The sequence below is a fragment of the Trachypithecus francoisi genome, unplaced genomic scaffold (assembly GCF_009764315.1).
Source record: "Trachypithecus francoisi isolate TF-2019V2 unplaced genomic scaffold, Tfra_2.0 Lachesis_group14, whole genome shotgun sequence".
Taxonomy (NCBI): domain Eukaryota; kingdom Metazoa; phylum Chordata; class Mammalia; order Primates; family Cercopithecidae; genus Trachypithecus; species Trachypithecus francoisi.
The window spans coordinates 15,917,976-16,035,968 of record NW_022681459.1 but is presented as its reverse complement, the minus strand read 5'-3'; the positions used below and the strand labels follow the sequence as shown (position 1 = coordinate 16,035,968).

Here is a 117,993-nt window from a genome sequence, read left to right as displayed (position 1 = left end):
ACACATTACATTTGGAGGCTAAGAGGGGGAGCGCTTAAATTTATGTCTCCGTGATTCTGTCCTCTCGACTTATAAAACTGAGTACCTAAGTTGTCTTGAATTTACCTTTCTGTGCCATGTCAGAATAAAAAACGCAGCGAGTTGTTTTTTTTGTTTTTTGTTTTTTGTTTTGAGACAGAATATCCCTCTGTCGCCCAGGTTGGAGTGCATTCTTCTGCCTCAGCCTTCCGAGTAGCTGGGACTACAGGCGCACGCCACACACCCGGCTAACTTTGGTTTTTTTTTTTTTTTTTTTTTTTTGAGAGGCAGTCTCGCTCAGTCGCCCAGACTGGAGTGCAGTGGCGCGATCTCACCTCACTGCAAGCTCCGCCTCCCGGGTTCACGCCATTCTCCTGCCTCAGCCTCCGGAGCGGCTGGGACCACAGGTGCCCGCCGCCATGCCCGGCTAATTTTTTGCATTTTTAGTAGAGACAGGGTTTCACCGTGTTAGCCACGATGGTCTCGATCTCCTAACCTTGTGATCCGCCTGCCTCGGCTTCCCAAAGTGCTGGGATTACAGACGTGAGCCACCGTGCCCAGCTAACTTTTGTATTTTGGGTGGAGACAGGGTTTCACCATATTGGCCAGGCTGGTCTCGAACTCCTGACCTTGTGATCCGCCCTTCTCGGCCTCCCAAAGTGCTGGGATTACAGGCGTGAGCCACCGCGCCCGGCCACGAGTGTGAATTTTTAAAGCAGAACTGAAAGACAGTGTCAAACATAAATTGCGGGAGAGGAGGGAATTTTCAAATATTTACTGTTCATTCTTTGAAAATTTGTAAGTGCAAGGCCGGGCGCGGTGGCTCATGCCTGTAATCCCAACACTGGGAGGCTGAGGTGGATGGATGACCTGAGGTCAGGAGTTCGAGACCAGCCTCGCCAACATGGTGAAATTCCGTCTTTACTAAAAATACAAAAAATTAGTCGGGCATGGTGGCGACCGCCTGTAATCCCAGCTACTCGGGAGGCTAAGGGAGGAGAATCGCTTGAACTCTGGAGGCAGAGGTTGCAGTGAGCCGAGATCACTCCATTGCACTCCAGCCTGGGCAACAAGAGTGAAACTCTGTCTCAAAAAAAGAAAATATGTAAGGGCACACTTTGTGCCAAGCCTTCCCTCAAATGAATTAAACATAGTCCTCTCTGCCCTGCAGTCTTAGTTCAGTAGAGAAAGTAGTAATCGCTACCAAGGGTGCAAGGGTGGGGGGGTTGCAGATATCTATAGAAAAATAGTCAAAGAATGTAAACAGATAGTTCACCATAAAAAAACAATTAATCATAAAATAAATGTCTATTGTTACTAATGAGATAAAAGGAGTTTAAGATGGTGGCATACTAACCACCAGAGTAACATTTGGTTAAATTTGGGGGAAAACTAGCTCTCTTGCTTTTTACTGCTGAGATAAATTTTTTTGTTTGTTTGTTTTATTTTGTTTTGAGACTGGCTTGCACTCTGCTGCCCAGGCTGGAGTACAGTGGCACGATCTCAGCTCACTGCAACCTCCACCTTCAGGGTTGAAACGATTCTCCTGCCTCTGCCTCCTGAGTGGCTGGGATTACAGGCACATACCACCCCACCACATCCAACTAATGTTTGTAGTTTTTGGTAGAGGTGGGGTTTCAGCATGTTGGCCAGGCTGGTCTTGAACTCCTGGCCTTAAGTGATCCACCTGCCTCAGCCTCCCAAAGTGCTGAATTACAGGTGTAAGCCACCACGCCCAGCTTAGTTTCATCTTTCACTTTATTCTGACAACATTATGACATTAAAGTCCAAGAGATATTGGGCTCGTCCTTGTTTGGTCTCTGGTGATCTAGATGAGGCAGGACTGAGCCCCTCGAATGTATTATCTCAAAAAGTTAGTAGCAGCTACTATGCAAAGTTCCAAGGCTCAAGTCAAATCCTGGGCACATCCACGGATGTGTGGTAGGGCATAGACTCCAGCTCTCATGCAAGAAAGAACAGGAGTGGGATGAGATAATTTTTTTTTTTTTTTTTTGAGATGGAGTCTCGCTCTGTCGCCCAGGCTGGAGTGCAGTGGCGCTATCTCGGCTCACTGCAAGCTCTGCCTCCCGGGTTTATGCCATTCTCCTGCCTCAGCCTCCCGAGTAGCTGGGACTACAGACGCCCGCCACCTCGCCCGGCTAGTTTTTTTTTTGTATTTTTTAGTAGAGACGGGGTTTCACCATGTTAGCCAGGATGGTCTCGATCTCCTGACCTCAAGCGATACTCCAGCCTCAGTCTCCCAAAGCACTAGGATTCTAGGTGTGAGTCACCGCATCCAGCCTCTATACATGCTTTAAAAGTTACTTCCTTCCAGTTACAGGGCAATCTAGGTAACACAGTCATCTGATCACTCACATCACCTTACTTTACTTCTCCGTCCAGCAATTATCCACTATCTGGTAATTTTCTTTCTTTTTTTTTTTTTTGAAACAGAGTCTCACTCTGTTGCCCAGGCTGGAGTGCAGTGGTGCGGTTACAGCTCACTGCAGCCTCAGTCTCCCAGGCTCAAGCAATTCTCCTACCTCAGCCTCCTGAGTAGCTGGGACTACAGGCCTACAGGCACAGGACCCCACATCTGGCTAATTTTTGTATTTTTTGTAGAGACAGGGGTCTCTCTCTGTTGCCCAAACTGGTCTCAAACCCTGGGCTCAAGTGATCCTCCTTGGTCTCCCAAAGTGCTGGGATTATAGGCATGAGGTATTATGCCTGGCCGTAATTTTCTTTTCTTTCTTTTTTTTTTGAGGCTGAGTTTTGCTCTTTTTGCCCAGGCTGGAGTGCAATGGTGTGATCTCGGCTCACAGCAACCTCTGCGTCCCGGGTTCAAGTGATTCTCCTGCCTCAGCCTCCCCAGTAGTTGGGATTACAGGCATGTGCCACCGTGTCCAGCTAAGTTTTGTATTTTTAGTAGAGACAGGGTTTCTCCATGTTGGTCAGGCTGGTCTCGAACTCCCAACCTCAAGTGATCTGCCCGCCTCGGCCTCCCAAAGTGCTGGGATTACAGGTGTGAGCCACCGTGCCCAGCCCATAATTTTCTTTTATTTTTACCTTTATGTTTAGCCCTCTTCATCCATACACAGAAATGTGCAAATATAAGGTCTTTGAGAGATGCAACATCTTTGTGTTGTTCATGGCTATAATTAGTACCTGGAAGTGCCTGGAATATAGTAAGTGCTCGATAAATATTTATTGAAAAGAAATAGTCATGAGAAATAAAGTGCTGTACAAGAATGTTCGCTGCTGCTTTATTTATAATAGCCAAAAAACTGAAGATAGCCCAGGTTTCTATCAAAAGAAGAATGGAACTGGTATATTCATATGATGGAATACTACTGAGCAATCAAAAGAAACTGATACACACTATAACAGATGAAAATATTTCCCTGAGTGAAAGAACCCTTACACAAAAATATCTATTGCATGACTCCAACCATATGAAGTTCTAGAACAAGAAAAATAAGTATGGTGGGGAAAAAAAATTAGAACAGTGGTTACCTTTGGGGAGAACTGGGTGGGGTCTAAGAAAGGGCATGAAAGAACTTTATGGGGTGATGGTAATGTTCTATACGTTAATATGGCTTGAGTTCCATAGGTGTATGCATTTAAAAACTCACGTGTATTTAAGGTATACATTTCATTTTTACCTTTAAAATCCTTAATTTGGGCCGGGCGCGGTGGCTCATGCCTGTAATCGCAGCACTTTGGGAGGCCGAGGTGGGTGGATCATGAGGTCAGGAGATCGAGACCATCTTGGCTAACACGGTGAAACCCTGTCTCTACTAAAAATACAAAAAATTCGCTGGGCGTGGTGGCAGGCGCCTGTGGTCTCAGCTACTTGGGAGGCTGAGGCAGGAGAATGGCGTGAACCCAGGAGGCAGCGGTTGCAGTGAGCCGGGATGGCGCCACTGCGCTCCAGCCTGAGCGACAGAGCAAGACTCTGTCTCAAAAACAAAACAAAACAAAACTAATTTGAATGATGTACATTAGAGATACTTAGAAGCTACTATCTGCAGTTTACTTTGAAATGTATGAAAACAGATGGATTGATGAGATATGTGACAAAGCTGGTAGAGTAAAATTCTATACTCTCCAGGTCAGTGTTTTTCAACCTCAACACTATCAGCATTTTGAACCAGCAAATTTGTTATTGTCAGGGGATGTCCTGTTCATTGTAGGAAGTTGAGGAGCATCCCTGGGCTCTACCTACTCCATGCCAATAGCACCCTTCCAGTTGTGACAACCCAAAATGTCTTCAGACACTGCTAAATAGAGGGGAAATCCGTCCTTCCCCCTTCTCTTGAGATGTGCTCCACTGTAAAATTCTCTCGACTTTGCTTTACACTTGAATTTTTTCATAATAAATGTTGGAGGAAAAAATAAATTATGACATTGAAAAATGCTCATGAAACACCATGCAGAAGATGTAGTTTATGAACACCTACAATACATACTGTCTTTTTGTTTAAAAACAAAAAAGCGGCGGGGTTGGGGGGGAGAGCTAGCAGTGATATTTAGTATTGCTAAATGTCAGTGTTTACAAATCGTATCTATGACACTTCTAAAATGAATATTATAAAGTGTATTCCATATAGTTGGATTGGGAAGAAAAACATTTCCAATTACCCTCCTGTCAGCATCTCCTTCAAACTACCCTTTTATTAAGAGGGATAAATATGCATTCACACGGTTCCTCCCAGGTTGATTAATGGGCAAGAACACCTAAGATAGCCAAGGCCACCATGCATCCAGGCTCAGATCTCCCTAATTGCCTTCCTCCTCCATGATTCAGGGACAAGGAGGATCACCGCTGTGTAGGAAGATACTAGAAATGCAAAATTTGGAACCCCGCCCCTACCTACCGAATCTTGATCTGCATTTCAACAGGATCCCCGAACTATTCCTAGGCACGTCCGAGTTTGAGGAGCATTAACGGACCAATTCTTTGTCCCTGAAAAGTGCCCACTATACTGACAGTGGCGGCCGCTGGGAAATGACAACGGGGTTGGCATGGAGAGTTATTAAGAAGAAAAACTCCAGCTGGGCGCGGTGGCTCAGGCCTGTAATCCCAGCACTTTGGGAGGCCAGGGGTGGCGGATCGCCTGAGGTCAGGAGTTCGAGACCAGCCTGGCCAACATGGTGAAACCCCCGTCTCTACTAAAAAATACAAAAATTATCTGGGCATGGTGGTGGGCGCCTGTAATCCTTGCTACTCGGGAGGCCGAGGCAGGAGAATCGCTGGAACCCGGGAGGTGGAGGCTGCTGTGAGCCGAGATCGCGACACTGCACTCCAGCTTGGGGGACAGAGCGAGACTCCGTCTCAAAAAAAAAAAAAAGAAGAAAACTCTGCGACTGAGAAGTACCTAGCAGGGACAAAGCATTCCCTATGTCGTTCCAGGTGCGTACACAAACACTGGCGGACCCGGCGCCGGACAGGCCAGCTCTAGCTTCCGGCCGCCGCCCTGCGCGCGCATGCGCCGCGCGCAGTGTTTTTTCTGGTAGGTCGCTAGCTGAGGCGGTTTGTAAGTTTTGGGTCGCAGTATACTAGAATTTTGAGGCTCCCTTCCGATGCAAACTGAGCTGTCCGTGCAGCCATGGAACCCGGGTTACAGCAGTGAGGGGGCCGCGACTCAAGGTGAGTCTCGCCTCAGCGCCAGTGGCGAGCGCCACGGGGGTTTCCCACGCTGCCCCGCCGGGCGCAACTCTTTGGGAACGTTCCCGGCATGGCTGCCCGCCGCCTCCCCTCACTGCAGGCGCCCATCGGTCGGTTTGGACCTCGGCGTTGCTTCCCGGCTTCAGCAGCCCCGCTCCAGCCGGGGACCTCTCCCAGAGGGCAATCAGGGTTCAAGGGCGGCTGCGTGCTGGGCATTCTTCCTGAGAGCTTCGTGGCTTGGGTCGCGGGGTGCCGTGCTCTGTTTTTAAAAAAAAAAAATCTGCAAGGAAAAGTATTATTCCACTCAGAAATATCAAGTTTCAGTCTACATTCTCTTAAATATATATATATTTTAAGTAATAGTAAAGGCGAGGTCTCCCTGTGTTAGCCAGCTGGTCTTGAACAATTGGGCTTAAGCACTCCCCCTTTCTCTGCCTCCCAAAGTGCTGGGATTACAGGCCTGAGCCACCGCGCCCGGCTACAGTCTATTTCCTTACAGCATTCGCTGAAATCTTGAGTCATAAAATTATCTTGAGGGTTTTTTGGAAGGACTGAAATCTCTTAAGCGAAAATAATTTGGCAGATGAATGACCGGTGACATCACTCCCGTAGTTATCCATTCAAGAGTCCTCCGTCCCGTGCTCGTTTGCTATTCCATTTTATCTTCGCTACCTCCAATTCCATAGGACCCTCTCCCGACTTTGCTCACTCCCTGGGAGCCTTTAAACAAATACATAGCTCCAAATAAGTGTGGACTCCCAAAATTATATCTGTAGCTCAGTCTCTTGTAGACTCCAATTTAACAGGTGCTAGACATCTCTGTTTCACAGGTGTCTTAGTAGGCACTTCATTACTTCAGCTCTCCATGAAGCTCTCATGAAGCTCTCATAGAGCCTCAGCTCTCCATGACCACACCGTCCAAATAAATGGCACATCCATACTTTCAGTAGCTTAAAGCCTTAGAGTCATTCTTCCGTGTCTCATGTAATTCATCTGTAAATCCTGTTGCCTCTGTTCTCTCCACGTATCCAGAACCTGAAGTTTACCAACTTGACCACTATAATCCTATCCAAGCCACCATTCTCTCTCCCTAGTTATTGCGGTGTCTATCTGGTTACCCCACGTTTCCTTTCACTTTTCTCCATAGCAGCAAGTGTGGGGATCTTCGTAAGTCAAACCTCTCTTGTAGCTCTTACGTATCAGTCGGGATAAAATTCGAAATTCTGGCCATGCTTAACTAGTCCCAACGTAAACTGCCCCACATTTCTTTACTAAACTCTTTCATTCCCCCTGTCCCCAGCTCACTGTGCGCTGGCCAGCTGCTCTAGCACCCTCCTACCTCAAGGCATTTGAACATGCTGTTCACTTTCCCTCGAACACTCTTGGCCAAGAAAAACACATGGCGTCCTTTTTCAGTTCCTTAAAGTCTCTTTCCTACAGTCACCTTAGGAGAAAGGCCTTTCCTGACAACAACTTGTGCAGTCTCACCCCCTGCTGCTTATTGTTTCCCTTGTCCTTGTTTTCTTCAGGTTTCTTCATAGCAGTTATTTACTGGATATAAAAATTCTTTTTTGTTTTTTTTGAAACAGTCTCACGTGTTGCCCAGGCTGGAGCGCAGTAGTATGATCTTAGCTCACTGCAACCTCCGCCTCCCCAGTTCAAGTGATTCTCCTGCCTCAGCCTCCCTAGTAGCTGGGACTACAGGCGTGTGCGACCACACCTGGCTAATTTTTGTATTTTTAGTAGAGATGGGGTTTCATGATGTTGGCCAGGCTGGTCTCAAACTCCTGACCTCAGGTAATCTGCCCATCTCATCCTCCCGAAGTGCTGTGATTACAGGCGTGAGCCACTGCACCTGGGCTGAGCATATAAATTTGTTTTTGATATCATGGTATCCTCCCACTAGTAGAGTTGTTTTATTACTTTCATTCATTGTTATCTTAGTGCCAATGCTTGAACATAAGTGCTTTAGAAACATTTGTTGAAATGATGACCAGGCCGGGCTTGGTGGCTCACGCATGTAATCCCAGCACTTTGGGAGGCCAAGACGGGTGGATCACAAGGTCAGGAGATCGAGACCATCCTGGCTAACACAGTGGAACCCCGTCTCTACCAAAACTACAAAAAATTAGCTGGGCGTGGTAGCGGGCACCTGTAGTCCCAGCTACTTGGGATGGGAGGCTGAGGCAGGAGAATGGCGTAAACCTGGGAGACGGAGCTTGCAGTGAGCTGAGATCCGGCCACTGCACTCCAGCCCGGGCGACAGAGCGAGACTCCGTCTCAAAAAAAAAAAAAAAAAAAGAGACTACGTCTCAAAAAAAAAATAGTAATAAGCGGCCCGACACCGTGGCTCATGCCTGTAATCCCAGCACTTTGGGAGGCCGAGGCGGATGGATCACAAGGGCAGGAGTTCGAGACCAGCCTGGCCAATGTGGTAAAACCCCATCTCTACTAAAAAACCCAGAAAGCAGAGGTTGTAGTGAACCAACTCTGCACTCTGGCCTGGGTGACAGAGCTAGACCTTGTCTCAAATTTAAAAAAAGGTTTTTAAGTTAATAGTAGCAAGTGCCGGGCGCGGTGGCTCAAGCCTGTAATCCCAGCACTTTGGGAGGCCGAGACGGGCGGATCACGAGGTCAGGAGATCGAGACCATCCTGGCTAATACGGTGAAACCCCGTCTCTACTAAAAAATACAAAACGTAGCCGGGCGAGGTGGCGGCGCCTGTAGTCCCAGCTACTCGGGAGGCTGAGGCAGGAGAATGGCGTAAACCCGGGGGGCGGAGTTTGCAGTGAGCTGAGATCCGGCCACTGCACTCCAGCCTGGGCGACAGAGCGAGACTCCGTCTCAAAAAAAAAAAAAAAAATAATAATAGTAGCAAGCACACATAAAATTTACTCTGTTGCCAGGCACTTTCCGCAAATTCTCATCTAATCATCACAGCAACTCTCTCATCCCAGTTACGGAGTTGGGGAGACTAAAGCACAGATAAATTAAGCCACTTGCCTAAGGTCGTGCAGTTGGTAAGTGGCAGAGCCTGGAGTTGCACCTTGGCAATCTGGTAATAGAATCCAAACACTGGTGACAGAGCCACTCCAACAAAAAACAAAGTAAATGCACTTCCTCTAATAACCAGCCAAGAAGTTGTTTTCTGTGTTTCTCAACTCCAAAACAGACTAGCAAATACGTCTATGGAATTCCAATAAGTCCAGGGATTTTAAGTATGTATGAGGATTTTGTTAAAAAAAAAAGAAAAAGGGCTGGGTGTGGTGGCTCACGCCTGTAATTCCAGCACTTTGGGAGGCCGAGGCGAGTGGATCACGAGGTCAGGAGATCGCAGCTATCCTGGCTAACATGGTGAAACCCCGTCTCTACAAAAAATACAAAAAAAAAAAAAAAAAATTGCTGGGCGTGGTGGCGGGCACCTGTAGTCCCAGCTACTCGGGAGGCTGAGGCAGGAGAATGGCGTGCACCTGGGACGCAGAGCTTGCAGTGAGCAGAGATGGTGCCACTGTACTCCAGCTTAGGCGACAGAGCAAGACTCTGTCTCAAAAAAAAAAAAACAAAACACCACCACCAAATGTTTGTACGATATCAAGTTACAAAAGTGGGATATAACATTGTACGAAGTCAGTGGTTAGCAAAGAAAACATTGTCATGAGGCCAGGTAAGGTGGCTCACACCTATAAGCCCAGCACTTTCGGAGGCCGAGGGGGCAGGTGAATCACCTGAGGTCGGGTGTTTGAGACCAGCCCGACCACCATGGTGAAATTCCATCTCTATTAAATACAAAAAATTAGCTGGATGTGGTGGCGCATGCCTGTAATCCTACCTACTTGCGAGGCTGAGGCAGGAGAATCACTTGAACCTGGGAGGTGGAGGTTGCAGTGAGCCAAGATCGCACCATTTCATTTCAGCCTGGGCAACAACAGCGAAACTCCGTCTCAAAAAAAAAAAAAAAAATCTGAAAAAAGAAAACATTGCAATAAAAGGAGGGAGGAATATTTGCAGTTCCAACAGTTATTAGAAAAGGAAAACTTCAAATTAAACATTAATAGATGTATTAATAAATATATGTTAATATATGTATAAATATTATCATGGCTACCCACCATCTTCTATGATGCTTTAAATGCTTATATTTAAACTACTTAAATTTGGGTGATTACATGGCAAAGCAAGGAATCCTGCTCTGTTCTGTGGAGAGGAGGGCTAATGTCATTTGGCCTGGAAAAACCTGTTCTGGAGACAGACAGAATACTGAACACCCCTCTTGGAAATTCACAGTGCTCCATATTGGGATTTAACAAGACTCTGAAAAGTCACAAATAAGAATTGTGCCCATATAATCTATCGCCTAATTAGGATTGCTTTTGCCTAGGATAAATACCTAAACCATTTGGGGCTGGGCATGGTGGCTCACGCCTGTAATCCTTGCACTTTGGGAGGCCAAGGTAGGTAGATCACCTGAGGTCAGGAATTTGAGACCAGTCTGACCAACATGATGAAACCCTTTCTCTACTAAAAATACAAAAAGTTAGCTGGGCGTGGTGGCGAACGCTTGTAATCCCAGCTATTCAGGAGGCTGAGGCAGGAGAATCACTTGAACCCTGGAGGCGGAGGTTTCAGTGAGCCAAGATTGTGCCATTGCACTCCAGCCTGGGCAACAGGAGCAAAACTCCATCTCAAAAAAAAAAAAAAGGTTGGGTGTGGCAACTCACACCTGTAATCCTAGCACTTTGGGAGGGCAGCACAGGTGGATCACGAGGTCAGGAGTTTTAACATGGTGAAACCTCATCTCGACTAAAAATACAAAACTTAGCTGGGCGTAGTGGCCTGCGCCTGTACTCCCAGCTACTCAGGAGGCTGAGGCAGGAGAATTACTTGAACCCGGGAGGTGGAGGTTGCAGTAAGCCAAGATTGTGCCATTGCACTGCAGATCCGGCCACTGCACTCCAGCCTGGGCGACAGAGCGAGACTCCGTCTCAAAAATAAAATAACATAAAATAAAATTAGGGACAAAAATGAACCTTATCTATAAAGGAAAACAATTCAAATGAGAGTGATTTCTCATCAGTAACCAGAGAGGCTAGATGAAGAGGCACAGCATTTTTCAAGTGTTGAAAGTAAAAAACTGTTAGGCCAGAATGCTGTGTCCAGTGAAAGTATTCTGCAGAAATGAAGGGGAAATCAAGACATTCTAAGATGAAGGAAATCTAGGAGATTTGTCACCAGCAGACCTATCCTAAAAGAATGGTTAAAATAGATTCTCTAAACAGAAAAGAAATAATAATAGAGTTATTATTAAATATATATAATTTAGACCTATTTTATTTTAGTTTATTTTACTTTTATTTATTTTTTTGAGACGGAGTCTTGCTCTGTTGCCCAGGCTGGAGTGCAGGGGCACCATCTCAGCTCACTGCAATCTCCACCTCCCGGGTTCACGCCATTCTCCTGACTCAGCCTCCCAAGTAGCTGGGACTACAGGTGCCTGCCATCATGCCCGGCTAATTTTTTGTATTTTTAGTAGAGACGGGGTTTCACCTTGTTAGCCAGGATGGTCTCAATCTCCTGACCTTGTGATCCACCTGCCTTGGCCTCCCAAAGTGCTGGGATTATAGGCGTGAGCCACTGCACCCGGCCATTTAGACCTATTTTAGAACTGTTGAGACCGAGATGCTCTCTGCTGTGTGGTTTAATGTGTGCCCCAAAGTTCATGTGTTAGAAACTTTCTCCCAATACAATATAGTGTTGAGAGGTGGGAACTTTCAGAGGTGATGAAGGGATGTGCAGGGATATAACAAACAATGTAACCTTCCTGTCATCAGCGTTCCAGAAGGAGAAGAGAAACAAGGCAGGGTTGAAAAAGTTCTCAAAGAACAGAGCCCTCACGAATGGATTAATGGTGTTACTGCAGGAGTGGGTTAGTTATTGTGGGAGTGGGTTCCTGATAAAAGCATGTGTTTGGCCCCTTCATCTCTCTTGCTCTTGCTCTCATTCTCTCTTGCCCTCTGCCTTCCGCCATGGGATGACTCAGCAAGAATGCCCTTGCCAAACACAGGCACCATGCTCTTGGATTTCCCAGCTTCCAGAACAAGAAGCCAAATAAATTTCTCTTCATTGTAAACTACCCAGTCTCAGGTATTCTGTTATAGTAACAGAAAATGGAATAATATACCATCCAATAGAAATATATAGATATAGTTAAATTTACAAATATTGGGGCTCAAGAATTTGGAACACCATAAGAATTTGAGAATTGTGGACATTTAATATTCAATAATACTTGGTACTATGAGACAGTAGAGAAGACAGAGGTCCCCAACCAAACCTTAAGGGATGCTAACATTTTAAAGATCTTGCTTGGCAATAGTATAGTATGGTATATAAATTATACCTCATTAGAGCTGTTAAAAAAATGTTATAAACATATCGTCTTTTTGTGCATTAATCTTTAATTGCAATGCAATTACCATTTTTTCTTGTTTTCAAAGCTTAACAAAATTATTCTAATGTTTATATGTGAGAAGAGCCAGGAAATACCAAAAAAGAATTCTAGAAAAGAAGAGTGATGGCTATGAAGAGACAGAGTAGGAGCAATTTACTAACCCATCATAGTGATTTGAAGAGTTGAGTATTAGCTGGGTATGGTGGTAGCATGACTGTAGTCCCAGATACTTGGGAGGCTGAGGCAGGAGGATTGCTTGAGCCTAGGAGTTCAAGGCTGCAACAAGCTGTAATCGCACCACTGCACTCCAGCCTGGGTGACACAGTGAGACTCTGTCTCAAAAACAAAAAAGAGGATTAGGATATGATGTTATAGACAGATCAATATAACAAAATGGAGAATCCAGAAAAAGACTCAAATACATGTAGGCACTTAACATATGTTGAAAGAAGCATTTCAAATGTATTATAAGATGTACTGGTACAAATGGCTAGCTAACTGGAAAAACAAAAATAAGCTGGAAACTTCTGTTACCTTTTAAACTGAAGTATATTGCAGATGGATCAAATATTTAAATGCAGAAATTGAAAATGTATTTCAAATTGAAAATAGAAGTTTTTTTTTTTTTTTGAGACGGAGTGTCACTCTTTTTGCCCAGGCTGGAGTGCAATGGTGCGATCTCAACTCACTGCAACCTCTGACTCCCAGGTTCCAGCGATTCTCCTGTCTCAGCCTCCCAAGTAGCTGGGATTACCAGTGCCTACCACCTCATCCAGCTAATTTTTTTAAAAAATAGAAGAATTTTAAAATAATATTGCAGTAGAGAAATCCTTTCTAATCAAGATATATTAGGCCGGGCACAGTGGCTCATGCCTGTAATCCTAGCACTTTGGGAGACTGAGGCAGGCAGATCACCTGAGGTCAGGAGTTCGAGACCAGCCTGGCTAACATGGTGAAACCCTGTCTCTACTAAAAATACAAAAAAAATTGGCCAGGCATGCTGGCATGTGCCTGAAATCTCACCCCTTGGGAGGCTGAGATAGGAGAATTGCTTGGACGCTGGAGGCAGAGATTGCAGTGAGCCGAGATCGCGACACTACACTCCAGCCTAGGCAACAAGAGTGAAAACTACATCTCAAAATAAATAAATAAACAAATAATAAAAAAAATACAAAAATTAGCTGGGGATAGTGCCGGGTGCCTGTAATCTCAGCTACTTGGGAGGCTGAGGCAGGAGAATTGTTTGAGTCAGGGAGGTAGAGGTTGCAGTGAGCTGAGATCATGCCAGTGCACTCCATCCTGGGCACAAAGTAGGACTCCATCTCAAAAAAGAAAAACAAACAAAAACATAAAGCTTGAAACTTGTAAAAGAAGAGATTGATAAAAGGAACTATGGTTTAGGTTGTTTGTTTGTTTGAGACAGAGTCTTGCTCTGTCACCCAGGCTGGAGTGCAGTAGCATGATCTTGGCTCACTACAACCTCCACCTCCTGGGCTCAAGCCATCGTCCCACCTGAACCTCTCAAGTAGCTGAGACTTCAGGCACACACCAACACACCTGGGTAATTTTGTTGTATTTTTAGTAGAGACAGGGTTTCATTATGTTGCCCAGGCTGGTCTCAAACTCCTGGACTCAAGCTATCCACCCTCTTCGGCCTCCCAAAGTGCTGGGATTACAGGTGTGAGCCACCGTGCTAGGCCAAAAGGAACTATGTATTAAGAATTTTCCTTTAAAGAAAAGAAGCAGGAGACTGAGTACAATTGTAAACTTCTGTTCTGCATGGCAACTTTGTGGAAAGCAACTTGGCAGTATCTGTCAAAACTAAAAATGTACCTGTTGATCCAACAATCCACCTCTATGAGTTTATTCTTGAATACACGGTATTCAGTTTACCATACTATATATATAAAAAGAACTTGCATTATAGGATTGTTCATATTAGTAAAAATGTGGAAACAACCCAAGTGTCCATCAATAGGTAAAGAATTAAATAAGTTATGGCATATCTACATGATTCAGTATAACAGCCAACATTTACAAAGAATGAGGTAGACCACTATGTGTTGACAGTGAATGGATCTACAAAATATATTTGGTGGGGAGGGAGATAGGAAGTAGGAGGAAAAAGTATATATTACCCCCCTTGGGTACTTTTAAAATATATATACTGTATATATCTCAACATTGTACATATTTTTACATTATACCAGCATTTTTCACATGTATATGTATATATATGTATAATGCTTAAAATGTTTTAATGTTAACAGGGGTTACTTAAGCAACAGGACAATTAGCATTTATTTTCTCTTTATGTTCCTTTGCTTCTTAAAAACTAATAAATGGGCCGGGTGCAGTGGCTCACGCCTGTAATCCCAGCACTTTGGGAGGCCAAGGCTGGTGGATCACGAGGTCAGGAGATCAAGACCATCCTGGCTAACATGATGAAACCCCATCTCTAGTAAAAATACAAAAAATTAGCCGGGCGTGGTGGCGAGTGCCTGTAGTCCCAGCTACTTGGGAGGCTGAGACAGGAGAATGGCATGAACCGGTGAGGTGGAGCTTGCAGTGAGCCGAGATCGTGCCACTAAACTCCAGCCTGGGTGACAGAGCGAGACTCTGTCTCAAATAAAAAAAAGAAAAAAAAAGAAAAACTAATAAATGCCATGCACAGTGGCTCATACCTATAATGCTAGCACTTGGGGAGGCCAAGACAGGAGGATTGCTTGAGCCCAGGAGGTTGAGACCAGGCTGAGCAACATAGCAAGACCTTGTTTCTACAAATAAAAAATGAAGTCAGGCGTGGCAGTGCATACCTGTGGTCCTAGCTACTCAGAAGTCTGAGGTGGGAGGATTGCTTGGGCCTGGGAGGTTGAAGTTGCAGTGAGCTGGGATCATGCCACTGCACTCCAGCTGGGGTGACAGAGCTAGACCCTGTCTCAAAAAAAACTAATAAACAATATTTACTTAAAAAGAAGAAACTGACCATTCACATAATCAAACTCTCTGACTTATTCTGTTCATTCTAGATTTCAACCAGTCATATCCTCTCTTCTGGCTACATTATTGATACAGCTTTTTGACTACATAATTGGTTTACTTTGATGAAATTGCCCATTTATGGTAGCTCAAAATGTCCGCTTAACTATCTAGACACAGAAGAATGTGGTGTCTACTTACTATTAAAAGTTTTTTGTGTTTGTTTTTTTATAGATGGTCTCAGTATGTTGCCCAGGCTGGTCTTAGCATAGGACTTAGCATATTATATCTGAAAGTAGAGTAATGGGGAAGAGACTAATTAAATTGTACAATTTATGAAGAAATCAAATACAATTTTAGTAAGTGCCCTTGTTGATGTATTCATTTCTTCTAAGATTGCATATGTAAATTGTCTCTCTTGTCTTTACCTCCTTAGAAACTTACACATGTCCAAAAATGATTGAGATAGAGCAGGCGGAGGCCCAGCTTGCTGAGTTAGACCTGCTGGCCAGTATGTTCCCTGGTGAGAATGAGCTCATGGTGAATGACCAACTGGCTGTAGCAGAGCTGAAAGATTGTATTGAAAAGAAGACAATGGAGGGGCGATCTTCGAAAGTGTACTTTACTATCAATATGAACCTGGATGTATCTGAGGAAGCAATGGTAATTCAGTTTTGCTTTTGGAAGGATTGAAACATGTTGAGACTTAAAACATTGGTTAGTGCACTTTTTCTTCTTCTCTTTAATCAGGCGATGTTTTCTCTGGCCTGTATTCTTCCCTTTAAATACCCGGCAGTTCTGCCTGAAATTACTGTCAGGTACGTTACAGAAGTTCTGGCCAACTTTAGAGGTCAAATTAATCTGAGAATAAAAGCAACTCTCGAATTTGTTTTCTGTTCCAAGACAATTATTTTCTTATATCTTTTCTGTTAGATCAGTAATATTGAGTAGATCCCAGCAGACTCAGCTGAACACAGATCTGACTGCATTCCTGCAAAAACATTGTCATGGAGATGTTTGTATACTGAATGCCACGGAGTGGGTTAGAGAACACGCGTCTAGCTATGTCAGCAGAGATACTTCATCTTCACCCCCCACAGGAAGCACAGTCCAGTCAGTTGACCTCATCTTCACGAGACTCTGGATCTACAGCCATCATATCTACAACAAATGCAAAAGAAAGACTATTCTAGAGTGGGCAAAGGAGCTTTCCCTGTCTGGGTTTAGCATGCCTGGAAAACCTGGTGTTGTTTGTGTGGAAGGCCCACAAAGTGCCTGTGAAGAATTCTGGTCAAGGTTTGCTTTCACATATGTATGTGAAGTCATGTCTAAAATTTTAATACTAAACAAGATACAGGCATGTGCTGCCTAGTGATGTTTTGCTTAATAATGGACCACACATAAAACAGTGGTGCCATAAGATTATAATGGAGCACATGTAGAAACCTGATACATGGCACTTGATCTTCCCACTATTGAATATCAGAGTGATATTCAGTAATCGTGCTGGGACATTTGCTTTTCTATATTAAAAAATATAAATACAAAAAAAGTGCCATCTAGGTTTGTGTAAGTACACTCTATCGTGGTGGTACAATGACAAAATAGCCTGAAGATACATTTCTCAGAATGTATCCCCATTGTTAAGCAACACATGACTGTTACAGATGTGGAGATAAGTATGTCCCAGGGGTTGTATCTTTATGGGGATTCAATGTCAAGTTGATGGATATGGCAGAAATCGCATGTAGTCAGCATTTTCCCCCTCACCTGACAAGCGCATATAGGAGACATTCTGTAAATATACGCTGAATGAATTGAGCTCCTGCCCAAGACACTATGACCCTATCCACTTTCATGGATCTGATCCTTCCCTTATCTTAGTGATGCTGCAAACTGTATGCCCTATGAAGTAAGGGGCTTTCTAGAAGCACTAGAATTGCCACTAGTCTTCTCATTTCTCTACTGATATCCTAAATGAATTTCTGAGAAGATCCATTAATAGTTTGGGATTCAGTAATTCCTATATTTCTAAACTACTGATACAAGGCCGTAGTAAGGGCAACAAATGAGTTTGGGGATGGGATTATGACCAGAATCATATTTGATTAAAATAAATCCCTCTGAGATAAAAGTAGATTTCTTGGGTGGGGTGTGATGACTCACACCTGTAATCCCAGCACTGCGGGTGGCTGAGGCAGCATATCAATTGCAGCCAGGAGTTTGAAACCAACATGAGCAACATAGCAAGACCTGTCTCTACTAAATAAACAAAAGTTATAAAAATTTTAAAAAGTAGACTACTTATAGGAAAAGTCTGTTTTATAACTTCTGTTTTATGTGCTGTATACATTTTGAAAATGTTTACTTTGGAAATTTCTTTACAGACTCAGAAAATTAAACTGGAAGAGAATTTTAATCCGCCATCGAGAAGACATTCCTTTTGATGGTACAAATGATGAAAGACAAAGGAAATTTTCCATTTTTGAAGAAAAAGTGTTCAGTGTTAATGGAGCCAGGGGAAACCACATGGACTTTGGTCAGCTCTATCAGTTCTTAAATGCCAAAGGATGTGGGGATGTTTTCCAGATGTTTTTTGGTGTAGAAGGACAATGACAGTAAGTGTAGTTGAAAGTATCTTGTCACTGTTGGCCTTCTGATTTTTTTTTCCCACTTTTTCTTGAAAGATTAAGTAATTTTATTTTAGTTCCATTCTAGAATGTTGGGGAGTGGGGGACAAGAAAAAATAATATAGCTGAAATGCATCTGTTAAAAATGTCATGATTGAAAGCAGAACTGAGTTTCAAATTATAACCTTAAAATTGTTGTTAAATACTTCTTCACATATCAGTTGCCCATTTTGAAAAAGAAATTATCCACAAGGGTAATGTTGGTGCTCCAATTTGCCAGCCATTCCCAACCCCCTTCTCCCTTACCTGCCTTCACTAAAGAACCCAGAAAAGCTAATTGCTCCCCTTTCAGCCTCTGTTGCAACTAACAACTCTCAGTGGCCTCAGGACACAGCTTTGGCCTTGGGAATTCTGGGAAAACTTTGCTTCCTGATTAAAGAAACATATGCAGCTAGGCCACTTCCTCCCCCTCTTTGCCATAAACGCCAAAGTGATGGCTGGAGCTGGAGGAGTTATTTGAACTACGACAGAAGGAAGGACCAAGAGAAACACGAAGATGCCAGTTGCCACATTGTTGAGCTGCTGACCCAACACCAGCCGCTGCCTATCTCTAGACGTCTTATGAAATAAAACCAGTTTTGTTTAATTTCTAGGCTTTTTTTTTTTTTTTTAATAGACACAGTCTTGCTCTGTCGCCCAGGCTGGAGTACAATGGTGCGATCTCGGCTTACTGCAACCTCCGCCTCCCAAGTTCAAGCGATTCTCCTGCCTCAGCCTCCCAAGTAGCTGAGATTACAGGGGCCTGCCACCATGCCTGGCTAATTTTTGTGTTTTTAGTAGAGACGGGGTTTCACCATGTTGGCCAGGCTGGTCTCGAACTCCTGACCTCAGGTGATCGCCTGCCTCGGCCTCCCAATGTGCTGGGATTACCGGCATAAGCCACCACGCCCAGCCAACTTCTAGGCTTTTTACTGGCAGTTGAAAGCTAGTTTGTCAAATAGAGTTTTTCAGAGCTTTAGTTTTGCATTTACTCCAGCCTTTTGATACATAAATAGGTGAAGTTTTTCTGAAGTGGAGTTTGCAGTTCGTCTTGTTTTGTATACTCATGCTCTGCCCCTGCTCCTGGGCTTGCCTCAGACAAGGCTGAGGCACGAGTAGGGCTTAAAATTTTTTAACAAGCATCAACAATTCATCAGATTAGTAATTTAGAAGATTTGTTTGACATATTGTATTCTGACATTTTTTGTTCTGGAAATGGCTTTCTGTACATTTATTTTTGCCAAATTTTGACCTACCATTAAACACACCACCCAGTTTTTGAGGACCTCCATAAATTGGTTCCAAAAGCATTTATTATTTATTAATTTGCTAGCACACAGGTTGATACCAGGTGTTGGATATTTCTTGACCAGTCTGACTTAGTTGAGGAATGGAGCTGGGGTGAGAGACAATGCATTAAGTTAGTAAAAAGTTGGAGGCAAACTATGCTTATCACAAAATGAATCAGTAAGTGAAAGATAGCATATATTATGTAATACAATGTAGAAATCTGAAGAAATAAAAGGGAAGAAGGCAATGTGGATAGATCTTAAATATAAAGGTTATTAAACATAAATGAGGGTCAGAATGGTATTTAAAGCACAGTGCTTCTACTGGACCTAAATCTTATGTACCTCCCCAGATTTCCTCCCTGCTGCCCATTCTATTGCCCTGTCAGTTGCCCTGGAAATCCCAGGTCCTCTGCTGCCACCACAGCCAGATGGACCAGTTGTGTGTCTAGTTTCTGATTCCTCCAGTGACTAACAGATTTGTACGAAATACCCTACAGAGAATGGAATCTGACATTCTTACCACCAAAGGGGGCAGATGATGCATATATTACTTTAAGCAGCTAAAGTGGCAGCTAAACCGCTAAAACTTGTTCCTTCTCTGTACATTATATTAAAAACCAGATTGTTATGCATAATATGCAGATCTCAAATGTCACAAACACAGATTGCAACAGAGTAGTTTTACAAGTTTTCTTTCCTGGGACATCAGTCAAATTTAGACGTTTATGATTAAGTCATACTAAGCCAGGGAAGTACAGATTTTCCAATCTTGTGATGAGAAAGTTCTTTTGAGAATGGATAAATGTAGTGAAATGTTAGAAATGTTAAGAGTATAAGCAATATAGCTTTCTTAGCTTGCTTCCTTCCTTCCTTCCTTCCTTCCTTCCTTCCTTCCTTCCTTCCTTCCTTTCTTTCTTTCTTTCTTTTTTTCTGGAGACAGACTCTGTCTGGATCTGTCACCTGGGCTGGAGTGCAGTAGCACAATCCTGGCTTACAGCAACCTCTGCCGCCTGGGGTTCAAGTGATTCTCCCACCTCATTCTCCCGAGTAGCCGAGATTACAGGTGCGTGCTACCACGCTCGCTATTTTTTGAATTTTTAGTGGAGACGAGGATTGACTATGTAGGCCATGCTGGTCTTGAACTCTTGACCTCAGATGATCCACCTGCCTCAGCCTCTCAAAGTGCTGGAATTACAGGCGTGAGCCACCGCGCCCTGCCCAGTTTCTATCAATGATTATATACTTGATCTATAAACATCCTTAAATGTAAAATGTTCCATATGATTGCACATAAAAAAATTTGTTCAGCAATGACGATTTGTCAACATATTAATGTAATAAATATTTTGAACTGGAATCACCTATAAAAAATGATAAATCCTGAAAAGAAACCGTTTCAAGTCAAATTATGTTTAAAAGTTACATTTTCTAAAGAAAACAAGTACTGGCAGGGAATATTGGCCACATGCCTTGTTTTATTTTGTTTTTGTTGTTTGTTTGTTTGAAGACGAAGTCTTGCTCTGTAGCCCAGGCTGGAGTGAGTGAGGTGGCGTGATCTCGGCTCACCGCAACCTCTGCCTCCCAGGTTCAAGCAATTCTGCCTCAGCCTCCCGAGTAGCTGGGATTACAGGCGCAAGTCACGGGACCCGACTAATTTTTTGTATTTTTAGTAGAGCTGGGGGTTTCACCATGTTAGCCAGGCCGGTCTTGAACTCTGGACCTCAGGTAATCCACCCGCCTTGGCCTCCCAAAGTGCTATTTATTTTGTTATTAAGAAAGATGTGTATCAGGGAAACTCAAAAATAACAGACCATTGGTGAAATTCCATAAAAGCTGCAATGCAGCCAAGGTTTAAAGGTATTTAAGGGCAGATGCAGAAATTACGTTCCCGCCCCCTCTCTCCCCGCGATTATTAGAACTACTTGAGAAAACTGAGTCCATAAAATTTCAGCAAAGGGGCACCACGAGCATTCCACTTAAACACAATCTGCCAATCTGAAGCCAGCAGATCGGGGAAGGGATGTAGGTTGTAATGTCCTTTGCCATCCCTGTGAGGGGCAGGGCCGGGCGAGGGAAGATTCCAGATCAGCGTGGAAGTGTCTGCTGGCTGCCTACAGACACCTGGGTATCGCAAGGCTCCCAGGCGCTCTGGGGCTGTCATTGACAGCTAGGCTTTCTCTTGTGACCCCGACAGCTCCCGAGCACTCGCAGGCCCCACCGGCAGCCTAAGAGCGCGGAGTGAAGCTCGCCATACTTCGCGCGTGCGCCTTCCTGGGCCGACGTGGCCCGGAAGCACTAGCCCGTGGGTTTCCGGGATGCTGTGAGCGCAAGGACTTATGGGCAGGTGGCGTCACTGCAGCTGCAAGCGTTGCCTTTCGGATCTCCGCGATAGCTTCCGAACCCGGGCTTGAGTCCTAAGCTGTGGACTCGCCTCGTGAGTGGGTATCTCGCAGGCCAGCCGATGCTGCTTTGGGGCCGAGATGGACTTTTTGTTTATTTTTTATTGTTGACGCTTAATTATCTTTCGGAAAAAGAGGCATCGATTCCCATTCTCGGGACTTCCCAGATGTTGCTGCAAATGGGGGATTAGAGGAATGGTGCACCCTGGGACCCAGGTAGTGCCTTCGAAGTCCAAGGTGTTCCTCGATTTTAACCAGGGAATTACGGAAATCGAGGCTTTTTTCCCACTGGGGCATTTGGCTTTTCGGATTTTGTAAACCTGCTCTCCCTTGTTCCTCCCGCCAACAAATTATATATATTTATATATTATATATAACGTATTATACATATGTATTACATATATGATTACACATAATATATATCATTATAAGAAGAGTAGAAGTAGCTGGATTTTAAAGTCACCCACAATCCCATGTCCAAAAAGACAATATTAAATTTTGGTTTTACATTTTATTTTCTAGTATCCTGTTTTTGCATGAGTGTATATGTGGGGTTTTCTTTAAAAAAAAAAAAAAAATTACGGCCCGGTGTGGTGGCTCACGCCTGTAATCCCAGCTACTCGGGAGGTTGAGGCAGGAGAATGGCGTGAATCCGGGAGGCGGAGCCGTGAGCCGAGATCGCGCCACTGCAGTCCAGCCTGGGTGACAGAGCTAGACTCCGTCTCTAATAATAATAATAATAATAATTAATTAATTAAAATTTGCAAAATAAAAAAATTAGGCCGGGTGCGGTGGCTCACGCCTGTAATCGCACCACTTTGGGAGGCCAAGGTGGGTGGATCACCTGAGGTCAGGAGTTCCAGACCAGCCTGGCCGACATGGTGAAACCTTGCCTCTACTAAAAATACAAAAAATTAGCCAGGCGTGGTGGCAGGCGCCTGTAATCCCAGCTACTCAGGAGGCTGAGGCAGGAGAATCACTTGAACCCGAAAGGCGGAGGTTGCAGTGAGCTGAAATCAGGCCACTGAACTGAAGCTTGGGTAACAGAGCGAGAATCCTTGTCAAAAAAAAAAAGAAAGAAAGAAAAAGAAAGAAAAGAAACGGTGCAGCAATGACTAGCCTTGTGCATTCATTCCCCCCCCCCCCGCCCCGTCTTTTAACACTTCTTTTTTTAGCAGAATTATGGAGCAACTATAGTTGAAGATGCAAGGAAGGTTCATGGGAAGGGATGATATTCAACACAGTTAACAACCAACATGACCTGATCACCATCCATTGGACTAGCCACATGTCTAGGGCTGGAATGGGGTTTTGGAAGACTGATAAATCAACAATTAACACTTTAGCTGGGAATCAGGGGAAGGTCAGAGAAGTCCTAGGGAAATGGCAAGGGCAATGAAAGAATATATCAGAGGGTATCAGATAATTTTACTATTTTAACAACCATTTTAGTTAAACGGTGTATAATAATCATCGGTCCAATTTATGTGTTTGCTGTTGGAAAGATAAGGATTATAATCTGATTAGCTTGTCCTGTGAAATTGGAGGAAAACTCGTCTGTTGAAGTCAAGGAGGAAGGTAGAATGGTCAGAGTTTTGAAGACGTGTTCAGATAATTACTGAGGGTCCTAGAAAATTACAGAAGTATGGTACATTTGTTGGGCTGTAATGAAGACACAACTAAGGCACGGGATCATTAATTCTTAGTAGTCTAAAGCTTCTGTTGACTGCATTGTTTTTTTTTGTTTTTTTTTGTTTTTGAGACGGAGTCTCGCTCTGTCGCCCGGGCTGGAGTGCGGTGGCCGGATCTCAGCTCACTGCAAGCTCCGCCTCCTGGGTTTACGCCATTCTCCTGCCTCAGCCTCCCGAGTAGCTGGGACTACAGGCGCCCGCCACCTCGCCCGGCTAGTTTTTTGTTTTGTTTTGTTTTGTTTTGTTTTTTTTTTTGAGACAGAGTCTTGCTCTGTCGCCCAGGCTGGAGTGCTGTGGCCAGATCTCAGCTCACTGCAAGCTCCTCCTCTCGGGTTCACGCCATTCTCCTGCCTCAGCCTCCCGAGTAGCTGGGACTACAGGCGCCCGCCACCTCACCCAGCTAATTTTTTCTATTTTTTAGTAGAGACGGGGTTTCACCGTGTTAGCCAGGATGGTCTCGATCTCCTGACCTCGTGATCCGCCCGTCTCGGCCTCCCAAAGTGCTGGGATTACAGGCTTGAGCCACCGCGCCCGGCCTAACTGCATTGTTTGTTTTCCAGGCAGTGTTCAACTTTTCTCTGGAAAAAAAAAAAGCTGAAAACAAATAATTGGGTTTGTGTAGTGTTTGGTTTCTCCAGATGAATAGGCTGAAGGAGCAGATGTACAAGAGACTTTGTGGTATTGGCAAGAGAGTGACTGACACAAAAGATCATGAAATCTAAAGTGAACAATGAAGGGAGTAAAAAGAAAAGAGTCCTTAGTGTTAGGGAGAAAATATAAGGGCCAATGCAAGGTCAAGATTTCCTTGAAGAATGTCTAGGTGGAAACAGTTAAATGAGGAATCTGGCAAGGGGATCGTGACCCAAGAGTGGGGTGAAATTGGGAAAATGTAAGTAGTAATATCAGGATGTGACTGTGGTGTGGCAGATGAAGTGGAATAGAGGAAAAGGATATGGGAGATGAAGATTTTTATAACTGAGAGGCCAAGCAGTGGACAGATATGCCACATGAACCTAATCAGGACTTTAAAAAGACCGTCCAGGATGATGTTTGGAATGAGGGTGGAGAGCCAAGTGTTAAGTGTTTAGAGACTAAAAGGGTATGACCAGGAGGCTGGTAAGAGGACAGATGTCAGAAGGTGTATTTTGTTGACAGCAGCCTGAAAAGAATGATTTATTGTTTTAAGGAAAGTAGAAGCAAAGAGGATCCTATTCTTATCTGCAGACCCCTGAGGTAGGTGGGATTTTAAATGATAAACAGCATTCATGAGATGCTGCTGTGGAAGCACTGTTGTTAGCCAACCTGTGAACAAGTGTTGAGGGTGAATACTGGCTAATCACGGAGCTACAATTCCAAATAATATGTGGGAAGGAAGGGCTTTATAGGGCAGATGGGAGTAGGGGTTAGACCAGCAAGAAAGGACACAGTTTTATGTAGTAGGGAAATATATATACATGTACCTGTATCTCCTTCCTGCCTTCTTGACTTCCTGAGTCCAGACTCAGTATTACGGTTTCCTTCTGGATTCTGAAAATCTGTTTTTCATCAGTTTTAGTTTTAGTCATGCTGTTTCTGTCTTCTTCAATGTTTTCATCAATGTGTGTGTGTGTGTGTGTGTGTGTGTGTGTGAATTTGGGAGAGGCTGCTAGCGGATGCTATTTTTTTTGTTTTTTTTTTGAGAAGGAGTCTCGCTCTGTCGCCCAGGCTGGAGCGCAGTGGCGCTATCTCGGCTCACTGTAAGCTCCGCCTCCCAGGTTTACGCCATTCTCCTGCCTCAGCCTCCCGAGTAGCTGGGACTACAGGCGCCCGCCACCTCGCCAGGCTAGTTTTTTGTATTTTTTAGTAGAGACGGGGTTTCACCGTGTTAGCCAGGATGGTCTTGATCTCCTGACCTCGTGATCCGCCTGTCTCGGCCTCCCAAAGTGCTGGGATTACAGGCTTGAGCCACCGCGCCCGGTGGAAATCCACCTATATATTCCTCTAGTACTATTATGGTTATTTTCTTTTCTTTTAAATCCCTCTGATATAGTTTGGATATTTGTCCCCACCCAAATCTCGTATTGAATTGTGGTGAGTTATAGCCGATATATACGGAAATTATTCTTATTGTACATTTGTTTTGTAATGTTAGCAAACTATTATATCTTATTTTCTCAATTGACTGTATAGGGATCCCAGTTGACAAATGCTTTCCTGGCATATACTACCTATGTAGTGTTGCTGCTATTTAAATACGAAGTTCGCTTTAAAAAATTTGAAAATACTTTTTTCCTTCTTTCCCGTGTTCAAGATGTCAAAGCGAGGATGTGGTAGGTCCTCTGGTGTGAAATTCCAGATTTCCTTGGGTCTTCCAGTAGGAGCTGTGATCAACTGTGCTGATAACACAGGAGCCAAAAACCTGTATATCATCTTCGTGAAGGGGATCAAGGGATGGCTGAACAGACTTTCCGCTGCTGGTGTCGGTGACATGGTGATGGCCACAGTCAAGAAAGGCAAACCAGAGCTCAGAAAAATGGTACATCCAGCAGCGGTCATTCGACAATGAAAGTCATACCGGAGAAAAGATGGTGTGTTTATTTCAGAGATAATGCAGGGATCATAGTGAGTAATAAAGGCGAAATGAAAGGTTCTGCCATTACAGGACCAGTAGCAAAGGAGAGTGCAGACTTGTGGCCCTTGATTGTGCATTGCGTGATTCTCCAGTATATTAAAAAAAAAAGAAAAAAGAAAAACTTTAAAGCCATTAAAAAAAGCCATTAAAAAGTATTTGTCCACCCCCAAGAAAATACATCTTAGTAACAGTTGAAGGTAAAGTACCACCAAGTTTAATAAAGACTAATTAATGCTGAGTTTTATCAGCATTTTTTATGACTGTCACTGGATTTCACTATATTTCTTATCTTGGTAAAGTATATCTGAAAGTAGAATAAAGGGGAAATCCTGTCTGTGATTAATTTTGGTAATCAGATACATTTTCTCTAGTAGCCACATTTCTTTATTTTTTTTTTTCTGATACAGGGTCTCACTCTGTTGCCCAAGTGGGAGTGCAGTGGTATGATCACGGTTCACTGCAGCCATGACCTCCCGGGCTCAAATGATCCTCCTGCCTCAGCCTCCCTGAGTAGCTGGGACCACAGGCATGTGCCACCACGCCTGCTACCATGCTGTGTTTCCCAGGCTGGAAGTAGCCATATGGCTGGAAGTAGCTGTATTTCTATCCCATTGGGTTCTCCCAAGTTTGTGGGTATAAATTCTCTTGCCCTTGCCTCTCTAGAAACTTGTGAATTATAGCTGGGCATAGTGGCTCACACCTGTAATCGTAGCACTTTGGGAGGCTGAGGCAAGTGGATCACCTGAGACCAGGAGTTCGAGACCAGCCTGGCCAACATGGCGAAACCCTGTCTCTACTAAAAATACAAAAATTAGCCGGGCGTGGTGGCTTGCTCCTGTAATCCCAGCTACACAGGAGTCTGAGGCAGAAGAATCGCTTCAACCTGTGCTGGGGGTGGGGGTTGGAGTGAGCTGAGATCACCCCACTTCACTCCAGCCTGGGCAAAAGAATGAAATTGTCTAAAAAAAAAAGAGAGAGAGAGAAAGGAAGGAAGGAGGGAGGGAGGGAGGGAGGGAAGGAAGGAAGGAAGGAAGGAAGGAGGAGGGAGGGAGGGAAGGAAGGAAGGAAGGAAGGAAGGAAGGAAGGAAGGAAGGAAGGAAGGAAAGGAAGGAAGGAGGGAAGGAAGGAAGGACTTGTGAATTATCACAGAATGACTGAGATTGTCTGAGTTACAACTGCTGGGTAGTATGTTCTCCAGTTAGAAAAAGTTCACTGTGAATGACAAGGTGGCTACAGAAGAATTGAAAGATTGTATTGAAAAGGGGACCATGGAGCTGAGATCTTCAAAAGTTTCCTGTGACTATAAACCAGGAGATGTCACATATAGCTATGGTACTTTCTTTTGCAGTTTTTAGAAAAAGCAAGTCTATTATGTGTAGAGGGAAAATTATTGAGTACTCTGCTATATTTTCAGGTAACACTTTCTCTGACTTCTGCATTCCCTTTTAAATATCATGAAGCTCTACCTGAAATTACTGTCAAGTGTGTTACAGAAATTCTCTGCCCAGTCCTACCTATATTTTTGGGTATATAAAAATGACTTGTGTGTGTTTTTTGAAGGACCTAAGAAAGCAATATGTTCTTATCAGGTCAGAGTCCTTAAAACAATCCCAGCAGACCCTACTGAACACAGATTTGAGTGTGCACTTGCAGAGGGATTGTCGTGGTGAGTCTGTACACTGAATGCTAGAGGATGGGTTACAGAACATGCCGCTGAATATATCAGCAGGGATCCCACAACTTCCGTCTCCAAAGAAAGTACAGCACAACACACAGATCCCATTCTCACCAGGCTGTGGAGCTCTAGCCGACAAAAAAGAAAGAATATTGTGGAACTAGCAAAGGAGCTTTTCCTATCTGGGTGTAGCATGGTGGGAAACCTGGTGTCATTTGCGTGGAAGGCTTACAGAGCACATGTGAACAATTCTGTGGATTAGGTTTGCTTTTTAATTTTCTTTCCTTTTTCTGTACTATGCAGCCTGTTTAGTACAAACTGAGGTTGTAATAGATGGGAAGGCGAGTGATTATACATTCAGGCCATGGAGCCAAAAGTGATTTTTCCATTGTAATGGCAACAATGGACTGAGAGTGCCTTTTGGTTCTAGGACTGTTATTGTGGAGCTTATGCCAGTTGCTTAGCTGTTTCTAGACATAGGCTCTTAATAGGTCAAGAGCTTGGAAAGTGTTTGATAAATGTTACATTGATTTCTAAAGCTACTAGATGGTTTCTGAGATATAGTTTGATTCCAAAATATGACTCATCATCTTAGCTTATGTTTTGAATCCCATAAAAAGGGACTTTCTCAGAAGTTTTGTGGTTAAAATCCCATTGAGAGTGACAACCCAACCATCACAAATCTGGGGGACTCCTTTCCTGAAACTGATAGATTAAGAAGTTCAGCCATTTCCACTCTTCCAAACTTATGAGGTAAATGAGGACAAAACAGATGAGTCTGGAATGAGATATGAACTGGATAATATTGGGCAATAAATGTATTTGTATGAAATAAAAATAGATTTCTATTTTATTAGCATTGGTGGGTTAAAAATCAAACTACTTTTAATATTTCTGAACACATCTTACTTTTAAAATGTCTACTCTGAAAATTTATTTTCCTCTGGGTGCGGTGGCTCACACCTGTAATTCCCAGCACTTTGGGAGGCCGAGGTGGGCAGATCATGAGGTCAGGAGATCTAGACCATCCTGGCTAACACGGTGAAACCCCGTCTCTACTAAAAATACAAAAAATCAGCCAGGCGTAGTGGCAGGCGCCTGTAGTCCCAGCTACTCGGGAGGCTGAGGCAGGAGAATGGCGTGAACCCAGGAGGTGGAGCTTGCAGTGAGCCGAGAACGTGCCACTGCAGTCCAGCCTGGGTCACAGAGCAAGACTCCATCTCAAAAAATTAAAAAAAATTATTTTCCAACTCGGACGAATAACCTGGAAGAAAATTTTAATTCACCATCAAGAAGACATTCTTTTTGGTGGCACTCTTGATAAAATAGAAGAGCAAAAAAAAATTTTCAATTTTGAGAAAAAAACATTTGATGAGATTGAACTCAGGAGGTCATGTGAATTTCAGCCAACTGTGCCATTTTTTAAAGCCACAGGGTATGGTGATGTTTTTCAAATGTACTTGGGTATGGAGGGTCAATAAATAAATAAAATAGAATGTGGAAATATATTTTTAAGTGCTTGATGTCTGATTTTCCTCCTCAGAAACTTGTCTGGATGGATAAGATTATTCTAACATCAGGCATCTGTAAGTCATGCCCAATATTTACTTAGGGAAAAAAGGCTATAATTCTGTTATATAATTCTTAATCTGTGAAAACAATAATTTATAATATTAATAATCATGAATGAAGAAGGAAGAGTTTCAAATTTTTTTTTTTTTAACTCCCAACCTGATTTCTGAAGAGTTTCTAATCTTGGCCTTAAAAGTATTGACATTTCTTTTTTCTTTTTTTCTTTTGAGACAGTGTCTTGCTCTGTTACTCAGGCTGAAGTGCAGTGGTGTGACCTCAGCTCAGTACAACTTCTGCCTCTTGGGTTCAAGTGATTCTCCTGCCTCAGCCTCCTGAGTAGCTGGGATTACAGGTGCACACCACCGTGCCTAGCTAGTTTTTGTATTTTTGGTAGAGATGGGGTTTCACCATATTGGCCAGGCTGGTCTTGAACTCCAGACCTCAGGTGATCCACCCACCTTGGCCTCCCAAAGTGCTGGGATTATAGGCATCAGTCATCTTGCCCAACCTGAGTTGATTTTTAATTACATAATTAATACAGGAATATGTTGTCCTTGTATAAAATAAAATCTTACAGATAAAGTTTAATTTCTTTTGACTGTAACTCATAACCCTGATCTCTTTTCTTGCCACTTTTTCCCACAAAAATTAACTACAATGATCAGACTGGTATGTTTTCTTGCAGATCTGTATTCTCTGTATTCTTCTTCTTCTTCTTATTTTTTGAGATGGAGTCTCACTTTGTTGCCCAGGCTGAAGTGCAGAGGCGCGATCTTGGCTCACTGTAACCTCCATCTCCTGGGTTCAAGCAATTCTCCTGCCTCAGCCTCCCTAGTAGCTGGGATTAGAGACGCCTGCCACTATGCCCAGCTAATTTTTGTATTTTAGTAGTGACAGGGTTTCACCATGTTGGCCAGGCTGGTCTTGAACTCCTGATGTAATCCACCCACTTCAGCCTCCCCAAGTGCTGGGATTACAGGTATGAGCCACCACACCCGGCCTATTCTCTGTATTTATATTATATATATGCATAAATATATATATATTATTGTGGGTTTTAAAAACACAAATGCTATCATACTGTATATATTACTTGGTATTTGCTTTTTACTTAAGAATGTGTCTTATAATTCTTCCTATATATGTACAGATAAACCTTATTCTTCTTAAATGCTGCCTAATAGCCTATTGAATACATATAATTTATTTAGTCATTCTCCAATATATAAGCATAGGTTGCTTACAATTATCTTCCTATTATAAAGTTTTTGTGAACATCCGTCTCTTTGTGTGACTTTTTTTTTTTTTTTTTTGAGGCAGAGTCTGCTCTGTTACCCAGGCTGGAGTGCAGTGGCACGATCTCAGCTCACTGCAGCATTTGCCTCCCGGATTCCAGAGATTCTTGTGCCTCAGCCTCCCAAGTAGCTGGGATTACAGGCGCCTGCCATCAGGCCCAGCTAATTTTTGTATTTTTAGTAGAGACGGGGTTTTGCCATGTTGGCCAGTCTGGTCTCGAACACCTGACATCAGGTGATCCACCTGCCTCGGCCTCCCAAAGTGCTGGGATTACAGACGTGAGCCTCTACACCCGGCTTTTGTGTGCATTTTAAACTTAGGGTCAAGTCGGGAAAACAGAAATCACATTAGTTATTGAGAAATATTTTAATATGGGAAATTGGTCAAAAGGAATTATAAAAGGTAACAGGTAATCACTGGAGGTAGCAGCTACCATTCTTAGAGCTAGGAAAGGATGGAACAAAAGAAGTGGTTGCAGTCATCAGAACCTAAAAGCTTGGAGGAGGGCCCTGAACACCTTAGTTCAGGTCTATGAAGAATGTAGAGAGGGTGATGGCTGGCTGTTGCTGGATCTCTGGAGCTCAAAGAAGGGATCCCACGGTGTTGGGGCTCAAACTCCTGAGGAGATGGCTCAAACATTGGCTATCTCAGGAGCTCAAGGGAGGGGCTCCATGAAAGTAGAATTCAGATCTCCCAGGAGAGCACTGACTGCTGCTGTGATCGGTAAGGGGTGCAATAAAGCTGATTTGTGATTGTTGGAAAAAGGATGGAGATTAAAACCACCTGCTGGCTAAAGCAATTGCTCCTGGCACGGTAAAAGGCAGCTGCTGCTGGCATGATGCTCACAGAATGGAGCAAGTCCCTTCTTCCTCTTGCCTTTGTTTCCCTCTAGTTCACCCTGTCGGTGAAGTCTAGCAGAAGCGCCCCAGTAACATGGAGTATAAAAGGGTGACTGCGTGGACAATAAACAATAACCAGCACACATTTATTTGTTTCTCTAGTGCGATTCTGAGTCGCACAATCACTAAGTTACAGGATTCGTACATTTCAAATTTTAATAGAGACCCCCACATTATACTCTTTTAAACTGCACGTAACAGTTTCAATATGAATAAAAGGGGACGGGGGGTAGATTTACAGAGAATATTGCCTAGAGCAGTAATCACATTTTAACAAGACTTGGGAATACCGTCAAAATTCAGGATCTGATTCAGGAGTTCCGAGGGGCCCGAGTTAGCCTTTTCTAACAAACGCACAGGTGATACTGATGATTGCATCATGTTGGAAGTCTAACACATTCCCATCTTCCCACAGCCTCTACCACAACATTCTATTGCTACCCTTATGTGAACTGCCTCTCTGGTGTTTCATGCCAGTTTCCTAGCCGGTAAGCAAGGAACAAACCTAGCTTCTGAAAGCGGGGAAGACAGGATTTGGCGCCATGGGTCCAATGCTTGGCTTCCTATTGGCCAGAAATGACATCACTCAGACAGGAGTGGCTTTAACTGTAACGTCTCCGGCGGCGGATGGTCAGGGACACAGCGGGAGGCGGGAGCGGAAGTGGGGCAGCAAATGGACAAGGTGAGTGGCGGAAAAAGGGCCCGGGGGAAGTTATTACAGGGAGTCCTCTTCCGGCGCCAGAGGCCGGAAGTTGTGTTCCAGACAAGTCCACCGGGGTCTGAGTGCTCAGAATACACCTGCAACCGCGACCATGGGCGGGAAGAACAAGCAGCGAACTAAAGGAAACCTGAGGGTGAGTTGGGGGGTGGTTCGGTCGACCTGGGACCCTCGCTTCGAGGCGGCTGGCACCGCCCAGCGCGTTGCTGGAGGGTGTGTGGAGCGCGGCTGTGGGGAGGCGTGCTTTTGCGTGTCGTGTGTGACCTCTCTGTTGTGTGTGCGTCCCTGAGGGTGGTTTGGGTTATCTCTGAGCAGATTGGGGAATTGTGAGAGAAAAGGTGTACCATGCCAGAGCTGTCCCCATCCGAGCACACACCCACAATATTCATGAAGAAATGATAATGTATCAGGTTCACTGGAAGGTGATCTGGCCGAGGTAGAGGGTTGGTTGGGGGAGGGCAGCGCTAGGAAGAAGGAGAGTTGGGAGGATGTTAAAGTGAACCCACTGTGGAGGTTACAGCTGATTGTGCCTCTCCTTTGGGCTTCTTCTAAGCTAAAGCTTTTAGGATGGTATATTTGGTTTCTGGACTGCCTGTTACCCCTTTCTATCTGCAGTCCCATCTTCAACTCCCTCCTCTTGGTTTACTTCATCCAGCCACACTGATCTCTTCACTGTGCCTTGACCTTACCTGGCCGGCTCCCAACGCTCTTCAGTTAGGAGGCTCCAAACTTTGCTCTCCACACCTCAGTGAGGTTTTCCATGATCACCCTCTTGCAGCCCTTCCGCACTCCCTGTTCTTCCTACTTTGTTTTAAACTCCATTGTATTTATGACATTTATTGTCTTAGTTCACTAGGATGTAAGTATTTTGAAAGCAAATGTTTTTATCCTCGGAGCCTAGAACAGAGCCTGGCACCTAATAGACGCTCACTAAGTACTTGTTTAAAGACGACCTTAAAGTGGATTCGTGTAAAACTACACGATGAGGGGTTTGTAATGGTATTTTTTTTTTTTTTTTTTTTTGAGACGGAGTCTCGCTCTGTCGCCCGGGCTGGAGTGCAGTGGCCGGATCTCAGCTCACTGCAAGCTCCGCCTCCCGGGTTTATGCCATTCTCCTGCCTCAGCCTCCCGAGTAGCTGGGACTACAGGCGCCTGCCGCCTCGCCCGGCTAGATTTTTGTATTTTTTAGTAGAGACGGGGTTTCACCGTGTTAGCCAGGATGGTCTCGATCTCCTGACCTCGTGATCCGCCCGTCTCGGCCTCCCAAAGTGCTGGGATTACAGGCTTGAGCCACCGCGCCCGGCCAACTTTTTTTTTTTTTGAGACAGAGTCTGGATCACTGCAACCTCCACTTCCCAGGTTCAAGCAATTTTCTTGCCTCAGCCTCTCAAGTAGCTGGGATTACAGGAGTGTAACATCTCACCCGGCTAATTTTTTGTATTTTTAGTAGAGACAGGGTTTTGCCATGTTGGCCAGGCTGGTATCGAACTCCTGGCCTGAAGTGATCTGCCCAATTGTCCGCTTCGCCTCCCAAAGTGCTGGGATTACAGGTGTGAGCCACCATGCCCTGCCTCAGAGAACTTCGAATTTGATTTGGTACTAGGGCATGAATGATGACAGCATAATTTGGAGAAGACAGAAGGAAGTGGGGCAAAGGAAGGAAAGAGCGGTAGGAGATAAGACTGGGAAAAGTTGAGGTTAGACAGTGAAAGATCTTGTGAGTCTTCCTTGGTTTGGTCTTTAAACTGTAGACTCAGGATTGCCACCACAAATACCTCTAGAAGGTAGGCATGAAAGAATGTAGACAAAAGTAGGCATAGTCCAAAAAAAAAAAAAAGTGCCATAAATAGAATTGTTTCTTAATTTTTATTGAACTATGGGTATAGCTCTTAACATACAAAGATCATAAGAGTAACTATATTTTAAATTTAAAGTAGACATTTTAAAAAGTGCATTTAAAAGTAACAAGTTACTTAAATTGGAGACTGGACATTTGATACCTTCTCTTTTGCCCCTAGTTATCACTTTTAATTCTGTTATTTCAGCCTCAACTCCTTTAGATTTTAGCAATAATTACTTTTTTATTGTGTTTCATAATAAAACTGTTTACACATGAGACTGTAGAAAATTCTGATATCCTAGAGTCATCATATTTAGTTTTTAGAATTATAATTCACTAACTACTTCCTTTGTGGCTCTTTATTCATGTACCAATATTAAAAAAGGTGAATTGAATAAGTAATTCATTTTAATAAACTTAAAAAATAGAGAACAGCTGCTTTGCCTATGGAGTAGCCATTCTTTTATTCTTTTCTTTTCTTTTTTTTTAGAAATGGAGTTTCATTCTTTTTGCTGAGGCTGGAATGCAATGGTGCGATCTCAACTCACTGCAACATCTGCCTTCTGGGTTCAACCAGTTCTCCTGCCTCAGCCTCCCAAGTAGCTGGGATTCAAGGCATGTACCGCTACGCCTGGCTAATTTTGTATTTTTAGTAGACACGGGGTTTCACCATGTTGGCCAGGCTGGTCTTGAACTCCTGACCTCAGGTGATCTACCCTCTGCCTCCCAAAGTGCTGGGATTACAGTCATGAACCACCATGCCTGCCCTATTTTCTTAGTAAACTTACTTTCACTTAAAAAAAAAAAAATAGGCCGGGCGTGGTGGCTCAAGCCTGTAATCCCAGCACTTTGGGAGGCTGAGACGGGCGGATCACGAGGTCAAGAGATCGAGACCATCCTGGCTAACACTGTGAAACCCCGTCTCTACTAAAAAATACAAAAAAAAAACTAGCCGGGCGAGGTGGCGGGCGCCTGTAGTCCCAGCTACTCGGGAGGCTGAGGCAGGAGAATAGCGTAAACCCGGGAGGCGGAGCTTGCAGTGAGCTGAGATCCGGCCACTGCACTCCAGCCCAGCCCGGGTGACAGAGCGAGACTCCGTATCAAAAAAAAAAAAAAACAAACAAAAAAAACACCTTTTTTTGGAATTAGTCTTAAATGCTACAGATTGAAAAAAAAACGTAATGCAGGCCATCATTTTCTTTCTTGTTCACTCAATTCAGTTTAGGAAGTAGGCCAGATTGTTCCTTGTCAGGTGAGTTTTCCAAACACACTTTTGCTAGGTATTAGCAATTTTTTTTTTTTTTTTTTTTTTGAGACAGAGTCTTGCTCTGTTGCCCTGGGTGGAGTGCAGTGGCACGATCTTGGCTCACTGCAACCTCAGTCTCCAGGTTCAAGCCATTCTCATGACTCAGCCTCCTGAGTGCTGGGATTACAGGCACACGCCACCACGCCTGGCTAATTTTTGTGTTTTTAGTAGAGACAGGGTTTTGCCATGTTGCCCAGGCTGGTTTTGAACTCCAGGGCTCAAGTGATCCACCTGCCTTGGCCTTCCAAAGTGTCGGGATTACAGGCATGAGCCACCTTGCCTGGCCGGTATGAGCAGTTTGAATCACACATTTGGATAACCGTTGGCAAACATCCTTATAGAGAAATAAGAAATAGATGAGTTTAGATGGGTTGTGATGTCAGCTTGGTGGTCAAACTGAAGCATTTTCTGTTTAGCTGACAGTAAGTTAATTTCTTTCAGCAGTTCAAATATTTTCTTTCTCTGTATCAACTAACTTCCTTTTAGTAGAAGACTACTATATTGTGTATCAGTCAAACAAAGCACTGACTGTGATTGAAAACAAAGGAGTCTGTATTATAGATTGACCGTTGTATTGATTTTTATGGTTATAATAATGTAATTTTAGCCCAAAGAGGTTAGGCTAGGCATTGGAGTATATGGAAATAAGTGTGTCCACCCTCAAGGAACTCCCAGTCTAGAGGCAGCTATCATTAGACCTGGGCCATTGTGATTGCTTAATAAATATTTGTTCAATTAATGGGTGAATGAAAGGATGGGTTCTATTTATGAGTTAATTTTACATCTTTACATAGTACACATATGTGTATACATACTATTTATATGAAAGTTGGAAATAAAAAAATTCATAAAACAGCATTTATGAAAATTTTACCACATGTGATACATTCTGATTTTAAAAGCTTTAGTCAATTACTTTAAAATTCTATCATGGTCCATTATATTGATATCATGAACCACTAATGGATTGTATCCACGGTTTACAAAACATTCTAATGTTTAGGAAACGGAATAATTTCTAGGATCAGTATTGATGGATTCTTGGGAACAAAACCATTAATCTTTGGGGAACTTTGCAATAGATGAAATTTTAGGCTAGGAAAAAATAAAATAAAAGCTCATTCTGACCATGGGAATAGCCAAGGAATTATAAAGCTAAGTTTTGAACCCTTCCTGGACTCTGACTTTTTTTCTCCGTAATTTTCTTATCAGCCGTCAAACAGTGGCCGAGCTGCAGAACTCCTTGCCAAAGAACAGGGAACAGTGCCTGGATTTATTGGTTTTGGAACATCTCAGAGTGACCTAGGCTATGTTCCTGCTATTCAAGGAGCTGAAGAAATTGACAGTCTTGTAGATTCTGATTTCCGAATGGTGCTGCGGAAGCTTTCAAAGAAAGATGTCACCACAAAATTAAAAGCAAGTTTTCTTGTTTTCATAAAAATTATCAAGAAAATCCCTTTGTTAAAACAAAATGTCATTAGCATGTTTTATGTAAAGAAAAATGAACAATTGCTAAGTTCTTTTGTAATTGTACTTTTTTCTGACACACAGTCTTAAACTTAGTTGATATTTATTTTCTAGGTTGTAAATTCAGTTTGTTATATTGAACTTTTTAAAACTGCTTTAGAATTTTGGCTGTATAGTTTTTCCCATTAGGAAATGTAACTTTGACCTTGTAACTTTAAATGAGGTTTTTTCTGTTTGTAGATGTTTTATTTTTTAAAAAACAACTGAAGAGTTTCTACCATAGTAGTCTGTGAAGGAGCTCTTCAAACTATTCTCATATGGCATAAACAGAAATAGTGTATTCTCCTATTACATGAAATAGACCAAGCTTCCAGAACAGAATAATTAATAGCCAGTATTATGGTTGTTAATCCTAATGATGTTAATAATGACTTACTTTTAGGCTATGCAGGAATTTGGAACCATGTGTACAGAGAGAGACACAGAAACTGTGAAAGGAGTTCTTCCATATTGGCCAAGAATTTTTTGCAAAATTTCACTTGTAAGTATTAAAACTTTGCTAGTTTATTTCTGTTGTATATTTTTTGGTTGGAGTCATGGAGACTCCCAAATTTATAATGTTGATTTTTTGGTGAGGGTTATTAAATGTTATGTCAGCATTGTTATGCAGATTGAATTGTTAACACTTCAGAAGAGCATGGATATAAAAAAAGAGGTTGGGGCCTGGTATGGTGGCTCATGTGTGTAATCCCAGCACTTTGGGAGGCTGAGATGGGCAGATCACTTGAGGTCAGGAGTTCGAGACCAGCCTGGCCAACATGGTGAAACTAAAATGAGGCCAACATATCTCTACTAAAAATACAAAAATTAGCCGAGTGTGGTAGTGGATGCCTGTAATCCCAGTTACTTCGGAGGCTGAGGCAGAAGAATCGCTTGAACCCAGGGGCGGAGGTTGCAGTGAGCCAAGATTGAACCACTGCACTCCAGCCTGGACAACAGAGCAATACAACATCTTTAAAAAAAAAAAAAAAAAAAAGATTGGATTGTGTCGGGTTATGAAGAACATTTAGGAAGTCTGTTTTCAGAAATTAGATTGTTACTAGAGAATTACTCTGGTGCTTTCCAGTTTTAATAAATTTTGATGATGATTTTATTCCTTGTATATTTGCTGCAGAAGAATGAGAGTGAGTTGCTTAATTATTCAAGACCCAACTTTTTTTTTTTTTTTTAAACTGAGATGGAGTCTCATTCTGTCACTCAGGCTGGAGTGTAGTGGCGCGATCTCTGTTCACTGCAACCTTGTCTCCTGGGTTCAAGTGATTCTCCTGCCTCAGGCTCCTGACTAGCTGGAATTACAGGTGTGCGCCACCATGCCCCGCTAATTTTTTGTGTTTTTAGTAGAGACAGGGTTTCACCATGTTGGCCAGGCTGGTCTTGAACTCCTGACTGCAAATAATCCACCTGCCTCAGCCACCGAAAGTACTGGGATTATAGGCGTGAACCACCAGGCTCAGCCTCAAGGCCCAACTTTGAATCTGTCTTGAATACAATCCAATCTCATTGGGAGAAGGGGAGAAAGAAAAATTAATAAATTATTTTATATAGTTTCTGATTTAAAAACCTCGAAGTTATTGATTTAAAAAAATGATTTCAGTTTAGCTTAATACATAGGTGAATTCTTGGTAATGGGTTATTATAGCATATCCAGAAGTGTCTGTGATTGTTTTTATAGGCTAGAGCTATTTTAAATCACATTTATATTTTTAATAGGATCATGACCGTCGGGTCCGAGAAGCCACACAACAAGCTTTTGAAAAACTTATCCTTAAAGTAAAGAAACAGTTGGCTCCCTACTTAAAAAGTTTAATGGGATATTGGTTAATGGCTCAATGTGATACTTATACACCGGCTGCGTTTGCAGCAAAAGATGCATTTGAAGCGGCTTTTCCTCCAAGCAAGCAACCTGAAGCCATAGCATTTTGTAAGGATGAAATTACAAGTGTAAGTTCTGGAATTATTCTGAATCTTTTTTTTTATTTTAAGTATTTAATGGTTATAAGCATATAACCGTTTAGTAAAATGACAGCTTTTTTACTTAGGATTGTAGGGGAATGAGTAAGTAGAATATTTCCAACTGAAGGCCGAGCGCGGTGGCTCATGCTTGTAATCTCAGCACTTTGGGAGGCTGAGGCGAGAGGATCACGAGGTCAGGAGATCGAGACCATCCTGGTTAACATGGTAAAACCCCGTCTTTACTAAAAATACAAAAAATTAGCCAGGTGTGGTGGTGGGTGCCTCTAGTCCCAGCTACTCGGGAGGCTGAGGCAGGAGAATGGTGTGAACCCAGGAGGCGGAGCTTGTAGTGAGCCGAGATCGTGCCACTGCACTCCATCCAGCCTGGGCGACAGGGCGAGACTCCATCTCAAAAAAAAAAATAATAAAAATAAAATAAAATAAATATTTCCAACTGAAGATTGACGTTTTAAAATTCTGTTTAGTAAAATTGACCATTTTGGATCTTTAACAAAATTAACATTTTGGATTGGATCTTTCTACAGTATTTAAATTTTCCATTTTAATTTTGAAGTCTTAGTTATATTTTTAAAAAGTAGACATGTTTTATGTAATCTAAATAAATAATATATCTAAAAATAAATCTAAAATTAATTTCTCTCGTGTTTCCATTATCAATCTATATATACAGATCTACCTTAGTGTCTTTTTCTTTTAATTGGGTCTCTGGTATTACTATACATGGATGTACTATAGTTTATTTAACTCTTTTTATATTAAAGTACATTTGGATTTTTTTTCCAATTTTTATCATAACAAATGCTACTTCAGTAAACATTTTTAAGTAGATCTCTTCATACCTTTGTGGGAGTAATACTTACTAGAACTTCTAGTAAGCATATGTTGGGCCAAAGGATAAGAACATTAAAAATTTTTATAGATAATGATAAATGGCCCTTCAAGGCCAAGTAAATTTATACTCCCATTATCAGATGAAGTTTCTCCACACTGGGCCAATGCTTTTGCCATAAGTTTCTCATAAAAAGTTATCAGCCATACATGTTTGTGGCTTTCAGTGTGTCTGTTTCTAGTAGTGTCTCATTTCTTCCCCCTTCATTTGCTATTCCCAGTATATGCACTAGAAAAACCAGACAACAAAGTTGTTAGAATTATATTGAGAAATAAAAGTAGATGAAGTAGGAGTGAGGAGGGAATTGATAATTTTTAAATCTTTGCTTGTATTTATTCCCTTATTTAGTACTCCTATGTTTCCACAACACCCTGTGTATAACCCTACTTAAACATGTCCATCTGACCCTCTCTCCCCGCTTTCCTTTTTCCTTTCAATTAGCCATCCTTCCTGTGGCTCTCCATCACAATTTAAGTTCAGATTTCTTGTCTTGATATACAAGGCTCTGCATGGTCAGGTCCCTGCTTACCGATCTAATCTCTTCACCTAACATCCCCCAACACGTTACGTTTTTTTTTTTTTTTTTTTGAGATGGAGTCTCTCTGCTGCCCAGGTTGGAGTGCAATGGTGCAATCTCGGCTCACTGCAACCTCTACCTCCTGGATTCAAGTGATTCTCCTGCCCTACCTTAGCCTCCCGAGTAGCTGGGATTACAGGTGCCCACCACCATGCCCGACTCATTTTTGTATTTTTAGTAGAGACGGGGTTTCACTGCATTGGCCAGGCTGATCTCGAACTCCTGACCTCGTGATCCACCCGCCTCGGCCTCCCAAAGTGCTGGGATTACAGGCGTGAACCACCACGTCCAGCCTTCTGACACATTACTTGATTCTAGTACCCCATTTAAGTTCTTCCATTCTTCATTTCTCAGGTGTACGAAGTGTATTTTTCTAGGGAGAGGGTTTGTAGCTTTAATCATATGCTCAAATGGAGTTCTCTAATCCATCTGTAACTTAAGAATCATTGGTTGATTTAAAATGCCAAGTCATAAATGTTACAAGAGTGAAGTGTCATGAGTTTGGACACTAAGAGCTTTAGGAAATGGATTTTGAGACAACTAATTTGGCTCTTCATGGGCTTTAAAAAATAAATTTGTTCTTGGCTTTGTCATGGATGGATAACTGATTGTTGAACATATGGGTTATTTCTTCTATTTTAGTTTCCCTTTAGTTGGCTATGTCACAATTCGTTACAGCTATTGGCATTGAACTGTCTCAAGTTCCAAACCCACGTATTAGAGAGGAGTTAGGCAAATGACAATAAAAATGTCAGTGTTATAGATAGTATATCATACTGTCTATAAGACATGGGCTCTGGGTCACACCGTTAGTTCTAATCCCACTCTGCCATCACCTAGCAACTAGGTGTGTGACCTTGGGCAAGTTTCTGTGCCTTCGTTTCGTAATCTATAAAGCGGGAATTAACTTGTACTTCATGGAGTTAAGAGGATTAATTTAGTTAATGCCTAAAATGTGCTCAAAGCAATACCTGGCACATGCAAAAGCTCAATAAGTGTTAGTTATTGTTATTGCTGATAAAGCAGTTGCTGGAACAGTGGACTCCCTTGCATTACACCCCAGGAGGAAACAGACTTCTCCACATTTGAAAACCTCATACCGTCCTCTGTGATGGAGCAGAGCACAATGTATGGCATTCTTTGTGGGCAAGCAGGCTTACAGAAAGAGGGGAGAGGAAAGCAGAGCCTAATTTCTCTCCCAGATTCACATTCACTTCATTGCTGTGTGCAAGATAAATGGAGGAACCAAGTGGTCAGGAGTATTTATAGTTGTGTGGGGAAGAAGTATCTATCCTTCTTATTCCAACAGCAGCTAACCTTGGGAATTGATAGGGAAAGAAAAATTGGTAAAATTCATACGTTTCAGTTTTGCTATTTGATTCTTCTCTTAGGTAAGATGAGATTTATGGGGATTTTTAAAATGGATTTTATTTAACTAGGCTCTGTCTGTTCACCATTGACAGTTCAATAAAACCAAAGGCTTTGGTATTTTACCCCCTTTGTAGGTGCTGCAGGATCATCTTATAAAAGAAACACCTGATACACTCAGTGACCCGCAGTAAGTTGTATTATTTCATTGTAACTCATGTTAAGGATTTGTTTCACTCATAAGTATTCAGATGATTTCAATGTGACTTTTTTTTCTGAGACAGAGTCTCACCCTGTCACCCAGGCTGCATTGCAGTGATTCAATCTCAGCTCACTGCAACCTCCACCTTCTGGGTTCAAGTGATTCTCATGCCTCAGTCTCCCGAGTAGCTGGGATTACAGGCATGCACCACTGCACCTGGCTAATTTTTTTGTATTTTCATAGAGTCGGGGTTTTACCATGTTGGTCAGGCTAGTCTTGTACTTGTGACCTCAAGTGATCCACCCGCCTCGGCCTCCCAAAATGTTGAGATTATAAGCATGAGCCACTGGACCTGGCCCAATGTGACATTTTTAAAAAGAAGGAATAATATATGTAGAGATGAAAATAATATAATGCTATATGTGAGATGCTGTATTAAGTGCTTTTACTTGCAAGCTGTCCTGATATTTAACTTGAATTATCTGGGAGTTACACATTTGGTTGTATTAGAAAGAGATATTTGTATATGTTTCCTGCATTTACTTTTTGACAGTTATCAGAGGAAGTAGTTTAAGGTCTGGTTGAACATAGTTGAAGAATATAAATAGTTCTGTTGAAAGAGTAGTAAAGTATTTTGTTTACTTTTATATTCTAATTAAAGTTTTAAGAGTCCTTGAGGGAAAATAGTCTTAGATGGCTTGATATCCATTTCCTGGGATCACCCTTGTACATGCTACTGAGAACAGTATACTTTCTCACTTATTGCAAGCCTTGGCTTTTCATCTACTTTCACTTTGTATTAGTAGTAAAGTATGTGATTACATTTCTTTGTATGTTTACATTTTGAGGGGCATTGGCACAGAGGAAATAGAAGATAGAAATAAAGCAACTTTGGTACATACTTAATGATAAAATGTTTTAAAATGGAACTACCAGATATATAGTTTGGCTTATTCTGAATTTTTTAATATATTTATTTTGTTTTATATCAAGAACTGTTCCAGAGGAAGAAAGAGAAGCTAAATTCTACCGGGTTGTAACTTGTTCCTTGTTGGCATTAAAGAAATTGCTTTGCCTTTTACCTGATAATGAACTCGATTCTCTGGAGGAGAAATTTAAGTCTCTTTTATCACAGAATAAATTTTGGAAGTATGGAAAACACAGTGTACCTCAGGTATATTAATTTTTTTTATCTTAAGGCATTGCTCTGATTCCTTAGCCCCATCTTCTTAGTTTATGTTTTATGTTTATTGTTTATATTTAGAACTCTGCAAGCACATCTCTGTGGTAGGCCATTCATTTACTGAATTACTTCTCTTACTAGAATGTTACTCTGTTTTTACTTTTTTATTTAGTTTGGGCCTCAGATTCAGAATTATCAGTATGAATTACCATACTCCTTTGTTCATAGCACCTTAAAATTGGTGTGTGCAAGTCTCTTCTCATTTAATGTATTTATTTTTTCCCTTTTGTCCATCTCTCCATTCTCTACTTTCACTGGCTGACTGCTCTACTATGTGTAATATATGTGCTTTTGTTTGTGCAGTTGATTCTCATCATTCGTAGTAGTTACGTTCTATAAACTCATCATGAATACTGACTTAGTGAATACTGAGGCATTGCCCTTACGGGAAATACAGGGTTAGGTTCTTGTGAGCCTCTATTCACAGCATTTTTGTCAGTTGATAACTGATACAACCGGTACATAACCTTGTTTTATGTGTGTTTCTGTTTGAAGACACCTTTTTTCATAGCTATTGTTGAGTCATTATCATTGAACTCACGGCCAAGAGCATTAAAACTCATGCCTGGCTAAAGCATATCTAACACATATTTTCTTTGTAAGGCACATCAGAGCATTCTTGTGCTTAGATACAATAGACAGCACTTCAGTGCTGCTGCTTGGAGGCCATTTAAAACATGAAATCACCAATCGAAAGCACAAAAATTTGAGAAAATACTGTGAAAAGGACACTTGTTTACAGTATGAGAACTGAAATAAGGGAATGTTGCCTTGTTCAACCTCAGCTGGGAATGTGCACGTGGGTGACTCAGATTTTTTTGCCATTCTATGCATGTCCACAAATGACTGCAAGACAAGACACTGCAAGTTTTTTTTTTTGTTGTTGTTGTTTTTGTTTTTCCAGACAGAGTTTCGCTCTTGTCACCCGGGCTGGAGTACAGTGGCGCAATCTAGGCTCACTGCAACCTCTGCCTCCTGGGTTCAAGTGATTCTCCTGCCTCAGCCTCCCAAGTAGCTGGGATTACAGGTGCCCGCCACCATGCCTGGCAAAATTTTTTATATTTTTAGTAGAGGCGGAGTTTCACCTTGTTGGCCAGGCTGGTCTCAAACTCCTGACCTCAGATGATCCACCCACCTTGGCCCCTCAAAGTGCTGAGATTACAGGCGTGAGCCACCACACCTGGCCTAAGACACTGCAAGTTTTGATTTTGGGGTTACAAATACATTTTAGCAAGCAGGTGAATTGGCAAATATGGGATTTGTGAGGATTGACTGTATTTTTGAAAAATGTGCTTTTGTGTGTGCTTGAGTTTTTAATTCACATAAATGGTACTGTGTTACATTTTATTCCATTTATTTTCATTTATTGCTTTAAAAAAATGATCCCTCATGTTCCTATATATACAACTGATCCATGACTTCTACCTGCCTTGTAGTATTCAGAAGTTTGCATGTACCTATGTATTTAGCCTGCCCATTCCTCCAGTGATTGATCCTGATTGCCTCCAACTCCTTGCCTTCACAAGTAGTGCAGCAGTGAACATCTTCATTCATGTGTCCTTGGATCTTAAGAAACTATCGGAATTGCTGAGTCAGTAAAGTGTGTGCATACCTAATTTCCTAAAATAGTGCCAGATTGCTCTCCTGAATGGCTGCGTTACTGTAGACTCAACCATCAATACATGATGACCCCTTTACTGCATAATCTTATCTTCTAGCCTTTACTAGGCAGCATTCAGCTGCTTAATTTTTCAGTAGCCTAATAGGAATTCAGGTGATATCTCTCTTTAATTGGAATTACTTTCCTTATTGGTGATTTTGCATCTCTTCAAGAATTTTTAGCATGTTTTTGTTTTTGTGTTTCTTGTTCATTTTTCCTTTTTGGAGTTCGCTTTCTTTTTATGCAGGAGTTCCTTTTATAATCTAAATATTAGTCTTTTTGTCTTTTTTAAAAATTCCAATCTCATGACAGATTATCTTTTGTCATTTTTAGGCAATGCAAAAAAGCTCCCATTCTGTCACCTCTCCCATGTGTCTTATGTCAGAAAGAAATCTTAATTTTGATGTGATCAAAGTCACTGATTTTTGCCTTATGAAGGCTATTCCCACCTTTAAGTCATAAAGATTTTCTTATATTTTTAATTTTTTTAGCTTTATAGTTGTAGGCTTTATACTGCAGTTTTACCTTTCTTATAAAATCTTTACTTCATCAGTAATCTACCTTTTCTTTTTTTTTTTTTTTTTTGAGACAGAGTCTCGCTCTGTCACCCAGGCTGGAGTGCAGTGGCCAGATCTCAGCTCACTGCAAGCTCCGCCTCCCGGGCTCACGCCATTCTCCTGCCTGAGCCTCCCGAGTAGCTGGGACTACAGGCGCCACCACCTCGCCTGGCTAGTTTTTTGTATTTTTAGTAGAGACGGGGTTTCACCATGTTAGCCAGGGTGGTCTCGATCTCCTGACCTCGTGATCCTCCCGTCTCGGCCTCCCAAAGTGCTGGGATTACAGGCTTGAGCCACCGCGCCTGGCCGAGTAATCTACCTTTTCATTTCGTGTTAAGTATGGATCTAGTTACATTTTTCTTCATATATGGTGAGTCAGTTTTCCTAACATTACCTAGTAAACTGTTTATTCCCTGTTCATCTGTGGTCATGTCATTACAAGACATTAAGTTCTTAGATATTGCCGGCCACAGTAGCTTATGCCAGTAATCCCAGAACTTTGGGAGGCCAAGGCAGGTGGATCACTTGAGCCCAGGAGTTCCAAACCAGCCTGGACAACATGACAAGATCCTGTCTCTACAAAAAAATAATTAAAAAGTTAGCCGGGTGTGGCGACATACTCCTATTGTCCCAGCTACTCAGAGACTGAGGCAGGAGGATCATTTGATTCCAGGAAGTCAAGGCTGCAGCGAGCCTTGATTGTGCACTCCAGCCTGGGGGAAGAACGAGAACCTATTAAAAAAAAAAATCATACATTCAGAAATTTGCCTCTAAACTGTGTTCTTATGCATTGATCTCTGTTTCTGCTTATACTGGTGCCACTGTCAGTATGACATTATGATATGTCTTTTTTTTTGAGACAGAGTCTTACTCTGTCACCCAGGCTGGAGTGCAGTGGCATGATCTCAGCTCACTGCAACCTCTGCCTCCCAGGTTCAAGCCATTCTCCTGCCTCAGCCTCCCAAGTAGCTGGGATTATAGGTGCCTGCCACCTCGCCTGACTAATTTTTGTATTTTTAGTAGAGATGGGTTTTGGCCTGTTGGCCAGGCTGTTTTCTTGAGATGGAGTTTCACTTGGTTAGTCAGGCTGGAGTATAGTGGCAAAATCTTGACTCACTGGAACCTCCTCCTCTTAGGTTCAAGTCGTTCTCCTGCCTTAGCCTCCCAAGTAGCTGGGATTAGAGGCACCTGCCACCATGCCTAGATAATTTTTGTAGTTTTACTAGAAATGGAGTTTCACCATGTTGGTCAGGTTGGTCTCGAACTCCTGACCTCAGGTGATCTGCCCACCTCAGCCTCCCAAATGGGATTACAGGCGTGAGCCACTGCGCCTGGCCTTGTGATATGTCCTAATACCTGCCCAAGTTAGTCACATTTTTGGGGTTGTGTTCTTTTTTTTTGAGATGGAGTCTCACTTTGTTGCCCAGGCTGGAATGCAGTGGCACGATCTCAGCTCACTGCAACCTCCGCCTCCTGGGTTCAAGTGATTCTCCTGCCTCAGCCTCTCGAGTAGCTGGGATTACAGGCACCTGCCACCACGCCCAGCTAATTTTTGTATTTTTAGTAAAGACAGGGTTTTGCCATGTTGGCCAGGCTGGTCGCAAACTCCTGACCTCAGGTGATCCACCTGCCTCGACCTCCCAAAGTGCTGGAATTACATGTATGAGCCACTGTGCCCAGCCAGAACTTTATTCTTTCATAAAATTTTCAGTAAATTTGGGCTGGATGTGGTGGCTCATGCCTGTAATTCCAGACCTTTGGGAGGCCAAGGCGGGAGGATGACTTGAGGCCAGGAGTTTGAGACCAACCTGCACAACATAGACCCCATCTAAAAAATGTAAAAAAATTAGCTGGGTACAGTGGGGAGTGCTAGTAGTCCTAAGTACTTGAGAAGTTGTGGTGGGAGGATCACTTGGGCCTGGGAGATTGAGGCTGCAGTGAGCTTTGATTGCACTGCCACTGCACTCCAGCCTAGGCAATAGAGTGAGATCCTGTCTTAACAAAACAAATTCCAGTACATGTATTGAATTTCTTAAAACAGTCTAACTAGATTTTTAATTGGAGTTGTGCTCAATTTATAGACCAATATGGAGAGACTTGCTTTCTTTATGTTACTGAGTCTTCCTATCCATGAACTTCTCATCTCTTTCAATTTTTTTTTTTTTTTTTGAGACAGTCTCACTCTGTTGCCTATGCTGGAGTGCCGTGATGTGATCTTGGCTCACTGCAACCTCTGCCTCCTGGGTTCAAGTGATTCTCCTGCCTCAGCCTCTCAAGTAGCTGGAATTACAAGCACGTGCCACCATGCCCAGCTAATTTTTGAACTTTTAGTAGAGACAGGGTCTCACTGTCTTGACCAAACTGATCTTGAACTCCTGACCTCAAATGATCCACCAGCCTTGGCCTCCCAAAGTGCTGGGAATACAGGTGTGAGCCACCATGCCCAGCCTCTCAATTTATTTGGGTACTTAAAAATATCCTACAATAGGCCGGGCGCGGTGGCTCAAGCCTGTAATCCCAGCACTTTGGGAGGCCGAGACGGGCGGATCACGAGGTCAGGAGATCGAGACCATCCTGGCTAACACGGTGAAACCCCATCTCTACTAAAAATACAAAAAACTAGCCGGGCAAGGTGGCGGACGCCTGTAGTCCCAGCTACTCGGGAGGCTGAGGCAGGAGAATGGTGTAAACCCGGGAGGCAGAGCTTGCAGTGAGCTGAGATCCGGCCACTGCACTCCAGCCTGGGCGACAGAGCCAGACTCCGTCTCAAAAAAAAAAAAATCCTACAATAATTCTAAAAAAATCAACTTTATTGAAGTATAATTTGCACACAATCCTGTAAAATGCAGCCGTTTTTACAGTTAAGTTTTGACCGATGTATACACCCATCTACATGTATATATACCCATATAACCACTACAATAAAGAAATAGAACTTTTTTTTTTTACCCAAAATGCATTCCTTTTGTCCATCCAAGTCATCCTCTGCCTTTATCCCAGGCAGTCATTGATTTGCCTTCCATCACTACAGATTAGATTTGTCTTTTCTATGCTTTCATATAAATGGAGCTAGACATTACTGTCTATATAGCTTCTTTTGCTTAGTGTAATGTTTTAAGATTAATTCATGTTGTTGCATATATCAGTCCATTTTATTATTTAGTTTCATATAGTTTTCATGTGAACATATGTTTTTATCTTTCTTGAGTAAGGAGGGGAATTGATATGTCATATGGTAAGTATATCTTTATAGGAAGCTACCAAGATGTTTTCTAAAGTTGTAGTACTCTTACCAGCAGTGTGTGAGATTTTTAGTTGCTCCATATCCTCATGTTTCATATTGTCAGCCGTTTTAGTTTAGGTCATTCTCCTGGGTATGAGATCAGGGATTGCAGTAGCTCGTCTGTCAAATCTGGCATATCTGTTTTTGTTTTTTTCATCCCTATCCCCATGGACACGAGGGAAACATCTATTTTTGTAAATAGTTTTATGTATTATCTATGGCTCGTTTACTTCTACAAAGCAGAGGTAAGTAGTTGCAACAGTGACGACATGGCCTGCAAACCCTAATATATTTCTGTCTCTTTATAGAAGATGTTTACTGACCTCTGGAATAGAGGTTTCTCATTGTGGTTTTACTTCGCATTTCCCCGATGACTAATGATGTTGAACATCTTTTAATGTGTTTATCGGCCAATTGTATATCTTCTTTTTGGAGGTGTCTGTTGTAATCTTTTGCTTATTTTTTATTTCATATATTTTTTATTCCTAGAACTTCTACTTGGTTTTTTATATTTTCTGTTTCTTAGATGAAATTGTCTATGTTTTCCCCATTGATCCTCATCGTATTTTCCTTTACTTTATTGAGTATAGTTTTAATAGCTTTTTAAAATCCATGTCTGATAACATCTGGGTCATCTTGGGGTTGACATCAGTTAACTGTCTTATTCCTTGTGATGAGACCACATTTTTCTGGCTCTTGGTATGTTGAGTAATTTAAGATTGTATACTGGACATTGTGAATGTTATGTTTTGGAGACTGGATTATTTTATACTTATCCAAAGGGTATTGTTTTTGTTAGCAGGCAGTTAACTTGATTAGACCCATTCCAAACCATTATGCCTGTGGTGGGAAATGGCTTACCTCTCAGTTCACTTCTTGTTTTAGCTTTAAGCTGCTTCTAGTTTACTTGAGGCCAGGAGTTCAAGACCAGCCTGTGCAACATAGTTAGACTCATATCTCTAAACAAAAATTTAAAAATTAGCTGGGCATGGTGGAGTGCATATGCATAGTTCAGAGATAAACTGTAGATTTAGGCTGTTAAAATACAGAATATAGAGGTTCCCTTCTGTGGTCCTCTCCTTTGTAGAGTCCCCCATCATTTTCCTGCATCGTCCCATGTTATCCTGGCCTTCTTTCCTGGTTCTTCTAGTTCCTCTGGCCAGAAAGATGTCAGTCTTTCAACTGAAGTTGTAGCTGGTCCTGTGCCTTTGTGATGGTGACCACAGCCACGTGTGGGCAAGGCTGCCAAAATTGGGATCTCAATCTACATGGATCACTTACTCCCAGTTTGATTCTCTTCTAAAATGCATCTGTATTTCAGTCTCCAGAGCCCTCAGGTAGTTGTTTTTTTGGTGTGTTTTATCCACAGAGCCTCCTTTTAGGAGGATTGATATATTGGGCTCTTACTCATTCATATTTTTTGGTCCATTTTAAAATTGCAGTTTGGTTGTTTTTGAGTTGCAAGTGTGCTGTATTTATCTTGAGTAGAAGTATTTGTCAGATAAAAGTAGGATGAATGGTTTCTTCCAGTATGTGCCTTGCCTTTTAATTTCATTCATGTTTTTGAAGAGTAGATGTTTTGATTTTGATGAAGTTTAATTGATCATTTTTATTTTTATGGTTGTGCTTTCGATGTCTTATTTTTTATTTTTATTATTTGAATGGCCAGTTACTAGATTGATGTCTTATCTAAGAAATCTTTGCCTAAGTTTGCAAATATTTTCTATGTTTTATTTTAGAAGTGTTATAGGTTAGCTCCGTGTAGTGGATTTAGGGTTACTTTTTACATATAAACTGAAGGTGAGAGTCAAAATTAAGTTTTTGGTTATGTAGTAGTCAGTTGGTGAAAGACTATCCCATCCTTACTCTGACACCTTTGTCAGAATTCACTTGACCGTATATGTACAACTTTAATTTTAGACTCTGTTCTGCTCCATTGATCTGTATGTCTATCCTTACACCCAGTACCATGCACTCGATTATTAATGGTTTATACTGTGTTAAAAACTTCCAACTTTGTTCTTTTTCAAAATTCTTTTGGTTATCTTAGGTCTTTTGCATTCTAGAATAATGTTTTACAGTCTGCTCAGTCCTTATGGTTTTTGTTTCTTTCATGAATGAGTGCTTGATTTCAAAGCAAAGCAACATTTTCTTGATTTTTCTGATGTTTTATGATCAAAGTTTTTCAGCATACCTAGAAGTTTGCTGCCTTTTTAAATGTCATATCTTTGAAAATACTTTGCTAACTTTGATTTGGTAATATTTTATATAAAACATACATAAAATATTTTGTGGTATTAAATATGTGTGTATTTTTAAATCTCACAAAATATTATACTCTCAATCTTTGTTTAGATTTGCTTATATATTTGTTGCTTTGTGTCAGAAGGTGTTTTTATTTCGCCCTCATTCTTTTTTTTTTTTTTTTGAGACGGAGTCTCGCTTTGTCACCCAGGCTGGAGTGCAGTGGTACAATCTCGGCTCATTGCAACCTCCGCCTTCCAGATTAAAGTAATTTTTGTGCCTCAGCCTCCCAAATCCTGGGATTACAAGCATGTGCCACTATGCCTGGCTAATTTTTGTATTTTTAGTAGAGATGGGGTTTTGCTATGTTGGCCAGCCCGGTCTTGAACTCCTGGCCTCAAGTGATCTGCCCACCTCAGCCTCCCAAAGTTCTGGGATTACAGACATGAGCCACCATGCCCGGCCTTCACCCTCATTCTTGAAAGACGTATTTGCTGAGTACAGGATTGTATATTGGTAGTTATTTTTGTGTTGAAGATACCATTCCATGTCTTCTGATTAAATTATTGCTGTCAAAATTAACTATCAGTCTTATTGTCCTTCTTTTGAAGGTAGTTTATCTTTCCTCTTGGGCTACTTTTAAGTTTTTCTCCTTGTGTTTTTCCATTTGCACCATAATGTGTCTTTGTGTGGATTTCCTTTATGTATCCTGCTTGGGATTTGTTGGGCTTTTTGAATCTTTGACTTGGTATATTTCATTGGCTCTGTAAAATTCTCAGCTATCATTTCTAGGTATTTCCTTTGCCTCCTTCTTCTCTTGTTTTGGGATGCTGATTAAATAGATATTAAACCTCACTGTATCCTCTATGTCTGTTATGTTTTCTTTGTTGTTTTTCGTTTTTTTGTCTCTCCATGCTGCTTTGTGGATAATTTCTTTTGCTCAGTCTTCTAGTTCACTTATTCTCTCTTATTTGTATCTAACCTCCAGCTGCCTTAGTCCATTCAGGCTACTTTAACAAAATACAGTCAGTCTTCCATATCTGCAGGTTCTGCATATGTGGATTCAATCAACTGTAGATGAGGAACCCGTGGATACGGAAGGCTGACTGTATTACACCATTTGATGTCAGGGACATTTTATATAATTCCTGGGAATTTGGCATATGTGTGGGGGTGGGAGGGTGGGATGTCCTTGAACCAATCCCCTGCAGGTACCAAGGGATGAACTGTACCTTAGACTGAGTAATTTGTAAATAATAAAAATTTATTTCTCACGGTTCTATAGGCTGGACATTTCAAGATCAAGGTGCCAGCAGATTCAGTGTCTGGTGAGGGTTGCTTTCTCTGTTTCAAAGATGGCTGCTTTTTGCTGTGTCCTCACATGGCAGAAGGAGTAAACATGGTCTCTCATACCCTTTTATAAGGGCACTCTGATCCTATTCATGAGGGTAGTGCTCTCAAGACCTAATCATCTCCTAAAGTCCTTGCTTCTTAATACTATCACACTGGTGATTAAGTTTCAACATATTAATTTTGGAGGGAGACATTCAGACCATTGCACTGTTCTTAAACTATGAGTTGAGCTTTAAATTTTAATTATTTTTAGTTTAGTAATTGTGCTTGATCTTTTTCAGATCTGCTCTGTTTTTTCCAGGATCCTTTTTCCTACAAGTTTTAAAAAACTTTTGTTCCTTTAAATGTAATAAGCATCGTATTATAAAATTTCTGACTGATCATTCTAAGATTTAAAGTCTCAGATCTTTTATTTCTCCTGATTGTGGCTCATGGTGTCTTATTTTCTGTTTGTTTGGCTATAATGGAGGCCCCAAATGAAGGCTTCTGCTACTAAAGAGGATTTGTGTTTGCTTCAGTCAAAGAAAGAGAAAGTTAAATTAATTCTTTCAGCCTTCACTTTTGCCTTGGTAATTCCTTATGCCTTTTCAGCCATTTCATACGCTAAGATTTTAAAAAGTATTTTTTCTAGCCATTTTAGTTTTCTTAATGGGAGGGTTAGTGTGAATAATCTATTACTATAAATTAAAAATCTTATCAAGTTTTACTAGGTTTTAATTTAATTCAGCTTTGCTTTCTTTTAGATTCGCTCAGCTTATTTTGAGTTAGTTTCTGCATTGTGCCAGCGCATTCCACAGCTGATGAAAGAGGAAGCATCCAAAGTGAGCCCATCGGTTCTACTTAGCATTGATGACAGTGACCCAATTGTCTGCCCAGCTCTCTGGGAAGCTGTGCTCTATACACTTACAACTATTCAGGTATGTAAGAGAGGCACATTTAGTACACTGAGGAATACTTACTTGTCTTTTAGTTGCATTTTAGAACCCTTGGGTATCATATGACCGAGAACCTATGAGATAAGAATATGTAAAACTTATTGGAAAATGCTTTCTTGGAAATAAAATAATCTAAACTTGGCATAAATCTTTTTTTTTTTTTTTTTTTTTTTTTTTTTTTTTTTTTTTTTTTTTGAGACGGAGTCTCGCTCTGTCGCCCAGGCTGGAGTGCAGTGGCCGGATCTCAGCTCACTGCAAGCTCCGCCTCCCGGGTTTACGCCATTCTCTCGCCTCAGCCTCCCGAGTAGCTGGGACTACAGGCGCCCGCCATCTCGCCCGGCTAATTTTTTTGTATTTTTTTAGTAGAGACGGGGTTTCACCGTGTTAGCCAGGATGGTCTCGATCTCCTGACCTCGTGATCCGCCCGTCTCGGCCTCCCAAAGTGCTGGGATTACAGGCTTGAGCCACCGCGCCCGGCCTAACATAAATCTTAAAGTGACTAAAAATGGCATAGAGTTTTTATTTTATTTTGTTTAGCCAGTATTATTTCTTTAAACCTTATGTGGCCGAGTGCAGTCACCATATCTGAATTTTATATTTAGAATGAAATATAATTAAGATTGAAATATAATTGTCCCTTTTAGAAAGCAGCTTATATAGAAATAGAAGTTAAATAATTATTTCTAATCAATACTGCCTTGTATGCTTGTCAAATATATGATCATTATATGTAATACATTTATAATTTCAGTTTTAGTTTTTAATGGTGGTGAGAGATTTTAGCTTTTTTTAGGTAAAATACTGGGTTTTTCTTTTTGAGAGCCTATATGTTTTCTCTTTTAATTGAGAAAGGTATGTTTATAATGTCTAATTACTACTATAATCTTTTCTTTGGTTAGGACTGTTGGCTTCATGTAAATGCAAAAAAGAGTGTGTTTCCCAAGCTATCAACTGTGATTCGTGAAGGTGGTCGGGGTCTAGCTACTGTCATATATCCTTACCTTCTGCCATTCATCAGCAAGCTCCCTCAGTCCATCACAAATCCACAGTTGGATTTTTTCAAAAATTTCCTCACGTCTCTAGTTGCTGGGTAAGAAATTTAAATTTTTGATTTTTAAAACAGATTTTCCTGGTTTTGTATTCATTATTTTCTTTCTTAAATTTCTCCAAGTTGTTTTACTATTCATTAAATACTTTTAAAGTTTTCAGAGAATTACAGTTGGTATTTTTTCTTGAGTATGTTCAAGACTTCAGTAGTAGCACACAGCAGAAAGTTATATGGTAAAGCTCCTAGTTAGAAATAGGTCAACTAGGCTATTTTTCAAATTAGCCATTTTTTTCTTTTTTTTTTTTTTTTGAGACGGAGTCTCGCTGTGTCACCTGGGCTGGAGTGCAGTGGCCGGATCTCAGCTCACTGCAAGCTCCGCTGCCTCCCGGGTTCACGCCATTCTCTTGCCTCAGCCTCCCAAGTAGCTGGGACTACAGGCACTCGCCACCTTGCCCGGCTAGTTTTTTGTATTTTTTAGTAGAGACAGAGTTTCACCATGTTAGCCAGGATGGTCTCGATCTCCTGACCTTGTGATCCGCCCGTCTCGGCCTCCCAAAGTGCTGGGATTACAGGCTTGAGCCACCGCGCCCGGCCCAAATTAGCCATTTTTTTAACAGCAGAATGTGCTAACCAACTGCACCACGGAGACATGTAGCCATTTTTTATTTTTTATATTGATAAATACAAATGCCTAAATGCAGAAAATTAGCCAGTGAAATTTTTAAAACTTCCACAAATTTAACTACTATAGATGTTTAAATTCACACTTAAAAAAACCATTTCAGTACATTTGTTGAACTTAGAAGATACATGATTTTATTAATGATTACAAATTTTTTTTACTGCACTATTATCTTTATTTGGTTAATAAGTTATCTCGAATTTGCAGGTGGATTGGTTCCTTGAATAGAAAATTAATATCTCGGCTGGGCGTGGTGCTAGCACAAGCCGAAGTGGATTGCTTGAGGCCAGGAATTCACGACCAGTCTGGTCAAGATAGTAAGACCCTATTTCTAAAAAAAAAAAAAAAAAAAGAAGAAGAAAAAGGAAATATTCTCTTATTTTTTACTGATAATTTTTTGCAAAACTTTTTCAAAGTTTTTTAAGTTCATATTCTCATTGGGCTATATGTATTTTCATTGGTATTTAATTTGTAGTTTAAGAAACTGCTTTAAAAATGTTTCTTCTGTCATGATGCCTTTTTGAGGTCTTTATTTTGATAATTCTGAGTTCTTATTTCTTCTTCACAAAAGAGTAATCCAGTTATTAATTATTTCTTAGGCTGTCAACAGAGAGAACTAAAACCAGCTCTTCAGAGTCCTTGGCAGTAATATCTGCTTTTTTTGAATGCTTACGTTTTATAATGCAGCAAAACTTAGGTGAGGAAGAAATTGAACAGATGCTCATCAATGATCAGGTATCTAGTAAAAGTCGTCAGTGTCTTTGCATACTGATTATATAGGATCAACCTCATTGTGTCTTGTTGCCATTTTCAGTAATAAGCCTTCCTTGTAAAAATTTTATTTTTATAATTTACCAATTGAGTAATGTGTATTTCTGACCAGAGAAGTTAAAATTCCATACTCTCAGTTGCTAGCATAGTATAATACCTAAGAAACGAATCAGTGTCTGGATGCAGAAACTCTGTGGTTTTTTTTTTTTTTGAGATGGAGTTTCGCTCTTTGTTGCCCAGGCTGGAGTACAGTGGCATGATCCCAGCTCACTGCAACCTCTGCCTCCTGGGTTCAAGCGATTCTCCTGCTCCAGCCTCCCAAGTAGCTGGGATTACAGGTACCCGCCACCACACCCAGCTAATTTTTGTATTTTCAGTAGAGACGGTGTTTCACTATGTTGGTCAGACTGGTCGAGAACTACTGACCTCAGGTGATCCACCCGCCTCGGCCTCACAAAGTGCTGGAATTACAGGTGTGAGCCACTGCGCCCAGCCTGTAAAAATCCTGTTTTAGAAAGATGTAATGCAGGCTGGGCGTCGTGGCTCACACCTGTAATCCCAGCACTTCGGGAGGCCGAGGTGGGTGGATCACCTGAGGTTGGGGCTTCAAGACCAGCCTGACCAACATGGAGAAACCCCATCTCTACTAAAAATACAAAATTAGCCAGGTGTGGTGGTGCATGCCTGTAATCCCAGCTACTCAGGAGGCTGGATAATTGCTTGAACCTGGAGGTGGAGGTTGCAGTGAGCCAAAATTGTGCCATTGTACTCTAGTCTGGGCAACAATCGAAACTCCATCTCAAAAAAAAAAAAAAAAAGATGTAATGCAAAGCAGAATTTTGAAGATACTATTTATGATCTTTTGTAGTAAGTTTAAATAAATCATGAAGCAATCATCTTGTTAATTCTAAAATACTCAAATTATGCTTTGTGAAAGTTTGGCTTGGCTTTTAGAACCAGAGATGAGAGAAAGTTATGGAATATGGTTCTTTACAGTAGGAGATTAATGAGATTATAGAAGCCCAGATCCTAGGATTTCTCTAACTACCCTTATTTTTGTAATTTAGGAAATAGGATACCACACTCTGTGGGTTCTAGGTATCTTTCATATTGGCTTATAGTCTCACATCTTAGATTTGCCTGTAGTTAAGGCAGAAAAGCAAAACACTTAAGTCCAGAAGATGCAAAGAAAACTAGATTGTTAATGACCAAGAATCCCAGTCAGTTTTATCACGAAAAAGGAATAATTGAGGTGAAATCATTCAGCTCTTTTATGATATGAAAGACATCTTCAGGTTAACTTTTTCAGAGTTCTAGGGGAAAATTTATGTTTTTCAGTTATTACATATGAAATTTTTATAGTGTTTTACAAATACTTTGTTTAAATTTTATTTCTCTTGAAAATTGAACTTCTCTATTTTTTACCTTCTGTGAGTGGAAAAAACAGTTTTTCCTCTACTCTCACACCATAGTAATCAACACAGAAGACTTCTGTGACCAAATATGTGGGGATTTCTCCCCACCCAGCAAGCAGTCAGTTCTGCAGCAGACACCAGCTGTGTGTCCTTCAATTCAATTCTGACTGTCTACCTGGAGATAGTGTCAGATCTCACTGGCTTAGGACTCAGTCCCACAAGACCGCTCCCCACTTCTGATGCCAATCGCAAGCCCCAGGCTGTTTTACGTGAGCTTCTGACCAACCAGCTATACATCTTAATTGGGGATCCCATGACCCCCTCCTGGGGTTTGCTTAATTTGCTAGACTGGCTCACAGAACTCAGAGAAACAATTTACCAGTTTATTATAAATGATATTACAAAGGATACGGATGAAGAAATGCACAGGGTGAGATACGGGAAGGGGCGAAGAACTTCCACACCCTCCCTGGGTGCGCTACCCTTCAGGAACCTCTACAAGTTCAGCTATCTGGAAGCTCCCTGAATGCTGTCTTTCTTGCATTTTTATGGAGGCTTCATTACTAGACATGAATGATTAAGTAATTGCCACTGGTAATCAGCTTAACCTTTAGCTGCCCTTGTATCCCTGGAGGTTGGGGAGGTATTGAAAGTTCTAGTCCTTTAATCCTGCCTTGGTCTTTCTGGTGATCAACCCCCATCCTGCTATATAGGTGCTGCCAGCCATCAGTCAACCCATTAGCTTACAAAATGATATCACTTTGGAGATTCCAAGGATTTTAGAGTTGTGTGTCAGGAGATGGGGTTGAAGACCAAATATATATTTTATGATATTATACCTTTTCTTTCAGTTGATCCCTTTTATTGATGCAGTTATCAAAGACCCAGGGTTGCAACATGGGCAGCTATTTAACCATTTAGCAGAAACTCTAAGTTCCTGGGAAACCAAAGCAGACACGGAAAAAGATGAAAAAACAGCTCACAACTTGGAGAACGTACTGATACATTTCTGGGAAAGACTGTCAGAGATTTGTGTCACGAAAATCAATGAGCCAGAAGCTGATGTTGAGTCCGTTTTGGGTGTATCTAACCTATTACAGGTGCTTCAGAAGCCGAATAGCTCATTGAAGTCAAATAAAAAAAAAAATGGTAAGGTTAGATTTGCTGATGAGATACCTGAAAGCAATAAGGAGAATGAAAAATGTGTATCTTCAGAAGGAGAGAACATTGAAGGCTGGGAATTAACAACTGAACCTTCTCTCACTCATAATTCTTCAGGCTTTTTGTCTCTGCTAAGGAAAAAACCTTTGGAAGACTTAGTCTGTAAACTCGCAGATATAAGTATTAATTATGTCAATGAACAAAAGTCAGAGCAACATCTAAGGTTTCTTTCTACTCTGCTTGACTCCTTTTCTTCAAGCCGAGTATTTAAAATGCTACTTGGTGATGAAAACCAGAGTATTGTCCAAGCCAAACCTCTTGAAATAGCCAAGCTTGCACAAAAAAATCCTGCGGTGCAGTTTTTATATCAGAAACTGATAGGCTGGCTAAATGAAGATCAAAGGAAGGATTTTGGTTTCCTGGTGGACATTTTGTACAGTGCTCTCCGGTGCTGTGACAATGATATGGAAAGAAAAAAAGTCTTGGATGATCTAACCAAGGTATTCCTGTTGTATATCTTTTCAAACTATTTTAATAATAGATGAGTAGAATGAGCCTGCATATTGTTTTCTGGTTGTTTCTTCACCGTGAGTGTCAATTTTAGGACAAGCAGTAGATTCTTGATCATGATTTGGGAAATATCTAAGGCTGCTGGGTAGATGTTCAGCAGTATCAGGATGACAAATACTTGTAATTAAAAGGTGAATTCTTTTAATCTATACATTTAAAAGGGTGGATAAGAACATTTTAGTTTTGTATTGGTTTCATGGGTACTTCATTTACTTTTTAAAAGTTTTAGCTGGGCATGTTGGTGCATGCCTGTAGTCCCAGCTACTCAGGAGGTTGAGGTGAGACAATTGGCTTGAGCCCAGGAGTTCTAGACTAGCCTGGGCAACATAGCAAAACCCCATCTCAAACAAAAAGTTGTTCTAGCAGATTGTTTCTAACTCTTTTTCTTTTTTCAGGTGGACCTGAAATGGAATTCTCTTCTTAAGATTATTGAAAAGGTATCTTAGGGATTTTTTTTTTTTTTTGGTACTTACGGGAATAGAAATATTATAACTATAGTCCTATTCACACAATAAATATGGTCAGATAGTCAGGTTCTGTGTTAGAGAACTTCCTCATTATTGTAACTTTCTTCCTATAATGTGGGAAGATATGTGTTCTTTTCCTTTCCTGTAGTAGTATTTTTCTGGTTAGTAATACTAGGGAAAAATGAACAGGCTCTGGAAAATCCAGTGTTTCTTTCCTAGAAGGTAACAAAGGCAGATTTAAACATTTTATTATCTTTTAATTAAGGCTACAACTTTCTGCTCTTATCCTAGTTACTTTTTCTACTGTAGAAATGGATTGGTGGTTCTAGCTTTGGCTAGAACACATGAGAAAATTAAGTTTTCTCTACTCTGGAACACTATGTAGGTAAATAAAAATCTTCCAGTCTTTGTATGATTGCCACTAAGAAAATTAGTGGTAAGAATAATGAAAAGAAATGAAGGAAGACAAACCATTTACAAGTTTTCAAAATGGCTTAAGTATTCTTTCCTAATGAGGATGTAAATGTTATAACTAATACTTTTCTAACTGTAGAGATGTTATGACTAGCTACCTAAAATTCGTACTCCTTTTTAAAGCATTTTCAAATTATTTTTCTGTTTTCATAGCTAACTCCAATTTGCAAGTTTTTTTCTATTTTTTAAATTGTAGTAAAAAAACACATAGCATGAAATTTACCATGTTAACCATTTCTAAATGTACAGTTCAGTAGCATCACGTATATTTATGTTGTTGTGCAGTTTCCATAACTTAATTCGTCTTGTAAAACTGAAACCCTGTATCCATTAAACAGTAACTCCCCATTTTCCCCATGGTTTTATTTTTACAAAATAAATACAGAATATTTATTATTTTTCAATGAGGAATATGACTTATCAGGCACACTATTTGCCTTAGTTTATCTAGTGCCTTCTTTCCCTGTAGCCAAGTTATATGAAGAGCTAAATTATCAGAAAGCTCCTTGATAAGCCTTGAATCAGAGTAGGGGGTGTAAATAATTTGATAAGAGTAGACTAATGTATCCATTTCCAACTTAGGAATGTACCTGCCATGAAGTGCAAATACTCACATCTGTGTGGAAGAATATCCTCTTCCTGAGCAGTGATTGGAAGTTCCTAGCCAGTGTTTGCTGCCTGCGCTTCCATGACTCACTAGCCTCCTCATCTTCTTACAGCTAGGCAGCTTTCATTAGATATGTTCATACTGGCATATCTCAGAGACATCGTAAGTTCAGTTCCAGACCACAGCAATAAAGCAATTTACACAAATATTTTGGATTGCCAGTGCATATAAAAGTTATGTGTACACGATAGTCTATTAGGTGTGCAATAACATTATATCTGAAAACCAATGTACATATCTTAATTTAAAATTACTTTATTGCTAAACAGTGCTAATGATCATCTAAGCCTTCAGCGAGTTGTAATCATTTTGCTGATGGAGAGTCTTGCCTCGATGTTCATGGCTGCTGACTGACCAGGGTGGTGGTATCTGAAGGCTGGAGTGGCTGTGGCAGTTTCTTAAAATAAGGACAACAGTGTAGTTTACTGCATTGATTGACTCTTCCTTTCATGAAAGATTTCTCTGAAGCATATGATGCTGTTTGATAGCATTTTACCCAAAGAAGAACTTCTTTCAGAATTGGAGTCAATCCTTTCAAACCCTGCCACTGCTGTATTATCTAAGTTTATGTAATATTCTAAGTCCTTTGTGGTCATGTCAATGATGTTCATGCCTTTTCACCAGGAGTAGATTCCATGTCAAGAAACCACTTTCTTATCTGTAAGAAGGAACTCCTCATCCATCCACATTTTATTATGAGATTACAGCATTTCAGTCACACCTTCAGGCTTCATGTCTCATTCTAGTTCTTTGCCTCTTTCCTCCACATCTGCAGTTACTTCCTAAAGTCTTGAACCTCCCATAGTCATCCATGAGGGTTGGAATCAACTTCTCAACTCCTATTAATGTTGCTCTTTTAGCCTTTCCCATGGTTCATGAATGTTTTAATGACATCTAAAATGGTGAGTTTTTTCCAGAAGGTTTTCAGTGGACTTTGCCCAGATCCATCAGAGGAATCACTGTCTATGGCTGCTATAGCTTAATGAAATGTATTTCTTATTAATAAGACTTGAAAGTTAAAATTACTCTTTGATGCATGGGTTGCAGAATGGATGTTGTGTTAGCAGGCGTGAAAACAACATTAATTTCCTTGTACATCTCCATCAGAGGTCTTGGGTTAACCAGGTGCATTGTCAATGAGCAGTAATACTTTGAAAGGATTTTTTTTTTCTTTTTTTCCTTCATTTTTCCCACAGTGGGCTTAAGATATTCAATCAACCACACTATAAACATGTGCTGTAATTTAGTCCTTGTTATTCCACTTATAGAGCACAGGCAAAGTAGATTTAGCATAAGCTTAAGAGCCCTAGGATTTTTAAAATGAGAGGTGAGCATTGGCTTCAACTTAAAGTTACCAGCTGTGTTAGCCCCTAACAAGAGTCAGCCTGTTCTTTGAAACTTGGAAGCCAGGCATTGACTTTTTGCTAGCTATGAGAGTCCTAGATGGCATGTTCTTCTAATATGTGACTATTTTACCTCCACTGAAAATCTCTTTAGTGTAGCCACCTTCATTATTGATCTTGGCTAGATCTTCTGTATAACATGCTGCAGCTTCTACATCAGCACTTGCTGCTTCACCTTGTACTTTTGTATTGTGGAGATGGTTTCTTCCTTTAAACCTCATGAACCACCCTTTGCTAGCATCAGACTTTTCTTTTGCAGCTTCCTCACCTCTCAGCCTTCACAGAATTAAAGAGAATTAGGGCCTTGCTCTGGATTAGGTTTTGGCTTAAGAGAATGTTGTGGCTTGTTTGATCTTCTGTCTGGACCACTAAAACTTTGTCCATATCAGCAGTAAGTCTGTGTGACTTTCTGTTACTCTTGGGCTCACAGGAGTGGCACTTTTAATTTCCTTCAATAACTTTTCCTTTGCATTCACAACTTGGCTGTTTGGCACAAGAGGCCAGCTTTCCACCTCTCTTGGCTTGCAACGTGCCGTCCTTGCTAATCTTCATCATTTCCAGCTTTTGATTTAAAGTGAGAGATGTGTGACTCTTCTTTCCACTTGAACATTTAGAGGCCATTGTAGTGTTACTAATTGGCCCAATTTCAGCATTGTCTTGTCTAAGGGAATAGGGAGGCCCAAGGACAGAGAAGAGAGATTAGGGAATGGTCAGTCAGCGGGGCAGTCAGAACACACACACAATATTTGTTAATTAAGTTTGCCCTCTTACATGGCAGTGGTTTGTGGCACCCCTAAACATAATCGTAACATCAAAAGTCACTGATTGCAGATCACTGTAACAGATATAATAATGAAAAGTTTGAAATATTGTGCGAATTACCAAAATATGACACAGAGACACAAAATGAGCATATATTGTTGTTAAACGGTGCTAATAAACTTGCTCAATGCAGGGTTGCCACAAATCTTCAAGTTTTAAAATTGCGGCATTTACAAAGCACAATAAATATAAGCCCAATAAAACGAGGTATGCCTGTACATTGTGTTGAACTTTTTATCTTGCTAACTCAAGAGGCATTTTATTCAGAAGTTTATTTTGTTTGCCAGGATTCTGCAGAATAGATTGGTTTTACTTGGCAAACTACACTGGGAAAGCAGGTATCACAGCCATCTAAATTCTAAAGTAGTTTTTCTTGTTTTATGGAACCTTAATACTTTATGAGCAGAGTCTTTTTTTTTTTTTTTTTTTGAGACGGAGTCTCGCTCTGTCGCCCAGGCTGGAGTGCAGTGGCCGGATCTCAGCTCACGGCAAGCTCCGCCTCCCGGGTTTACGCCATTCTCCTGCCTCAGCCTCCCGAGTAGCTGGGACTACAGGCGCCAGCCACCTCGCCCGGCTAGCTTTTTTTTTGTATTTTTTAGTAGAGACGGGGTTTCACCGTGTTAGCCAGGATGGTCTCGAACTCCTGACCTCGTGATCCGCCCGTCTCGGCCTCCCAAAGTGCTGGGATTACAGGCGTGAGCCACCGCGCCCGGCCGAGCAGAGTCTTAAAATCATCTTTTTTGAGACAGAGTCTCGCTCTGTTGCCCAGCAGGCTGGAGTACAATTGCACGGTCTCGGCTCACTGCAGCCTCTGCCTCCCAGGTTCAAGCGATTCTCCTGCCTGAGCCTCCTGAGTAGCTGGGATTATAGGCACCAGCCACCATGCCCAGCTAATTTTTGAATTTTTAGTAGAGACAAGATTTCACCGTGTTGGTTGCTCAGGCTGGTCTTAAAGTCATCTTTTAAAAAAACAATCAATTAAAAAACAGATTTGAGTTTTGGAACCATAAAAGGACCTTAGAGATTTTCTAAGTTAATCTTTCCAACTTTCAAATTAGGAGATAGGCCCACGCTGATTAAAAGATTTGACCAAGGTTGTAGGCTAGTTAGTGATAAAACTTGGACTAAAATATAAGCTCTGGTTACCTACAATTTTTAAATAAAAGGATAAAGTTTTCCAAGCACTACCCAATCTGCACTTGGATTTTTTTTTTTCTTCCAGATTGCTTTGAAATGAACCAAGTTGCAAATTCCTTTCTTCTCAGCCCTTAAAGCAAAAGAAGCTCTGGGAACATGGATCAGCATGCTTTAGGGGTGGATTTACAGTTTTTTTTTCTTGCTTCCCCACCTCATGAAAATAAACAAGTTGCTGTCAGATATCTGGCCCTAGTAACTCTATCAGAGAATTTGGGGAAGTAAATCCCATTGTTCATATTGAAGTTATTTACCATTATTATACATTAATTGTTCTTTAATTTTAGCAAAATTAATGAACAAAAATGTATAGAGCATTTATAAATCTATCTTCAAAGTTTATTCATTATTCATTGAACATATCTACAGTGTTGATAGCAGGTATCAAAGAAGTTTAAGACAGTCTCTACTCTCAAGGAACTTACAATCTCATTGGAAAGACAAGATATACACAGATGAAACATTTAAATAATTATACAATCCAGTAAGTGCTTTAGAAATTCAGAGAAAAGCAGTGATCATTGTGGGCTGGAGTGGATGGGGAGACTCCATAAAGTAGGTGGGATTTGTACTGATTTTCAAAGAATGGATGGGATTTTAAGTTAAAAATAAAAGGTATGGGGGGGAATATTTATGGCTGGGAAGGTAGCATGAGCAAAGCATGGAAGTGAACATCATCCAGGCTTAGTGGGGAACAGGGAGGATACCAGTCTTCCTAGAACTTCAGGAGGAGGAGGAGGGGGGATAGAATTGGAGCCATCATAACGAAGGGAGAGTAATATGGTACAAGTAATATTTTGGACAAAGAGTATTTGATCTTGCTGTTAATCTTTGCTTTAATTTTATGGTTTTAGGCATGTTCTAGTTCAGATAAACATGGTTTAGTAACTCCTTGGCTAAAAGGCGATATCCTTGGTGAGAAATTGGTCAACTTGGCAGATTGTCTTTGTAATGAGGACTTGGAATCCAGGGTATCTTCAGAATCTTACTTCTCAGAAAGATGGACTCTTCTAAGCTTGGTATTATCCCAACATGTTAAAAATGGTAGGACTTTTGTTTTCTAATAGGGGATAATCCATTTCAGCTTTGTGGCGGATTCCATGGGGCTCAGGTTACGTGTTATTGGTTGAAAATAACAGGACCTATTCATTCAAAAAATTTTTTTTTCTTTCTTTTTTTTTTTTTGAGACTGAGTCTCCCTCTGTCATCTAGGCTGGAGTGCAGTGGTGTGATCTTGGCTTACAACATCTGGGTTCAAGTGATTCTTGTGCCTCAGCTTCCCAAGTAGTTGGGACTACAGGTGCATGCCACCATACCTGGCTAAATTTTGTATTTTTAGTAGAGATGGGGTTTTGCTGTGTTGACCAGGCTGGTCTCGAACTCCTGACCTCAGGTGATCTGCCTGCCTCAGCCTCCCAAAGTGCTGGGATTACAGGCGTGAGCCGCTGCACCCAGCTCATTTACGTATCTTAATATTGTGAGCACCCTAATTGTTTATTAATCTTCATACCATGACTTGGAAGATATCTAATATTTTTAGTTCTATATCGTAAAGGTTTTTTTTTTTTTTTTAAACTCATATAGGCCGGGCACGGTGGCTCAAGCCTGTAATCCCAGCACTCTGGGAGGCCGAGATGGGCAGATCACGAGGTCAGGAGATCGAGACCATCCTGGCTAACACGATGAAACCCCATCTCTACTAAAAAATACAAAAAACTAGTCGGGCGAGGTGGCGGGCGCCTGTAGTCCCAGCTACTCGGGAGGCTGAGGCAGAAGAATGGCGTGAACCCGGGAGGCGGAGCTTGCAGTGAGCTGAGATCCCGTCACTGCACTCCAGCCCGGGTGACAGAGCGAGACTCCGTCTCAAAAAAAAAAAAAAAACAAAAAAAAACATAAAAGTTGACTCATGACTTAAAGAGTTTTCATTGTAGCAAAGTTGCTCACCCTAACTATGTAAACTATTTCTGTTTTCTACTTAATTTAAAACTGCCTTTTTTATCTGAGGGCCTTTATGTGTGAGAGAATGTGTTGATTTGTTGATAAATTTTGTCTAATACATAAACACCATTTTAAAATCCAGGAAAGACCCATAGAATGATTAATCCAAAGTAAGATATTTAAAAATACATGTTAATATTTTTATTTTTTGTCTGATTGAACCTTTTTTCTCTAGATTACTTGATTGGAGATGTATACGTTGAAAGAATTATTGTTAAACTTCATGAAACTTTATTCAAAACAAAGGAATCATCAGAAGCTGAAAATAGTGATTCATCAGTATCTTTTATCTGTGATGTGGCCTATAACTATTTCAGCTCAGCGAAAGGATGCTTGCTAATGCCATCATCTGAAGATTTATTATTAACTCTCTTTCAGTTATGTGCTCAGAGCAAAGAAAAAACACATTTGCCAGGTAATTAGCCTACTGCTCAAATGTTTTGTTGGGAATCTCTGGCTCTGACCTTCATAGTGCGTGTAAGTGCCCAGGTTTTATTAATTGAATCATAATGTGTTTGAAAGTTGAAAGCATTTTGAGTAAAGGGCTACAGTCTTAAACACTTTCAGCTTTAGAAACCAAGTTAAAGATGTAGTAGATATTATTTCTAAAGATCTCACTTGATATTCAAAGAAATTTGGAATGAGCCCTAATTGATTAGGTAGAATCTTAGTCCATTCAGTAGTTCTGGCATGTTCCTTAATTTCTTGATGCCTTAGTTTCCTCATTTGTAAAAGGGGGATAATAATATCTCTTTATTATAGTAAAACATTCAATCTTTGGTGTATATCAAAATAGAATTGAGATTATCTTTTTAAGGACTAGATTCTTGCCTTATATGCTAATTCAGACTTATTTGTGAAAGGAACGTACAACAATACCATCTATAGAGAGCTCTCCTCCAACCCTTCATTGTTTCTTTTTTTCTTTCCTTCTTCCTTTCTCTTTCTCTCTCTCTTTTTTTCTGCTCATCATTGTCTACCAACCCTGTCTTAAATACTAACTTCTGTATTTGGAAAAGGTGTAATAATTTTTTTTTAATGTCTCCAAAAGGACAATTCTTGTAAATAAGTTCAAGCATAAAAAATGTAACTTTAAATATCTTACCATTTTACATTTATATGATACGAGCTAGCTTGTATGATTGCATGTTTATGACACAGTTGCTTTGTTTGGCAATGAATTTTGAATGGCAATTTAAAATTTTTCTTTTTTAAATGGTATTTTAAAAAATCTCAGATGTGCAGAGTTGTTTCAAACATTTCGTGCTGATTAGAGTTAATTCAGTGAGATTACAAATTCCTGTTGACATCTTGATTTTAGATTTTCTTATCTGTAAACTGAAAAATACTTGGCTCTCCGGTGTAAATTTATTGGTTCATCAAACTGACAGTTCATATAAAGACAGTACCTTCCTACATTTGTCTGCTGTGTGGCTAAAGAACCAAGTTCAGGCTTCATCTTTGGATATCAACAGGTAACCTTTTTTGAGCTTCGCTTCAGTATCTTTTTTATATTTGGTCTGTGTCCTTAAATAAGATTCCATGATCAGTGTGAATGCCTATGAAAAATGACTTGTAGGCCTTGCACCTATAATCCCAGCTACTCAGTAGGCTGAGGTGGGAGGATCAGTTGAGGCCTCCAGGAGTTCGAGACCAGCCTGAGCAACATAGTGAGATGCCATCTCTTAAAAAAAAGAAAAATGAAAAATGACTTGTTAGGTAACAAATCTATGGGACTCTAAGAAAAGATCCAAACAAATTTTTCCAAAACCATTTTGTTTCAATGACCATCCATTTAAACTGCCAATTAATTGAAGGATAATTTACTATAACATACCTGCTGGACTCATATAACTTATAGACAGTAAAGTGATGGTAATACAATCCTTTGTCATAGGCCGGTGTGCACTGTAGCCTCTCATGGTCACCACATGTACTGATTGTCCTTGGTTATTTATTTTTGGGGGACAGGTAGGCACTGTTTTAAGGTGTTGAATTGCAAGTATATTTTACATCTCATACCTACATCCATATAATAAAGGAGAAGAGAGAATGCATTTAGAGGATATTGGGGTTAGGTAAAATAATGCTGAATTTCATAAGGTAGCTATATTTCTGAAATACCTGGTCTGAAATAGGTCAGGTCCTCTTCATTCTGAGATAGATAGGAAGCAACACTAGATTTCAGATGATAAATATTGGATTACCTCCCCAGTTTGACTGTGTTATGTTGGTGTGTTGTCGGTGGGGGAGCATCACTTACCTCTTTTTATTTTCATCATTTCTTTTTGTTCAGGTAAGCTATTATAGGGTATTTAATATGTACTGGGGTATTCAAACTAGTCATAGCATAACTACAACAGTTAAGTTTTTGCATTATTTTTAGTCTCCAAGTCCTCTTGTCTGCTGTTGATGATTTGCTAAATACACTTCTAGAGAGTGAAGATTCTTCTCTTATGGGAGTTTATATTGGAAGTGTAATGCCGAATGACAGTGAATGGGAAAAGATGAGGCAGTCTCTTCCTATGCAGGTATTTTTGAAATTGAAGAGTACGTATCTCATTCTGAAGTTTGGATTTCATGCAAGCTTGAACATTTTTTATTTTGGGGAAGAAAAACATAAATAAAATGAATATTTTGCTTTGCTTTGATGTCTTTGTACACTCATATACTGGATGTTTGCTTTTTGCAAGACACCATTTGACAGTGGCAGTGGCCATGGTACAAAGACTTAAGACCTAGTTCTGTACTTAAGGAGTCTTAAAGAAATACACATGTTGATAATTTCCTGTAATAGAAACAAACTTCTAGGTTTCTGTGATTTTGGTAATAAATATTCTCACAACTTCATTTTTGTTCAGTCTTAATTGCTTAGGTAATAAATAATTTTGTATATAATGTACTCTTTTCACAGTGGTTACATAGACCTCTTTTAGAGGGAAGATTGAGTTTGAATTATGAATGTTTCAAAACAGATTTTAAGGAACAGGACATAAAGACACTTCCCAGCCATTTGTGTACTTCAGCATTATTGAGCAAAATGGTCCTAATTGCACTGAGAAAGGAAATAGTCTTAGAAAATAATGAGCTTGAGAAAATAAGTAAGTATATATGAGCATTTACATATAACATCATGAATAAATATCTTGAAATAATCTTGATTATACTGCAATTTAAATCTTTAATTCAAGAATCTTCAGCTTCCTTTTTCCTATTTTAATAATGAGAACCTTGAAGTTACTTAAGTGATGAATATTAAATTGCAAATTAGATACAAATATATTGGAACTTTGCTGTAATCTTGTTAACTGTGGATCATAATTTGGTGTTAGCTACTCAGACTGTCATGACATCAATATAAAAAGATCCTGTGACACATACCCTAAAGAAAATGGGTGAGGCTTTGGTGTTTTTCAAGGATTCAGAATTTTCTGTTGATTAAAAAAAACTGATACCTGATAATTGTACATATTTTGGGTTACATGTGATATTTTGGTACATACATAGAATGTGTAGTGATCAAATCAGGCTAAGTAGGATATTCATCACCTCAAACATTTATCATTTCTTTGTGTTGAGAATATTTCAAATCTTCTAGTTATTTTGAAATATAAATCATTGTTAACTATGGTCATCCTACTGTGTTATTGAATACTAGGTCTTTTATCTTCTCTCTAACTGTATTTTGGTACCCACCTCTCTTCATCCCCTGCTCTCCTTGACCCTTCTCAGGGTAACCATCAGTCTATTTTACTACTCTGTCTTCATGAGATGCACTTTTTTAGCTCCCATATACAAATAAGAACATGCAATGTTTGTCTTTCCATGTGTGGTTTATTTCATTTAGCATGATGATGTCCAGTTTCATCTGTGTTGCTGCAAATGACAGGATTTCATTCTTTTTTTTTTTTTTTGAGACAGAGTCTTGCTCTGTTGCCCAAGCTGGAGTGCAGTGGCGTGATCTTGGCTCGCCACAACCTCCGCCTCCTAGGTTCAAGTGATTCTCCTGCCTCAGCTTCCCAAGTAGATGGGACTACAGGTGCACGCCACCATGCCTGGCTAATTTTTATATTTTTAGTAGAGACAGGGTTTCAATATATTGGCCAGGCTGGTCTCGAACTCCTGACCTGTGATCTGCCTGTCTCAGCCTCCCAAAGTGCTGGGATTATAGAAGTGAGCCACCGTGCCTGGCCTCATTCTTTTTTTAATGGCTGAATAGTATTCCATTGTGTATATGTACTACATTTTATGTATCCATTCATTCATTGATGGACACTTAGGTTGATTTCATCTCTCTCAGCTATTGTGAATAGTGCTGCAGTAAATATGGGGGTGCAGATACCGGTTTTCTAAATACTCAGTGGGATTGCTGGATTGTATGATAGTTCTATTTTTAGTTTTTCGAGACACTTCCATATCGTTTTCCAAAATGGCTGTACTAATTTGCATTCCTACCAACAGTATATAAGTTCCTATTTCTCTGCATTCTTGCCAACATTTGTTATGTTCTTTTTTTTTTAGAGATGGGGTGTTACTATGTTCCCAGACTGGTCTTTATCCTGGGCTCAAGCAATACTCTTGCCTCAGCCTCCCACAGTGCTGTGATTACAGGCAGTGCCACCATGCCCAGCTTATTTCTTACCTTTTTGACAATAGCCATTCTAACTGGGGTTTTGATTAGCATTTCCCTGACGATTACTAATATTGAGCATGGGATTTTTTTTTTTTTCCTTTCTTGTTGTTGAGTTGTTTGAATTCCTTATATATTCTGTATGTTAGCCCCTTGTTGGATGAATAGTTTGCAAATATTTTCTCCCATTCTACAGATTGTCTCTTCACTTTGTTGATTGTTTCTTTTGCTGTGCAGAAAGCTTTTAGTTTAATATAGTCCTGTTTGCCTATTTTTGTTGGCTTCGCTTTTGAAGTCTTAGCCATAAAAATATTTGCCTAGACCAATGTCCTGTAGCGTTCCTTGATGCTTTCTAGTTGTTTGATATAATTTCAGTTCTTATGTTTAAGTCTTTAATCCATTTTGAGTTGCTCTTTTTAGATGGTGAGAGATAGAGGTCTATTTTCACTTTTCTACATATGGATATTCAGTTTTCGTAGCACGATTTCTTGAAGAGGATGTCCTTTCCCCAATATATGTTCTTGGCATTTTTGTTGAAGACTTTGTCAGTTGGCTGCAAATATGTGGATTTATTTCTGGGTTCTCTAGTTCTGTTCCATTGGTCTGTGTCTGTCTGTTTTTATACAGATACCATGCTGTTTTGATTCCAGTGGTTTTGAATACTTTTATATTTCATCACGCTCTAATTTTTTTTTCTGGCAAGTGGACGTTCAAATGTTGAACCCTAAGAGGACTTAGGGCCTCAGCAAATTTCCCTGTTTCAATAAATGGTTTAGAATTATAGGTGATGGTGTGACTTTTACCAGATGGTATTAAAGGTAGAGGATTTGCAGAAACCCTGTATCAGTCCTGTTTGTAAGCCCTCAGCTGTAACACAGTTACTAGAAGGGAATATATGCTCTGTGGAAGAAAGCGGAAACACCTCTTTTGGGCAGCCAGCGTCACATTCAGTTAAGGGAAAGGAAATAAGCCTGTAGTTTACATTGCTCACAGAGGAAATCTGGGCAAACCCAAAACTAGTAAGTAGAGTAATAATTTTTTGTGTTACTAATTACAAACGCAATATTATTTCTTTAATTTTATCGAGCTCATTGGTCAGATATTATCGTTGTTTATGTGACCATGTCTTGATTAGAGTTGCTTAGCTGTTAAGTGTAGGATTAGATTTTGAACCAGGTCGCAATGCTTCTCACTCCAAAATCTATACATGGCTTTATAAAAGGGAGTTGTGACTGTGTATTAGAAACCTATGAGATGCCAGGCTTCATGATAGATACTTGTCCATTTAATTCTCATTGCAGTCCTGTGAATTAGTTTGTAGTATCCTTATTGATAACTATTGATATAGCTTGAGAGAGAGACGCAGATTTGAATCCACCCCAATCTGTCGCTGAGGCCCCATGTCCTTTTACTGTATCATACTGTCTCCCATCTCTCCCATTTGCCATGGACTTCTCACCTCAGGTCTTGGATCCCTTAGTTGCTTTTCCTGTCTGGAACTTTTTACCAGTTGTGCCAAAATGGTAGGAAGATTCTTTCAGTATCTCTAGTAACTTAGGTTCTTGTCACATTCTTAACTAATTAGAAAAAGGACCAAGTAAAATTTGGGAAAAGGGTGATATTTTGTATCAGACAAATATTCTCAGTTTTCATTATCCTTGAACATGTCAAAGCAGATCTGAAAATCAGTTCATAGGTGTTTTGAGATGAGTGAGCACAACAGTGTTAGAAAACAAGGCAGGCCGGGCGCGGTGGCTCAAGCCTGTAATCCCAGCACTTTGGGAGGCCGAGACGGGTGGATCATGAGGTCAGGAGATCGAGACCATCCTGGCTAACACGGTGAAACCCCATCTCTACTAAAAAATACAAAAAACTAGCCGGGCGAGGTGGCGGGCGCCTGTAGTCCCAGCTACTTGGGAGGCTCAGGCAGGAGAATGGCGTGAACCCGGGAGGCGGAGCTTGCCGTGAGCTGAGATCAGGCCACTGCACTCCAGCCTGGGCGACAGAGCGAGACTCCGTCTCAAAAAAAAAAAAAAAAAGAAAACAAGGCAGAGAAGTGAAAATAATTGAAGGGTTTGTTCACAAAGTACTTTTGATAATTTGGTGCTGTCTCTTCTCTTAGTTGCGGAACTGCTTTATTCACTGCAGTGGTGTGAAGAATTAGATAACCCACCTATTTTTCTAACTGGATTTTGTGAAATGCTTCAAAAAGTGAATATTACGTATGATCACTTACGTGTACTTGGTAATACTTCTGGCCTTTTGCAGCAGTTATTTAACAGGTAAGAATCTCTTTTAATTTCTGTTTTTGAAATGACTATGCTACTTCTTTATGGCTTTGCCTTCTATAAGAGGTAACCCTACTTCATGCTAATGTTTCAGTCAGAGGATTGATCTAAATAATTCCTATTCTTAATGATAAATAGTGTATGAATTCTAAATACTTCATTTAACCTTCTCAGGGGAAGATATTTGTATTCTACATGTCTTATTAAATCCATAAATACATTCAGGGATCAGATGACAAAAAAGAAGTAGAAGCTTGTAGAAGTTGTTTTGATTTATCTGTGACTCATCCTCCCAGTTCTCTGATTCATCCTTTATCTTACATGTTATTATAGGTGTGTCTTAATGTTATGACCACAAAGCTCTCTCCCCTAGATTAGGAAGGCAGGTATGAAAACAGTCCTTGTAGAATATATAGTAGTAAGATGTTTAGCTTTTTGAAATTACCATGTTGAACTGCTTTAAGGGTTTATCACTTGCCCATAGTATTTTGAGCATGCTTTGCTGTGTCAGAGGACCCAGGCTTCCTTTCCAATCCCATTCTACTTAGTTGACACTCACAACTTTCCTCAGAATCAAAGAACCTCTTTGATTGTTCAACTTAAGCCAGCCTAGGTGTCCTCTGGGAGATGTCTTTTTCCCAGCTACAGCCTCTGGTTTTCAAGCCTGATCTCTAAGATCATCTCCCCTATTGGGACTGAAGAGACTGTGGAGTTTCGTAGGGAAGAGAGCTCAATACCAACTGTGAAGGAGTGTTGAAAGCCTAAACTCCCAGTTCTTTGGATAATTACTGGCAGTTGCTTGGGTGCAAAATCTTAGGTGAATTGATGCCATCACAAGGTGCCTTATTTAATTCTGTAAAAGGAATCCAGCTAGCCAGTGTTTAAACATTTTATTCAGTACACTTTCAAAATGGAATATAATTTTTTTCTTTCTTTTTTAGGTCCAGAGAACATGGCACACTGTGGTCTCTTATTATTGCTAAGTTGATCCTTTCCCGAAGCATTTCATCTGATGAAGTAAAACCACATTATAAGAGAAAAGAAAGGTATTCTTATTTAAAATGTTTTTACTTTGTAATTTACTGTAAATGGTCACTTTGGCAGCCCCTAATTAATGAATAATCTGTAGTGAATCAAGAAAACAGGTTTAGGAAATGAGGAAATTAAAGACTTCGAGGCAAATTAAATTGTTTTAGGTTAGGGACATACCTTTTTATTTATTTATTTTTTTGGAGACAGGCTCTCACTCTGTTGCCCAGGCTGGAGTTCAGTGGTGCGAACATGGCTCACTGTAGCCTCAACCTCCTGTGGTCAAGTGATCCTCCCACCACACCCTCCTGAGTAACTGGGACCCCTCCTGTGGTCAAGTGATCCTCCCACCACACCCTCCTGAGTAACTGGGACCACAGGTGTACACCAGCACACATGGCTAATTTTGTAATTTTGTAGGGATGGGGTCTCACCATGTTGCCCAGGCTGGTCTCGAACTCCTGGGCTTAAGCAGTCCTGCTGCCTCAGCCTCCCAAAGATCTGGAATTATAGGTGTGAGCCACCATGTCTGGCCCACACCTTTTTTTTAAAGTAAGTAGTTTCAACTCCATAGCCTTTTGTTGTAGAATTTTATACGGTACTTTTTTTTTTTTTTTTTTTTTAAGCCAACAGCATTTCATGAACTTGTTTTCTTTTCCCCAGAAATCTTTCTGATAGAAATATTTACTTCTGCCCTTTCCTAATACTCTTTTTCCATCACTTTATTTGCTATATGGAAATGACAGGGAAAGTTACTTTTCTCTTAAATAACATCATCCTATTGAAGTATGTTCTAGAAATGTAACAAATGTGTTCTGTTCTTCAGACAAAGAGATAGCTTGTGGGTTTGGGTGTGCTGGTGAAGCTCAGCATTCAAATTAATACTTAGCTGAGATTTACCAAGAGGCACTCTGAATTTACTGATTTACCAAGAAGAATTCTGAAATGATAGATACGTGTTTGGGCATAGAATTCTAAATTAAATTTTGATTTTTTTTTTTTTTTTTTTTGAGGCGGAGTCTCACTCTGTCTCCCAGGCTGGAGTGCAGTGGCCGGATCTCAGCTCACTGCAAGCTCCGCCTCCCGGATTTACGCCATTCTCCTGCCTCAGCCTCCCGAGTAGCTGGGACTACAGGCGCCCGCCACCTCGCCCGGCTAGTTTTTTTGTATTTTTAGTAGAGATGAGGTTTCACTGTGTTAGCCAGGATGGTCTCGATCTCCTGACCTCGTGATCCGCCCGTCTCGGCCTCCCAAAGTGCTGGGATTACAGGCTTGAGCCACCGCGCCCGGCCGATCATTTTTTATCTTAAAAGTTTTAGAAAACTTTTTATTTTGAGGTAATTGTAGATTCACATGAATGTGTAAGAAGTAATACAAAGAATAAAAATCATATATCTACCCAGTGGTACTGTTTTGCATAACTTTAGCATAGTATTACAACCAAGGAAAAGGTGTTGATACAGTCAGTTGACTTAGTTTACATGCACGTTTGTGTATGTTTGTGTGTGTGAGAGATAGAGTGTGTGTGTGTTCTATGTAGCTCACATCTGTGACCACCACCACAGTCAACTACAGAACAGTTTCATTATCAGGATCCCTTAGGTTATCCATATATAGCCTCAGCCACCTCCCTTCCCATTGTCCTAATCCCTAGCAACCACTAATCTGTTCTCTATGTTTGTAATGATGTCATTTAAGAATATTATATAAATGGAATTGGCCGGGTGCAGAGACTTATGCCTGTAATCCCAGCACTTTGGAAGGCTGAGGTGAGAGGACAGCTTAAGCCCAGGAGTTCCAGACCAGCCTGGGCAACATGGCAAAACCCCATCTCTACAAAAAATACAAAAATTAGCTAGGTGTGTTGGTGTGCGCCTGTAGTTTCAGCTACTCATCAAGCTGAGGTGGGAGGATCACTTGAGCTCAGGAGGCGGAGGTTGCAGTAAAGGCAGAGGTTGCAGAGAGCAGAGATCACGCCACTGCACTCCAGCCTGGGCAACAGAGTGAGACCTAGTCTCAAAACAAAACAAAACAAAACAAGACAAAAAACAATATTATATAAATGGAATCATACTGTATGTAACTTTTTGACATTAGCTTTTGTAGCATAATTAAAATTTTCTTCTGATTATAAAAGTAATATGGAATTAGCTAAAGAACTATTGCAACTAATTACTAAGGAGATGGATGTATACCACACAAAAATGAATAACTTTTTTATTCACCCATAGTAATAAATTTAAAAAATGGTATGGGAAAAAAAGATTCCATTCACAATGACAACAAAAACTATAAATACTTAGAAATAAATTTAACAGGCCAGGCGCGGTGGCTCAAGCCTGTAATCCCAGCACTTAGGGAGGCCGAGACGGGCGGATCACGAGGTCAGGAGATCGAGACCATCCTGGCTAACACGGTGAAACCCCGTCTCTCCTAAAAAATACAAAAAACTAGCCGGGCAAGGTGGCGGGCGCCTGTAGTCCCAGCTACTGGGGAGGCTGAGGCAGGAGGATGGCGGGAACCCGGGAGGCGGAGCTTGCAGTGAGCTGAGATCAGGCCACTGCACTCCAGCCTGGGCGACAGAGCGAGACTGTCTCAAAAAAAAAAAAAAAAAAAAAAAAAAACAGAAATAAATTTAACAAAAAAATTACAATTGTAAAACTTGAATAAAGATCTCAAAAGAAGGTGGGAAGATTAATTGTAAAAATGATTGTGTCAACCTATAATTTCAGTGCGATCTCAATCAGAATTTCAGCAGTTTTTGATAAAACTTAGTAAACTGTTCTGAACATAGTATACATTTGAAGGAAAAAGTTATCAAAAATAAGAAATTTTTGAAAAAAGTGAAAGAAACTGCATGCCAAATATAAAATATAATATTGAATTATAGTAATTAAGCAGTATGAAATTGAAGAGTAGACAAATCAGTGGATACAGTCCAGAAACCTATCCACACATATATGTGAATTTAGTTTTTAATATAAGTGGCATTTCAAATCAGTGTGGTGAATAAATAATAATGATATGAAAATTGGTCATGTGTTTGGAAGAAAAATACTGAGACCTCCTCGTTTACATTATATGTAAATATATATATATATATATATTTGATTTTGCAAAAATGAAAACTTCTTGCAGCCTAAGTGCCCATCAGTGGATAAATAGATAGATAAAAGTGTGATATAACCATATAATGGAATATTATTAAGCCTTAAAAGGGAAAGAAATTCTGACATGCTACAGTCTGTATGAACCTTGAGGACATTATGCTGAGTGAAATAAGCCAGTTACAAAAAGACAGATACTCTATGATTCCTTTTATAGAGTAGTCAGATTCATAGGGATAGAAAGTAGAAGGTGGTTGCCTGGGGCCGACGGTGAGAGAGGAATGGAGCATTCGTGTTTAGTGGGTAGAGTTTCAGTTTTGCAGAATGAAGAGGTCTGGAGATTAGTTGCACAATAGTGTGAATGGACTTAACACTGCAGAACTCCACACTTAAAAATGGCTAATACATTAATTTTATGTGTATTTTATGACAGTTAAAATTTTGTATATAGTATTTCTGAAAGATGAAAACTGCGACAAAAATATAAAGATTACAGGGACAAATGACAATGGGAGAGGACATTTGCAAATCAACAAAAAGTATCTGTAATATATAGATAGTTTATATAAATCAGTAAAACCCTCCAAATTGAAAAATTAATCAAAGACTTAAAGAGGCAACTCATAGATGAAATGGTCAAAGGTAGGTCAATACTGAAATGTGAAATATGAAAGGATTTGCCTTACTAATAATGACAGAAGTACAAATTAAAAGCAATGGTTTTATCCACTATATTGCCAAGAATCAAAAAGATTCATTAAGTGTGCAGCTAAACAGTCACACACACATTTTCAGTGACAGTGTAAATTGATTATGAGTTTTCAGAAGCAATTTGAAATTGCCAACATATAACACATTCAAACCTTTGAGTTTTCAATTCCACTTCTAGGAATATAGCCTGGAGACGTATTTATACATTCGCAGAATAATATCTTCTTAAGGATATTTATTGCAGCATTATGTGTGAGGGCAAAAATTTGGGGGGGGAAAACCTAATGTTCACGGATAGGGAAATAGTTATGACACATCCATAGTCTGGAGTGTTAGGTAGATTTTGTTTATTTTTGTTATATAGCTTTGAAACAGAATAATTTATACATTCTGACAGAAAGTATATGTAAGTGGTAAATGATAGAACAATATGTTTAGTGTCATCCCTTTTATATGAATAAAACCCAACTATATATATGCACAAATATGAGTATCAGTTCAAAGAAAGGACACACAGGCCTGCAATCCCAGCACTTTGTGGGGCCGAGGCGGGTGGATAACCTGAGGTCAGGAGTTCGTGACCAGCCTGACTAACGTGGTGAAACCCTGTCTCTACTAAATACAAAAAAAATTAGCCAGACGTGGTGGTGCATGCCTGTAATCCGAGCTACTTGGGAGGAGGTTGCATTGAGCTGAGATCATGCATTGCACCCCAGCCTGGGCAACAAGAGTGAAACTCCATCTCAAAAAAAAAAAAAAAAAAAAGAAAGGACACACAACTGGTACTATTTATTTAAGTTCTATCAATTGACTCTTTTTTTTTTTTTTTTTTGAGATGGAGTCTTGCACCATCGCCAGGGCTGGAGTGCAGTGGCGCGATCTCAGCTCACTGCAACCTCCGCCTCCCAGGTGCAAGCGATTCTCCTGCCTCAGCCTCCTGAGTAGCTGGGATTATAGGCGCCCGCCACCACACCCGGCTAATTTTTTGTATATTTAGTAGAGATGGGGTTTCACTATATTCGCTAGGCTAGTCTCAAATGCCTGACTTCATGATCTACCCTCCTCAGCCTCCCAAAGTGTTGGGATTACAGGCATAAGCCACTGTGCCTGGCAGTTGACTCTTTTTTTTAAAAGAGAACATGTCATGTGGCTAGTGTAATTTTAAAAAATCATACATGGGGAAACGTTATATATGCTCATTTTAAAAATTTATGCAGAAAAAAGGAGCAAACAAAAAAAATTCAAGTCAGCACTTGTTAAAACCTATCATAGTTTCTTTTTATGTAATTATATGTGATAGAATTATTCATCTTTTTCAATAGTCCAAATAAAAGGAATATGTGAAATAACTGTACGTTTGGAAGAAATCTAACTTGTGCTTTTTCTTTTCTTTAAACAGTTTTTTCCCACTAACTGAAGGCAATTTGCATACCATTCAAAGTCTATGTCCATTTTTGTCAAAAGAAGAAAAGAAAGAATTTAGTGCTCAATGTATACCTGCTCTTTTGGGCTGGACTAAGAAAGATCTTTGCAGTACTAATGGTTAGTTGCTTGATAATAAATATTTCATTAATTTAATTATTGCTTGAGATAAAGAACTGTTTCTAATATATAAGACCATATCTATTAGAGGTAAATTGAATTACAGTTGATTTGTTCTGAGATTATATGGATGAGTGTCATTAGACAATGGCTGTTACCATTTTACAGTACAAAAATGCTGGGCCTTGAGGGAAGACTTACACCCAGAAATACCTTCTAACCATTTCTTTTCTATCTATAGCTTTTTAAAGTTGTGCCTCATTTCTCCCTAGCCAACCAATGACTGAACATATAAAGGCAAAAATAGCTTCCGCCGTATTTAAAACACTGCACTTTTCAATTGTTTATACATTTTTTTTTTTTTTTTTTTTGAGACAGGGTCTCACTCTGTCACCCAGGCTGGAGTGCAGTGGCGCGATCTCAGCTCACTGCAAGCTCCGCCTCCCGGGTTCACCCATTCTCCTGCCTCAGCCTCCTGAGTAGCTGGGACTACAGGCGCCTGCCACCACGCCTGGCTAATTTTTTGTATTTTTTTTAGTAGAAACGGGGTTTCACCATGTTGGCCAGGATGGTCTTGATCTCCTGACCTCGTGATCCGCCCGCCTTGGCCTCCCAGAGTGCTGGGATTACAGGCGTGAGCCACCGCGCCCGGCCTGTTTATTAATATAATCAACACTTATGAGCACCCTACATGGTAGTTCCTGCTGTAGAGAAGACAAACATGAAGTTGTATCGTGATAACTGATGTAGCAAAAAGATGTTATTATGTATACAAGTGGCAGAAAGGAAGGAGTTTTCACTCTGCTTTGAGGGTGTTAGTGGCGATTTCATAAAGAGAAATATTTCTACTGGGTGTTGAAGGATAAATCGTTTTCCATATGGACATAGTTGGGGAAGGGCATTCCAGGTACACAAAAACATACAAGAATACAGATTGTTCATTTTGACTGGTATGTAAGATAGAAGGCTGAGGACAGAGGGTGTTAAGATACACCAGTGGATGCATTTTGAGGAATGGTAGAGATTCTAAAGAGAGGGTCCACATCAGAGCTTAGCGCATATACGAGCTACTTGCTTTTTTTTTTTTTTTTTTTTTTTTTTGAGACAGAGTCTCGCTCTGTCGCCCAGGCTGGAGTGCAGTGGCCGGATCGTAGCTCACTGCAAGCCCCGCCTCCCAGGTTTACGCCATTCTCCTGCTTCAGCCTCCCGTGTAGCTGGGACTACAGGTGCCCGCCACTTCGCCCGGCTAGTTTTTTGTATTTTTTAGTAGAGATGGGGTTTCACCGTGTTAGCCAGGATGGTCTCGATCTCCTGACCTCGTGATCCGCCCGTCTTGGCCTCCCAAAGTGCTGGGATTATAGGCTTGAGCCACCGCGCCCGGCCAACTAGCTGCTATTGAGTGAATGGATGTGTAAATTATGAAACACTATGTTCTATTTTCCATTTGCTGTTTCCAGCTACTCTGTAGCTGTAGGTTTTTTTTATTTGAATGATGAGTTTGCTGAATATGTCCTGCACTTAAGAAGCCAAAACAAAAACAGCATAAGTCCGTTTAAATTACAGTATCATTCCCTTACTTTCCCCTCCCCCAAATTCTCTATTGTGTGCTAGGTGCTGGGTATGGAGACAGAGTCCCTACCCTTTGGAGCTTATAAGCTCATTTGTTGACTCTTACATAAAAGCCATTTTTAGAGTTCTTAACCTGAGCACTTCTCAAGAAAGTTTTTTACTTCTCAAAGTGGACTTTTTAAAAATAGCCATATAGTTCTTAAAAATTTTTAATTTTCATTTTGAATTTTACTTCAGGAGGTTTTGGACATCTTGCCATTTTCAATTCTTGTTTGCAAACCAAAAGTATAGACGATGGAGAGCTATTACATGGAATATTGAAAATCATAATATCCTGGAAGAAAGAGCATGAAGATATTTTTCTTTTCAGTTGGTAGGTGATGCTTTATACTATGTTTTTCCTTCAGTATACAATTCAGACGAAGATTACGTATCTGTGTCACAAATTTGTAGAGTAATTATGGTAGACATTTAAGTCAGTTATTTATGAGTACATAAGATTTAAATAACGTATTTTCTAATTGAATGTCAATATAATTATTATTTTGTTGTCATTTGTTTTTATCTTTATCACAGTAATCTATCAGAAGCAAGTCCAGAAGTACTGGGTGTAAATATAGAAATAATCCGGTTTCTTTCCCTATTTCTGAAATATTGCTCATCCCCTTTGGCAGAGAGTGAGTGGGACTTCATCATGTGCTCCATGTTGGCTTGGTTGGAGGTAAATTAACCTGATATGTCATCACCTCTTGTGGGTCTTTGTACATACTTTTGCATCAGAACTATTTACCAATCTCATTCTTTAAGTGATGATTGTAATTGGTTCCTTTGCGTAATTTAAAGCACTTTATAGATTTTCTTCTTACCAGCTACGATTTGACAGAATAGTAAGATGACAGATTTTTAATGACTACCAGCATCATTCAGTGACCAAATCTCCTGTTATTAAAATGCTTCTCCATTAGCTTATTATAATATTTGCAGCACAGCCCTTTTAGGTTTTATCTGTTAATGACAATTATTTTGGACTTTTCTGGTTATAGTTAGATTGTTTCTAAAACATACTGTATGAATATTGTGAGAGTAATGCATTAAATAGCAAATTCAGAGGGAATTAGTGTAATTTTATGACCCAGAGCAACCAGAAGTATATTACTTGTGGGCTCCAAGGCAGCAAGTCGGTCAGGGTCGAATTGGTCTCAATCTCTGCTTTGCCTGCTATTAGCTATGTGACTTCGAGTTTTAAACTTAAACTCAGCTTTCTTTTTTTCTTTTTCTTTTTTTTTAATTTGAGATGGAGTCTCGCTCTATTGCTTAGGCTGGAGTGTGGTGGCGCAATCTTGGCTCACTGCAATCTCCGCCTTCTGGGTTCAAGCAATTCTTGCGCCTCAGCCTCCCAAATAGCAGGATTACAGACACTCACCAGCATGCCTGACTAATTTTTATATTTTTAGTAGAGATGCAGTTTCACCATTTTGACCAGGCTGGTCTCAAACTCCTGCCCTCATGTGATCCACCCGCCTCAGCCTCTGAGCCACTGCGCCTGGCCGATTTTCTTATTTTAAAATAATAACTTACAACTTGTAGGGCTACTGAGAAGATTAGAAGTGTGTATTTAATGTATCTGACTTAGAGTTTTCTTCCATAGTTTAGAAATTAAAAAGGGCATTTGAGAATAAATTATTTATTAATGATTCTAATTCATGCTATTTAATTTTGAAGAAAAAAGTTATTTTGATGTAAAATTGTTTTATTTCTCCTGAGACTACACACTTCTACTACTTTTCATTTTAAAATTCAAAGAAATGAAAGAAAGGCTTTTCTTTATATTGGCTTTATTTGTAGTGTTCTGGTAGAAGTCTGTTTACCTATTTCATTTTTATTTTTTTTTTCAGACAACAAGTGAGAATCAGGCATTGTATTCTATTCCACTTGTGCAACTGTTTGCCTGTGTCAGCTGTGATTTGGCCTGTGACCTCAGTGCTTTCTTTGATTCCACAACTCTGGATACCATTGGCAATCTTCCTGTAAATCTAATCAGTGAATGGAAAGAATTTTTTTCCCAAGGCATCCATAGTTTGCTTTTACCTATTTTGGTGACTGTTACAGGCAAGTGAAAAAGGGAATAATAATGAGATTGATTCACTGAAAATGACTTACTGAAAATTCAAAACCAAAAATTTTGATGTTTAAATCAAATAATACTAAATAGTAAAAGAAAAAGCCAGAAAAGAAAGCTTGGCTTCTCAGAAGCATCACATATGCTTCTACTTGACAGACAAAAATTGAAAAATGGCAAAGTATCCAATGACTGTTGCAAGTTAAAATAGTAGTAATTCGGATAACGTGAATGGATCACGTGAATAGAACCTGTTGAACATTCACTTTCTTTTTAGATAAGGATCAGATAAAAGTCATGAAAACAGTTGAGATTAACTGGAATATATATTCAGGTCATGTTTCCAGTTAAGAGTGCTTTATTGTTGATGTCTAGTTTTTATTTCGTTTTCTTAAATGATACTTGATTGTGAATCAGTTAAGCTATACTAACTTTCTTTTGGGACGGGCATGTTTCTTTCCTTTTTGTCATTAGGAGAAAACAAAGATGTGTCTGAAACATCCTTTCAGAATGCAATGCTGAAACCCATGTGTGAAACATTAACATATATCTCAAAGGAACAGCTACTGAGTCACAAACTTCCTGCAAGATTAGTTGCTGACCAAAAAACAAACTTACCAGAATATCTCCAGACTTTGTTAAATACATTGGCTCCATTACTTCTCTTCAGAGCTAGGCCTGTGCAAATTGCTGTTTATCATATGCTATACAAGTAAGAATTCATCCAATTGAATCAATGTTACAGTAGTCTAAAAAAATAGAATATATGCTTAGTTTTTACTTTTAATCATTTAAAAAACTGAAATTTTTAGAAGAAGGAGATCTGACTGCTTCACTTATAGGGACACTAAGTTGCCTGATCTTTTAGGTTATTGTTTTCTGTACACAATTTATATTTTAATAGTCCTGGCTATAGTAGTTATTTTAGAGAAAACTCATTAAAACATTTACTTATTATAAAATAAGTATTGGTCTTTCTGCTCTTGAGCATGACTTAATAAACAGTTTAATATCACGTATTTTAAAATACTGTTCTAATTTCTAGATTGATGCCTGAATTACCGCAATATGATCAGGATAATCTAAAGTCATATGGAGATGAAGAAGAAGAGCCAGCCCTGTAAGGTTTTTTTAAATAATTTGTTTTATTAAATTCTTATAATCCATCTCACTTATGATGTCTTTAGAGGACTGAAGCAGCACAGAAGCTATACATTAGAGTTATATTCATTCTACAGATAGATCTTTTTAGTTATCTGTAAGATATAAATGAAATCTAGATTTCACTCAAAAGATTGTTTCTCTCTCTTAATTGTTCTTAAATCCTATTTTCCATTTGCTTCTGTTCAGTAAAACTGTCCTTGGCCATATGTGGCTGTGGAAGAGTGTATCAGTTCAAATATCTATTGAGCATCCACTTTGTGCAGAGTATTCATTAAATGCTGAAGGGAGTATGCAGTGTTTAGTGAGCACTTTCTTTTTCTTAAGGAATTTATCTGATACAGATGATACCGTAGCCTTATAGAAAATATAGTATATGGTAAGTGCTAAGAAGACGGATAGATAACATTTTTTTAAATGTCATTTAGACCTATAGAAGATAGCATGTGATGAGGGCACAATGAATGTACGTCAGGAAGGGAAGACTTTCTTTAGAGGAAGAGGCACTTAAACTGGTCCTTTAAGGTTAGGTAGCATTTCTGCAGGACAGCAAAGACAATATACGTTACAAGAACATCATGTACAGAAGCACTGAGTCATGAATGTCAGGATGTGCTTGGGCAATATTGAGTAGTTCCCACTTAATGTATACTTTTATTGACAGGGTCTTTCTTTCCTGCAATTTAAGTTCTGTGAGGGCAGGAATTTTTGTCTCTCATTTCTGAGAGAGAAATAGGCTAGATTGCTATAGGCCAGAATGCTTCCTGGCCTATAGCAGACATCATGAGTAGTATGTTGAATGAAAGAATAAATGAACCAGTGTGTATAGAGTAGGCAGGGTATAGTGGAAGATAAAGCCGAAAGGGTAGTTAAGGAGGTCCGATAAGGAATGGCCTTAAAAATGACTTTTTTGGGGGGGATTTGGGCATCATTTGGTAGCAGACAGGGCGCCATCAGCTGATTCTGACACTAGTGTAGTGTGAAACATGAATTGTAAAAAGAAGCAAGCAGAGTTGGAGGTCGTTCCAGAAGTTAAATAACAGTGCGTGGAGGGCAATGTGAAAAGTGGAGAGATTTTGGAGCTGGTGTTTTATAAGATCTAGTGACTATCAATATGGAATATAGAAGGCTGGGTATGTGAGATGGAGGGGTTGAAGGAAAAGACCTGAGAGCAGAAGTTTGGAGAAGGCCTATGCTTGTGGGCTGGGAGAAGGAAGCCACAAGGGAAGAACGATCACAGCAGTGAAAGGAGAACCAGGCTAGAGTATCACAGAGAAGAGAGTGAAGCATTTTACTTTTTGAGAATCTCATAAGTTCACCTGAAAGTATAAATGAGTAGAGTAGTTCAATAAAGAAGAAAATTAACTTACTTTGTTGTGAAGTAATCTGAGTGGTACATTTATTTTCCTAAAAAGATACAATCAAGATTTTTTAAATAGGCACATAATTATTTTCTGTTTATCATTCTGATTAATAGTACCATTGTGATATTTCTTAATAGTGCTAAGTAGATAATATGCAGTAAAATAGAAGCTAGAATGAAGTGACAACGTTCGAAGTCTTAGTCTTCACGTTGTCTTTTACAGGGTGATAAAAGGCCTGGTAGGATTTAGAATCCCTAACAGTTTCCCCTACTAACTGAAAGACTTTGGACTAATCATTTGGCTTCTCTGGGTGTGTGATTTTTTTTCACTTGTAAAACAGAAAATTGAAATAGATGTTTTATAAAAATGTCTTTCCTTCAAGTGCTATAATATGTCTTTTTGATTTTACTGTTAATGTGAGATTAGGAGTTAAAATTGGATCAATAGAGGGGAATTTTTAAAACGTTTTTTGGAAAATAGAGAAATTTTTCTAAAATGCTTGAAGTTTACAAGTACTGTCAGTTTGTTAAGGGATGAGTTATAAAGAAAACTTGTGGTGTTTAATCATTGATTCTTAGGTCACCACCAGCCGCACTGATGTCTCTTCTTAGCACTCAAGAGGACTTACTAGAAAATGTTCTGGGGTGTGTTCCTGTTGGACAGATAGTTACTATTAAACCACTGAGTGAAGACTTCTGTTATGTTCTGGGATACCTTCTCACTTGGAAATTAATACTCACTTTCTTCAAAGCCGCATCATCACAGGTAAATAAATATGTGACAACTTTCAATAGTTCTGTCCTAATATGCTTCTGATACTGTTCTAAATACCTTCCTTCCCTTCAGTTTAATAAAAGGGAAATCCTTATGGTTTTTTTTTTGTTTGTTTTTGTTTTTTTTTTTTTTTGAGACGGAGTCTCGCTCTGCCACCCAGGCTGGAGTGCAGTGGCCGGATCTCAGCTCACTGCAAGCTCCGCCTCCCGGGTTCCTGCTATTCTCCTGCCTCAGCCTCCCGAGTAGCTGGGACTACAGGCGCCCGCCACCTCGCCCGGCTAGTTTTTTGTATTTTTAATAGAGACGGGGTTTCACCGGGTTAGCCAGGATGGTCTCGACCTCCTGACCTCGTGATCCGCCCGTCTCGGCCTCCCAAAGTGCTAGGATTACAGGCTTGAGCCACCGCGCCCGGCCGAAATCCTTATGTTTGAATCTCATCCTTTTTTTTTTTTGCATTTGAGACAGGGTCTCACTCTGTTGCGCATGCTGGAATGCAGTGGCACGATCTCGGCTCACTGCAGCCTCTGCCTCCTAGGCTCAAGCGATCTTCTCACTAAGTAGCTGGGACTACAGGTGCAAGCCACTATGCCTGGCTAATTTTTATATTTTTTGTAGAGATGGGGTTTCACCGTGTTGCCCAGACTGGTCTCATACTCCTGAGCTCAAGTGATCCACCCTCATTGGCCTCCCAAAATGCTGGGATTACAGGCATGAGCCAAGGTGCCCGGCCTAATCTCATTTTATCCAGCTAACTTCAGACAATCTGCTTAATAAGTTTACTTCTGTCCCTTATACCTTACCCCTCCAAGCAAAAGTAATTACTCTGATATGTGGCCGGATCAACTTTTTTTCTAACTGAATGTAGTTACCAGGTTCTTTTATATCAAGAAATAATATTTATATAATTTAATTGTGTACTATCATAGTAATTATTTCAAAAGAATTGAATCTTGTGTTTTTTCTGGTTTTTGGGGGGGGGTCAGTTTTTCACTCTGTTGTGGAGATTTCACTTAATACATCATTGGCAATTTACCTTACTTGAAAATCACTGTTTGGAGAAAGATCTGTGAAACATTACCTGTGTTGGCCGGGCGCGGTGGCTCAAGCCTGTAATCCCAGCACTTTGGGAGGCCGAGACGGGCGGATCACGAGGTCAGGAGATCGAGACCATCCTGGCTAACACGGTGAAACCCCGTCTCTACTAAAAATACAAAAACTAGCCGGGTGAGGTGGCGGGCGCCTGTAGTCCCAGCTACTCGGGAGGCTGAGGCAGGAGAATGGCGTAAACCCGGGAGGCGGAGCTTGCAGTGAGCTGAGATCCGGCCACTGCAGTCCAGTCCGGGCGACAGAGCGAGACTCCGCCTCAAAAAAAAAAAAAAAAAAAAAAAAGAAACATTACCTGTGTAATAATTCCAACTGTTACCTAAATGGTAAAAATATCTGAAATATTTTGCCCAAATTATTCTAGCAGCCACTAGATGTCTCTGTTGTCTCATGTTTAGGAAGTAAGACCTTGTCCAAGAAGAAACTGGAAAGATCTCTCTAGTTTTTATTTCTTATAGAAAGATCCCCACTTGAGGATAGTTTGAGCCCAGGAAGCGGAGGTTGCAGTGAGATGAGATCATGCCACTGCACTCAGGCCTGGGCGACAGAGCCAGGCCCTGTCTCAAAAAGAACAAGGAAGATCCAAATCTCTGTCAATCTTTGATTGAATTAACCTAGTAAAATATGTGCCTTCTTTGACAGGTCAATACAAAAAGATTTAGTTTATCACTTAGTGTGATTAAGTATTCATGGCAGTCATTTCCAGTGTGACTTTTTGGAATTTTTAAATTATAATTTATGTTGTTGCTCATAACCTATACCTTGGTACAAAGATATCAATTTTTGCATCTTTGCATTTGTACATCTAAGGGGAAAAATCAAATCACAGAAGTAGCATTGATCTAGTTGTTAAATAGATTAGTTTTCTTTTTAGGCCTGTCACGTATTTTTGTGACTTAAGCTGGTTTTATTTGCTGATGATATATTTCAAGAGCTCCTTATTGGGCTTTTACATCAATTTCTTAAAATATTGTTGATCTCTAAAAAATAGCAGCAGATTGAGGCTTTTGTGTATAAGAGTTTTGTTCTCATTTTATATTCAGAAATTAGGAAAATGGCCATGCATCACCTTTTTTATTAGGCTGGGATTGGGTTAGGTACAAAATTATACAGCAGCATTTATTATTATGTCTGAAAAACTTGAACTGAGCTGTAGGCAGATAAACCAGAATAACTCACCAAATAATACTAATTATTAGGTGGGTTATTCTGGTTTATCTGCCTACCTAATAATTACGTGAATCCTGAAATAAACAATTTTTCTTCAGAAAACTTTAAATGTTCCTAAATCATGGGTTAACTTTTTTCTCAAAAAAACTCCTAGCAAATCAGATTGAACTAGAAAAAGTTGTATATGTGTATGTTTATTTGTCTGTTTTATAAAGCTTTACTGAGATATTGCACATACCATAAAATTTACCCACTTAGCATACACAGTTTGGTGTTTTTTAAATTTTTTTTTTTTTTTGAGATAGAGTCTCGCTCTTGTCCCCCAGACTGGAGTGCAATGGTGCGATCTTGGCTCACTGCAACCTCCACCTCCTGGGTTCAAGTGATTCTCCTGCCTCAGCCTCCCGAGTAGCTGGGATTACAGGCGCCTACCACCACGCCTGGCTAATTTTTCTATTTTTAGTAGAGACGGGGTTTTACCACGTTGGCCAGGCTGGTCTCAAACTCCTGACCTCAGGTGTTCCGCCCCCCTTGGCCTCCCAACGTGCTGAGATTACAGGCGTGAGCCACCTCACCTGGCCACACAGTTTGGTGTTTTTAGTATATAGTCATCCCTTGATATCTGCAGGGAATTGTTTCCAGGCTCCCTCCCATGGTCCCCAACCCAGTGAATACTCAAGTTCCTTATATAAAATAGCATAGTATTTGCATCTAACCTATGCACATCCTCCTGTATACTAGTTAAAATCATCTCTAGTTATCATGTATACAATGTAAATGCTATTGAAATAGTTGCTATACTGTATTTTTAACATTTATAGTATTTTTATTGTATTGGGTTTTTAAAAATCACTTTTTTTGCCCCTCAAATATTTTCTATCTGCGATTGCTTGAATTCTCAGATGTGGAACCCGTGGATGTGGAGGGCTGACTGTATTCACAGACTTGTGCAACTATTACCACTATCTAATTTTAGAACATTGTCAACATCCCATTGTATTTGGTAGCAATCACTTCCCATTTCCTCTGAAACCTTCAGCTCCTGACAGCCATTAAACTGTGTTCTGTCTCTATGCATCTGCCTGTTCTGGACATTTCACACATCTGGTCTTTTGTGTCTGGCTTTTATCCTAGTATATTGTTTTCAAGATTTATCAGATTGTAGCATGTATCATAAATACTGCATTTCTTTTTGTGGCTGAATAATACTCCATTTTATAGATATCACATTTTGTTTATCTGCTTATCTGTTAGTGGACATTTAGGCTGTTTCTGTTTTTTTTGACTATTGTAAATAAAGCTGCTGTGAACATTAATGTATAAACTTTTGTGTTGAAATGTGTTTTCATTTCACTTGTGTTGTATACTTCAATGGGATTGCTGGGTCATATATGTGTGTTTTTTAAAGTCCATTGATATTACTGATTAATTTTTAAAATATCTCTAACTTTTTATTTTGAAAAAAAATTAAACAACAACGTTGGAAGAATAATTCAATGAAAAGTCACATACTCTTTTAGATCAACACATTTTTAACACGTGGCTACATCTGCACATACTGTATGTACTCTTTTTCTGCTGATCTGCTTGAAACTAACTTGCAGACATTACGATGCTTTACCAAAAGCATTTAAACATGTATCTCCTAAGATCAAGGACATGTTTCTACATAAGCAGAATATAATTTTTATATTCAAATTTAATTTCGATGCAGTAGTACCTAATTTTTATTTAGATACTCTCAGTTGTCCCAGTAATATCTTTATAGTTTTGTTTTCTTCTGTGTTGAAGATCCAATCAAGAACCATGTTTGTATTTGTTTGCCATATTTCTTTAGTTTCTTTAACCTATAATTCCTATACCTTTCTTTTCTTGTCATTGTTTTGGCCAGCCGTTTTTAGCCTGTCATACAGTTTGAATTTGTCTGATTGTTTCCTCATTAGATTGTGGTTGATTTTCAGCAAGAGTACTTACTGTACAAGTTGTTACATGTTCTCAGAGTCTTACCTCAGGAGCCATATAATGTCGTTGTGTTCTTTTACAGGTTGAGTATTCCTTATCCAAAATACTTGGGACCAGTAGTGTTTCTGATTTCAGATTTTTTCAGATTCTGGAATATTTTTGTTACACGTACTGGTTAAGCACCCCAGATCCGAAAATCTGAAATGCTCCAGGAGCATTTCCTTTAAGCATCATGTTGGTGCTCAACAAGTTTTAGATGATGAAGCATTTTGGATTTTCAGATTTGGGATGTTCATCCTTCATTAGTGATGTTAAGTTTGATGATAAGAGCACTTTGGTCAACATATTTTAAAAATCAATTCCAAATCCTATTACTTGATCCTTGTAAGTATTCATAGTGTTTATAAAATAAAAGGCCGGGCGCGGTGGCTCAAGCCTGTAATCCCAGCACTTTGGGAGGCCGAGACGGGCGGATCACGAGGTCAGGAGATCGACACCATCCTTGCTAACACGGTGAAACCCCCTCCCTACTAAAAAATACCAAAAAACTAGCCGGGCGAGGTGGCAGGCGCCTGTAGTCCCAGCTACTCAGGAGGCTGAGGCAGGAGAATGGCGTAAACCTGGGAGGCAGAGCTTGCAGTGAGCTGAGATCTGCCCACTGCACTCCAGCCTGAGGGACAGAGTGAGACTCCGTCTCAAAAAAAAAAAAAAAAGAAAAGAAAATGTTGTAGTTTACACAAAGAAAGGATAAATGCTTGAGGTGATAAATACCTCACTTACCCTATTACATATTATATGCCTATAAAATACCTCATGTGCCCCATAAATATCTACTGTGTACCCACAAAAATTAAAAATACAAAATTTTTAAAAAGAAAAAAGAAAATGGTATTTTTGTACTATGAGGAGATACGTGATATAGTAGAAGAAATTATCTTAAAACCAATACAGATACCAAAGAACTGCAAAGTCAGTGTGGAAAATGCAAGCTGTGTTACTGAGGGAAAGCAGGAGTTGTGAAGCACAGGTCTGACACAGATACCTGCAGTGCTCCCACTGGTGGCTCGTTTTTCTGTTTTTAAAAGAGAAACCAGAAATCCGTATTTTTATGTGAAATCTCCTGATTGAAAAAACAACTCTGAGAAGACCCCCAAGACATCTTGGACTACTAGTTTGTGCTCTCTGTCACAAAGGAATGTCGGAGTTTTTGATACAGGATGAGGTCAGCCATAAAAATGGGATTAGTTTTAAGCAGGAATTTGAAAGGTTAAGGACAATGGTGTGGAAGGAATGTATGGAAGACTTGGGAGGAGAGTGAGGGAGTCATCTGTGGGAATGGTGAATAGATTTTCTTATCTCAGACACTAAGCCAAGGTGAGTGTATTCTAACACAGGAAGACAATTTGAGAAAAATATTAGCAACTTGTTCTAATAATGAGGGGATAGAATGTCTGTTCGTTTATGAAGAAAGGACATTTGTTATACTTTGAGTTGTTCTTTTATACCAATTGTCTTGGTGTATTTGGTTTACTAACAAATTCTTTGCTCTCCACCAGCTTCGGGCTCTGTATTCAATGTATCTTCGGAAAACAAAGAGTTTGAATAAATTGCTCTATCACCTGTTCAGGCTTATGCCAGAAAATCCAACCTATGCCGAGACCGCAATTGAGGTCCCAAATAAGGACCCTAAAACATTCTTTACTGAGGAGCTCCAGCTGAGTATTCGAGGTCAGTAAGATATGTGTTTATGTTCTTTCTTGGATGCTAGATTCACACTAGGTTGAATTAAACTTTTCCTTGGGAATGTGGAGAATAACCCCAAAGGTAGGTCCTGGCTATGAGAATGTTGAATTTGACCATTTTCCATATTTCTCTAAATAGGATGAATAATTCGATTTTACACTAAAATAAAGGACTGTGAGGAATTTAATATATTTTTGAAGCTTAGTGTGGTGGGACTATTAACTTTTGACTCTGTAAACAAACATTTATTATGTGATAACATTTTATAGGCACATAAGGGGAAATAAAGTTGAATAAAATATTTCATTCTGGGAGCTCGTATGTGAGCAGAGAGGATAGATATGCATATATGTGGTTGTACCACAGTATTGGAAACAATTTACTAAGAATATGCATTTTTTAAATGCCTTGGAGATCTGAGGATGGACTGCATCTTGTGAGTATTGAGTTGGGTATTCTAAGACTACTGCACAGCAGCACAGCGAGCTCTGGGGAAAGTAAAGGAGGCCAGACTCCTTTTCATAATTTATAATACCAAGCATCTTTAACTTTTCCTTCTTTTTAAAATGTGTATACTCTATTTTATTTGTGGTCTTTCATGTTTAATATAGAATTCTGTTTCTAGGTAGATTTTTTCAGTGTCAATTGGGATTTTCACTTAAAAAAAATTATTTTGCCATTCTTATGGTTCATTTTGAATGTGTGGAAAGATGCTGATACTCCAGAGTTCTGGTTTCTCTGATATATTTGTTTGATGAGCTATAGCACTATCGTTGAGGAATTAAGGATCACTTTTTAAAGAAAATACTAATATTAGTCTGTTATTCTATGTAAGAAATACATGTGACTAATCAGGAATTTGTTTTTTCCTCAGAAACAGCAACTCTTCCATACCACATTCCACACTTGGCTTGCTCAGTCTATCATATGACATTAAAAGACTTGCCTGCCATGGTTAGGTTGTGGTGGAATAGCAGTGAGAAGCGTGTTTTCAATATTGTAGATAGATTTACAAGCAAGTATGTCAGCAGTGTTCTTTCTTTTCAAGAAATATCTTCTGTACAAACAAGTACACAACTATTTAATGGCATGACGGTTAGTATTGTCTTGACTTTCTCTAGAAAAGTTGTTTTAATATTGGGTATGTCTGTCATTGTTAATATCAAAACAGACTGTAGCTCTTGGCTCAGAATTTATAGAAACTGGTGGCCAGGATTTGTGGCTCATGCCTGTAATCCCAACACTTTGGGATGCCAAGGTGGGAGGATCACTTGAGCCCAGGAGTTCAAGACCAGCCTATTTTGTTTTCTAATTTGTGTGTCAAATCTCAATATTACTTCATGTATGGATTGAAACAGTGGTATAATTTTCATTCACACACTGTATTAGTCTATTCTTACATTTCTATAAATGCCTGAGACTGGGTAATTTATAAAGAAAAGAGGTTTAGGCCGGGTGCAGTGGCTCATGCCTGTAATCCCAGGACTTTGGGAGGCCGAGGTGGGTGGATCACTTGAGGTCAGGAATTTGAAACCAGCCTGGGCAACATGGTAAAACCCCATCTCTACTGAAAAAATACAAAAATTAGCCATGCGTGGTGGCGGGCGCCAGTAATCCCAGCTACTCAGAAACTTAAAATCGTGGCGGAAGGCAAACGGGAGTCAGCACCTCACATGGCCAGAGCAGGAGGGAGAGAGGCGGGGAGGTGTCACAGAATTTTAAACAACCAGATCTCATGAGAACTCACTCACTATCACGAGACTAGCACCCGTGGGAAATCCGCCCCCATGACCCAGTCACTTCCCACTAGGCCCCACTTCCAATATTTGGGATTCAGCATGAGATTCAGGCAGGGATACAGATCTAAACCATTTCACCCAGCAAATAGTTTTTGAGCATTCATTAGTTCATTCAAAATCTGTATTGGAATACTTACAGATGCCAAGCACTGTGTCCCAGTCACCAAGGATATGAACAGTTTACTAGGACTAGACTCTTGTCCTGTAATAACATACAGTCTAATAAAGGGAAAAGAGCGATACTGATAATAATTTTTGCATTGGAAAGTAGCATGTTAAGAGAAAGAGTTCCTCATGATCTGATTGGGAAAGATTCATCTGGCTGGAGGGGATTAAGTGAGATTTTATGGAAGAAAATCACTTGGAGGTGGGCAGGATTTTGTTATGGGGAAAATGAAGGGAAAGGCATTTACTACAGAGAAAATAGGCCGGGTGCAGTGGCTCACACCTGTAATCCCAACACTTTGGAAGGCCGAGGCGGGCGGATCACCTGAGATCGGGAGCTCGACACCAGCCTGGCCAACATGGAGAAACCCCGTCTCTACTAAAAATACAAAATTAGGCCGGGCGCAGTGGCTCAAGCCTATAATCCCAGCACTTTGGGAGGCCGAGACGGGCAGATCACGAGGTCAGGAGATCGAGACCATCCTGGCTAATACGGTGAAACGCTGTCTCTACTTAGAAATACAAAAAACTAGCCGGGCGACGAGGCGGGCGCCTGTAGTCCCAGCTACTCGGGAGGCTGAGGCAGGAGAATAGCGTGAACCCGGGAGGCGGAGCTTGCCGTGAGCTGAGATCCGGCCACTGCACTCCAGCCTGGGTGGCAGAGCAAGACTCCGTCTCAAAAAAAAAAAAAAAAAAAAAAAATTAGCCGGGTGTGGTGGCACACCCCTGTAATCCCAACTACTCGGGAGGCTGAGGTAGGCGGAGGTTGCGGTGAGCCGAGATCACGCCATTGCACTCCAGCCTGGGCAACAAGAGTGAAACTATGTCTCAAAAAAAAGAAAGAGAAAAAAATACTATTGCAAAAAGCACAAAAGTGAGAATGTCATTTCAGTTGTTGCCCAAGAAATGATAAATAACGCAGTACTCCAACCCAAATAATGAGTAGGAGTCCCAAAGGTGAATAGACTACTCAACAGTGAATTAGAGGTATGTTGGGAAGGGCCTCAAATAACAATCCAAAGTGGTACAGTTCAGCCACTGAACATTTTTCATTCAGGCAGTAGCATGGTCAGAGTTATGATCTTTGAAATTGCTCTGACCATAGTCTATAGCATGATCTGTTGGCAAACAGTTTGGATTCAAATGAATGGTTAGAGGAGACTGTTGGGGTAGACATTATGAGCAAAGGACTAGGGCATGGGTGAGGCAGTATCAGTGGGAATATAAAAGAGTAGGGATGTGAGAGATGTGCTAGTTAATATCTAGGATGAGGTAGAAGCAGAAATTTAAAATGGTGCTATGATGATTTTTTAGCCTGGAAGTAGGAAATTCAGAAGATGAAGTTTGTAAAGGATGATAATGTGTGCACTTTATGTTGAGTTTGCAATGTTGGTTTGAAAACCAAACAAATAACTATAAATGTTCTGGCAGTTGATGGTTGGCTCCAAAGCTCAGGAGGATAACATGGTAGAGGAAGACTTATTAGACGTAGAAGTGATATTCGATACTCGGTGTGGAAGAGAAGGGATAATAACCCATTCTGTCACTTATCTATTCAAGGTTTATTGAACTATTATGTGACAAGCCTAACACAATAAAACCTTTTTTTATGAGCAATTAATGTCTTTTAAAACAAACTTTGAATATCACAAAATCACTGTAAAAATATACCAGGCAGGTATTTAAACCTATTTCCTTGTCTTTTTTTTTTAATTTTTATTTTTTTGAGATGGAGTCTCGCTCTGTCACCCAGGCTGGAGTGCAGTGGCACGATCTCGGCTCACTGCAAGCTCTGCCTCCCAGGTTCACGCCATTCTCCTGCCTCAGCCTCCCGAGTAGCTGGGACTACAGGCAGCTGCCACCTCACCCAGCTAATTTTTTGTATTTTTAGTCGAGACGGGGTTTCACCGTATTAGCCAGGATGGTCTCGATCTCCTGACCTCATGATCCGCCCACCTTGGCCTCCCAAAGAGCTGAGATTACAGGTGTGAGTCACTGTGCCCAGCCTAAACCTATTTCTTAATTATCTTATGTTAGATAAGTGAATGTGTTTACCTGCATTGTCCTTGAATGAAGCCTTTAGCTTTTAATAGTCAACCTATCAAAATGTTTTCTGGATGAAAGAAAGGAATCTGGCAAACAAAACATCCTTTGTTGTATTGCAGGTTAAAGCTCGAGCTACTACTCGAGAGGTAATGGCTACTTATACTATTGAGGACATAGTTATTGAACTTATAATACAGCTGCCTTCAAATTATCCACTGGGTTCAATAACAGTAGAAAGTGGCAAAAGAGTAGGAGTGGCTGTTCAGCAGTGGCGGAACTGGATGCTGCAGTTAAGCACTTACCTAACCCATCAGGTAAGTTTCTGATTATACATTTGGCTTTATAAACTTGAAAAAGATGATCTATTTAAAAGGGCATTTAAACATAAAATACATCTTTTCTGCTTAAGGTAAAAATAGATATTAAACTTCCTTGGATAAATAAATACAGATATATGCCTAAATGGATTAAACCTGCCTTTCTGTTTTAATTTTTAAGGTTCTGTCATTTATTTTCTGGTGTTTGCGAGGAATTGACTTTATTTCATTAATATTGTAGAAGATGTGGAACAGTGCATGGTATTAAGGAAATTGTTTCAGAGAGGATCTTTTGAAAGATACTGGACAGATGAATACCTTCTGAGCTACTTTCACTTTTATCCTTACATTTCAACTCCTCTTTGCTTAAAGAAGTCCAGTACTCTCAAAGACCTTTGACCTCTCACCACATTTTAACTCTTCAGTTCGGTTTGCACACTGTGTATCTCAGGCGTTCTACAGTAAGGAAAAACTTTTTTTTTCCAAGACAGAATTTTGCTCTTGTTGCCCAGGCTGAAGTGCAATGGCACAATCTCGGCTCACTGCAACCTCTGCCTCCCGGGTTCAAGCGATTCTGCTGCCTTAGCTTTCAGAATAGCTGGGATTACAGGCACCCACCACCACACCTGGCTAATTTTTTGTATTTTTAGTAGAGATGGGGTTTCACCACGTTGGCCATGGTGGTCAACGAACTCCTGACCTCAAGTGATCTACCCACCTTGGCTTCCCGAAGTGCTGGGATTATAGGCGTGAGCTACGGTGCCCGGCCAAGAAAAACTATTTTAAACAAATATGCTCACCAATATTGTAGAGCTGGAGCAAATAATTTGAGATAATTTCCTCATTTTCAGTTAAACATTAGAACCTAAATGATTTAATTATTAAGAGAGTTTTATCAAGCAATAAGCTTGGACTGTTACACTTTAAGTATTGGTCCAGAAGCCTTTAAAGTCTGACTTTAATGGAGAAAAATTACATCTGGTTCTGAAAACTTGGGAGGTTATTTTAGAAACCAGCATTCATAAAAGTTAGGAGATATGAACATAGCCAAGCAGATTGTCTTCTTTCAGAATTGTAATTCAACTTTACAATTTGTGAAATTGAATAAAAATGAAATTGGTGGCCATCAGTGTGACCTGACTTTTTCTCCTTGCTAACAGAATGGAAGTATTATGGAAGGCTTAGCTTTATGGAAAAATAATGTAGACAAACGTTTTGAGGGTGTTGAAGATTGCATGATCTGTTTCTCAGTCATTCATGGTTTCAACTATTCCCTTCCCAAAAAAGCCTGTAGAACATGCAAGAAAAAATTCCATTCAGCTTGCTTGGTAAGTCTAAAGAGAAATTAACTTACTTATATTTTATGTCTTTTATACACATAAACACACGCACGTGCACACACACACATACACAATGTCTAACTTTGGAAGAGAAAATGTATGTTAAACTTAATTGTAGCTAACGGGAAATATATTAAAAAGTGATTTTTTTTTTTTTTTTTGAGACGGAGTCTCGCTCTGTCACCCAGGCTGGAGTGCTGTGGCCGGATCTCAGCTCACTGCAAGCTCCGCCTCCCGGGTTCACGCCATTCTCCTGTCTCAGCCTCCGGGGTAGCTGGGACTACAGGCGCCCGCCACGTCGCCCGGCTAGTTTTTTGTAGTTTTTAGTAGAGATGGGGTTTCACTGTGTTAGCCAGGATGGTCTCGATCTCCTGACCTCGTGATCCGCCCGTCTCGGCCTCCCAAAGTGCTGGGATTACAGGCTTGAGCCACCGCGCCCGGCCTTTAAAAAGTCTTTGATATTTAAAACCTTTTCTTTTTCAGTACAAATGGTTTACATCTAGCAACAAATCCACTTGTCCACTGTGTCGTGAGACGTTTTTCTGAGGTTTTCTTCACTGGAAGGGATCCCTGAAGTACATCAAGCAAAGGCATTGGATTTGGATCCATCTTAAAATGTGGATGTGGGGAAGCCAGTGAGCATTACTTTTAAATAGGACCTTCTCTGGAAAATTATTTTGGTTAATGTAGTAATCCTAAAATCAGGTTTACTTAACTTTAGATTGCTTTGTAAATGTTTGGAAACTTCCTTTTACGAGAGAATATTACATATTTGAGAGAAAATATTTCTATTAATGGTTTAATCTCTTTGTATATTTAAAAATAAATATGAAAAACCCTAAATTACAGAATTGAAATTTGTGAAAAGATTGTACAACTATATTATTGATAACCCCGTTCCATTTGTCAATCTGTATTTTAGAGTAGTCCAAGTGAAGCAAAATGAACGGAGAGAGCTGATTTACATCTATAGATATTTTAAGTCTTATTTATTAGTCATGACAATAAATTAGTAGTATTCTGATATTTGTAGATTATTTTAATGATAAAAATGACACTAAGCTATTAATATGGCTTAAGATATTTGGAAGCATGCTCTGAAATCCTATATAAAAGAGTTCCAACTGAACTTCAAGGTGCCTCCATTTATCAAGGGTTATGAAACTCAGAAAATTAAATTCTTGATGCTGACCTTTTTGCTTGTGGAAGAATTATTTCTATATATTAGTGAAATTTGAATTGTAAACGTGTAAGTGAATTTATTACTCCGTTTGAGTGAGTATCTAGAGGGTGAGAATTTGAAATAGTAATTTGATTATTTCATTCATGAAGCAGAGTGGTAGTTATTTTTCTGTTGAGAGGGAAGAAATAAATGAGTATTACTGAAACTTAAAGATCAGTGGAGAAAAAAACATTTAAAAATGTTGTAGGAGACTTTCAATTTTGGAAGCAAACTTAGCTATTCTTACCAGCCAAAGTTATACTAAATAAGAGACTTGGGGGAGCAAATGTTTTTCAGCCTTCAGAAATGGAAAGTTAAGGATTTTAGCACTTAAGTAAAATTCAGTATAATAGGCTGAAGTGGAGTAAGTGAAAACCTGCCTTTTGCCACTCTTAAAAATTGTGCCCAAAATATAAAAGTATGGAAGTTTAGAACTTGGAACAATTTCATTGCAGTCTTCCATTACGTGGAAATAGCATATCTAATATCTAGGTTACTTGAGAGACCAGCTAATCATCTCTGCTGCACATGTTTAATTGGCAAAAAGCAATTCATGATAAATAAAATTACTGCTTTCCATCTACTGGGTAAAATGACTATTGAAATAGTATGAATGTGGTCAGAGGATTATAGTTGGGAGTGAAGTGCTACGTGTGGGTTATAGATCTCTCAAATTTTATTTATAGATGCAGTGTCTTGCCCAGTTTTGTTTGCTTCCTACATTTTTCTGTAAAATATTTATTGTTTTCTAGCCTTGAGACTCTGAGGGTCAGTAAGTGAAGTACAGATAGCAAAATGTTACTACCTCGTTAACCCTTTTCTTAAAAATTCTCTATCTTTCTATGTCTCTCTGACATAGGAATCCCAAAGGATTGTGTTACTCCGCTGTGAAAGTTACTACTTTTCCTTTAAAACTGGTTTTATAATAAGACTGTTTAAAACCTTTCCAGTATTGGTACATCTTGGCCTCTGGCCCAAACCCAAGCAGAAAAGAAAACGGAATAATGGAGCATTGTTTTTCCACGTTAGTATTAGGGCATCAGATTCTTGGTAAAACACTATAATTAAGTAGTTATAATTAAATAACTGTTTACTTAGGACTCGTAATACGTTTCTTTAAGACTCGTAAGTATAATTGTAAAGCTTGTTAACTGTTTATATATTAAAGAAGAAGCTTTACAAAATAAGACTGAAATTCAGGATACCACATTAAAGTTTTATCTGTACAGCGTTGACAACTCTAACAAAAAGGATAGCAGCCCTTAAAATTTTAGCTTAAGGACATTTTAAAATTGCATGAGTTTAGCAAAATTATTAATTTAAAACCTCAAAGTAAATTGCAAATTTAAAAATTTATTTTTGACTCTTTTATCACATGCTCTGATGTATGTACATAAGTTTCTGTGGCTTAAATATGTTGTTATTTGATACATTTTTCTGGTGCGAGTAATTAATGTTATTATTTGATTGTTATACCATATGTGCCCATTAAAATTCTTTTTAATTACAAATATTTCAAATATACAGAAAAATAATAATATAAATGCCCTTGTACCCTTCACATACTATTTTGCCATATTTGCTTCTGATTTTTAAATAAATAAAATGTTACTCTTTTGTACTTCTCCCTGGCGCCATTCTCCTCCTTCTCTCCCTAGAGCTAACCTACTATTCTGAAGTTGGTGTGACTCCTTCCTATTTAAGATTTTATACTTTACCATGTGTTTTTATCCAGAAACAATATATAATAATTAACAAAAATTATGTTAATGATGTTTTACTGTATGTAATCTTTTGTAGCCTGATTTTCCACTTAACATAATATGCTGTTTAGTGTCATGTCAGTTTACTTACCAATTCCCTTACTAATGGTTGTTTAAATTGTTACTTTTTTGCCATTTTGAACAGTGCTGCAAGTGTACATTCTTGATCATGTCACCTCATGCAGATGTGCTAGATATTCAGGACATATGTCTAAAAATGGAATTTTAGCCCAGCGTAGTGGCTCACACCTGTAATCCCAGCACTTTAGGAGGCTGAGGTGGGAGGATCACCTGAGATCAGGAGTTCGAGACCAGCCTGGCCAACATGGTGAAACCCCGTCTCTACTAAAAGTAAAAAAAAAAATTAGCCAGGCATGGTGGTGCGCACCTGTAATCCCAGCTACTTCGGGAGGCTGAGGCAGGAGAATTGCTTCAACCCGGGAAGCGGAGGTTGCAGTGAGCCCAGATCGTGCCACTGCACTCTAGCTTGGGCAACAGAGCAAGACTCAGTCTGAAAAAAAATATATATATATATATATATAAAATAAATAAAAATGGAATTTCAGGTAGTAGGATGTGTATATTCTGTCACTTATCAAATTGCTCTCCAAAGTGATATGCAAATTTGCTTTCCCAACTGCAGTTTAAGAGAATTCTGGTTTTCCTATCTTGTCACCAACACTTAGCCTTATCAGAATTTTTAAGTTCTGCAGTCTGAAAGCTATGAGGTAATAGCTCTTTGTTTTAACTTATATTTCCTTAAGAAGCCTAGTTTCATTTCATATATTTATTGGTCATTATTTGACAGATTTTCATCCATAATCTATGCCTATTTTTCTGCTAGGTTACTTCTATTCTTACTGATCATAATGCTTTATCTCATAGGACTTCTAATATGTGGCTTGTCTTTAACATTTTCTGTGACTATCTTTAATACCACAGAATTTTTCAGTTAAATTTAATCAGATCTTTTTTTTTTACTTTTATGACTGAGCCTTTTTTATGTTAGGTTTTAAAAATTTGTTACTTAACTGAGGTTTAAAAAATTCCATTATATTTTGTTAAAAGTTTTAAATTTCAAAATGTGCCTAATTTACCTGGCATTATTATTTTTTTTTTAATTTAAGTTCTGGAATACATGTGCAGAGTGTGCAGGTTCGTTACATAGGCACACATGTGCCATGGTGGTTTGTTGCACCTATCTACGCATCATCTTGGTTTTAAGCCCCACATGCATTAGGTATTTTTCCTAATGCTGTCCCTCCCCTTGCCCCCCGCCCACAACAGGCCCCAGTGTGTGATGTTCCCCTCCCTGTGTCCATGTCTTCTCATTGTTCAACTCCCACTTATGAGTGAGAACATGCAGTGTTTAGTTTTCTGTTCCTGTGTTAGTTTGCTGAGACTGGTGGCTTCCAGCTTCATCCATGTCCCTGCAAAGGACACGAACTCATTCTTTTTTATGGCTGCATAGTATTCCATGGTGTATATGTGCCACATTTTCTTTATCCAGTCTATCATTGATGGGCATTTGGGTTGGTTCCAAGTCTTTGCTATTGTAAATAGTGCTGCAATAAACATACGTGTGCATGTGTTTTTATAGTAGAATGATTTATAATCCTTTGGGTACATACCCAGTAATGGGATTGCTGGGTCAAATGGTATTTCTGGTTCTACATCCTTGAGGAATCACCACACTGTTTTCCACAGTGGTTGAGCTAATTTACATTCCCACCAACAGTGTAAAGGCATTCCACAGCCTTCCTATCTTCTATTGTTTCTTGACTTTCTAATAATCACTATCTGATTGGCATGAGATGGTATCTCATTATGGTTTTGATTTGCATTTCTCTAATGATCAGTGATGTTGAGCTTTTTTTTCAAATGTTTATTGGCCACATAAATGTCTTTTGAGAAGTATCTGTTCATATCCTTTGCCCACTTTTTGATGGAATTGTTTTTTCTTGTAAATTTAAGTTTCTTGTAGATTCTGGATATCAGACTTTTGTCAGATAGGTAGCTTGCAAAAATTTTCTCCCATTCTGTAGGTTGCTTATTAACTCTGATGACAGTATCTTTTGTGTGCAGAAGCTCTTTGATTTAATTAGATCCCATTTGTCAATTTTGGCTTTTGTTGCTATTGCTTTTGGTGTTTTCGTCATGAAGTCTTTGTGCATGCCTATGTCCTGAATGGTATTGCCTAGCTTTTCTTCCAGGGTTTTTATGGTTTTGGGTTTTTTACATTTAAATCTTTAATCGATCTTGAATTAATTTTTGTATAAGGAAGGGATTCAGTTTCAGTTTTCTGCATATGGCTGGCCAGTTCTTCCAGCACTATTTATTAAATAGGGAATCCTTTCCCCATTGCTTGTTTTTGTCCTGTTTGTCAAAGATCAGATGGTTATAGATGTGTGGTGTTATTTCTGAGGTCTCTGTTCTGTTCCATCAAAGACTACAGTTTTCTAAAGTATGTCTTTAAAATGTACAATCATTTCTATCCAGTGTGATAATTTTTCATCTTAATTGTAACATTTCGTTCATTTATATAATGTAATTACTAAGATAGTTTATAATTAGTTTTCTAATTTTTCCATCTGTGTTGTATTCTATTTCTTTTTCTGTTTTCCCCTCCTATTAGTTTTTCACATCATAAAATATATTAACTTATTATTTAAGATTATCCTAGAGATTCCAACATTAATACCTGACTTATCAACATCTCATATAAGTTCTTTTTGTCACTTCCTGGAAAATTTAAAGCACACATCCTTAATCCCAGCCCTTTGGGAGATCAAGGAGGAGGATCACTTGAGCTCGAGTTCAAGACCAGGTCGGGCAATGTGGTGAAACCCCATCTCTACAAAAGAAAATACAAAAATTAGCCAGGCATGGTGGTGTGCACCAGTAGTCCCAATTACTTGGGAGACTGAGCTGGGAGGATTGCTTGAGTCTGGGAGGTCAAGGCTGCAGTGAGATGAGATCATGCCACTGCACTCCAGCCTGGGTGACAGTGGGAGACACTGTCTCAAAACCAAAAAATTCAAGGACCTTAGAATAACTTCAGTACTATCATCATCATTATTATTATTATTATATTTTGTGATCAAGTCTCACTCTGTCACCTAGGCTGGAGTGCAGTGGGATGAACTCAGCTCACTGCAACCTCCACTTCCTAGGTTCAAGTGATTCTCTTGCCTCAGCCTCCCAAGTAGCTGGGATTACAGGCGTGTGCTACCACGTCCAGCTAATTTTTGTATTTTTAGTAGAGACAGGGTTTTGCCATGTTGGCCAGGCTGGTCTCGAACTCCTGACCTCAAGTGATCCTCCTGCCTTGGCCTCCGAAAGTTCTGGGATTACAGGCATGAACCACGATGCCTGCCCCAGTACTATTTTTTTTATACTATTGTTTAAATGCTACAGGACATTATTGTTGTTTTATGAATCTATATATTCATTTATATTTTTCTTCACATTTACCCTTTGTATATTTCTTCATTCTATTTTGCATCTGGTAGTGCTTTCCTCACCTTGGCAGTATTACTCCTTTGGCTTTTGGAGTTCTGTCGTTTTTGTTACAAAGTCATCTGTGAGTCTTATTCCTTTTAAGAAAATGCGTACCCTACCCCACTCTACCCCCAGCTGCTTTTATTTTCCCTTTGTTTTGGGTTTTGAACAGTTTTACTATGATGTCTCTAGGGGAATCTGTGATTTGGTGTCTTTCATTATTTTTGGAAAATTCTCAGGCATAATCTCTTCTTATATCACTTTTGCCCCAATTCTCTCTTTCCTCACCTACTCAATTAGGGCTTTTCACCATTAGTCATACGTGTGTTAGATTCCTTTCTGTTTTGTTGTTTTATTCGTTTTTTCTCTTCATGCTCATTCTGGATTTTTATTGACCTATTTTATAATTCACTGAACTTCTCTTCAGCTATGTCTAAGCTGTCATTTAACTCATTTACTGCATTCTTTTTTTTTTTTTTTTTTGTATTTTTTAGTAGAGACGGGGTTTCACCGTGTTAGCCAGGATGGTCTCGATCTCCTGACCTTGTGATCCGCCCGTCTCAGCCTCCCAAAGTGCTGGGATTACAGGCTTGAGCCACCGCGCCCGGCCATTTACTGCATTCTTAATTTCAGTTCTATTATTTTCAATTTCTACAAGTTCCATTTAATTATTTTTACTGATTTGGACCCTCTGCTGAAATTCATCAGCAGAGTATTTTGTATGTTGTAACTTTTCTAGAGCTTATTGATTACAGTTACTTAGAAGTAATTTGGAAACCCACGCTTGATAATTCTTAATACAGTTTCCACTTTTCTATTTTCAGTCATTTGGTCTTATTTTTAGTATGGTCAGTAATTTTTGTGTGAATGAAAAATTATTGAGTTGATTATTGAATAACTCTTGATGCTATCTTTTTTTCATAGACAGTTTACTTTTTGCTTCTGGCAAACAGTTTGGATAAGAGCAAATCAGTGTGGCAGTTAGCTAATTAAACAGCTGAGCTTTAGTCCTTTTCAGGGTTGGTATATTTACTTTTCATTCAAGGTTCTTTCACCTTGATTGATCCTGAACTTGTTTTTGTATTCCCAGACATGTAAGACAGCCTAAAGTTCTGTTCACCTTTTCAACCTCCGGGCCTCTGTTTTCGGCTCATTATTTCCCACCATTTAGCTTCTTAGCCTTAGGCTACTGCTTATGAATTGGCAGTTGCCTCAAGGGGAAAACAGGTGCTAAATGTCATTCTCACCTTTGCACTTCACTTTTGGACGTGGTCTTGACCCTTCAGTTTCTTACTGCCTTGGTGGCTCTCTTGTTTAAGCAGGTATCCTCATCTGTGTTTCTGTATCTGTAAGTATATCTAATTTTTGAGTAGAGTCACTGGCCTGATAAAAGTACATTCTAGCCAAAATGAGAGAAGTCCCCACAATCTGTTTAATGAGAAAAGCTCCACTAGAGAGAAGCAGTTACCTAGATAAGTCTTAGAATGTCAGTTCCATCCTTTCTCTTTGCTTTTTATGGATAATTTATAACCTTTATAGCAATCATATATGCACATACCATGTTTTGGTATCCCTGCTTGAGCACTTTTGGGAAACCTTTACCATCTATGCCTTAAATCCATGTAGAGCTTGTGAACACAAAATATCTGAGACAGCTCTCAGTCAATTTAGGAAGTTTATTTTGCCAAAGTTAAGGATGTGCCCATGGCACAGCCTCAGGAAGTCCTGAGACACGTGCCCAAGGTGTTTGGGGGTACAGTTTGCTTTTATACATTTTAGGGAGACATGAGACATCAGTATGTGTAAGATGTACAATAGTTCAGTCCAGTAAAGCAGGACAACTCGAAGTGGGGGCTTCCACGTTAGAAGTAGATGCTGGGCGCGGTGGCTCACGCCTGTAATCCTAGCACTTTGGGAGGCAGAGGCGGGCGGATCACAAGGTCAGGAGATCGAGACCATCCTGGCCAACACGGTGAAACCCCGTCTCTACTAAAAATACAAAAGATTAGCTGGGCGTGGTGGTGCATGCCTGTAGTCCCAGCTACTCGGAGGCTGAGGCAGGAGAATGGCGTGAACCCAGGAGGCGGAGCTTGCAGTGAGCCGAGATGGTGCCACTGCACTCCAGCCTGGGCGACAAAGCAAGACTCTGTCTCCAAAAAAAAAAAAAAAAAAAAAAGTAGATAAGAGGCAAAAAGTTGCCTTCTTTTAAGTCCTAGATCAGCCTTTCCACTGAATACACAATTTAGTCTGGTTCAGTGGATCTGCATTTTCACATAAACAACAGGAGAGAGGAAGGAATCAGATATGCATTTGTCTCAGGTGAGCCTCAGAGGGGTTACTTTGAATAGAGTGGGAGACAGGTTTGCCCTAAGCAGTTCCTAGCTTGACTTTTCCCTTTAGCTTAGTGATTTGGGGGTCCCAAGATTGATTTTGCTTTCATGAGGTTTTATATGCATTCACCAGCTCAAGCTTAGCTGGACAGAGGCTGGGATGTGAAAGCACTGGTCGAGTCAGCTGTGGATCGCACATGCCCTTTCTATCTGATCTCTTCAAACCAGGATGCCATCTGGCTTGGTTCAGAAACTTTCACTGTATACTTTAGTTTGAATTTAACTTTTTTTTTTCCTTTTTTTTACCTTGGATACTTTGGCAGACTTTATGGCTATTTTAATTCACAAAAGAGACTCACCTTAAGAGACATAACATTCAATTTATTGCGGGGTAAGAAAACATAAACAAATCAATCCGTGGGTTAAAAAGTTTTTCTTTGGCCAAATCCTCACCATCGTCTTTATTGTTAAGACTAGGACACCCTTTAAAAGGGCTTCCTGACTAATGATTGCCTTTCACTTCACTGTACACCCCTCCACTCTGCAGATAAGTTCATCAGTTTAACTTCAGCCAATATGCACAAGTGAATGCACCTTAATTCATTAGCAGAAATACTAATTGATACACGTTTATTCTTAAATCCTAGATGCAGTATGTACCCTTATATCTAAAATGGGTTAGCACAATAGTGCACACGAAGACATTTCAAGAGGTACTTGTGCAAGGAGAATTTTAACCCATTTTCATTTCCTCCACTTCCTCGGTACTCTTTCCAAAATTTGATCTCATGTACATACCTGTCTCAGACTGGTTCTTTTCCCACCTGCCCCTTTCACGTGTGTCCTTCTTTTTTAAAAGAAAGGCATAATTTTCACCCATCTTTTTCATTTTCACTATTGTCAAGGTGGGATGGGAAAAGCAAAACAAACAGAAAAAACCCTTGGAGTCTATACAGGTCATTTGAAAATGGGTTGAGAAAGAGATTCCAATAATGGCTAACCCTTTTTTGCAACTCACTGGTTTTCAGTTATTTGCTTTCAATAAAATTAGAGAAAAGCCTAGGCAGGCTGTCAGCCATTAAATCATTAAAATTTGTTTCATCATTGACATATTACTAAAAAAATTGATGGATGCAGTGGTACCGAGTGACAAATAATTGAGTTATTACAAATCTCCATTCTCTGAATAAAGAAAATGTATTTGTACACAGTGGATGGAACTGGATGTTGTTATAGAGAAAATGTATTTGTACACAGTGGATGGAACTGGATGTTGTTATAAAGAAAATGTATTTGTACACTGTGGATGGAACTGGATGTTGTTATGCTAACTGAAATAAGCCAGGTACAGAAAGGCAAACATTGCATGTTCTCACTTACTTGTGGAATCTAAATATCAGAACAATTGGACTCATGAACCTAGGGAGTAGAAGGATGGTTACCAGAGACTGAGAAGGGTAATGGCACAGGGGCGGGGTCGGGGGTGGAGGTGGGGATGATTAATGGCTACAAAAAATAGAATGAATAAAACCTAGTATTTAATAGCACAACAAGGTGATTATAGTCAATAATATAATTGTACAAGTTAAACTAATTAGAGGAATATAATTGGATTGTTTGTAACACAAAGGATAAATGCTTGTGAGGATGGATACCCCACTTTACATGATGTGATGATTACACATTGCTTGCCTGTATCAACATCTCATGTACCCCATAAATATCTACACCCATGTACCCATGAAAATTAAAAACAACAAAACTATATTCTCATCTATTTGTTTTACATTAAAAATGATCTCATCTATAGATAGGAAAAATGGGAATATCATTTATGTTGACAGCTATGTCATTCTAGTTATATGTAATATATACCCACGGAAAAATGAACTAAAAAAGAAACCAAAAGAATACTACAAATTGGTCTTGATTATCAGATGAATTTCCAGTAAGATTTTTAACGGTTTATGTTTGATACTTATGTGTAGAAATATTCATGTTTGTGATATTATCTACTGTGTTCTAATAGTTATTGTAATAATTTAGAAAAAAAGTTATTTTTAATACAGCCTTTTAGTAACAGGAAATTTTTTAAATTTCAATTTATATTCATTGCAGAGAAATACCTTAGGAGATAAATATTTTAAGTAGTGAAATATACTATAATTCTGTGAGGAAAGCAAAATATAAACAAAGATCCAGTGAATGATGTTTAATGTCTCACTGTTGAAGAGCTTGCTTATGTATTATGTTGATAATGGTGGGAATCAAATCGCTGTGGTACTTAGATTCTGTGAGATACATTTAAAAGAATGACATAAAAGTTTTTATTTTTTGGCCGGGCGCGGTGGCTCAAGCCTGTAATCCCAGCACTTTGGGAGGCCGAGACGGGCGGATCACGAGGTCAGGAGATCGAGACCATCCTGGCTAACATGGTGAAACCCCGTCTCTACTAAAAAAAAAAAAAAATACAAAAAACGTGGCGGGCGCCTGTAGTCCCAGCTACTCGGGAGGCTGAGACAGGAGAATGGCGTGAACCCGGGAGGCGGAGCTTGCAGTGAGCTGAGATCCGGCCACAGCACTCCAGCCTGGGCGACAGAGCGAGACTCCGTCTCAAAAAAAAAAAAAAAAAAAAAAAGTTTTTATTTTTGAAAATGTAAATATTTACAGTATACCCCTGGAATTTATCTTATTTGCACTTACTTAAATTTATGATGATAAATGTTAGTTATCAACTTAAAAATACATGAAAGTGTACATACTTTCTAAATTTTATTTAGAGGTATGTAGGTGATAAAGTTTGAAGATACTCTTCTGGCAAATATGGTAAGTGAAAGTTTAGCGGGTTCCCAGACCAGAGTTAAACACACCAGCAGATCTTTATTGACCATCTTATATAATTTTTTTTTTTTTTTTTTGAGACGGAGTCTCACTCTTATCCCCCAGGCTGGAGTGCAGTGGCGTGATCTCGGCTCACTGCAACCTCTGTCTCTCGGGTTCAAGTGATTCTCTTGCTTCAGTCTCCCAAGTAGCTGGGATTACAGGCGCCTACCACCATGCCCGGCTAATTTTTGTATTTTTAGTAGAGATGGGGTTTTACCATGTTGGTCAGGCTGGTCTGGAACTCCTGACCTCAGGTGATCCTCCCGCCTCAGCCTCCCAAAGTGCTGGGATTACAGGCGTGAGCCACTGTGCCCGGCTCATCTTATAGAAATTTAAAAATATCTCTCAACTTTAGATTTGGTGTTAGGGAATCTATCATGAATAGCATCTCACACTGTCTTGCAGGTGAGCCAACCAAGTCCTAATGCTGGAAATGTTGAAAAAACTGCCTTACTCCTTGGGTGAGATCTTTCAGAGACTCTGTTGCTAGGAATGTAGCCACTGCTGGAAAAAAGGGAGAAATGAAACAGAAATTCTATGTAATCAAAGCCCAGTTCTTCCCTAGTAATAGAACTGATGGCTTTTACAAAGTGAAAAGATTACATTTTCTATCACGGAAAGAATGTATTATTAAAAATGGTTTTGTAGTTGTCTGTCACAAGATTATAATTAAGTAGTAACATTTTTGGAAAGCACTTCCCTTCATTTAACATCCCCTTATCCCAATACATAATCCCTCTCATGCCTTCATAACATGAGCTTTGTCATGGTCTGCTTGACAGTAGTTTTGAAGACAGTGCCTATGAATTTCACATCTTATTTTGTTATCTTAGCTGGGAAGACTTCTTAGTAAGCAGTTACTTTTGTCTTTTGATCAACTTTAAGATGGACTATTTTAAGTCATTAAATGTGATGTACCCCAGCTTTGAGCCACTTCCACTATATTAGGTTAGGAAGTTTCTATTTGCTTATATTTTTAAGTCCTGAGTGGATGAGTTTTATAAAATGCTTTTCCTACATCTATTAAGATGGCAAGTGTTTCCCCCCTTTCCCCCCCCTCCCTATTATGGTTGATTACATAATTTTGAACCATCCTTGCATTCTGGGATAAACCCAAATTGGTCATGATCAGTAGTATTACTAATAATATACTTGCGGATTTAAAATATTTTATTTTTCAAATTTTGAATCTTCATTACAAATAAACTATAATTTTTCTTGTTCTGTATATTCATAAGTGAGATTAATTTTCAATTAATTATATTTATAATTTCGTTTTTGTCATTTTTGTTTTCATTTTTTGAAATAAATGTCTATATGTACTTCATGTTGTTATTATTTTCTCCCTTCCATACTTTATTCCTTGGAAATGAACCACTAAGTCCAGCTCACACTCAAGTGCTAGAGAAGTAGACTTCACTTTTTGGACAGAGAGGTGTCAAAGAATGTGTGGACATGCTTAAAATCCCCACAATGCAGGTAATGAATGCATGTACAGATTATATGCTAAATGCGGTGTTCTTTCTAACTTAAGAAAGCTATGATGCCAAAATGAATTTGAAATTGATTGTGATGTCTATATAATTTATGATTTTATCCAAAGTCCGATACTCTATCAAAAATACCTTTGTAATTATCAATTTACACACAGATATTTCATACTAACGGAGCTACAGAACACTTAAAACAAGCTGGTATTCAAACAAAAAATATACTTCAGCAAAGCAACACATTCTTTTTCTCTTCGCTGCTTGTCATAAATTAGATTTTAAATATAGTTGAGCCTTTTTGAACCTGTGTTGTAACTGACTGTATGTATTCTGTGACAACATCAAACCTTTTCCAAGAAGTCCTAAGTTTTGGTTTCATTTTGTCTAAACTCAACTGAAAATCTTTAATGAAAGAAAATGACATTTACTGTACATCAGGGGAAGGAGCCAGGGAGATATCAGTACTTAGCAAATTTTGCAAAATAAGCAGTCTCATCTACTTCAAAAATTTGTAATTATTCGAAGATGACTGAGCTCAAAGTGATTTATCACGTGCTACTACAAAAGGTACATTTGCATATCATGGTGAAGCATGATTTTTCACTAAGATGATTCTAAAATTATTTCCTAACAATTTTATTTCACATATGAAAAGCAATTACTGTTGATGCATTTAATTAGCAGAATTTTACAGTTACTTGATGCCAGTTTTATATTAATGTTGTCAGATATGTCAAAAGAAATCAATTTTTTCATCCAATTCAAGGAAGAAATAAACTCTTTGAAAATTTTATTTTGAAAGTGAAACATCTGACAATATTATGCCCCATGTTACAAGTTAAAAGCCCAATATTAAATGGCCATTTCTAATGGTTGTATTAATTATCTATTACTGTGTAACAAATCACCAGACAGAAGCTATTGACCTTGAAGAAGTCACTGACCCCCTGGTACCTTTTTGGGAAAATAGGAGTAATAACCTTCCACTCCAGAAAAATATACATTCTGATGACATGAGGAAAATAAAGAATATATAAAAGAAGGAAGGGGCCTGTGATGTAAGTTAAAATTATAGCTTACATTTTAAGTTCTCACTAAATTATCTTTTTAGCCATGAGTATTAGGCTAGGTGATCTCTAAGTTCTCTTCTAATTACACAATTTCTCTTTATTTTAGGCCAGGTGTGGTGGTTCATGCCTGTAATGTCTACTTTGGTAGGCCTAGGTGGGCGATCACTTGAGGTCAGGAGTGCAAGACCAGCCTGGCCAACATGGGGAAACTCCATTTCTACTAAAAATACAAAGAAAAAAAAATTAGCCCCACGTGGTGGTGCATGCCTATAATTCCAGCTACTCGTGTGGCTGAGGCAGGAGAATCATTTGAACTCAGAGGTTGCAGTGAGCTGAGTTCACGCCACTGCAATTCATCCAGCCTGGGTGACAGAGTGAGATGACTCCATCTCAAAAAAACAAACAAACAAAAAAACTTCCTCTATTTTATTCCAGCTCTAAAATTCTGGTATTTCTGTATCAAATATTGCTTTCTAAATCAAACTATAGTCTTTGGAAACCATAGCTGTGCCTCAGACATGCCTTCACCTCCCATAGAATCTACGTTTCTTTGCACAGAAGGTTTTGTCATACACAGAGTAGACACTGACACACTGATTGATCGCTCAGTATTTTGGTCTCTGGATTTCTCCATATTCACTTAATTATTTCAATAATTGACATTACCCACAACGGACCAAAGGTGATACTTCTGGCAAGTGGAAGCATGAGAGTGCTATTTCTTACCGACATTCATTTATCCTTTTACATATGAACCATTCATTTATCCTCTTCATTTGTTGAGCACTGGAGCTCCATCTATTTTACATGACTTTTTGCAGTTATTATACCTATTCATAATTATTCCTGGCATATGTTGCTTAATGATGGAGATATGTTCTGAGAAATGTGACATTAGACCATTTTGTCATTATACAAATATCAGAGTATATTTACACAAACATTGATGGTATATGTATACATATATATTTAATTTATACATATTTTCCTATGGAAAACCAAATGTCTCAGAACCTTAACTGAATTATCAGTCATTCCCCTACTTATTCTGCAGCCAATATCAAGTGTTACATATCAGGTTTCTATTTATGTTCCATTATAATCTTATGGGACCACTGTCTTACATGCGGTCATTGTTGGCTGAAACATCATTATGCGGCACATGACTGTACTTGTGTTAAATAATTATTTTGGCTATAAGACTTGGCGCAGAGGAATTTCTGGGGAATAATAATCAACTGCAAGAAATTGGTGACCCAAAACAAGCTGGTCATTAATTTTGTTGAAATGTCAAAAGCTCATATTTGAAAAGGGTGAGCAAAATAAGCAAATAGGTAACTTTTAATAGGTAGCACACTGTTACTGCTGCTCACATGAAGACGCTAATAAATGTTCACAACCCAACCACAACAGCTTCCTAGCATTCCATCCAATAGAGCAAGGAATCTTTATTAGCTTCTGAGAAGCTCTCGCATCCAGAAATTATTTGAAGTGTTTCCACCTGATTTAGGGTTTATTAGGTTTTTTAGTTTAGTTTTTTTGTGTTAGTTTCTTGGGGGGTTTTGGGATTTTGGTTTTTGGGTTTGTTTGGCTTTTGTTTTTGTTTTGGTGTCACATAAGTATTTCAATTTTGCACGACAATGTTACGGACTAGACAGGGAATGTGCAACAGATGATTCAAGTTATGGTCTTGGTAATTCCAGACAGAAGCTATTGACCTTGAAGAAGTCACTGACCCCCTGGTACTTTTTGGGAAAATAGGAGTAATAACCTTCCACTCCAGAAAAATATTATACATTCTGATGACATGAAGAATATTTACATATTTGTCTTCCTCGGAATACACCCTGTAAAGGCATAATGTTATTTCTAAAAACTGTATTTTTAGTGGCAAAGTTTTGCACTTATGTTACCAATTAAGTCTCTGAGGATAATTAAGTTTGTTATAAATATACTGGTAGAGACAAAGGCCACTAAGATTCTAGTGAAGTCACAGATGCAAATCAAAAACTGTGGGCAGCAAGTTAATGATTAGAGTGCTGGTGTGTACAGTATAAGGCTTGATGGGTAAGTTTAATTTCTACAAGAAACATATTCTAACAAATATAATTTTTCTTCACCAACATAATAAGAAAATATACTTTTTTAAACCAACAGACAAGGACGGCAAACACACAGGTTGCTTTACACAGGCACATTTAAAGTCAGAACACCCAAAATTAGGTCAGTGGTCTTTGGAACTATTAAATCAAATCTCTTATGATTACAGCAAAGCTCTTTTCCATTTGTAACAAACAAACTTGGAAAAAACTCAATTATATTACAAATAGAAACTAGCTATGGATAGATATAATTTAAACGTTATGACAACTAGTTCTTCATTAAACTGCTGCCACTTGCAGCTGCTAGATTCAGTTATAATTTCGAATTAGGGCTGAATTAAGTATGAGGGTTATAATTTTCTATTGCCAACCTGTATGCCAATAATAATTATTATTATAACAACAATTATAATAGCAAAAGTAGGTAACATTTACAGAGTGCTTACAATGTGCCAAGATTTTAACTAAATATTTTATTTAATCCCCAGAACTACCCTATGAGGTGGGTACTATTGTGATATTCATTCAACAAATGAGAAAATGACAGTTTAAAGACATTAAGGGCCAGGCATGGTGACTCACCTGTAATTCCAGCATTTCGGAAGGCTGAGGCAGAGGATTACCTAAGTCCAGGAATCTGAGACCAGCCTGGGCAACATAGTGAGTCCTTGTCTCTATAAAAAAGTTTTAAAATTAGCTGGGCATGGCAGTGGCTTGCCTATAGTTCCAGCTACTCTGGAGGTTGAGGTGTGAGGATGTCTTGAACGCAGGAGTTCAAGGCTGCGGTGAGCTATGATCAAGCCACTGCACTTCAGCCTGGGTAACAGAGTAAGATCCTGTCTCAAAAAAAAAAAAAAAAAAAAATGGTAAGGCCACAGAGCTAGGAAGAGGTAGATTCTTATCTAACTCATACCCTTAAGGGCCAAACCAAGTCAAAGGGCCAGGCATGGTAGCTCACACCTGTAATTCCAGCACATTGAGAGGCTGAGGCAGGAGGATTGCTTGAACTCAAAAGTTCAAGATCAGCCTGGGCAACATAGTGAGACCTCGTCTCTACAAAAAATATTAAAAATTAGCCAAACATGGTGATGCGTGTCTGTGGTACCGTTTACTCGGGAGGCTGAAGCAAGAGGATTACTTGAGCACAGGAGGTTGAGGCTTCAGTGAGCTGTGATTGTGCCACTGCACTCCAGCCTGGGCAACACTGGGCAACACAGCAAGACCCTGTCTCAAACAAAAACAAACACAAAACAAAGGGTACAAAGTTTCAGTCAGATAGTATGAGTAAGTTCTGGATATCTATTCAACAGCATGGTGATTATAGTTAGTCATGATGTATTGTAGACTTGTAATTTGCTAAGACAGTAGATAAGTGTTCTCACAACACACACATAAAATAACTATGTGAAGTGATGGATATGTTAGTTTGATTCCATAATTTCACAATGTATACATATACCAAAATACCACATTGTATACCACTTAAAATATTAAATAAGATAAAAACTAAATATATAAATAAAATGTAACCAATAAAGCAAATGAGTTAAAGCACTTGTACCTCTCATCATTCTATAGCCTGATGTTCCTGAAATGCTCTCTCTTCCTAACAGAATTTCATGTGATGGTGTTTTTAATGGAGCATTCTGCCTACTTGATATGGGGTCATCACATGTTTCTTTCCACAAAATACTACTTTCTGATCTCTTTCTCATCACCATACTGCCTTCCTTTATCTCTCTTTCCTTTATTGCTTTTATCTATTATTTCTTTCCTTAACCTATCCCCATTTTCCCAACTTTTATCCCATTTTCCTTGTCCATGCAATTAGCTTGTCAGGAACATGCAGCATATCCCAAAACTCCAGAAAGGTGATTCTCAGGGCTCCAGAGGGTGGTAGTCCTCGAGTCAGGAATGAGAGACCAGGAACAGAGGCTGGGAAAACAGAACTGTTTCCCCTCCTGCTTATTTTGTTTTGAAAATTGCTTCTAGCTCCCATTTATCTTAGTGTAATTATCAAAATAAGAATAGCACCTGTTTCACATAAAATTAATGGGTTATGTGTAAATTTATTTGCATTTGGGGGTAGAATATTCTGAAAAAAATAGAAATTGAGATCAAATGGTCATTTATTTTGGCTCTTACCTTTTAGGAGGTAAGTGGTTATGATCTCATTTAAGCTTAATTACTTCCTTAGAGGCCCGTCTCCAAATATAGACACATTGAAGGTGTTAGGGCTTCTGGGTATGAATTTTGGAGGGATACATTCAGTTCATAACACACAACTTAATTTTTTTTAAAGAGTGAAATCATTTTTTAAAATGATGGAAAAAGCTGAAATATGCTAAATATAAATCCAAAAAAACTTAGAGTTATGGACTGAATTTGTCCCTGCAAAATTCATATGTTGAAATCCTCGCCCCCAGTGTGATGGTAGTAGGAGGTGGGGTCTTTCGTAGGTAATTTAGCACAACAAGGTGGAATCCTCATGAAGAGAATGTTTGCCTTTACAAAGGGATCCAAGAGAGCTCTCCAGCTCTCTTTCTGTGATGTGAGGCTACAACAGGAAGACGGTAGCCTGTAACCTGGAAGAGAGCCCTCACTCCAACCCAACCATGCTGGTACCCTGAACTCAGACTTCCAGCCTCCAGGACTATAAAGAGTAAATTTCTGTTGCTTAGAGGCCACTCAGTCTATGGTTCTTTGTTACAGCAGACAAAACTGACGCAGACACCTGCTATAGCTATATTAACGTCACACAAAATAGGTGTTCAGGTAAAAAGTTTTACTAAAGATAAAAAGGAACATTTCCACAATGATAAAAATTTAATTCACCAGGAAGATATAATTATTTTAAATTTGGTCACCTACTAGTATAAGTTCGAACTCTATAATGCAAAAATTGAAACAGCTAAAAAAAAAAAAGAATTATCCACAATCATAGTGGGAGACTTCAACACACCTCTCTTTGTAACTGACGGAACAAGCAGACAAAAATAGATAAGTAAGGGCATAGAAATGTCAAACAATGTGGAAGTCATCTTTAAAGGGCCAGGACCAAAACAAAGAAAAAGATTAAAATGTCCATATATATTATAGGGGCAGTAGCTATAGTGGCATATATTATCTTTATTTTCAGTTACAATTTCATTTTATAGAAGAAGAAATCAAGGCTCACAGAGGTAAAATAACCTTATACAGTCTAAGTGGTAGAGCCAGAATATTCATTATTTTTTAAAAGTTTAGTAGAACTCACCAGTGAAACCATCTGGGTGGGCTTTTTTTTGAGAGGGGAAGTTTTTGACTATCCTTTCAATTTCCCACTTTTAATTGAATAGATTGACATTTTTTCTCTGGGCTTATTTATTTTTGAGACGGAGTCTCACTCTGTTGCCCAGGCTGTATGTAGTGCAGTGGTATGATCTTGGCTAACTGCTACCTCCATCTACCGGGTTCAGGCAATTCTCCTGCCTCTTTTTGTATTTTTAGTAGAGACAGAGTTTCACTGTGTTGACCAGGCTGGTCGTGAGCTCCTGACCTCAGGTGATCCACGGGCCTCGGCCTCCCAAAGTGCTGGGATTACAGGTGTGAGCCACTATACCTGGCTATATTTACTTTCTTCTATTGAGTTCTTACATTTTTCAATGCCTTTATTTCCCCAAACTAAATAATTTAGTGGGCTTTATGTCACTTCGAAATGAAATCGTAACTGAAAATAAAGTGCTTAGCACAGTGCCTGGGTAGAAAGCATCCAGTAAATACTGTCATTTCTGCTACTTTTACTACGATTACGATTGCTATGTCTACTACTATTATTTATGCATCTTTAGAGTCTCCTGAGTCCCTGACAGCTACTGACATTGGGGCAAAGATAAGTCTATCAATATTTTTGAATTTGACTTACGGAAATAGATACTAGCTCTTGCAGGCATGAGAAATGTTTCTCAGCATGATGAAATCTGGAGAAAAAAGTTTGAATTAATTCTAAAGAAATCAGAAGTAATATTTGGTGGCACTGCTAATGGAGCTGAATGCATTAGAAAATGTCAGTTATAAAAACTGACTGATCTGGGTGTGAGATGAGTCCAGTTACAATACTGCCCAGTTACAGTAAGTTAGAAAGAGGA

General features: G+C 39.6%; 2 protein-coding genes, 1 long non-coding RNA gene and 1 pseudogene across 5 annotated transcripts in view; 3 read left to right on the top strand and 1 right to left on the bottom strand.

Annotated features, from left to right (window-relative positions):
* The first annotated feature begins 5,481 nt into the window (after nucleotides 1-5,481).
* On the top strand, nucleotides 5,482-18,389 carry RWDD2B (RWD domain containing 2B). 3 transcript variants are annotated; one of them, XM_033232247.1, is made up of 7 exons: nucleotides 5,649-5,667; nucleotides 6,711-6,767; nucleotides 6,839-6,853; nucleotides 15,550-15,776; nucleotides 15,864-15,931; nucleotides 16,047-16,409; nucleotides 17,501-18,389. In XM_033232247.1, the coding sequence occupies exons 4-7, from the start codon at nucleotides 15,570-15,572 to the stop codon at nucleotides 17,727-17,729; spliced, it is 867 nt and encodes a 288-aa protein (XP_033088138.1). In that variant the 5' UTR covers nucleotides 5,649-5,667; nucleotides 6,711-6,767; nucleotides 6,839-6,853; nucleotides 15,550-15,569; the 3' UTR covers nucleotides 17,730-18,389. The 3 variants fall into 3 exon arrangements, with proteins under 3 accessions (XP_033088137.1, XP_033088136.1, XP_033088138.1); XM_033232246.1 differs by lacking the exons at nucleotides 6,711-6,767; nucleotides 6,839-6,853 and having other exon boundaries at nucleotides 5,482-5,668; XM_033232245.1 differs by lacking the exons at nucleotides 5,649-5,667; nucleotides 6,711-6,767; nucleotides 6,839-6,853 and adding an exon at nucleotides 5,511-5,531.
* Nucleotides 18,390-20,778: 2,389 nt separating this feature from the next.
* On the top strand, nucleotides 20,779-26,541 carry LOC117095646 (annotated as a pseudogene).
* Nucleotides 26,542-31,879: 5,338 nt separating this feature from the next.
* Nucleotides 31,880-100,352, top strand: LTN1 (listerin E3 ubiquitin protein ligase 1). Its single transcript, XM_033232243.1, has 30 exons — nucleotides 31,880-32,071; nucleotides 36,294-36,497; nucleotides 36,991-37,089; nucleotides 38,319-38,549; nucleotides 41,554-41,606; nucleotides 42,612-42,792; nucleotides 52,702-52,875; nucleotides 53,793-53,983; nucleotides 55,223-55,358; nucleotides 57,661-58,470; nucleotides 58,936-58,977; nucleotides 64,422-64,611; nucleotides 65,741-65,980; nucleotides 66,887-67,040; nucleotides 67,952-68,096; nucleotides 68,480-68,666; nucleotides 72,318-72,477; nucleotides 73,425-73,529; nucleotides 78,730-78,872; nucleotides 80,679-80,814; nucleotides 81,018-81,162; nucleotides 82,337-82,550; nucleotides 83,035-83,272; nucleotides 83,606-83,680; nucleotides 85,664-85,850; nucleotides 91,652-91,823; nucleotides 92,713-92,933; nucleotides 95,968-96,162; nucleotides 97,326-97,493; nucleotides 97,989-100,352. Exons 1-30 carry the CDS (start codon nucleotides 32,030-32,032, stop codon nucleotides 98,049-98,051), a joined length of 5,301 nt encoding a protein of 1,766 aa, XP_033088134.1. The 5' UTR covers nucleotides 31,880-32,029; the 3' UTR covers nucleotides 98,052-100,352.
* A 17,417-nt stretch (nucleotides 100,353-117,769) lies between these two features.
* The window catches only part of LOC117095644, an 11,063-nt gene continuing 10,839 nt past the window's right edge, over nucleotides 117,770-117,993 (bottom strand). The window contains exon 3 of the long non-coding RNA XR_004442120.1: nucleotides 117,770-117,825. This is a non-coding gene — a long non-coding RNA (uncharacterized LOC117095644). The remainder of the gene's footprint in view (nucleotides 117,826-117,993) is intronic.

Coding starts and splice junctions, on each gene's coding strand:
- RWDD2B (XM_033232246.1), top strand. CDS start 5,602: ATGCAAACTGAGCTGTCCGTGCAGCCATGGAACCCGGGTTACAGCAGT. Junction 15,932..16,046: donor CTGCCTGAAATTACTGTCAG/GTACGTTACAGA, acceptor CTTTTCTGTTAG/ATCAGTAATATTGAGTAGAT. Junction 16,410..17,500: donor TGTGAAGAATTCTGGTCAAG/GTTTGCTTTCAC, acceptor ATTTCTTTACAG/ACTCAGAAAATTAAACTGGA.
- LTN1 (XM_033232243.1), top strand. CDS start 32,030: ATGGGCGGGAAGAACAAGCAGCGAACTAAAGGAAACCTGAGG. Junction 65,981..66,886: donor AGAAAAAACACATTTGCCAG/GTAATTAGCCTA, acceptor TCTTGATTTTAG/ATTTTCTTATCTGTAAACTG. Junction 68,097..68,479: donor GGCAGTCTCTTCCTATGCAG/GTATTTTTGAAA, acceptor CTCTTTTCACAG/TGGTTACATAGACCTCTTTT.